The sequence below is a fragment of the Pan paniscus genome, chromosome 1 (assembly GCF_029289425.2).
Source record: "Pan paniscus chromosome 1, NHGRI_mPanPan1-v2.0_pri, whole genome shotgun sequence".
NCBI classification, from domain to species: Eukaryota; Metazoa; Chordata; class Mammalia; order Primates; family Hominidae; genus Pan; species Pan paniscus.
In genome coordinates, this window is record NC_073249.2 from 98,797,236 (window position 1) to 98,916,405 (window position 119,170).

At 47.4% G+C, this 119,170-nt stretch overlaps 5 protein-coding genes and 1 non-coding gene across 25 annotated transcripts; 3 read left to right on the forward strand and 3 right to left on the reverse strand.

The window, feature by feature from the left end:
* Nucleotides 1-397: 397 nt before the first annotated feature.
* On the reverse strand, nucleotides 398-27,853 carry PRUNE1 (prune exopolyphosphatase 1). Of its 4 annotated transcripts, XM_008970436.4 has the most exons (8): nucleotides 27,466-27,853; nucleotides 18,234-18,326; nucleotides 17,469-17,671; nucleotides 11,323-11,507; nucleotides 10,444-10,602; nucleotides 8,783-8,877; nucleotides 7,182-7,340; nucleotides 398-2,304 (listed from the first exon to the last, which is right to left on the reverse strand). In XM_008970436.4, the coding sequence occupies exons 1-8, from the start codon at nucleotides 27,502-27,504 to the stop codon at nucleotides 1,876-1,878; spliced, it is 1,362 nt and encodes a 453-aa protein (XP_008968684.1). In that variant the 5' UTR covers nucleotides 27,505-27,853; the 3' UTR covers nucleotides 398-1,875. The 4 variants fall into 4 exon arrangements, with proteins under 4 accessions (XP_008968684.1, XP_008968686.1, XP_054957548.1 ...); XM_008970438.3 differs by lacking the exon at nucleotides 7,182-7,340 and having other exon boundaries at nucleotides 27,466-27,599; XM_055101573.1 differs by lacking the exons at nucleotides 17,469-17,671; nucleotides 27,466-27,853 and having other exon boundaries at nucleotides 18,234-18,332.
* On the forward strand, nucleotides 13,269-13,375 carry LOC112438294 (U6 spliceosomal RNA). Its single transcript, XR_003026751.3, has one exon. It is a non-coding gene; the product is annotated as a U6 spliceosomal RNA (small nuclear RNA).
* Nucleotides 27,703-39,255, forward strand: MINDY1 (MINDY lysine 48 deubiquitinase 1). 7 transcript variants are annotated; one of them, XM_055101538.2, is made up of 10 exons: nucleotides 27,703-27,889; nucleotides 33,383-33,924; nucleotides 34,307-34,364; nucleotides 34,775-34,839; nucleotides 35,474-35,632; nucleotides 36,126-36,228; nucleotides 36,579-36,721; nucleotides 37,817-38,008; nucleotides 38,311-38,466; nucleotides 38,723-39,255. In XM_055101538.2, the coding sequence occupies exons 1-10, from the start codon at nucleotides 27,886-27,888 to the stop codon at nucleotides 38,801-38,803; spliced, it is 1,503 nt and encodes a 500-aa protein (XP_054957513.1). In that variant the 5' UTR covers nucleotides 27,703-27,885; the 3' UTR covers nucleotides 38,804-39,255. The 7 variants fall into 7 exon arrangements, with proteins under 7 accessions (XP_054957513.1, XP_054957517.1, XP_054957508.1 ...); XM_034935010.3 differs by lacking the exon at nucleotides 27,703-27,889 and adding an exon at nucleotides 28,437-29,820 and having other exon boundaries at nucleotides 33,121-33,924; XM_055101542.2 differs by lacking the exon at nucleotides 35,474-35,632 and having other exon boundaries at nucleotides 27,746-27,889.
* Nucleotides 39,256-40,775: 1,520 nt separating this feature from the next.
* ANXA9 (annexin A9) lies at nucleotides 40,776-60,952 on the reverse strand. Its single transcript, XM_003817279.5, has 16 exons — nucleotides 58,571-60,952; nucleotides 56,470-56,971; nucleotides 53,834-53,912; nucleotides 53,630-53,726; nucleotides 53,034-53,124; nucleotides 52,780-52,876; nucleotides 52,145-52,239; nucleotides 51,820-51,933; nucleotides 51,538-51,628; nucleotides 49,807-49,886; nucleotides 49,561-49,620; nucleotides 48,275-48,359; nucleotides 48,045-48,140; nucleotides 47,890-47,948; nucleotides 41,404-41,526; nucleotides 40,776-40,838 (listed from the first exon to the last, which is right to left on the reverse strand). Exons 5-16 carry the CDS (start codon nucleotides 53,106-53,108, stop codon nucleotides 40,776-40,778), a joined length of 1,038 nt encoding a protein of 345 aa, XP_003817327.4. The 5' UTR covers nucleotides 53,109-53,124; nucleotides 53,630-53,726; nucleotides 53,834-53,912; nucleotides 56,470-56,971; nucleotides 58,571-60,952.
* A 142-nt stretch (nucleotides 60,953-61,094) lies between these two features.
* On the forward strand, nucleotides 61,095-71,024 carry CERS2 (ceramide synthase 2). 6 transcript variants are annotated; one of them, XM_008970451.6, is made up of 11 exons: nucleotides 61,095-61,226; nucleotides 67,120-67,293; nucleotides 67,699-67,816; nucleotides 68,010-68,128; nucleotides 68,334-68,391; nucleotides 68,497-68,547; nucleotides 68,727-68,819; nucleotides 69,009-69,137; nucleotides 69,349-69,455; nucleotides 69,582-69,735; nucleotides 69,923-71,024. In XM_008970451.6, the coding sequence occupies exons 2-11, from the start codon at nucleotides 67,121-67,123 to the stop codon at nucleotides 70,061-70,063; spliced, it is 1,143 nt and encodes a 380-aa protein (XP_008968699.1). In that variant the 5' UTR covers nucleotides 61,095-61,226; nucleotide 67,120; the 3' UTR covers nucleotides 70,064-71,024. The 6 variants fall into 6 exon arrangements, with proteins under 6 accessions (XP_008968699.1, XP_034790883.1, XP_034790882.1 ...); XM_034934992.4 differs by lacking the exon at nucleotides 61,095-61,226 and adding an exon at nucleotides 61,312-61,601 and having other exon boundaries at nucleotides 67,080-67,293; XM_034934991.4 differs by lacking the exon at nucleotides 61,095-61,226 and adding an exon at nucleotides 61,317-61,601.
* Nucleotides 71,025-71,477: 453 nt separating this feature from the next.
* On the reverse strand, nucleotides 71,478-109,812 carry SETDB1 (SET domain bifurcated histone lysine methyltransferase 1). 6 transcript variants are annotated; one of them, XM_055101485.2, is made up of 22 exons: nucleotides 109,701-109,806; nucleotides 108,077-108,347; nucleotides 105,947-106,098; nucleotides 96,248-96,282; nucleotides 94,783-94,882; nucleotides 93,520-93,645; nucleotides 93,155-93,356; nucleotides 92,215-92,288; nucleotides 91,100-91,290; nucleotides 89,208-89,334; nucleotides 86,931-87,087; nucleotides 86,688-86,843; nucleotides 85,125-85,757; nucleotides 84,734-84,850; nucleotides 76,862-77,031; nucleotides 75,020-75,648; nucleotides 74,057-74,085; nucleotides 73,496-73,628; nucleotides 73,076-73,241; nucleotides 72,474-72,685; nucleotides 72,132-72,220; nucleotides 71,478-71,968 (listed from the first exon to the last, which is right to left on the reverse strand). In XM_055101485.2, the coding sequence occupies exons 2-22, from the start codon at nucleotides 108,334-108,336 to the stop codon at nucleotides 71,851-71,853; spliced, it is 3,876 nt and encodes a 1,291-aa protein (XP_054957460.1). In that variant the 5' UTR covers nucleotides 108,337-108,347; nucleotides 109,701-109,806; the 3' UTR covers nucleotides 71,478-71,850. The 6 variants fall into 6 exon arrangements, with proteins under 6 accessions (XP_054957460.1, XP_034790848.1, XP_008968703.1 ...); XM_034934957.3 differs by having other exon boundaries at nucleotides 86,688-86,846; XM_008970455.4 differs by lacking the exon at nucleotides 109,701-109,806 and adding an exon at nucleotides 109,241-109,398.
* Between the last annotated feature and the right edge of the window lie 9,358 nt (nucleotides 109,813-119,170).

Below are 119,170 nucleotides of genomic sequence, written 5' to 3' on the forward strand. Positions count from 1 at the left end.
TTGAACCTGGGAGGCAGAGGTTGCAGTGAGCTGACATTGTGCCATTGCACTCCAGCCAGGGCAAAAAGAGCAAAACTCCATCTCAAAAAAAGAAAAAGAAAAAGAAACCATTGTGTGTGTTTCTAGGACTGTTATCTTGGATCTACTTTTCAAGCATAAGGAAAACTGGCGAAACGGAAGTATGTTATAAGGAGGTTTCTGGGAGAATAAACAAGTTGAACGGGAGGCTGAGGATGAGGGGAGACAGAAGCCTGTTGCTCCTTATTCCCAAAAAGAGTCAACAGAAAGAAGACATTAAGTATAGTACGAAGAAGGGGGATGAATTTTGAGGAGACTGAAACAACTATCACAGAGAAAGGCCTGAATACACTTGTAAAAAAAGACAGTAAGACCCCCAAACAGGAAAAAATTATTTAATAGTATAACAAAATGCAAAATAAAGTACCCAAGTTACAAAACATAAATTCCTTTGGTTCATGATCACACCACTATTTTTACCTTCCACATAGCTACAGACATCACACCCTCAAAGTGAAGTCAAACTGTCCCCCTCATACTGAAGATGTCATGCCAAAACCATCACATACCCCACTGTTCAGTGAAACTGTTGGCAACTTACATGGAACAGAGCTGTGGGGTAGGAAAAAGGGGAAAGGGTTGCGTTAAAAAAAATGGGGAGACTCTACACATGCAGAACAAGTTAGTGGGAGGGAGCGCTCTGCTGGGTCAACACGCCATGAACCACACCGCTATTCGTGCTACATGAGGCTGAGTCCTTGCTACAACCACACAGAAATACAGACAATCAAGTGAACCTGAGCACCCCCAGGGATAACAGAAGAAAAATACAGAGAAGCAGAGGAGAGAAAGAATGGCAGCAAGAGGCAGATCACAGAATACCAGGGAACACCTACTCCAAATCCTGTTTTACAGATGGGGAAAGTGAGACCTGGAGTAGTGAAGTGTCTTGCCAAAATACATAGTTTATGGGAGCATTAGAACTCCATGCTTCCTTTTAATGTGAGCAAGGAAAAAAAGAGATTGACAAGAAATTGATAGGCCTGCTAAGGCAGGAGACAGACCCAGGCCTCTCATTCCAGTTCTGTTGTCTTTTTGGAAGAGTGCCTATGAGGTCATTAAGGCCTTTCTGGGTGTTTTCTTGATTCTCAAGAGTCAGGGTTCTGGGTGGCTCTGGGACAGAGGGATCCAAAGAAACAGCCAGGCCACCTGATCAGGACAGAAGACAATGGCCTCTAATCTGTTCCCAAACTAGATCTGAAACAGTCACAATAAGCTAAGAATAGAAATTCAGCCATCTCTGAATCAAACACCATCACCTAAATGGTGGCAGAAAGAAAAGTCACCGAGCTGATAATCTGCTGTAGGCTGAAAACTGGAATAAATTTCCAAAGCGCACTCTCTTTTCTCTCTAGCTTGAGGCAGGTATTCAATAAATACTTGAATGAACAAGTGAATAAATGAATACATGGAGACCATCGATGAATGTTCAGTTCCATGACAGATACTGGTTCTGTTCAAGATCCATGCCGAGGACACTTTTGGGGTCTAAATTCTTTTTGTCCCACTGTGCTGGGACTGCAGATATGTCACATCGTGCCCCTGGCAAATAAATAGAGAGAGGTGCAGATTTAAATAATAAAATGTGTCTGATTGGTAGAGATTAGGGGGAAAAGGTGGAAAATCATTCTTAAAGCAGCTGCTTTCTTTCACTTTTTTTCTCCTCTCAGTTTTATGAGAACAGTATACCAGATCCTGGAGCAATGAAGACAGAATTGCTGAATCTCCAAACATCTCAAAACATGCATTTGAAGTGAGTCAGGTAGCCTCACCCACTACCTCCTCGCCTCTCAACAGTCACTTCTTGGACAGGGAGGCTGTGGTAGACTGTGACAGTGAGATCTGACTGCACTTCTCGAAGACGGCCTCAGCAGAGAGTTTAGGCAGCCCCTGATCTAGAGGGCACTCATCCACCAAGCTGTTCATGGGCGTCGGGGGCAGCGGAGGGTCCTCCTCATCTTGACTCAGTCCAGAAATCAGGGAGTTACTTGCCCTGTCCAATTCCTTGTCCACTTGTTCCCTGGACACATCTGCTGTCTCAGGCTGTCCTGAAGGGATCTTCATGGAGTCAAAATATGCTGACAGGGCTTCCTGGAGCAGGGGCAGAAGTTTCTTTCGAGAGACCTGGGTGTTGCCTTGAAGATAGGCATGGAGGTTAGGGTGGGTACTTGACGCAGGGGTCAGCTTCAGGGGTGGAGAGTGGGAGCGTTCCAGGACTTCACAGATCTAAAGAGGAGACAATAACAGGGAAATGATACACAACTTGCCGTAGCAAAGTGCTGGGCTTCTAAGTGAGAGGCTTCCTCTATAGAAGAGGAAGCTTTTAAAAAGTAAGTCGGCCGGGCGGGGCGCGGTGGCTCACGCTTGCAATCCCAGCACTTTGGGAGGCCGAGGCGGGTGGATCATGAGGTCAGGAGATTGAGACCATCCTGGCTAACACAGTGAAACCCCGTCTCTACTAAAAATACAAAAAATTAGCCGGGCATGGTGGCGGGTGCCTGTAGTCCTAGCTACTTGGGAGGCTGAGGCAGGAGAATGGCGTGAACCCGGGAGGCGGAGCTTGCAGTGAGCGGAGATCGCGCCATTGCACTCCAGCCTGGGGGACAGAGCAAGACTGCATCTCAAAAAAAAAAAAAAAAAAAAGTAAGTCAGCCGGGCTCGGTGGCTCACGCCTGTAATCCCAGCACTTTGGGAGGCTGAAGCGGGCGGATCACCTGAGGTCGGGAGTTTGAGACCAGCCTGACCATCATGGAGAAACCCCATCTCTACTAAAAATACAAAATTAGCCAGGCATGATGGCGCATGCCTGTAATCCCAGCTACTTGGGAGGCTGAGGCAGGAGAATCACTTGAACCCAGGAGACAGAAGTTGCAGTGAGCCAAGATGGTGCCACTGCACTCCAGCCTGGGCAACAAGAGCGAAACTCCGTCTCAAAAAAAAAAAAAAAAGTAAGTTATCCTTGAGGCCGGGCACAGTGGCTCACGCCTGTAATCCCAGCACTTTGGGAGGCCAAGGTGGGCGGATCACCTGAGGTCAGGAATTCGAGAACAGCCTTGTCAACATGCTGAAACCCCATCTCTACGAAAAATACAAAAATTAGCCAGACATGGTGGTTCACACCTGTAATCCCAGCTACTTGGGAGGCTGAGATAGGAGAATCATTTGAACCCGGGAGGCGGAGGTTGCAGTGAGCCGAGATCTCACCATTGCACTCCAGCCTGGGCAATAAAGCAAGACAAGAAAAAAAGTAAGTTGTCCAGAGTTCGGTTTTATTGTTTGCAACAGAAGGAACACTAATATACACAGTATTTTTTTTTTTTTTTTTTTTGAGACAGAGTCTTGCTCTGTCGCCCAGGCTGGAGTGCAGTGGTGCAATCTCAGTTCAGTACAACCTCTGCCTCCCCGGTTCAAGTGAATCTCCTGCCTCAGCCTCCCATGTAGCTGGGACTACAGGCATGTGTCACCAGCCTGGCTAATGTTTGTATTTTTAGTGGAGACAGGGTTACACCATGTTAGCCAGGCTGGTCTTGAACTCCTGCCCTCAGGTCATCCGCTCTCGCCTCGGCCTCCCAAAGTGCTAGGATTACAGGTGTGAGCCACCAAGCCTGGCCCACAGTATTTTATTTTAGTATTTTGTATTTTTTATTTAATAGACTAGGGATGGGGTCTTGCTATGTTGCCCAGGCTGGTCTCCAAATCCTGGTCTCAAGCAATCCTCCTGCTTCAGCCTCCGAAAGTGCTGGGATTCATACACAGTGTTTTATTTATTTTATTTTACTTTATTTATTTTTTTTTGAAATGGATTCTTGCTCTGTTACCCAGGCTGGAGTACAGTGGCACGATCTTAGCTCACTGAAACCTTCGCCTCCCAGATTCAAGCAATTCTCTTGCTTCAGCCTCCTGAGTAGCTGGGATTACAGGCACCTGCCATCATGCCCAGCTAATTTTTGTATTTTTAGTAGAGACGGGGTTTCGCCATATTGGCCAGGCTGGTCTCAAACTCCTGAGCTCAGGTGATCTGCCCAGCTCAGCCTCCCAAAGTTCTGGGATTACAGGCATGAGCTACCATACCCAGCCATACACAGTATTTTAAAAACAGAGGAAACAGTTTAGATTGTATATTTCATTTTATTATTAAAGTAACTAAAGCTAAGTAAGATGGTTGTAAGTAAAATCATGCAGATGATGGCAGTTAAACCAGAACCGAGGAACCCCAGCTTCTAATCTAGTGTTGTTTCCAAGTGTATAAATGTGCTCAAGAACTTGAACTAGGATGGGACTAGAATTTATCTAGAGGCCAGAAGAGGGATGGAGGAAGAAAGAATGAATTGAACAAAATAAGACTGGTATCACTATTACCCTCACTTACATGCAGGGAAACTGAGGCTTCAATGATCAGGTAACTTGCCTAAGGTCATAATTTGCATGAAGCAAAACTGACACTGAGCCCAGAGCTGTCACCAAAGCCAGTGTTCTAAATCAATATATTATACTACCCCTAACATAGGAGAAAGAGAGGAGATGGTAGAGTAGACTGTAAGAAAAGGACTCCTGGCTGGGCATAGTGGCCCACACCTGCAATTCCAGAACTCTGGGAAGGTGAGGCTGGTGGATCACTTGAGTCCAGGAGTTCGAGACCAGCCTGGGCAACATAGCGAGATTCTGTCCCTACAAAAAATACAAAAAAAATTAGCTAGCCATGGTGGTGTGCCTATAGCCGCAGCTACTTGGGAGGCTGGGAGGATTGCTTGAACCCGGGAGGCAGAGGTTGCAGTGAGCTGAGATCGTGCCATTGTACCACTCCAGCCTGGGCAACAGAGTGAGACATCTCAAAAAAAAAAAAAAAAAAAAACACACACACACACAAAAAACAAAACAGAGAGAGAAGGACTCCTGTTTCCAAGCATAGGGGCAACCTAGACAATGGTAGAGTCATTAGAAATCCACACAGCTTTAAAAGAGCAGCACAGAGGGGAGAAGATTCAGGAACGTGGAAGAGGTACTTCTAATGGCCAAAGCACCCTTTTCTTAATGACAGGATTAGTAAGAGCCACTATTTACAAAGTGCTTACTCTGCTCCAGAAGTGTGCTTTACACATGATATTACGTTTAATGATCATAGCAGAATTAGCAGTAGGTACTATTATGCCATTTCCAGATGCAGAAGTCAACTGACTTGCCTTAGCTCAAAGAGTGAGTAAGAGGCAAACCTAGAACAGAAAAGCACATCCACCTGACTTTAAAAACTGCAGTTCTTGGCCAGGTGCAGTGGCTCAGGCTTGTAATTCCAGCACTTCGGAAGGCCAAGGCGGGTGGATCACTTGAGGTCAGGAGTTCGAGACCTGCCTGGCTAACATGGTGAAACCCCATCTCTACTAAAAATACAAAAATTAGTCAGGCATGTTGGCAGGCGCCTGTAGTCCCAGCTACAGGCTGAGGTGGGAGAATTGACTGAACCTGGGAGGTGGCGGTTGCAGTGAGCCAAGATCACACCACTGTACTAAAGCCTGGGCGACAGAGTGAGACTCCATCTTAAAAAACAAACAAACAGACAAAACTGCAGTTCTTTTCATAATGACGAACTACCTTACACTGAATGAAATCAGATTTGCTTCCTGGGGAGAAGGCAAAGGCAAAGGGGGGCGGGAAAGGACAGACATACCTTCTATGAGAGCAAAGGATTATCTGGCTGTATTCTGTCTTTAGCAGTCCTCACAGAGCCTAGGCAACCCTCAGAATCCCTGAACTGCCTTAAGCCCACCTTTTTTTTTTTTTTTTTGGAGACGGAGTCTTGCTCTGTTGGCAGGATGGAGTACAGTGGCGCAATCTCGGCTCACTGCAACCTCTGCTTCCCGAGGTTCAAGAGATTCTCCTGCCTCAGCCTCCTGAGTAGCTGGGACTATAGGCACGCACCACCACGCCCAGCTAATTTCTGTATTTTTAAAAGAGATGGGGTTTCACCATGTTGGCCAGGATGGTCTTGATCTCTTGCTCTCGTGATCTGCCCGCCTCAGCCTCCCAAAGTGCTGGGATTACAGGTGTGAGCCACCGCGCCCAGCCTTAAGCCCACTTTTAAATTCTTCCCTAGGCTAATCAGTAACCAGCAGAGGAACAGAAGGGGGAGGAAGTAGGAAAGATAGCCAAATCTGGATCTAGATCACTTCTTCACAGAGTTTGCACTATACAGAATAATTAATCCCTGCATAGTAAGTAGCAGAAAAGGTCTCTCGTATTTCTAATTTTCAAGGCAACAGCATAATTCCAGGGGTGAGGAATTAATGATTAAACCAAGAATAGAGTTTTTGTTTTTTTTTTCTCCCCAACAGAGATGAGGTCTTGCTATCTTTGCCCAGGCTGGACTCAAACTTTCCAGCTCGGCTGGGCGCGGTGGCTCACGTCTGTAATCCCAGCACTTTGGGAGGCCGAGGCGGGCGGATCACGAGGTCAGGAGATCGAGACTATCCTGGCTAACACGGTGAAACCCCATCTCTACTAAAAATACAAAAAATTAGCCGGGCGTGGTGACGGGCGCCTGTAGTCCCAGCTACTCGGGAGCCTGAGGCAGGACAATGGCGTTAACCCGGGAGGCAGAGCTTGCAGTGAGCCGAGATTGTGCCACTGCACCCCAGCCTGGGCAACAGCACAAGACTGTCTCAAAAAAAAAAAAAAAAAAAAAAAACTTTCCAGCTTAAGCAATCCTTCTGCATCAGCCTCCCGAGTTGCTGGGACTACAGGCACGTGCCACTGTCCCTAGCTCAAGAAGGGAATTTTAACTCCGGATTTATAACATTTCCTTCTAACTAGATTTCGTTCTTTCAAAGTAGGAATTGAATCTCTAGTTCTCTTTGGAATTCCCCCTTTCTCAACAATGCTATGATTAAGGATGTTCATTAAAAAAAAAAAAAAAAGGATATTCATATAGAGAGAGAATGGGAAAAAGCAGAAAGGGGAGGAAACAGGTCCAGAAACAGGTCAAGGGACCTCGTGTAAGTACATTAATATAAGAACCTAAGAGAGGTCCTTATAGGACAGCTGTAGAGCACAGAGGTACATACAGGCAGACTCTGTAAGGCTCTTAGGTTGGAGAAGGGACACAGACTCACCGTTGTTTGGAGTGCCACATGGGGACAGAAAATAGCCAACTGCCGCACTGGCTCATTGTGAGTGTTGAAAAAGATAGTCATGGCAACCAGGACATCATAGCTGTGAGCCTGGCAGAAAGCATGGAGATCTGCAAGGAGGTTAGACCTCTGCAGAAAGGCCTGAAAGGGAAGAAATGGAGAGGGATGAAGGACTTTCTCATCATCATCAATAAAACATCCTTGGGCCGGGCACGGTCGCTTACGCCTATAATCCTAGCACTTTGGGAGGCCGAGGCAGGTGATCACTTGAGGTCAGGAGTTCGAGACCAGCCTAGCCAACATGGTGAAACCCTGTCTCTGGTAAAAATACAAAAATTAGCCGGGCATGGGGGCATATGCCTGTAATCCCAGCTACTCAGGAGGCTGAGGCAGGAGAATCGCTTGAACCAGGGAGGCGGAAGTTGCAGTGAGCTGAGATTGCGCCATTGCACTCCAGCCTGGGGGACAAGAGCGAAACTCCGTCTCAAAAAACAAAAACAAAACAAAACAAAACAAAAAATTAGCTGGGCATGCCGGCACGCACCAGTAATCCCAGCTACTAGGGAGGCTGAGGCAGGAGAATTACTTGAACCCGGGAGGCAGAGGTTGCAGTGAGCTGAGATCATGCCATTCCACTCCATCCTGGGCAACAGAATAAGACTCAGGCTCAAAACAAACAAACAAACAAACATACATAACTGCTAGAGGTTTTTTGAGCATAGGAGATAGTACTTCAGCTAGGGTGGTCAGGAAAAACCTCCCAAAACAAGAGACATCTGAGCTGAGTACCTGAATGTTAAGAAGGAGCCAGCTTTACAAAGAAAAAAGCTCAGCTGGGAATGAGCTTAATGGTTCTGAGGAACAGAAAAGAAACCAGTGTGGCTGCAGTACTGTAGAACAGGAGTGGAGCTGGAATGAGATGAGGCCAGAGAAAAAGACAAGGGCCAGATCAAGCATGGCGCTGTAAACCACAGTAAGTCCTTTAGATTTTATTAAAAATACAATGAGGCCGGGCACAGTGGCTCACGCCTATAATCCCAGAACTTCGGAGGCCAAGAGGAGAACTGCTTGAGGCCAGGAGTTTGAGACCAGCCTGGGCAACATAGTGAGACCCCATCGACACATACATACACGCGTGTGCGCGTGCACACACACACACACACTAGTTAGGTGTGGTGGTGTGCACCTGTGGACCCAGCTACTCGAGAGGCTAAGGTGGGAGGATTGCTTGAGCCTGGAAGGTTGAGGCTGCAGTGAGCCATGATGGTACCACTGTACTCTAGCCTGGCAACAAAGCATGACTCCCTTAAAAAAAAAAAAAAAAAATTAAAAAAGACCACTCTGGCTGCTGCGGGGAGAATGGTTTGTAGGGCTGCAAAAGCAGAGGCAGGGACACCAGTACTGAGGCTAATACAGCGGTGCAGTGAGAGATGCTGGACTCTGGTGGTCACAGTGGAGGTAGAGACAAGGATAGACACAAGATACATTTTGGAGGTGAGCCAGGAATGAGGTGCAAGGCCACATGCATAACATGCATAGCTAAAGGCTTTCTCTCCCCACCCACAGCCACAACTTGCTCTTACCTCCAAATCCATATATATTGCACTAATGGCCACCTTGACGCCTTGTCTATAGATAGTCTTCTGGTCCTTTCTCAGCATCTGCTCAGTGGTCAGTCCTAGAAAGCAGATGAGAGACTAGGGGTCAAACAGGGTAGGCCAGGGTCCCAAGACCAAGAAGGCAAGGACAGCCAGATGGGTCAAGGAAGGAAAAACAGCCTCTCTTTGGGGCAATGAATGGGGGAGATAATTGAAAATGTAATCATAGCCGGGCGCGGTGACTCAGGCCTGTAATCCCAGCACTTTGGGAGGCTGAGGTGGGCGGATCACCTGAGGTCAGGAGTTTGGGACCAGCCTGGCCAACATGATGAAACTCCGTCTCTACTAAAAATACAAAGAATTAGCTGGGTGTGGTGGCGGGCACTTGTAATCCCAGCTACTCAGGAGGCTGAAGCAGGAGAATCACTTGAACCTGGACTCTGTCTCAAAAAAAAAAAAAAAAAAAAAAGAAAGAAAGAAAATGTAATCACATAATCAAAAGCCATCTTAAATAACTGGTGACAATAGGTACCTTTAGAGCAAGTAACTTTGGAGAGAAGGATGAAACCCAGAACAGAGGCTTTTACTTTTTATCTTTCCCTCTTCCTATACTGTTTACATGTGAGTTCTTTCTTTCTTTCTTCCTTTTTATGTCAACAGGTGGTAGCTGAGTACAAGAATACAGTTTTTTTTGGGTTCTCTTCATCTTTTGTATACTCACAAAATATTTCTTTTGCCTCCCTAACCAATTCTATAGATTTCACTCTGATAATTTAGTATACTCTCAGCATATTTTATATATATGTCCTGTATTCTCTGAATAGACTGGAACCTATGAGGCTCTTTTTGTTTTTTTTTGAGACGGAGTTTCGCTGTTGTTGCCCAAGCTGGAGTACAATGGCGCAATCTCGGCTCACTGCAACCTCTGCTTCCCGGGTTCAAGCGATTTTCCTGCCTCAGCCTCCTGAGTAGATGGGATTACAGGCACACACCACCACGCTCAGCTAATTTTTCGTATTTTTAGTAGAAACGGAGTTTCACCATGTTAGCCAGGCTGGTCTTGAACTCCTGACCTCAGGTGATCTGCCCGCCTCGGCCTCCCAAAGTGTTGGGTTAACAGGCATGAGCCACTGCGTCTGGCCCTTCTGAGGCTCTTAATACATTCCTCCTCATCCTAACCAAGAGCCAGGATAGAACAATCCAGTAAATGATTGATTATTTCATGCTTAGGCTAATATGGTACTTCATTTCTTTCTGGTAAAAAATTTAAATAATTGGCCAGGCGCGGTGGCTCATGCCTGTAATCCCAGCACTTTGGGAGGCCCAGGCGGGCAGATCACCTGAGCTTCAGAGTTCAAGACCAGCCTGGTCAACATGGTGAAACCCGATCTTTACTAAAAATACCAAAATTAGCTGGGCGTGGTGGTGGGTGCCTGTAATCCCAGCTACTCGGGAGGCTGAGGCAGGAGAATCGCTTGAACCCAGGAGGTTGAGGTTGCAGTGTGCCAAGATTGTGCCACTGCACTCTAGCCTGGGTGGCAGAGCAAGACTCTGTCTCAAAAAAAAAAAAATAATAATATAATGAACAAGGCTTGCCTTTCTGTTTTCTTATCTGGGAGGTAGAAAAGTCAGCTAACATTTCATACCTGATACATCAAACTTTGCCTTTTGTAGGGAACCAAATATATCATTTCTCTTGGGTAGGTCTGGGAAAAGGGCCTCTAGTTTCTCCACATATTTGCTGTCCTTTGGGGTTGCCTTTCCAATTTTAAGGTCCATGTTGACACAGTCCAGGATGATGGTTCCTGTGGAGAAGGGAGATGGTGGAACTTGAATCCTGTGACCCTTCACACACGACCACCAGAACATATATAACCTTCACACCAAATGGACACACACAAGGAGATTTGTATAGCAAAATCTCTGAAAGCAAAATGAGAAACTGGGATGGACTGTGTCCTCAGACCTCCCAAATCCAAACTAAAATGTAGGAAGGGAAATGGGGAAAAGGTAGAAAGAAAGCCTGAGCATCTCAAACCTTGGAGATTTTACAGCCTAGTCAGACAGAGATACACCTCTTCAGTAGGCCAAATCCCATCAAAGAATCTTCTAAGTTGGAAAAGACAGTCTAGTCCAACTCACTCTCTCTCTCTTTTTTTTTTACACGTGGAAAAATGAGAACAAGAAAGGTTAAGAGATTTGCTCAAGGTCACCTATTTCCTGGAGGAATTGGTATTGGAATCTGTTTCCTGCTTCTTTAGCTAATCCTCCTTCCATCATAAAATGATGCCAATAGGAAGCTTCTTGGTCTGTTGCCCTGCACTTCCTTTCTACTTTCTCCAACAAGTATCCCACAGGCCTTTAAACAGATGCTTAATTGTCCCCTGAAAGAATCCTATCTTTTGGTATGAGCTGAATGGCTCTGAGAGCATATGGTTAGGCTGGAAGCGTCTAGACTTTTCCACCCGCCCTTCTCAGGGACAGGAATAGAACTACTGAGGTCCCAATCCAAAAGCCACCCTTACCATGCAGAAGGGCTGCAGTTTGCCTGTCCAAGATCTCTGGTGCCCCCTGCAGGATTCTCTCGGTCACCAGGGTAGCACAGGACCCCACCAGCTCAACTGAAACATGGCAGGGAGGGCAGTGTTTCGGCTCGATGGGTCGATGGTCTAGCACCTCTGCTACTGCCTCCTCTAGGGCTGTGTCACTTCTGTGGAGGGGAGGGTATGGGAAAAGAGGAAGAAAGATAGGTACAGACACTCCAGCTGCTTCTAGCCAACCTCTACCCGACACATCAAGGAAAATGCAGATGTCTTTTTTTTTTGAGACGGAGTTTCACTCTTGTCACCCAGGCTAGAGTGCAATGGTGCGTTCTCGGCTCACTGCAACCTTTGCATCTCGGGTTCAAGCGATTCTCCTGCCTCAGCCTCCTGAGTAGCTGGGATTAAAGGCGCCTGCCAACATGCCCAGCTAATTTTTTTGTATTTTTAGTAGAGATGGGGTTTCGCCATGTTGGCCAGTCTGGTCTCGAACTCCTGACCTCAGGTGATCTGCCAGGCAAGCATTTAAAACTGACCTTTGGTTACTTTTACCTCTGCCTAACTCCTCTCAATTCTTTTTTTTTTTTTTTTTTTTGAGACGGAGTCTCACTCTGTTGCCCAGGTTGGAGTGCAATGGCACGATCTCGGCTCCTGCAACCTCCACCTCCCGGGTTCAAGTGATTCTCCTGCCTCAGCCTCCTGGGTAACCGGGATTACAAGGCACGTGCCACCAAACCCGGCTAATTTTTTTTTTTTTTGTATTTTTAGTAAAGATGGGGTTTCACCATGTTGGTCAGGCTGGTCTCGAACTCCTGACCTCGTGATCTGCCTGCCTTGGCCTCCCAAAGAGCTGGGATTACAGGCGTGAGCCACCGCGCCCAGCAATTCTTTTCTTTAATGTTATAATTGGAGTCATCTTTAAATAGTGTATAAGCAAATTCTGTGAAGCATCTGCTGCAAATATCTTACCCCCACATTTGCTGTCCTTTAGCGTTGCCTTTCCAACCCTATACCCTTGACACCCTTGATACCCAACATCTAAATTTCTCCTTTTTTTTTTTTTTCTAAGACGGAATCTCGCTGTGTCGCCCAGGCTGGAGTGCAGTGGTGCAATCTTGGCTCACTGCAACCTCCGCCTCCCAGGTTCAAGCAATTCTCCTGCCTCAGCCTCCCAAGTAGCTGGGAGTACAGGCGCCCACCACCAGGCCCAGCTAATTTTTGTATTTTTAGTAGAGACGGGGTTTCACCATATTGGCAAGGCTGGTCTCGAACTCCTGACCTCGTGATCCGCCCGCTTCGGCCTCCCAAAGTGCTGGGATTACAGGCATGAGCCACCGCGCCCGGCAAATCTCTCCTATTTTTATAACCCACTCAATACTTAGATTCCATGTGGGTCACCAGGTCCTGTGAATTCTATCTTAATTCCTATCCATGCCCTAGTTTCTAACTCTCTGTTACTGCCCCATTCTAGGCCCTCAATATCTCTCGTCTGGACTATTCCAGTAGTCTCTTAACCAATCACCTGCTTCCAACCAAGAGCCCTCCTGGGCTGTCCTTCACAAAGTGGCCTGAATGATCATTTGAAAAAAGAAAATCTGATTCTTTTAGGACCCAGAATATAATTTAAAATAGTTCCCCACTGCCTAAAATAAAATCCAATCGCCTTAGAAGGGCCTATGAGGCCTCCATAATCTGCCTCCTGCCTGCCCCCTCTGTCTCATCTTTTTCCATGTCCTACTTCTCCCTCAAATTTTATGCTCCAGCTGTGCAAAACAAATTCCATTTCCCCTAGCTCACCATGCTATTTCACGCCTGCCTGCATTTGATTCTATTAATTACTCCCTCTGCCTGGAATGCCTTTCCTAACCACCTTCCCTCCTCCCTCCCAATTCACCAAGCAAACACCTAGTCCTCTTTCAAGACGGAGATCAGTGCTCACTTCAGCAGCACATGCGCTAAAATTGGAATGACACAGAGAAGATTAGCATGGCCGCTGAGCAAGGATGACACGCACATTTGTGAATTGTTCCATAAAAAATATATATATATATTTAAAATAAAAAATAAAGGCTGGGCATGGTGGCTCACACCTGTAATCCCAGCACTTTGGGAGGCCAAGGCGGGCGGATCACGAGGTCAGATCGAGACCATCCTGGCTAACACGGTGAAACCCTGTCTCTACTAAAAATACAAAAATTAGCCAGGTGTGGTGGCGGGCACACCTGTAGTCCCAGCTACTCGGGAGGCTGAGGCAGGAGAATGGCGTGAACCCGGGAGGCGGAGCTTGCAGTGAGCCGAGATCGCGCCAGTGCACTCCAGCCTGGGCGACAGAGCGAGACTACGTCTCTTAAAAAAAAAAAAAAAAAATTAGCCAGGCCGGGCGTGGTGGCTCACGCCTGTAATCCCAGCACTTTGGGAGGCTGAGGCGGGCGGATCACTTGAGGCCAGGAGTTTGAGACCAGCCTTGCCAACATGGTGAAACCCCGTCTCTACTAAAAATACAAAAAATTAGCTGGGTGTGGTGGCGCATGCTTGTAATCCCAGCTACTTGGGAGGTTGAGGCAGGAGAATCACTTGAATCTGGGAGGCTCACTGCAGTGAGCCGAGATGGTGCCATTGCACTCCAGCCTGGGCAACAAGAACAAAACTCAGGTTCAAAAAAAAAAAAAAAAAAAAAATTAGCCAGGAATGATGCTTTTACACAGGAGGCTGAGGCGGGAGGATTCCTTGAACCCAGGAGCTCAAGGTTATGATGATGCTGCTGTACTCTAGCCTAGGAGACAGAGCGAGAGAGACACCATCTCTTAAAAAAAAAAAAAAGGTGGTGGCACGGTGGCTCATACCTGTAATCCCAGCACTTTGGGAGTCCGAGGTGGGCGGATCACCTGAGGTCAGGAGTTGAAGACCAGCCTGACCAACATGGTGAAGGCCCATCTCTACTAAAAACACACACACACACACACACAAAATTATCCCGGGAGGCGGAGGTTGCAGTGAGCCTAGATTGCGCTATTGCACTCCAACCTAGGCAACAAGAGAAAACTCTGTCTCAAAAAAAAAAAAGAAAAAAAAAGGAAAGTTTATTACTGAATGAATCCATAGATGGATAATGCTCTCTCAGGCTGCCTTCTGTCAGTATCCTGCTATAACCACAATGTGCTCAAGAAAAAAATATTAGCAGGAGCCAAACAGACTTAGGAAAGTCACATAATCGTGTTGCTTTTTTGGTAGTTTTTTCCAGTAGTAAATTAGGGATGGAATTATTATAAATGTGTACATTTGTTAAACAGACATTATTGAGATATTTATAGATTAAAAAAAATTTTTTTTTGAGACGGAGTTTCGCTCTTGTTGCACAGGCTGGAGTGCGATGGCATGATCTCGGCTCACCGCAACCTCTGGCTCCCATGTTCAAGCAATTCTCCTGCCTCAGCCTCCTGAGTAGCTGGGATTACAGGCATGTGCCACCACGCCTGGCTAATTTTGTATTTTTAGTAGAGATGGGGTTTCTCCATGTTGGTCAGGCTGGTCTCAAACTCCTGACCTCAGGTGATTCTGCCCGCCTCAGCCTCCCAAAGTGCTGGGATTACAGGCGTGAGCCACCACGCCTGGCCTGGCTAATTTTTTTTTTTTTTTTTTTTTGAGACAGAGCATCACTTTGTCGCTCAGACTGGAGTGCAGTGGCGCGATCTTGGCTCACTGCAACCTCCACCTCCTAGGTTCAAGCGATTCTCCTGCCTCAGCCTCCCGAGTAGCTGGGACTACAGGCGCGAGCCACCACGCCCAGCTATTTTTTTTTTTTTTTTAAGATGGAGTCTTGCTCTGTCGCCCAGGCTGGAGTGCAAGTGGCGTGATCTCAGCTCACTGAAAGCTCCGCCTCCCGGGTTCATGCCATTCTCCTACCTCAGACTCCCAAGTAGCTGGGACTATGGGCGTCCGCCACCATGCCCGGCTAATTTTTTGTATTTTTTAGTAGAGACGGGTTTTCACCATGTTAGCCAGGATGGTCTCCATCTCCTGACCTCATGATCCGCCCCCCTCAGCCTCCCAAAGTGCTGGGATTACAGGCGTGAGCCACCGCGCCTGGCCTGAGATATTTATATATTCTAACATAATACATTATTCTAAAATCATAAGAGTTTATGTAGAAAAACTTTTGCTAACTTTTTGTGTGCTTTTAAATTTTTTTGTAGAGATGGGATCTCACCATCTTGCCCAAGCTGGTCTTGAACTCCTGGGCTCAAGCAACCCTCCTGTTTCACCCTCCCAAAGTGCTGGGTTTACAGGTGTGAGCCACCACACCTGGCCCTTTTGATAACTTAAAAAAATTTTTTTGGAGACAAGTTCTCGCCCTGTCACTCAGGCTGGAGTACAGTGATGTGATCATGGCTTACTGAAGCCTTGATTCCTAGGCTCAAGTGATCCTACCACCTCAGCAGCCTCCTAAGTAGCTGGGACTACAGGCATGCACTACCACACCTGGCAAATTTTTTTATTTTTAGTAGAGACAAGGTCACACTATGTTTATAGATTTTTGTATTTATTATTTTTTTTTAGAGAACAGGGTCTCGCTATAGTGGTCAGACAGGTCTCCCTAAGTGCTGGGATTACAGGCGTGAGCCACCACACCAGGCCACTTTTTAAAAATTAAAAATAGGCCAGGTGTGGTGGCTCACGCCTGTAATCCCACCACTTTGGGAGGCCAAAGTGGGCGGATCATCTGAGGTCAGGAGTTCCAGGCCAGCCTGGCCAACAGCGCAAAACCCTGTCTCCAGTAAAAAATATAAAAATTAGCTGGGCATGGTGGCGCGCACCTGTAATCCCAGCTACTCAGGAGACTGAGGCAGGAGAATCGCTTGAACCCAGGAGGCAGAGGTTGTTGCAGTGAGCCGAGATCACACCACTGCACTGCAGCCTGGGTGACAGAGCAAGACTCCATCTCAAAAAAAAATAATTAATTAAAATTAAAATTAAAAATAGAGTTGCAGGCCAGGTGTGGTGGCTCACACCTATAAGCCAGCACTTAGGGAGGCAGAGGCAGGAAGATAGCATGAGCCTAGGAATTTGAGATCCGCCTGGGCAATATAGCAAGACCCTCTTCTCTAAAAAAAATTTAATAAGTAAGTACAAAAATAAATAATAAGTAAAAAAATAAAAAGAGAATTGCAAACATTTTTCAAAGGTTTCTATTACAATAAATCTGTCTCAGAATCTTTTTTTTTTTTTTTTTGGAGACAGGGTCTCCCTCTGTCTCCCAGGCTAGAGTGGAGTGGTGTGATCTTGGCTCACTGCAGATTCAACCTCCTGAGCTCAAGTGATCCTCCCACCTCAACCTCCCGAGTAGCTGGGACCATAGGCATGCACCACCATGCCTAATTTTTTAAAATTTTTTGTAAAGACATGGTTTTGCCATGTTGCTCAGGCGGGTCTTGAACTCCTGGAGCTTAATGGATCTGGCTGCCTTGGCCTCCCAAAGTGCTGAGATTACAGGCATGAGCCATCACACCCGGCACACAAAATCTTAAATAATGATACCAAAGGCAGATTTAAATGATTTTTGAGTTACCCTTTAGTTTGAACTCAACACGTTCTATTTCTTTTTATTATAGGGTATGTCTATATGCCACAGACATACATATAACTGCAGAACTGACAATATTTTGTGTTGTTTTTCTATATCTAATATGACCTATCAATTATGATTAGCCTATGAGATCCCTGAAAGCAAAAACTCTTTCTTTTTTGAGACGGAGTCTGGCTCTGTCGCTCAGGCTGGAGTGCGGTGGCATGATCTCGGCTCACTGCAACCACCACCTTCCAGGTTCAAGTGATTCTCCCGCCTCAGCCTCCCAAGTAGCTGGGATTACAGGCACTTGCCACCACGCCCAGCTAATTTTTATATTTTTAGTAGAGACGGGGTTTTGCCATGTTGGCCAGGCTGGTCTCAAAATCCTGATCTCAAAATCCTGATCTCAGGTGATCCGCCCGCCTCGGCCTCCCAATGTGCTGGGATTACAGGCATGAGCCACCATGCCCAGCCAGCAAAAACTCTTTCTTCCTCTCTTTATATCTCACTCATCAGAGCCCAGCATGGTACATGATAGGTAGCAATTTAATTTCCTTGTGCTTACTTGGATAAGATATGATGGTCGACAAGGATGAGGGTGAGTTGGCCAGCCTGGTATAATGCATGGAGGTCAATCTCATCCCGAAAAATCAAGATACTCTCTGGAATATGAACCTTCTGAAGAAAGAAGACAATGTCACCTCGCAGAGGTAGTTCAGAACGTTTTATATTTAAAACTGGCACAAAGACTTCCTCGGCCTCAGTTGTCTAGATAGGAAAGTGAAAAGAAGGTATCACAAGGTTTTATAATGACAGGAAAAAGTAACAAGACTACTGGGACCAAAGGAGACATACTTAGGTAAGTTACCACCTTTCTCAAAGCCACAAGTACCCAGTCTATAAAAATGAGAGGATGACTTTAGCCCTCCCTCCTTCTTAGTAATAACATGAAAGTCAACAAGGTAACTCATGGTAAATACCTATTTCTAGATGCAATGCTGCAGAGAAGGAATTTTTAGTCCTCAAGAACTAACCTGGGCAGAGGAATACACACTAGATCACTGATACCTATACGGAACTCAGTAATAAACTGTTTGAATATTGCTTTATGGTTTACATATCCCTCGAAATATATTTGCTCACTTTTTTCCTCACAGCAACACTGCAAAATATCATTTTAGTTTTTATAGATGGTGGCATGAGACTCAGCAAAGTTAAGGGATCTAATTTACCCAATGCTAAATGCTGGTAAGTGGTAGAGCTGGGTCTTGAATCCAGATCTTTTCGTTCTGAGGGACTCAGATCCTAGGTACTACCTTTTTTTACCCACCTTTGCTAGGTAAAAAGCCAGGGCAAGAGCAGACACCGTGGAGTCCAAATCACAGGCTTCATTTCCCAGCACAACATGTAGAGGTCGGGACTCCTGGAGAGAAAGGAAAATGGGAAACTAACAAAAGTATCTCTATTCATTTCCACTTATCTTTTTTTTTTTAAATAATATATATATTTTTGAGACAGGTCTCACTCTGTCGCCCAGGCTGGAATGCAGTAGCGTGATCACAACTCCCTGCAGCCTCAACCTCCTACTAGGTTCAGTCGATCCTCCTGAGTAGCTGGAACTACAGGAAAGCGCCACCATGCCCAGCTAATTTTTTGTATTTTTTTGTAGAGACGGGATTTTGCCATGTTGCACAGGCTGGTCTCAAACTCCTGGGCTCGAGATCCAAAGTGCTGGGATAACAGGTATGAGCCACTGTGCCTGGCCTCTCCATCTACCTTATACTCATGTAGGGCTTCACACACTTCCTGTCATTGATCTTCACAGAGGAGGTAGGTCAAATAATCTAATGGGTCCTCATTCCATAGATGGCATAAGTGTTTCAGCTAAGCTTATAGCATTCTACCTATATCCAGTTTGTAGAAAAGTGTTCTTTCCTCCTATCTCCTTGAATGTTAACTTACAGAGCAGTAAATAAACTTCTGATTTCTTATCTTCTTTGGGCACTCAAACAGTCAAAAAAGGGAATTTGGGGTAGCTGATACATTCAAGGCATGCTCTTGGGCATATCAACCCTGGTTGATTATTTTCTTCCCATTTTCATAATAGGTAAAAGAATGCTTATACTTCTTTTTTTTTTTTTTTGAGACGGAGTTTTGACCAGATTCTCATGCCTCAGCCTCACAAGTAGCTGGGATTACAGGAATGCGCCACCACACCTAGCTAATTTTGTATTTTTAGTAGAGACGGGGTTTCTCCATGTTGGTCAGGCTGGTCTCGAACTCCCGACCTCAGGTGATCCACCCGCCTTGGCCTCCCAAAGTGCTGGGATTACAGGCGTGAGCCACCGTGCCCGGCCGAATGCTTACACTTCTAAATCATGATTGCAGGTGAAGAGGCTTTGAGAATAAAGGTTAAAAGTAAGATCTAGTCCAGGGCTGGGCGTGGTGGCTGGCGCCTGTAATCCCAACACTTTGAGAGGCTGAGGCGGGCGGATCACCTAAGGTTAGGAGTTTGAGACCAGCCTAACCAATATGATGAAACCCCATCTCTACTAAAAATACAAAAATTAGCCAGGCATGGTGGTATGCGCCTGTAATCCCAGCTACTCAGGAGGCTGAGACAGGAGAATTGCTTCAACCTGGCAGACGGAGGTTGCAGTGAGCCGAGATTGCGCCTTTGCACTCCAGCCTGGGCAACAAGAGCGAAACTCCATCTCAAATAAATAAATAAAATAAAATATACTAAAACTAGAGTGCCCAAAATCGGGGTGACAGGGTCTTGGGTTTTGTTTTGTTTTTAAGCATTTATTGAATGTGCCAGGCATTATTCTCATATTTTTTCATGCATTAATCAATCATTTAATCTTTAACCCAATGAGGCAGGTACTTATATCATTTCATTCCAGGTATAAGCATTCTGCTGGGTGGAATGAGACCAGAAAGCCTATGGCCCAGCATATGGCACAATACTTCTGTCTTACCTGCTTACTTTTTTTTTTTGAGACAGGGTCTTACTTTGTTGCCCAGGCTGGAGTGCAGTGTCACTATCTTGGCTCATGGCAACCTCCACCTGCTGGGTTCAAGCGATTCTCCTGCACCATCCTCCTGAGTACCTGGGACTATAGGCATGTGCCATGATGCCCGGCTAATTTTTGTATTTTTGGTAGAGATGGGGTTTTGCCATGTTGGCCAGGCTGGTCTTGAACTCCTGACCTCGTGATCCGCCCACCTCAGCCTCCCAAAATGTTGGTGTGAGCCACCATGCCCAGCCCACCAGTTTACTTTTGAACTTCTATCTCAGCCTGGTTCTGAGAGAGGATGGGATGAGACAGACAAAATGAGACACACTAAATATAGCAGGGTTTCTCAATTTCAGCATGACTGGTATTTTGGACTAGATAATTCTTTTTCTTTTTTTAACTTTTACTTTTTGAGACAGGGTCTCACTCTGTAACCCAGGCTGGAGTGCATGGCGCAATCACGGCTCACTGCAGACTCCACCTCCCAGACTCAGGTGATCCTCCCATCTCAGCCTCCTGAGTAGCTGGGACTACAGGCACCCGCCACCATGCCCCACTAAATTTTTTTTTTTTTTTGAGATGGAGTCTCACTCTGTCGCCCAGGCTGTAGTGCAGTGGTGTGATCTCGGCTTACTGTAACCTCCACCTCCTGGGTTCAAGAGATTCTCTTGCCTCAGCCTCCTGAGTAGCTGGGATTACAGGCACATGCCACCATGCTCGGCTAATTTTTGTATTTTTAGTAGAGACGGGGTTTCACCATGTTGGTCAGGCTGGTCTTGAACTCCTGACCTCGTGATCCGCCCGCCTCAGACTCTCAAAGTGCTGGGATTACAGGCATGAGCCACCGTGCCCGGCCCTTGTTTTTTTTTTTTTCAGATGGAGTCTCACTCTGTCGCCCAGGCTGGAGTGCAGTGGTGCAATCTGGGCTCACTGCAACCTCTGCCTCCTGGGTTCAAGTGATTCTCCCCCTTCAGCCTCCCGAGTAGCTGTAGTAGACTACAGGCGTGCGCCACCACACCCAGCTAATTTTTGTATTTTTTAGTAGAGACAGGGTTTCACCATGTTGGCCAGGCTGGTCTTGAACTCCTGACCTCAGGTGATCCGCCCGCCTCAGCTTCCCCAAGTGTTGGGATTACAGGCGTGAGCCACCACACCCAGCCAAATTTTTGCATTTTTTGTAGAGATGGGGTTTTACCATGTTGCCCATGCTGATCTCGAACTCCTGGGCTCAAGTGATACAGCTGCCTCGGCCTCCCAAAATGCTTGGATTACAGGCATGAGCCACCATGCCCAGCCGGATAATTCTTTTTTTGTGGAGGCTGTCCTGTGCATTATAGGATATTTGGCAGGATCCCTAGCCTCTACCCACATGGATGCCAGTAGCACCCTAAGTCATGACAAACAAAAATGTCTCCAGACTTGCTGAATGTTCCCTGGGGGGCAAAACTGCCCCCAGTTGAGAACTACTGGGTTACAAGAAGGTGAAAATCCATATAGTCTGACTTCTTCAATCAGGGAAGATTTGCTAGACACAAGAGTTTAGCAAAGTGGGAAGGTTCAGAGGAGTAACACATAGCAAAGAATAGTTATCAACTAATGTAACTTTAAGAAAAAAAGGGAATCTAGGGAAACCTAGAATCATCTTCCCTATACAGGCTATCACTCTTCTCTTCCCCCACTGGAAAGCCCCAGCTCAAAAAGGGCAATTTTAGAAGACTTCTGGTGGTATCAATTGCCCCATCCAGTTACGAGATAGGTTTTTGTTTTTAAACCACCCTCTTTGCCATCTCCTACTCTCATCCCTGGAGAGAAATACAGAAGACAGAGGTTATCTGTCCGGGTTCTGCCCAAAGGGCCTCTAAAGAAGTTTGCCCTGAGGTCCTCCCCATGCCTATTTCTCTAAGTCTACTTCAAGAGTTTGGAAGCAGGCCAGGCACAGTGGCTCACGCCTGTAATCCCAGCACTTTGGGAGGCCGAGGCGGACAGATTACAAGGTCAGGAGATCGAGACTATCCTGGCTAACCTGGTGAAACCCCGTCTCTGCTAAAAATACAAAAAATTAGCCAGGCGTGGTGGCGGGTGCCTGTAGTCCCAGCTACTCGGGAGGCTGAGGCAGGAGAATCTTTTGCACCCAGGAGGCGGAGGTTGCAGTGAGCCAAGATCGTGCCACTGCACTCCAGCCTGGGTGACCGAGCGAGACTCTGTCTCAAAAAAAAAAAAAAAAGTGTGGAAGCAAAGGCCCATTCATACTGAACAGCACTGGGGTAGGGGGATTCTTTACTTTTTTCCAAAGCAGTAAGAATTCTACCCAATACCCCAGTCCTATAGTAACTCCTCTGACTTGTAATTCCTCCTCCTGATACCAGAGACCTCTGTTTCCTGGAGACCAAGAACTGCCCAAATGGCTGTGGACCAAAGTGACAGCAAAGCATTTGAGATAAGAGGCTGCAGAAATAACTTGCTCACTGAAGCAGTTAGGGGGAGCGAGTGTTCTCTAGAGAGGAAACTATATAAACATGAGGCATATGGCCCTGACTGGAGGAAAAACATAAGAGCAGTGGAGAAAAGGCAGAGCAAGCAGGAGAGACCTACTGCAGGGTCCAAAGAGATGCTGGAGAACCTTTCCACGCTCATTTACATCAGTGTTGCTTCACTGCAAGCAGCAGCTGAATCAGGTTCAGTTAGATCCTTACCATGAAGAGAATGCTAAGCAGAAAAGCACAAAGTAGGGACCAAATACAGTGGTATGGTTCTGAAGTCAGGAGAAACCATCTACAGAGGAAGGTGAACAATGAACCCCTTGCGCTCAGCCAAACCTAGACAGCAACCAAAAGGAATGAATACAAAAGGAATACTTTGGGACTTGTAGCAAATCTTGGAACTGGAGTGACCAAGGGAGGCGGCAGCATTCCTCTCCCCTGTCAACACCCACTGTCATCCCGGCCTGACTGGACTATTCACCACCCGCAAACCATGATGTGCACATTCCCAGCTCTGCCCTTTGCACTATTTGTTCTCTGTTTGAATGCAGAACTACTATTTGAAAAGATCACAGACTTTGGGGTTGAATTCCAGCTCTGCTTCTTACTTCTTGCAGGACTTTGGACCCTCTAAGCCTCATTTTCCTCATATAAAAATGAGAATAGGCCGAGCGCGGTGGCTCACACCTATAATCCCAGCACTTTGGGAGGCCAAGGTGGGCGAATCACCTCAGGTCAGGGGTTCGAGACCAGCCTGGCAAGCATGGTGAAACTAAAAAGCACAAAAATTAGCCGGGTGTGGTGGCAGGTGCCTGTAATCTCCGCTACTCCAGAGGCTGAGGCAGGGAGAATTGCTTGAACCTGGGAGGCGGAGGTTGCAGTGAGCCGAGATCCCACCATTGCACTCCAGCCTGGGTGACAGTGTGAGACTCCATCTCAAAAAAACAAACAAAAAAAATGAGAATAATATCGTAACCAATTTCATGATGTTGTTAGGAGGATTAAATGAGATAGTACCATAAGTGCCTACGCTGTAAATAGTAAAGATGTGATCTCCCATCTTCTTTCTTTACTTCTCCCCATTGTTCAAGTCTACCTAATGTCTTTCTCTGTGAAGCCTTCCTGAACACCCAGCCCAGAGAAATCCTCTTCCTCTAAACCTCCAGCTTCTAGCACTTGTGGCTCTGAGACAGACCTTAACTTCTATCTTAAGGAGCTCCCTGTCTTTTCATGGTCATGTATCCCTGATCCTTAACATGGCTTATGTGGTGGGTGACTATATATTTGATTGTTCAAACTGGGACGCTTATGAGAATGAAAAGGGGTGCTATTAATGATTACACAGGGGAAAACCAAGACTGCCCTGGGCAAACCATGTGTGGGGCTGCCCAACTTATAAGACATCATTCTCTTCTTTATTTAAGAAAAACATGTGTAACCCCTAATTCCAAGCCCATCCTCCATCAGCTGAAAGCACAAGCCAAACAGCCTCAGTTTTCTGACCATCAGAGAAAGAGTTCAGGGAAAATACAGCTATACTTAGCAGCATGAGGAAATCTAAGCTGCCAATGGAAAAAATACAATCTGAGGGCCACAAGTAAATAAATACAAACTTTTTTTCTTTTTTCTTTTTTTTAAAGACCCACTAGTTGGCCAGGCGCGGTGGCTCACGCCTGTGATCCCAGCACTTTGGGAGGCCAAGGTGGGCCGACCACGAGGTCAAGAAATTGAGACCATCCTGGCCAACATGGTGAAACCCAGTTTCTACTAAAAATACAAAAATTAGCTGGGCATGGTGGCACATGCCTGTAGTCCCCGCTACTCGGGAGGCTGAGGCAGGAAAATCACTTGAACCTGGGAGGCGGAGGTTGCAGTGAGCCGAGATCATGCAACTGTACTCCAGCCTGGTGACAGAGCGAGACTTCGTCTCAAAAAAAAAAAAAAAAAAAAATTAATTAATTAAAATAAATAAATGAATAAACACCCACTAGTTGAAATGACTCTCTTATCCTGATATGTTCTTTGTGGCCTCAAGAGGAGTGGGCAGGGAGGGGATTCTAGGCCTGGCAAAGTAAACCACTTCCCTTCTAAAGCTGAATATGGTATGATAACTACTCTTCAGAATAGTTAATTAGGGAGAAAAATAAACGAGACAGAAAGCCAGAGAGAGACAAACCCTCTCAGCAGAGAAAACAGGAACAATACTGATGCCAGGACTGCAAATTTCTAAGGAGAGCCAGCTCCTGATTCCTGCCTCATGCCTGAGAACTGCACACACTACATTATCCAAGGGGTCCTGGATGAACACCTAAACTGCAATGCAGCCCCACCCTGAAGCAAAGATTTCTCCCCTCAGAAGTGAAAGATGAGTCACCATAAATAGGACATTTGGTTAAATGATTTTTTTTTAATGGAACATCCTATTGTCTCTGTGGCAGAGGCTATAGAAAATTTCTGTGGTATCAAATACTAAAAATATGGTAGCAACGGGAGACTTGGCTGGATTACCAGCTGTCTTTATCCTGCGCAAAGAGAAGCATTCATGATTTTCTGAAAGTTATAATTAAACTGTAGTTTAACAGAAACATTCAAACTTAAGAGTGTATCTGTCTAAATCACCTCTCTCTCTTTACACAAGAAACTTAACGGTGTCCTCTGGAGAACTGGATGGAGAGGAGAAAAGAAAAATGATTTTTATCTTTTTCATTTCATATCCCTTTGGTATTTAAATTTGTTCATGAAATACACATTTACTACTTCTATAATTTAAAGCAATCTAGGCTGGGTGTGGTGGCTCATGCCTATAATCCCAGCACTTTGGGAGACCAAGGCAGGCATATCACTTGAGGTCAGGAGTTCAAGACCAGCCTGTCCAACAGGGTGACACCCTGTCTCTACTAAAAATACAAAACTTAGCCAGGCATAGTGGCGCACACTTGTAATCCCAGCTACTCAGGAGGCTGAGGCAGAAGAATCGCTTGAATTCGGGAAGTGGAGGTTGCAGTGAGCCTACTCCAGCCTGGGCGACAGAGTGAGTCCATCTCAAAAAAAAAAAAAAAAATTAAAGCAATTTAAATTGTTGGCATCTACCAGTATGTCTTGCCATCAGTTCCCCTGTTAACCTTCCTAGAGTCTAATTTTCTCATTTCTCCAGGCCCTGGAGAGGCTATGTGATGATGAAAGCTCTAAGACACAATCTCACCTTTCACAAGTTCACAAGTTTGAAAGGAAGATCTAGATCTTGCTCCTTGGGGGATGAATGCAGGGAGAGAAAGGTCGAGATGCCAGCAATATTGGAAAAATCAAGTATTTTTCCAGCTTCATATTGCTGTAGAGAATATACTATTCGGGCTGGGTACAGTGGCTAACACCTGTAATTCCAACACTTTGGGAAGCCAAGCCAGGGGGATTGTTTGAGTCCAGGAGTTTGAAACCAGATTGGGCAGCATGGCGAGACCCTGTCTCTATAAAAATACAAAAAATTAGCCCTGCATGGTGGCACTGCCTATAGTCGCAGCTTTTTCGGGAGGCTGAGGTGGGAGGATCACTTGAGCCGGGGAGGTGATCACACCATTGCACTCCAGCCAGGGCAACAGAGTGAGACCCTGGCTGAAAATAAATAAACAAATACAAAATAAAAATAGAGAATATACTACTAACCTGGGGGTGGGGGGAGGCTCTGGAGGATATATACTGGAGAGTAGATGCATGCAAAGAAATACTATTTGGTGAGGTTTCAGGTCCAAGGGCACTTTACCAAATGGTGGAAGAGACCAGTCATTTGGGTTACTGGGGGGCAAAATCCAACTGTTTAGCACTTAGAACGGTGCCCCAAAAACTCTACATTAGTCCTCCAATAAGCGCCCTGTGGTGGACTCAGAGGTAACAAAAAGGGATTGGTTCCAAATGGCCTTATGCATTGAAATAACTCCCCAAATTTGTTTTTCACAAGGAAAATGTCTATGTAATTGGTGTTAAAATGGACCTTCTCCCCAATTCAATATGAAGACAATTCATTTATTCCAGCAGCTGAGTCTGCAGCAGGAATTAAGTGACTTTCAGGATTTGTTAAAGACCAGAATCTGTCCCTCAGGGGAATTTGTAGAGTTTAAGATATCTAAAAAGGAAAGCTCAGCAAGCCATCTATCTAGGTTTCTTCAGGGCAGTATAACTCAAAGTAGAGGGGCCGGGTGACCTCCTGGAGCCTGTCTCTGGTTAGCTTTTTGCTGCTAACTGGGGATAACAGCCTAATGCCTCATGACGGCTCAGCATGGCTGGGTGAGTCCAGCTGAGTCAGAGAGCACCAAAAATAAGCCACAAAGCATTGAGTAGTCATATTTATGGTTTTGATTCCAAACACACTTTGTGCTTATCCCTTCCAAGTGGAGAATTTTTATGTCATTTGTGTGCGTTAAGGCCAAAGGAGAAACCTGGAGGCAAAGGAATGCTGGTTGTGGGTCAACAAATATACCTGATGGATTTTGTATGTTTGGCTTAAAAACACTGACTTAAAGTAAAATACTGTGACTACTTCTAACCTAGAAATGAGTTCAGCCCGCCAGACAGAAACTGCCATTCGGAGGAAATAAAGCCGTGAGCACCGGTTCCCTCCACACCCCCGAGGTTCACCTGGAGGCCAGTGGGCCAAGCAAAGCCTTGGGTGCGGAGAACTCAAAGAGGGGCGGGGAGAAAAGAATAAACACACCTCGCGGGGCTAGGCTGGCGGCGGCACAGTCCTGGTTCTTTTGACGGAACTGACCAAGATGACAGCAAGCAGAGGCTCAAATGCAGGATTCAGACCCAAGACTTCTCCCCGCTCTCAGGCGGACCCCAAAGGCGGGGAGCCAAAAACCGGGAGACTGAACAAGCACCATTCTCACGCTCCTAAACTGGCTTCTCGCTCCTCGCTCCTCATGCCCCAAAACTGATCAGGCCCCAACCCCCCTCCCCACAACTCAGTGTTCCCTCCACACGGACCGTCGAGGCTCCCCCAGATCCCACGTCTTCGTCCTTCCTGGACCCCGTGCTCCATTCCTTACAGTCACAGACAGGGATTCGTTACCTGCAGAGCAGCTCGACAACCCTGCAGGTAGTCCTCCATGATGAAGCCCAAAGTACGCCGTCGCCCCTGGTCGAGTAGAGGTGCCCCTGGTCGAGGAGAGGTTTCCCCGGCGAATGCAGCCCGCCCGGGACTCAGGGACTAGAGGCCAGAGTCAGGAGGCGGGACTCGAACCCGCCACACGGCGAATCGGCCTCCGACCCCGGGAGGAACTGCGTAAGCGGGCGCTCCGGAGTCCGGCGTCGCCCCGCCCCCAGCGGCGGAGGCGGGGCTCTACGCCCAGAGGCTCCTGGGACGTCTTTCCGGCGAGGCCAAGGGGGCGTGGCGTGGGGCGACGTGGGAAACGTAGTCCCTCAACTCCGCAATGACCCTAGCAACCGAGGGAAGGATCGTTTTCTGAGGGATCAGTCGTTTGGTAAACAAATGTGTATGTGTCACAGTAACCCATTATTGTGGCATCTGAACTTTCCCTCTCAGATCAGGCCAAGTATAACATCTTTACATATATCTCACCGAGCATCTGGTGACATTTTAAATGACACTTGGCAAAACAGATCATCTTCTTTCTAGAAATTCTGCCCTTTACCAAACTGACTCAATCGCCACCAATTTTGTGGTTGTTCATGTTAGGAGAACATTAGAATAATCTTTGACCCCTCTTGTTAACACCTACAGTCTCCTGCCAACTCCTGCTGCTTCTCCCTTTGCAACTCTGTAGCCTGTTTTTTTCTACAGCCTCGGCAAATATCTTCTTCCTTTCTTGGACGGTTGTAACCTTGGCTTTTTGCTCTCTGCCACCCTAATTGTTCCAATTGCTCTTTCAGCCTTTAGAGTTGCTTGAAATTTCATCCTGTGGCGGCCCTGTACATAGAGTTTAGGGAACCCTTCAGAATGTGGAGTTAGGTTCCAACCTCCCTTAACTGCCACTTTCCAGCCGCAGAGTAGTGCAGGTACTGCAAATAAATGGACACTCATCATCAAAAATTCCCTCATTTATTTATCTATCCCTTTATTTCCTACCGTCAGCCTCACACCAGCTTTTCCTGCTTCCCCAGCTGTAAATCGAGAGGAGGTGACTGATGAGAGGCCTGCAGTGGAACCAAGATCCAGAGCACAGGGGTGTTGGATCTCCTGCCTGCTCTGCCAGTTCTTTTCTTCTTCTTCTTTTTGAGACGGAGTCTTGCTCCGTCTTCAGGCTGGAGTGCAGTGGCAGGATCTTGGCTCACTGCAACCTCCACCTCCCGGGTTCAAGCGATTCTCCTGCCTCAGCCTCCCGAGTAGCTGGGACTACAGGCATGTGCCACCATGCCCTGCTAATTTTTGTATTTTTAGTAGAGATGGGGTTTCACTATGTTGGCCAGGTTGGTCTTGATCTCTTGACCTTGTGATCCGCCCGCCTTGGCTTCCCAAAGTGCTGGGATTACAGGCGTCAGCCATCGCGCCCAGAGCCTGGGGCTTCTACCACACCCTCTGCACTCTACCAGGTGCACAACCCAACCAGTTTCATTTCTAGACTTAAAATTATACAGCAAGGACTTGGAAAGGAGCTCTCTGGAGGGCTCCAGAGGGAAAAGAGCTGGGTTTGTTTGTTTGTTTTTAACATTAATTGAGTAATACATGCAAATATCGTGCTCTTTGGTCCTGCTTCTGTGGATCCAGAGCAAAGGACTGCCATACCCAGAGAGAGAGCCCAGATCCAACAAGCTGCTTCTGTCCAGCCCTGCTCCTCCCTACTTAGCAAGGGCACTTGCTCTTCCCTATTCTCACCAGAGAGGCACAAGCGCTCCGTCCCTTCTAGAGGCAGGCAGAGGGAAGAGAAAGGGTCTGTTGTTTTTCTCTCCTGTTTCTCGCTCCCTCTCTGCTGATCACAAAGCTGCTGACCGGGTCAGAAAGTCCTGATAGAAATCCACCAGCGCTGGGCAGGCCCCTCCTCCTCCAGGGAGCTTGTCCTTGCCTAATTTTTCTTCGTCCTGATGAGAACAAAAAAGAGAGAGAGAAGAAAAGAAAAACCACAAACTTCCTTTGAAAACCAGCTTGTAGTCAGGGCCCGGAGCGCATGCCATAGACTCGGCGACTCAGGAATCCTGAAGACTCTCTGAGCGACCTGGAGCACCTTGGCTCGTCCCTGCCTGCCTTCACCCTCCTCCAGTGCCCCCAGTACTGGGCGTGAGTCCGGAAGTGGCCACAACCCAGCCTGGACCGTCGCTTATAAAGCTGTGTAAACCTGTATAAGCTCAGGCGTTGACAGCTGGAAGGCAGCTGGCACTGGCAGCCCCCTTCATTGCACCTATCTCCCCCATCTCATTGCCACGGCTGAACCCTCCTTCTCAATCTTGGAACAGCACCCACTTCTTTAAGGTAAAAACTTTATTTTAATCATCTTCTTCACCTCTTCTCCCACCCTTCTCTATTTCCTCTCCAGCTTTGGGGAGCTGACACCTGCTGTCCTTCCACCTTTGGTCTGCAAGTCTGGATTGCTTAGAGGAGCTAAGTCAGGAGAGACATGTAAAGGGGATGCTGCTTGGTCCTCCTCCTTTTAATGAAAGCACGAAACCTTCCCCCTCTCCTTGTGAGCAAGTAGACAGGGCACTGTGGCCATGGTTGACATATTCTGAGATGAAAATCTAAACTATTGATTGCACAAAGACATAGGTCAGACTAAGAAGGAGATTGGTGTGAGACAGTAAGGGAACTGTTTCTACAGAGGAGGAGTGTCTTCTTGAAGCTACATACCTGTTTTACGTGCTTCTTCCAACTTTCGGCTCTCTACTGCCATTGATTAGGGAGGAGCCAGGGTTATTTTAACTCCCTCACTCACCACCATAATTCCAGCTGGAGAGAAAGTGTAGGATTTGACGAGCTAAGAAAGAGGAGGAAAAGAATGAAACTTTGATTTATCTGACTATCCTCTCCCTCATTCTTTCCTACTCTGAAATACTCCATGCCCTCCCCAGCAGGATTGGACGTTGTAGAGTAGAAAGCCTCCATTACATTTCCTGCCCCTGCCTCTTAAGACTTAGCCCATTTAGCTCTGCCCAGTTCCTCTGAGACCCCACTCCCTCAGGTGTCCACTCCTGGGTTCCTTTGGCTCACCTCTCCAGCCAGCTAGCTGCCCAACCCCCACTTCATCATTGATCATTTCTGGCACTGGAGAGAAAATATAAAAAATGAGGCCTGCTTTTCTTTTTTTTTTTTTTTTTTGGAGGCAAGAGTCTCACTCTTCTCACCCAGGCTGGAGTGCAGAGGCACAATCTTGGCTTACTGCAACCTCCACCTCCGGGGTTCAAGCAATTCTCCTGCCTCAGCCTCCTGAGTAGCTGGGATTACAGGTGCCCGCCACCGTGCCCGGCTAATTTTTGTATTTTTAGTAGAGATGGGGTTTCGCCATGTTAGCCAGGCTGATCTTGAGCTCCTGACCTCAGGTGATCCGCCTGCCTCGGCCTCTCAAAGTGCTGGGATACAGGTGTGAGCCACTGTGCCCGGCCAAGGCCTGCTTTTCTTCAAGCTTTTTCACTTTTCCAGGCTCTGGTATCTGCTTTGAGGTTCACCCTAAGTGTCATTTAAGGGGAGAAGGAAAGGAGAGAGAGAAAGAGAGAGAAAAAAAAGTGTAAGGCCTGCAGGCAATTTTTGCTACTCTGATTCTAAATTAACAACACGTAAATGATATGCAGCTAGCATAAACATATGTGAATCAAGAGGATAATCAATTTGAGTGACTAGGCTTATTTTGTTTCAGTAACTTAAATGTTCCTCAACCTCATCTCCCAGGCCTTCCCCTAGCCCCAAATTCCTGTAGGTTTACAAGAAGGAAGCAGTCTCAGGCTGGGAGGAGGGTGGAGAAAAGACAAGATTTCTAACTAGTTTAATTTATTTTATTTTATTTTGTTTTGTTTTATTTTTGAGATGGAGTTTCGCTCTGTCACCCAGGCTGTAGTGCAGTGTCACCATCTCAGCTCACTGCAATCCCTGCCTCCCAGGTTCAAGCAATTCTCCCACCTCAGCCTCCCGAGCAGCTGTGACTACAGGCACGTGCCAACACACCTGGCTAATTTTTGTACTTTCAATACAGACAGGGTTTTGCCATGTTAGCCAGGATGGTCTCGATCTCCTGACCTCAAGTAATCTGCCCGCCTCAGCCTCTCAAAGTGCTGGGATTACAGGCGTGAGCCACCGCGCCTGGCCCCTAACTAGTTTAATTTCTCCCTGTTTCTCTCCCTGATAAAGAGTGGGAGGGGAGCAAGGAGATTGAAGGGAAATGTTTTCCAAAGGGCAGGATTTGTGGTTTTTTATTATTTATACCCACAGTATTAGTTAAATGTCTATCTGTGCTTGCCTCAATGTGCCTCCAGTGCTGATAGAGAACAGGTTAAACAGGTCCGCTGTTCACATCTAAAATGACCTGGAGAGGACTGGGCACGGTGGCTCATGCCTGTAATCCCAGCACTTTGGGAGGCCAAGGTGGGAGGATCACCTGAGGTCGGAAGTTCAAGACCAGCCTGACCAACATGGAGAAACTCCATCTCTACTAAAAAATACAAAATTAGCTGGGCATGGTGTTGCATGCCTGTAATCCCAGCTACTCGGGAGGCTGAGGCAGGAGAATCACTTGAACCCAGCAGGCAGAGGTTGCAGTGAGCCGAGGTCGCACCATTGCACTCCAACCTAGGCAACAAGAGCAAAACTCCGTCTCAAAAAAATAAAAATAAATAAAACCACTTGGATGGGAATAGACATAAAACTTTAGGTAGGTGAATGTACAGGAAGTATTGTTATGTAAATTAATAATCAGCATTTTCATATTTCATAGAAATAGCAGGCAAGAGAGTACCTCTGGGTTTAGGTAGTTTCTGGGGAAAAAAAATGAACTGAGGAAAAGTTGCTGTCTCAACTCTAGCTGTCAAGAGATGCTTACTGGGTCCAGGCACCGTGGCTCATGCCTGTAATCCCAGTCCTTTGGCAGGCTGAGGAGGGCGGATTGCTTGGGCCCCCAGGAGTTGAGACCAGCCTAGGCAACAAAGCAAGACCCTGTCTCAATTTAATTAAAAGAAATTTGATATCTTTATTAATTTTTTTTTAAAGAGAAGCTTACTGGAAGAACTTGTGGGGAGTGCTTTTTGTGCCCCTAATCTGAAGTTATTTATCAAAACCAGTCTCTGATTCCAGCCCCCACCACCTACATTTCCCCTCCCAGCTTACAGGAAACCCCTCCCAAGGCCTTTATACTGTGGTTTGGGATTGTGTAAGGTTCAGTAGAGCCCTTTGAGGTGGAAGACTTCCCCTTCCTCACCAGCATTTCACCTTTAGGGGCATGAAACTGACTCTCTGTGCCTCCTCCATTCTTCACCCCAAGTACTATGTGACTTAATCTTTTTATCCTTGGGTGAGGCAGAGAGAAGGTATCCCTAAACATACAAGCACTGTGTATTCTTAGTATGTTGTGTGAAGGGGCAGGGTGTGGGGTAGGGCAGAGGAATTATCTCTGTCATGGCTATGAGGGGGTTACTGATGTGATGCCTATTAGAGTAAGCTAAAGATCATCATATTAATAACCATTAGCGTAGATTTAACATTTCTTTCTCCACCTCTTATCCTTCTTTCTCCTTTGCGCTCTCCCTTTCTCTCTGTCTTTTCTCCCTTCCCTGTCATGATCTGTTTCAGGGAAGCTGACTCCACCCATGTGTTCAATCCCACCAGTCTTCCCTCCCAAGTCTGGAAGCCCCACGACCTCTTGGTCTCATCTGGTCACAGCAAGTTAGAGGTGGAAAGAGCTCAGCACGGTGCCCTTCTGTTTACACATATACTGCCCATAGCCAGGAGTTACTGCACAAACACTAGCCAGCCTTCTACACTACATTCCTTTTCCAAGACTTTTCTGGGTTAGTTTGCTTTCCAGCCCACTGATTTCCTTCTTATTGGACAGGTCACTCTTTTGCATCCCAAGCCTGGCTTAGGCAAGTCCCTGAGGTTAGTAAACACCTTCAGTGCCCCTCAGCCGAGTCCCTTTTGACCATGGAATACCATCAGCCTGAGGATCCAGCCCCTGGTAAGGCCGGGACTGCAGAAGCAGTCATCCCTGAAAACCATGAGGTTCTGGCAGGCCCAGATGAGCACCCTCAGGACACAGATGCAAGAGATGCTGATGGGGAGGCTGGAGAACGGGAGCCAGCAGACCAAGCTTTGCTGCCTAGCCAGTGTGGGGACAACCTTGAGTCCCCTCTGCCTGAAGCTAGCTCAGCTCCACCGGGGCCAACCCTTGGGACACTGCCTGAAGTAGAGACAATAAGGGCATGCTCCACGCCCCAGGAGCTTCCTCAGTCCCCCAGGACCCGACAGCCTGAGCCAGATTTCTACTGTGTCAAGTGGATCCCTTGGAAAGGAGAACGGACACCCATCATCACCCAGAGCACTAACGGCCCTTGCCCTCTCCTTGCCATCATGAACATCCTCTTTCTTCAGTGGAAGGTAAGAGAACATGCAGTTAGGGGTGCAAAAAATATCAGGAAGTACTCTTCCCTGACTTACTTCCTTGATCATCCTGATGTCCTCAAACTAGTCAAAACTTTTCAGATTATTCTCCCTATTTCTCCAGCTTGAGCAAATGAGATAAGATGTTCCTAAAAACAAAGAAAAAAAAAAAAGAGGAAGATCTGTCCTACCCCTGTATCTCCTACTCCCTAGCAAATGCACATGCCTTGCAAGATTTCACATTCATTCCCTTGTGCCAGTTGCAAGCCTTTTTTCCTACCCCACCCTACTACTGGAGCTCCCCCTTGCCTTTCCATGGGTTCTTCCTTCAGTGCTCTTTGGAGGAAAGCACACACGTGATCACCCCTTCTGCCTCCAGGTGAAGCTCCCCCCGCAGAAGGAAGTGATCACATCGGATGAGCTCATGGCCCATCTTGGTGAGTGACTGGGCGTTGAAGAGGAATTACCCAAGGGGTTCCAGAGCTATCCACTCAGCCAGAAATCCAGACTATTCAGGGATCTCCATTTGGGGGTTCTGATACGGCAGGGAGGGTAAGGGTCTATGGGGCTTCTCTGCAAGGCTGGAGAATGAAAAGCAAAGGTGTCGGGAGTCCTGGGTTGTAACACCAATTCTGCCCTTAGCTTTTGTATCTGACCCTGGGTGGGCCCTTCACCTTTATGAGGCTGTCGCCTCCTCTGAGAAATGAAGAGTCTGGATTAGACTCTAAGTATTTTCCAGCTCTGAAAATCTGTGTTCTGTGACATTACCCGCATTCTCCAGGAGAAGAGGAAACTTAGCTTTTGGGATGATTGGTGGGGTAAGCTGATAAGGGGCCCTCTCTTGTAGGAAACTGCCTCCTGTCCATCAAGCCCCAGGAGAAGTCAGAGGGACTTCAGCTTAATTTTCAGCAGGTGAGGCAAAAGGTCTGCAGGCATAGGGGTTTGCAGGTTTGTAAGGGGACATCTTGTAATACTAAGATAAGCTTTTGTTGCTTCTTCAGAGGTTTCCTTGAACCATGATTTCATTCTGCAGGAGTCAGAGGAGAGTTTATCTTTGTCCTAGAAAATATGTTCATTGGCCGGGTGCTCACACCTGTAATCCCAGCACTTTGAGATGCCAAAGCGGGAGGATCACTTGAGGCCAGGAGTTCGAGGCCAGCCTGGGCGACATAATAATACCCCTGTCTCTAAAAAAAACCATTTTTTTTTTTCAAGAATTAGCCAGGTATGGCGGTGCATGCCTGTAGTCCCAGCTACTCAGGAGGCTGAGGTGGGAGGGTCACTTGAAACCAAGAGTTTGAGGCTGCAGTGAGCTAGGATCACACCACTGCACTCCAGCCTGGATGAAAGAATTAGACTTAGACTCTCAAAGAAAAACAATGTTCATTTATATAAGATAGAGAAGGGTTGAGGCAAGGGAGAAATGGAGTGGCTTGTAAGAGAATCAGGGAAGAAGAGCAGCAAGGTTAATTTTTAATTTCTGCAGGTGGGAGTGGAGTGGTGGGAGAGAAGGCTAGAATCTCCATCATTTTTTTTCTACCCCCAGAATGTGGATGATGCAATGACAGTGCTGCCTAAACTGGCCACAGGTCTGGATGTCAATGTGCGATTCACAGGCGTCTCTGATTTTGAGTATACACCCGAGTGCAGTGTCTTTGACCTGCTAGGCATACCTCTGTACCATGGCTGGCTTGTTGATCCACAGGTGAGGGTGGGAGGGCCCACTGGGACCTTATCCAGCTCAAGCTGACATGAGAGAGGCAAATTTTTGTGGGGTAGAGGTTAAAGAGTTAGGGGTTAGATTGGCTTGGGAGGGAAATAGTGTTTAGAGACTGGACCCAGTACAGAATTCCTTGAATTTTAATCTATTTTGGGGGTAACATGCAAATACAAGCAAACTACATGCAAATAGGTCAGTTCTTTAGACATCAAAAATTCAGGAAGCAGATGGGTTTGGTGGCACATGCCTGTATTCCCAGCTACTTGGGAGGAGTTCGAGGCCAGTCTGGGCAACATAGCAACCCTATGATGAATGGTTCCTGAAATTTTTTTCTTTTTTGAGAGACCAAAAAAAAAAAGTGTTTAGGAACCATTCATCATAGGGTTGTAGTCCTTGTGAGCTTTGTTCATTTCCTTCCTTAAAAAAGAAAAAAAAAATCCCAATTTTTTTGGTATCCCACATCCCACTACCCAAGCAGAGTCCTGAGGCTGTGCGTGCAGTTGGGAAACTGAGTTACAACCAGCTGGTGGAGAGGATCATCACCTGCAAACACTCCAGTGACACCAACCTCGTGACAGAAGGTGACATTCCTCCCCTTCTCATGGATAGTATGTGGAGGGAATGACAGCTACTTAGGCTTATTTTTTATTGGGTGTCATCTCTTACCACATCCCACTAGATATAAGCTTCACAAGAAGGAGCTTGGGGAATTTCTGTTTAGTTCACTGAGGTATCCCCAGTGCCTGGCACAAGGTAGCTGCTCTATTATAAGTATTTGTTAAGTGAATGAATACAGCCAGGTTTCAAGAAAGGGACGTCAGAAGGTGGGACTGACCCCCCGGGGCTTTTGACAGGGGCTCTCTGGATGGTCCTTCCTGTTGTGGACCTTGAATTTAAGCCAAGTTTCCCCCGACTCGTCCCTTTCTGGCAGGCCTGATTGCAGAGCAGTTCCTGGAGACCACCGCCGCCCAGCTGACCTACCACGGACTGTGTGAGCTGACAGCAGCTGCTAAGGAGGGTGAACTTAGCGTCTTTTTCCGAAACAACCACTTTAGCACCATGACTAAGCATAAGGTAATGCGGGTTTGGGGGTGGCGTGCTGCGGTGCTGTCATTTCCTGGTGCCTTTTTCTCGTGGGTCCAGCTGGGATCAGCTAGATTAAGCCGTGGTAGCAAGTGACCCCTCAAATCCCTGTGGTTTACCACAACAAAGGTTCATTTCCCGCTCCTGGTGTGTGTCCACTGTGGACTGGCTACGGTTCTGTCCCACACCGTCTTCACTCTGGGACCCAGCTGACAAAAGATCCTTTATCTGGAATATATGTGGGAACAGAGAGAGAGAGGGGCACTGTGCACTCATGCTTAGAGCTGCTGTTTGGAAATGACACATGTCATTTCTGCTCACATCTTCTGGCCAGAGCAAGCCATAAGGGATAAGCCTGTCGTTGATGGGACAGGAAAGTATGATCCTCCCCTAGCAGGGGGCAGTGGAATTTTTAAACAATGCTGGTCTTCAAAAGTTAGAAACTGCCAAAGCTCTCTAGGATTTGAGCAGCAGAGGGAGGAGTCTCTGGTTCTCAAAGGATTTATCCTAAGAGCCATCAGGCAAGCCCAGAGAACAATGGGAAATGGGGGGAGCAGGGTCTTATGTGGCATCTCAGCCCCAATGACTCCATGCCACGCTTAGCCAGAATGACCACCGTGCTCACACCCAACTGGACATACACTTAGACATCCCTTTCTTCCCCCCAAGGCCACACATATTTGTAAAAGGTCCGCATGCTCAGGGTCTGGGTGCGGTGGCTCACGCCTGTAATCCCAGCACTTTGGGAGGCCGAGGCGGGCAGATCATGAGGTCAGGAGATCGAGGCCATCCTGGCTAACACGGTGAAACCCCGTCTCTACTAAAAAAATACCAAACATTAGCCAGGCATGGTGGCGGGTGCCTGTAGTCCCAGCTACTTGGGAGGCTGAGGCAGGAGAATGGTGTGAACCTGGGAGGCAGAGCTTGCGGTGAGCAGAGATTGCGCCACTGCACTCCAGCCTGGATGACACAGCGAGACTCCATCTCCAAGAAAAAAAAAGTCCACATGCTCATACCGAGATTTCTGGCAGTGAACTGCCTCCGTATCAACTGTCCCCCCAATGAGCTCTGTTCTTTTCTTTGTAGAGTCACTTATACCTACTGGTCACTGACCAGGGCTTTCTACAGGAGGAGCAAGTCGTATGGGAGAGCCTGCACAATGTGGATGGAGACAGCTGCTTTTGTGACTCTGACTTTCACCTGAGTCATTCCCTGGGCAAGGGGCCTGGAGCAGAAGGTGGGAGTGGCTCCCCAGAAAAGCAGCTGCAGGTAGACCAGGTGTGTAGGGCACTTAGGAAAAGTGCAGAGAGCACATGTGCCTCAGAGAGCTTTTTACTGCATACATTTTAACTGCTAGAGGCCATGTGAACCCATGCCTCTCTCTCTGGGTTACCTCAGACCATCTCCTCACTTGGTGTGTATTCTCTGGCACCACAGATAATGCATTTGGCTGTGTGTGCTGCTCTGTGGGGAGAAAGAGCTAGAGAATTTGAGGGATGTGGGAAAACTGATTTGGAAACCTTGCCTGAATAGCCACGGCTCTGGGCCTCAGCCCACTGTACAACTCTTGTTCTCCCCAGGACTACCTGATTGCTCTGTCCCTGCAGCAGCAGCAGCCACGAGGCCCGCTGGGGCTTACCGACTTGGAGCTGGCCCAGCAGCTTCAGCAAGAGGAGTATCAACAGCAGCAGGCAGCACAGCCAGTGCGGATGCGGACGCGGGTCCTGTCACCGCAGGTGGGCTGCTGCCTGGGCGCCCACACTCCCGGTTTCCACCTCATGCTTTGCCGGGTCCAGAACACCTGTTATTCCTGCACTGGTCTCTTCAAGGTTTCTTCTCTCAGGGTCCTTCCCCTGCCTGTCCCTCTCCCCTGGAGCCCCTTCCTGTCTTCCTCTCCCTACTCCCTGTCCCAATCCTGACACCCCTTCTTCTAGAATCTCTTCTTGTGCTCTTCCAAGGAAGTTCAGTGACCAATTGTTAAATCCGATACAGGGGAGAGGAGCCACATCTGGACGCCCAGCCGGGGAGCGTCGGCAGAGGCCGAAGCACGAGTCAGACTGCATTCTGCTGTAGCTCTGCCCCAGTGCCAGGCTGGCCTGCCCCTTCTTCCAGAGGCTATGGCTAGTTGGCTTGCTCCCCCGCCTCCACCCCTGAGGTGTGCTGGATAACTTATTTATGGACTGTTGGGGATGAGAGCAGGCAACAAATGCCAAGGTCAGACTTGGTAATGTCCTTGAGCTCACGTGCTGCTGCCTTCTCTGCTTCCCACCCAGGGCAACACTAGGATTGGTGGGTTTCTGGTTCTCAACTCCCGGTCCCTGAATAGTCACATGTATGTACAGACTGAGGCTCTGGGGTGAGGTCCCTATCCAGAATGCATCTCTTCTGCTTCCCATCCCTGCTGCCTGGATGCTCCTGATCACCTAGGCAGGCCTGTCTCCAGTTGTTTCAGAGCTTAATTTGGGTTTCTATCTCTTATTTGTAATGCCTTCCTGGGGTTTGGAAATAAAACTTCTGGCCGGGCACGGTGGCTCACGCCTGTAATCTCAACAATTTGAGAGGCCAAGGTGGGCGGATCACCTGAGGTTAGGAGTTTGAGACCAGCCTGCCCAAAAAGGTGAAACCCCGTCTCTACTAAAAATACAAGAAATTAGCTGGGTGTCATGGTGGGCGCCTGTAATCCCAGCTACTCGGGAGGCTGAGGCAGGAGAATCACTTGAACCTGGGAGGTGAAAGTTGCAGTGAGCCGAGATCGCACCATTGCACTCCAGCCTGGGCGACAAAAGCAAAACTGTCTTAAAAAAAAAAACAAAAACCTTCTTTCCTGAGATCTGTTGTTTGCCTTACCCTGAAGCAATAGAGTTAAGTATCTGACCCAATTGAAGAATGCAAAAAGCGGGAGGTGGGTCAGAGGCAGGAAGGTGGTTACCTGTCATTTCTTTCTTTTCTTTTTTTTTTTTTTTTTTTGAGATGGAGCCTCGCTGTGTTGCCCAGGCTGGAGTGCAGTGGTGCAATCTGAGCTCACTGCAACCTCCGCCTCCCGGATTCAAGCGATTCTCCTACCTCGGCCTCCTGAGTAGCTGGGACTACAGGCATGCGCCACTGCGCCCGGCTAATTTTTGTATTTTTAGTAGAGACGGTTTCGCCACTTTGGTCAGGCTAGTCTTGAATTCCTGACCTCAAGTAATCCGCCTGCCTTGGCCTCCCGAAGTGCTGGAATTACAGGCGTGAGCCACTGCGCCCAGCTACCTGTCATTTCTAATATAGCCTGCAGGGGGAACCAAAGCCTGACTTTTTGTTTTTGTTTCTGTTTTTGTTTTTGTTTTCTATGGGAAATAGTGCTCTTCTGGGAGGTGGGTTTCCAAATCTCTGCTTGGACACATGAATTTGAGGGTTGTGCTCTCCACTAACCCAAGAATTCCCATGCTGGGGAGGGTAGCTTGGCCCTCCGCTTGCTTCCCAGTTCATACAGATGGTCCTTTGCTCCCTCTATTTCTCACCTTGTTCTAATGCCTGTTTCTCAATTATTTTGCCTGAAGTTTCCTGGAGAATGAGGGTGAGGGGAGACCTGGAGTGGGAGACCTGGGTGTGGATTACTGTAGCACTAAGGCAAAACAGGATTCCTGCGGAATAGCCAAGTGCACATCAAAGGCACCTCCAACTCCAGTGCCTCTTCCCGGTCCATGTCCTGCTCCACCCAACCTTCAATCAGGGAACACAAACAACAGCGAAGTTTGCCAAAAGAATTCGAGTATCAGTGAGATGTTCTGGCCAGGGTACAGGAGGGATGAGTGAGGCAGAAACTATCAAAGAAAACTCATTTCCCCACACCCAAGAAGGAGCTGGATGACCCAGGTACAGATATAATTTTGAGATGGGAAAATTAAGGGATTTTAAAGAAACAGTTCCAGCCTCAACAAGAAGCTAGAGAATGTGGTGCTCAGTGAGGGATTATCCTACTTGGAGGCCCAGCTGGTCTCCCAGGTTCAGCCAAACACGGAAATCTCAGATCCTCGGATGTCATGTGGGGTGGGGCAGGGAAGTCTCACATGTCTTCAGCCCTGCACAAGGCCAGGAGGGCTGACTGGCAATCCCCTTTCACTGCATCCTGCAGACAAGGGAATTCAGTGTTAGAAAGATCCACCACCACTATGGCCCAAGTGCTCTCTCCCCTCCTTTGGGCTGGTCCATCACAGCTCATCTGGGAGGGAAGGGTCCTCCCGGGAGCTCAGAGTCCTGCACTACATTAACCAAAGACTCCTGGGTTTTCTTTTTTTTTTTAAGATGGAGTCTTGCCCTGTCGCCCAGGTGGGAATGCAGTGGCACGATGTTGGCTCACTGCAACCTCTGCCTTCTGGGTTCAAGCGACTCTCCTGCCTCAGCCTCCTGAGTAGCTGGGATTACAGGTGCACGCCACCATGCCTGGCTAATTTTTGTATTTTTAGTAGAGACGGGGTTTCACCATGTTGGTCAGGCTGGTCTTGAACTCCTGACCTCGTGATCCGCCCACCTCAGCCTCCCAAAGTGCTGGGATTACAGGCGTGAGCCACTGTGCCTGGCTAACTACTGGGTTTTCTATGGGGCAAGAATATGCTCAGCTGTGTGCAGGGAGTGAGGGTGGAGGTGAGGAGTGAAGGCCTGAGGCTCCAGGCTAAGAAGTAGCCAAGTTTCACCTGGAGAGAAGAGTAGAGGGACTTCCCAAATTTCTTCTTGAACTCAGCTCTGATACTCAGAAGGTCAGTCTCACATCGAGAGATAAGGATGCGAATCAGGACTTGGTAATTGGGCTCAGTTTCCTAGTAGGGGAAGAAAGAGATGGGGGGTAGTTAGTGAGAGTCTTACTGAGAGTAGGGGTTGAATGGCTTGGAGGGTTATTGTAGGAAGGGGAGGAAAGGTGGGAGTCAAGGGATAAGAGTGTACATTATACATTATCTCGGGACAAAAGTTATGTTTGTCCGTCCTCATGGAAGATGACACAGCAGGAAAGATCAGTCTCTGTGGGGGCAGCTTGAGTATTTGTTTCTTTCCACATGTCTTTCCTGCCCCTACCATTAGCTTAGAGCTGTGTACCTCCAGAATTTGGTGGTGAGCAGCTCCAAAGATAGGTACACCAGGAAGGCTAGAAAAGATTTGGTGCATATAAAGACTGCCAGCATGAAAACCAGGAAAACTGCTTTTAACTTTCAAGTTTGTGAATATCCAAGGAGGATATACCTGCCCTATCCCTAAACTGAGCTGATGAGGCTCTGATAGGGTTCAAGGTTGTGTGACTTCTAGTTCTGATTCCAACCCAATAGGGCCATCTCACAGCCCCATCTCTGCCTATTAGTTTCTCCGGTTGGACCCTTAGGCTGAAACATTGCTATCTTCCTCCTGTACATGCAGCAGGCCTGTTTTTTGGCTAAAGAAAGTAATGAAAGGTTCAGTTTAGAAATAACAAGCCAGGCACAGTGGCTCATGCCTGTAATCCCAGCACTTTGGGAGGACAAGGCGCGTGGATCATCTGAGGTCAGGAGTTCGAGACCAGCCTGACCAAAATGGTGAAACCCTGTCTCTACTAAAAATACAAAAATAAGCCGGGCATGGTGGTGGGTGCCTGCAATCCCAGCTACTTGGGAGGCTGAGGCAGGAGAATTGCTTGAACCCAGGAGGCGGAGGTTGCAGTGAGCCGAGATCGCGCCACTGCACTCCAGCCTGGGCAAGAAGAGCAAAACTCCGTCTCAAAAAAAAAAAAAAAAAAAAGAAAGAAAGAAAAAAAAAAAGAAATAACAGGCCAGGTGTGGTGGCTCATGCCTGTAATCCCAGAATTTTGGGAGGCCAAGGCAAGCAGATCATTTATGGTCAGGAGTTCGAGACCAGCCTGGCCAACATGGTGAAACCCCGTCTCTATTAAAACTACAAAAATTAGCCAGGTGTGGTGGTGGGTGCCTATAATCCCAGCTACTGAGGAGGGTGAGGTAGGAGAATTGCTTGAACCTGGGAGGCGGACGTTGCAGTAAGCTGAGATCACACCACTGCACTCCAGCCTGGGACAGAGCAAGACTCCGTCTCAAAAAAAAAAAAAAAAGAAAAGAAAAGAAATAACACAGGTACAAGTCATCAAAATCCTGAATTATAATTGATTATACTAAGTAATGTGTTGTTATGAGAGATTTTTAAATAAAAACTTTTAATTGTAAAATTCCTGTTTTTTTTTTTCTGTGCACCAGTGTTGTCATCAATTCCTAATATCCTCATTTTCAGAGTTTCCTGAGTCACTTTACTCACAAGACTCTTCCCAGAACTGCCTACAACACATACTTAGGGCATCCCAATAGATCATAAACTCCTTTGACAAAACAAAAGAAAATGAAGTAAAACAGGATGCTCCAATTCATTTAGACTCATTACCTAATTGTCAGTGGACCTAATGTCTACTTCATTTTAACTTTTATGCATCATTAGTTTTGTATTGTCATAAAGATTGCCAATTGCTCCCCAGTATCCATTCTTCTCTTCTTCCAACGCTTGTTACTCTAAAGTTACAGAATTGGGCAAGAGTCACTCATTAACTGAATACTCTCATTGTTGTACAAGTATTCTTTTTTCTTGCTCTGTCGCCCACAGTGGAATGCAGTGGCGTCAATTCAGCTCACTGCAACCTCCCCCTCCCAGGTTCAAGCAAGTCTCCTGCCTCAGCCTCCCAAGCAGCTGGGACTATAGCATGTGCCAAACGCCCAGCTAATTTTTTTATTTTTAGTACAGGTGGGGTTTTACCATGTTGGCCAGGCTGGTCTCAAACTCCTGACCTCAAGTGATCTGCTCGCTTCAGCCTCCGAAAGTGCTGGGATTACAGGTGTAAGCCACCGCACCTAGCCTTAAATATATCTATATCTATATCTATGTATCTATCTATCTATCTATCTATCTATCTATCTATCTATCTATATATATATGGTTGGTTTGTTTGTTTAGATGGAGTCTCACTCTGTTACCCAGGCTGGGGTGCAGTGGTGCGATCTCAGGTCACTGTAACCTCTGCCTCCCAGGTTCAAGCAATTCTCCTATCTCAGCCTCCCAAGTAGCTGGAAATACAGGTGCACACCACCACACCTAGCTAATTTTGTATATTTAGTAGAGACGGGGTTTCACCATGTTGGTCAGGCTGGTCTCGAACTCCTGACCTCGGGTGATTCACCTGCCTTGGCCTCCCAAAGTGCTGGGATTACAGGCATGAGCCACCATGCCTGGCCTAATTATAATACTTAATCGTATACCTGGTATTGCATATGGCCCTAGGATCTTCACCAGGAACATTAATTTTTACTACAGATTGGTGGAAATTTGTCCTGAATCAGCCATTGCTGATTTTCTGAAGGTTGTTTTTCTGAATAAATATTCTTCACAATTTATGTTTTCATATATCTACATATCTCTCATAAAATAATAATACAGGCTGGACATGGTGGCTCACGCCTGTAATCCCAGCACTTTGGAAGACTGAGGCTGGTGGATCACCTGAGGCCAGGAGTTTGAGACCAGCCTGGTCAACATGGTGAAACCCTGTCTCTACTAAAAATACAAAAATTAGCCGGGCGTGGTGGCGGGCGCCTGTAATCTCAGCTACTCGGGAGGCTGAGGCAGGAGAATTGCTGGAACCCAGGAGGCAGAGGTTGCAGTGAGCCAAGATCGCGCCATTGCACTCCAGCCTGGGTGACAGAGCAAGCCTCCATCTTAAAAAAGAAAAAAAAAAAAGTTTGCCACCAGCGTGGCCAACATGGTGAAACCCTGTTTCTACTAAAAACAAAAAAATTAGCCGGATGTGGTGGTGGGCAACTATAGTTCCAGCTACTTGGGAGGGTGAGGCAGGAGAATTGCTTGAACCCAGGAGGTGGAGGTTGCAGTGAGCCAAGATCGTGCCACTGCACTCCAGCCTAGCGACAGAGTGAGACTCCATCTCAAAGGAAAAAAAAAAAGAAGAAGAAGGCCGGGCGCCTTGGCTCAGGCCTGTAATCCCAGCACTTTGGGAGGCTGAGGCGTGTGGATCACGAGATCAGGAGTTAAGGACCAGCCTGACCAACATGCTGAAACTCCGTCTCTACTAAAAACACAAAAATTAGCCAGGCATGGTGGTGAGCACCTGTAATCCCAGCTACTCGGGAGGCTGAGGCAGAAGAATCGCTTGAACTCGGGAGGCGGAGGTTGCAATGAGCCGAGATCGCGCCACTGCACTCCAGCCTGGTCGACAGAGTGAGACTCGATCTAAAAAAATAAAAATAAAAATAAATAAAAAGAATAATACAGATGTATCATGATTTTTTCCTTATTTATTTATTTTATATTTGTTTGTTTATTTATTATTATTATGTTTTTTTTTAGAGATGGAGCATCACTCTGTTGCCCAGGCTGGAGGGCAGTGGCGCGATCTCGGCTCATTGCAAGCTCCGCCTCCTGGGTTCAAGCCATTCTCCTGCCTTAGCCTCCAGAGTAGCTGGGACTACAGGCGCCCGCCACCACGCCTGGCTAATTTCTGTATTTTCAGTAGAGACAGGGTTTTACCTTGTTAGCCAGGATGGTCTCGATCTCCTGACCTCGTGATCCGCCCGCCTCGGCCTCCCAAAGTGCTGAGATTACAGGCATGAGCCACCATGCCTGGCCTGTTTATTTATTTTTTTTGAGGCAGGTCTCACTTTGTCACCCAGACTGGAGCGCAGTGGCGTCACCTCGGCTGACCGCAACCTCTGCTTCCCAGGCTCGAGATTCTCCTGCTTCAGCCTCCCAAGTAGCTGAGATTACAGGCGCTCACCACTACCCCCTGGCTAATTTTTGTATTTTTAGTAGAGATGGGGTTTCACCATGTTGGCCAGGCTGGTCTTGAACTCCTGGCCTCAAATAATCCACCCGCCTCAGCCTACCAAAGTCCTGGGATTACAGGCATGCGCCACAGCGCCCAGCCCGAGTTTTTCCTTTTTAGCAACAATTCAGAATTAGCCAGATATGGTGGCCTACGCCTGTAATCCCAGCTACTTAAGACACAGAGGCCAGAGAATCACTTGAACCCAGAAGGTGAAGGTTGCAGTGAGCTGAGATCACGCCACTGCACTCCAGCCTAGGCAACAAAGCCAGACTCTATCTCAAAAAAAAAAATTTTTTTTTCAGAAAAATGGGCCTATGTTATTTTCTGACTACCACTTCTTTTTTTCTTTTTTTGAGACAGGGTCTTGCTCTGTTACCCAGGCTGAAGTGCAGTGGAGTAATCACAGCTCACTGTAACTTCTAATTCATGGGCTCAAGCAATCCTCCCACCACATCCTCCTGAGTAGTTGGGACTAGAGGCAGGTGCCACCATGCCTGGCAAATTTTCTTCTTATTTTTGTAGAGACGAGTTCTTGCTATGTCGCCTAAGTTGGTCTTGAACTCCTGACCTCAAGCGCTCCTCCCACCTTAGCTTCCCAAAGTGCTAGGATTACAGGTGTGATCCACCATGCTTGGCCCCTGACTACTACTTCTAAGATAAATCTTTTATCTACACTCAAGAGTGTGGGTCTTGTAATCCAAATACACTACAAAATCATCTACTGCTGGGATAGTTTGTATTTATGACAGGAATTTGGACAGATAAGTACAACTCTTCAAATGAATCTTAGTGTTGACTCATTATAATAATACAGGCTTTATTGGGCAAGTATAATAATCTACTGTCAAGATAGAAATCTCTAGATGACAGAACAATTGCTTATATTTACTAACTTTTGGGCAATCATCAACATGGCATGATGGCTTCTCAACCAGTCTACAGAAAGCTATTCCATCTGCCAAAATGATAACTACTTTTTTAGTCTGACTGTGTCACCCAGGCTGGAGTGCAGTGGCATGATCTCGGTTCACTACAACCTCCGCCTCCCAGGTTCAAGCAATTCTCCTGCCTCAGACTCCCAAGTAGCTGGAATTACAGGTGCCTGCCACCATGCCTGGCTAATTTTTGTATTTTTAGTAAAGACAGGGTTTCACCACGTTGGCCAGGCTGGTCTCGAACTCCTGACCTCAAGTGATCCATCCACCTTGGCCTCCCAAAGTGCTGGGATTATAGGCGTGAGCCACTGCGCCCTTCCTGAACTTTTTATTTATAGATTTTGGGGGACAGTTCTACTAATAGGAGACCTAATTCAATCAACAGAATAACTGGATTCTATTGGTGGAAGCACTCAAGCCACAGTCAGCAGTTTAAGTACGGATAATATGGGCTGGGCGCAGTGGCTCACGCCTGTAATCCTAGCACTTCGGGAGGCCGAGACAGGTTGATGACCTGAGGTCAGGAGTTTGAGACCAGCCTGACCAACATGGTGAAACCGCATCTGCTAAAAATACAAAAAATTAGGATAATGTGGTGGCAGGCGCCTGTAATCCCAGCTATTTGGGAGGCTGAGGCAGGAAAATCGCTTAAATCCAGGAGGCGGAGGTTGCCATGAGCCGAGATTGTGCCACTGCACTCCAGCCTCCAGCCTGGGCAACAAGAGTGAAACTCCATCTCAAAAAAAAAAAAAAAAAGTATGGATAATGTGGAACAAAATCTGACCAGCGTGGAGAAAGGGGGCCTTGGGTGCTAAGAGCACTTATCGTATAGCTGACAAGGATGGTCAATATCTTACATCGTGAAGTGTTGTGTAGGGAGACTGTATAACTTACTAGCTACGTGACCTCAAGCAAGGTACTTAACTTCTCTGGGCTTCAGTTTTTTCATCTATAAGATACGGATGGATATGGTTGTGAGGATTAATTGAAATATGTGTGCCCTGCTCAGGATAGGCTGTGGCACACAATCAGCACCTGCAAAATGCCAGCCCTTGTCATTATTCTTGCTAGTGTTATCACCATCACTCTGGCAACAACTAAGCCTGCACAAGGCACTGTCTTACAGAGCAGATTCATATCTCTATTTGGCCACCTAGACATTAACAAGGCCAAAATGTTAGTTTCAGGGCCCCTGGGAGCCAACTAAGTTAGTTCTCACCACAGCTCATTCCTCCACCCCTGTGTAAGCCCTGGTGTGTAAGCCCTGGGAAGGAGAGCGGCTTGAGGTTTAGATGGTGTATATAGGATGGTTACATAAGCAGCAAGCTGAGACTTCCTCTCTCCTCCCCAGTTTCTGTTCTGGGGAGGGAAAGGAGTGCCCCTCTCACCTGGAGGGCTTGATGAAGTTTGTCAGCAAAGTACAGCGGTGTGTTCTTGATCACCGAAGCTGGAAACAAAGATGGAAGGATGGAGGTTCACAACTAGGACCACAATCTCCCATCCCAAGAGAGACTTACTTCACAAATCCTGAGTAGGCCCCTACCTAGGCCGAGCAGAGCCACCTGAGCATCTCCATGGAAACGGTTCTGGACAGCCTCCTCCAGCTCTTGCCCAGTGCTCTGCTGGTACTGATCAAACACTTGTGTGTGTAGGAGGCAGTTAGAAAGATGGATGGGGGATTAATTATCTCTGTAAAGGATGGGCCCTCCCCACCTTCCTCAGCCCAAACTGATCATTAGAGCAAGCTAGGGGGACAAGAAGGCTTGTGTGTACCTCGGATGAGGTGTTCAGGATTTCGCTGGGTGAAGACTGGGACCCATGTTTCCTCTCTGCTAGGTCCTTCTGCCCGCTGCAGTGCCTAGGAGGGAGGAATGAATCAGGGAGGAGTCAATCAGGATCATTGGTTGGGGCCTAGGGAGCCATGGGTATGACGTTCCAGAATCTATCATCATCATGATGGAAATGGGATTGAGGGTGGAAAAGGAATTTTTTTTTTTTTTTTTTTGAGAAGGACTCTCATTCTGTCACCCAGGCTGGAGTGCAATGGTGTGATCCCAGCTCACCACAACCTCTGCCTCCCAGGTTCAAGTGATTCTCCAGGCTCAGCCTCCTGAGTAGCTGGGATTACAGGCACTCACCATCATGCCTGGCTAATTTTTGTATTTTTAGTAGAGACGGGATTTCACCATGTTGGCTAGGCTGGTTTCGAACTCCTGACCTCAAGTGATCCACCTGTCTCGGCCTCCCAAATTGTTGGGATTATAGGTGTGAGCCACCACAACCAGCCAGAAAGTTTATTTTAACCCGTAAACTAGGTTTGTGTGTGTGCGTGTGTGTGTGTGTGTGAGAGAGAGAGAGAGAGAGCGAGAGAGATGGGGTCTCTGTCACCCAGGCTGGAGTGCAGTGGCATGACCAGGGCTTACCTCAGCCTCAACTTCCCAGGCTCAAGCGATCCTCCCACCTCAGCCTCCTAGCTAGCTGGAACTACAGGTGCAGCTAATTTTTAAAAATATTTTGTGGAGATAGAGTCTCACTATGTTGCCTAGGCTGGTCTTGGACTCCTGGGCTCAAGTGATCCTCTTGTTTCAGCCTCCCAAAGTGCTGGGATTACAGGTATAAGCCACCATGCCTGGCCTACTAGTTGTTTTTATTTATGTTTTTTTATCTTATGTTTTTTATTTTTTAAGAAAGAAATAGGGCTAAGAGAGGGCTCTGCTCTTACAGCCTCACAGCTCTATTCACTGATTTGGAAAAATCCTGGTACCCGAGGATTAAATAATCCCCAAAAGGTCTGAGGCGGCTTTCTGCCCCCAAACGCTCATGAGAGGAGAATATGTCAGTTGATGGGCTCAGGAGTCAGAGGCTAGATGAGTGAAAAGGCTTCAGCTATGATGCTACCTGACACCTCCTGCCCCTACCACATAACTGAGAACTCCCTCTCCAAGGCAGGGATGGGTTTGTGGGAAAAATGGGCACGTAGGTCACCGGCTCTAAGATATGGTGGAGGAAGGCATCTTATGTGCATGGCGGCTGTGCACACTCCTAAACCCCCTGCTCACCTGGACATCTTGTTCTGCCAGATTATAGTCAATGATTCCACAGTAGCTGTCACGGCCCCCCTAGGAGGAGAAACTGTTCTTAGAGGGCTCTTTGAAGGGCACCTTTTTATCTTCAGACCAACAAGCGAAGGCTGGTCTCCCCTAAAGCCCTCTCTTGTCCATTACAGGACAGCAATTCTCCCTGCTCCAGCGTGTCTCCTTGCCTGGTGAACGTGACTCCCTTCCTTGCAGGTCAGTCCTCCTCACCTTGGCCAGGGCCAAGAGCAGTTCCTGCAAGATGCCACTGGTCTCAGATGTGATGTCATCCACAGCCTCCACCTGGAAATCTGGGGTGGGGTGAGGAGCTCTCTGAATCCTCCTGAGTTTTCCTAGTGTAGATATCCCCAGGACCTGCCAAATGCCTGACCCGCTATACCCTGCCAGCCCTGCTAGCCCCTGCTTGGAGTAGCTTGATGGCTGCTAATTCCCAGGATGTAAGGCACAAGTACCATCACGGCCACTCTAAAAACATCTCTAAGTTGTGAGGTGTGCAGTGGCTTCATCACCAAGCACCAACCTGCTGGGCAGGAGGCAACCATTATTAGAGTTGGGGCCAGGCAGTGAAGAAGAGCTAGGGAAACCTGTATTATAACACAAGATGGTTAGGACCTGGCACCCTCATTGGAGGTAAGGAAAAATGATATGAGAGGTGGGATATGAGGAAGGAAAAGAGCAGGAAAGGGAGAAAAGGAAAGAGAAAAGGGAAACAGATGCAAGAAGGAAGGAAGGTAGGAGAGGGATTAAGAACATAGGCCACGGCCAGGGCGGTGGCTCATGCCTGTAATCCCAGCACTTTCAGAGGCTGAGGCAGGAGATGGCTTGAGCCCAGAAGTTCGAGACCAGCCTGGACAACACAGCGAAACCCCATCTCTACAAAAAATACAAAATTTAGCTGGGCATGGTGGTGGCACACCTGTAGTCCCAGCTACTTAGGAGGCTGAGGTGGGAGGATTGATTGAGCCCAGGAGGGTCAAGGCTGCAGTGAGCCATGATGACATCACTGCACAGCCTAGGCTACAGGGCAAGACCTTGTCTCAAAAGAAGAACATAGGCCAAGATTAGACATCAAAGGAAAATTGGGGAAAGCAAGAAAAAGAGGTAGGGGTGGGGGGAAGGGGTGGTAAGATGAGGATGGGAAAAAGCCACAAATTAGTGGGTGAGACACTTGTAGCCAAGCAAGGCCAGCCATCAGGGACATGAAAAGTGACACCCATGACTCAGAGGGCAGATTCCCACCTTTCCCTCAGGCTGCAGCATGGCTGGGTTCAGCTTGGAATGTGGTGTGATGGCAGGGATGGCAAGGGGCTGGGAAGGTGACATGAGTACCTTTGGGACTGTCACTTTGGAATCTGCCTTGGAGCTCCAGATTAAGATGGTTAATCATTGCTTCTCTCTCTTTATTTGTGTGTGTGTGTGTGTGTGTGTGTGTAAGAGAGAGAGAGAGAGACATGCTCTCACTCCTGTCACCCAGGCTGGTGTGCAGTGGCAGTGGCACGATCTCAGCTCACTGCAGCCTCAACTTCCCAAGCTGGGGTGATCCTCCCACCTCAAACTCCTGAGTAGCTGGGACCACAGGCGCACACCACCATGACCAGCTGGTTTTTTTGAATTTTTAGCACAGATGGGGTTTTCCTTTGTTGCCTGTGACTGGTCTTGAACTCCTGGGCTCAAGTGACCTGCCCACCTCAGCCTCCCAAAGTGTTGGGGTGACAGGCATGAGTCACTGTGCCTGGCCTGCTTCTCTTTTTTTAATGATCACATCTGGGTCTCTCCCCTGAGAGACTGAGGCACTGGTGGGGGCAAGAGGAAAGACCCCAAGGGAATAGAACTTAGGCAGCCAGGTTGCCAGATAGCTCACCTATGGGGAGTACAGGAGAGGAGCGGCCTGTCCTATAGCCCCTTCTCCAGCATCTGGGACCCCTCCCTCTATATTCTTACTGTGTTTGTAGACTGCCAGGCACTCCTGCAGCTGGGGTGGGGTTCGAGTGGCAAGAATTTCAATGGCCACGTCCACAGCAGAATCTGAGGCCTACAAGAAATTGGGAGTCTACTCTCAGACTGGCCGTGTCATTAGGATGGCAGACAGAGGGGCAGACGCTGGCTGCTTCTCCTTCTAAGGAACAATATGGGACGACGAGAGGGGGACTCTCGTCTTGCAAAAGCAAGGCTGACAGCCTTCTCCCTTCCCCAGACACCCCAGCAAGTCTCCCCTCCTGCTACCTTCAGAGCTGTCCTCAATTCCTGGGCGTCAAACTGGGCTGTGGGCTGCAGCAGAGCCATCACAATCCTCTCCAGGTTGCCGGAAAGTGCTGCCTGTAGAGACTTCATCAGGTCCTACAATAAATGGTCCTCACAGCAGAGGGACGGGGGTGAGGGGAAGGGCCCCAGAAGTGTGGGGAGGTTTGGGAAGATTTGGCTGGTTTTCATCTCAGGCCCTGTTTAGCCAGGAAGCAGGGGCTGGCCTCAGCGGCTGTTGCTGTCTCTCGAGTCCTCCAGGGGGTTTCTCACCCCAGTCCACTGCTGTGGGAGGTCAGCATGGCCTCACCTGTTGGGTGCGCTCCTGGAAGTTTCGTGAGATGAGCTGCCTTTGCTCTCTGCTCCGGTTGGTCAGCACGTCCACAATGGCACTGCGGTCCACGCCTGAACCGAGATGAGGGCTGTGCTGTGAGCAGGGTCTTTACATAGTGGGATGTTCCTACTCCTTGGAGGAGGGAAGGCGCTCCAGGAGAGGGCTGGGAAGGAAAGGAGCAGGGGCTATATCACCCCCACTTCCATTTTATCTCAAAAGAAGTTGCAAATAAAATGTCAAAACAGCATGCAAATCTGACCCAGACCAAGGCAAAGGTGGCCTGGTGTGGTGGTTAAAAAAAAATATGACTTGGGGGGATCGGCTGACCTAGATGAGAATACTACCTCCGTCATGAGCTGAGTGACCTTGGGCAAGCCTCTTAATCTCCCTGAGCCCCAGTTTCCTCATCTGGAAAATGGAAATAATAAGCCTTGCCTCACAGGGGTGTTGTGAGAATGGGTTTGACACACCTACTGTGGCGCCTGACATACAAGAATGAAGGCGTTCCACAAACATTTCTCCAACATCACTAGTTCCTCCTTCCTGGCTCCTCCTTGGTCTACAGATTGGCTCTAAAAGGCAGTCTCAAGTGCCGGGGGAAAGGGGCTCACCTTGGCCAGTAATGGCCCTCAGTAGCCTCTGCGCATCCTTGTCCACGCTGAAGTTCAAGAAGGTCCTGAGGGTGCCCAGGGTCCCCCACGCTGCAGTCTGCGGGAGCACAGGGTAGTCGGCAAGGGCCAGGGCCAGGCTGCCTACCCCTCCTCAGCATAACCTCAGGGCCTGTCCTCCACTTTCCTGCCTCCCGTCCTCTCACAGCCCAAGCTGAGATACTAAAAGTGATCTCTAAAATCCCAACAGCCCCTACCTTGCTGGCCAGGCCCAGGTGGCTGAGGATCTCCTGGGTGAGGGACGGTGCCATCTTCCCGCCAGTCACGGACATGGTGCTACTGGTTGCCCTGGGGAAGGAAACAGGAGCCCACAGAGCTGAATTTCCTGGCCCTTCAGGGACTCCTTATGACCCCCCCGAGACCCTGGACCCTGGGTTCCAGTCACCTGTTCCTTTCCTTGCTGCAGAAAAAAAGATCAACCTGCTTAGGCTTGGAGCCAGAAATGGAGCTGAAATGGTGAGGTAAGAGGGGAGCTCCCACCTTCCCCACCTCTCCCCGCTCCTTTAGGAAGTGGGGATTGATGCGGGATGCTCCTGGACCAGGCGCCAACCCTCCCTGATGCCAGGGTCAGCACCAAAGCTCCTCAGGCCTTGGTCCGCGGTAGATGCCTCCCTTCTGAGGTCTATGGCCCTCCTTCCTGGGCCTGGCTGGGGTCTCCTGGGCAGTGCAGGGGAGCTGAGGTGAGGTGGCAGGATAACCACGCAGAGTGGGAGACAACTCGAAATAGCATCTTCCCCCACCTGCAGCCCCAGCTGACAAGCAACCCTCAATTCCTGCCTGTACAGCTGCCTACCTGCTCAGCAGCACAGGAGCACAGGCCGGAATCTCTAGGTCAGCAGGTGCAATCTCTTAGCTGATGTGAGCAAGAGTTCTTGCAAGTACGTGGATGCCTGGACAGAAAGGAGGCACTCTCATGTTGGAAAAGGAAAACTCATTTTTCCCTCCCCCAAGCAATCAACAAGCCCTCCTGGCATGGGGCCGTGGGCCCAGTACTTACTCAGAGGTGCCAGAGGTGAGGTGGGTGTCGTTGTTGTGGCCTGGTAGCTTGCCTGTGTGAGCACTGCCTCCAGTGTGGCCTGGTAGAGGAAAGTGGGGGCGTGTGCAGCCTAGGCTGAACAGCCAGTCAGATGACCTCTCTTAGGGACGAACCCAGCAGTTGTCTGACTCTGGCCCCTCCCAGACGTGGGAGAGGACCGGGCTGTACAGAGTCCCACATACAGACACCTTCCTGCCCAGCATCTCTTCTCCCAGGAACTGGGCCTCAATCCATGTGAGTGAACTCCACTCAGCCTCTCAGCGGCTCAGCCTCAAACACAGGAGGCTTTTATGCACTGCCTTCCCTGTGGGTCCAGGTGGGACCACAGAGACCTAGTCTCAAAGTCCAGCTTCTGACCTGGCTCTGCCCCAGCTTCTGACCTGGCTCTGCCTCTGGCTCCAGCTCCCTGGGGGGCAGGTCAGACAGGCTGCAGGCTGATTTCAAGGCTGATAGGGAAAAACCTGTTGGGGCACATACCAGCAGGGCACCCCAGCCTGCACCCCAGAGGGGGTCCCAGCCCAGAAACTCCCTTGACTGCTGCCTTACTAGAGCCAGCTGACCTAGGTGGAGAGTGCCCAGGGATTGTGTATATCTGTGGAGAAGGAAGGGCACAAGTATTTGGGAGTGGAAGTTGATGAACAGAGTCAAGAGAGAAAAATGCAAAGGGTGTTACCTTCAGAGGGAAGCTCTACGCTCCCAAAAGGCAACAGGGAGATGGGGGAGGCTCCCTTGCCTGGTTTCTTAGATTGCTTCTGTTGCCTTTTGGCAGCCTGGGCCCTGTGGCTGTTTTAGCTGCAGGTGATGCAACCCCAGCAGCTGGATTGAGGCTGTCTCTGCACAGAGCAGCAGGTGAACAGCCCTGCGGAGCCCCCGCCCCGCCATGCAGCAACTGCTCCAGCCTCACAGCTGGCTCCCTCAGGTCTAAACACAGCCTCTTTCCTGCCTCCCTGGAGAGCCTGGGTAGGGGCGGGGCACAGAAGCTACAGCCCTGCCTCCACTCACTCCTCTGCCTCTCTCCCAACTCAGGAAGGCCTTCACTGGCATTCCTATATCCCTGGAGGAGGGACCTGCAGTGGCTCCACCACACTGAGTAGACCATGCCGGAGGACACGCCATGAAAGGATATTTCTATGGCGGTAATCACTGCTCCTCACTTTTCTCTCCTGTTAAAAGGAAAACATGCACCTGTGTCAGAACTGGAGAATGAGGGTTCAATATCCAGCTCTGCCACCTATGTTCTGTAAGCTTCGCTAGTCCTTTCAGCTCTCTAAATGGGAGGATTGAGAGAGACGGAGGCTGTGGGACATGCTGGGGCCTCCGAGGACAGGTTTCCTGGGATGATTAAATGAAGTAATGTGTCCACTAAAGAACTTATCCATGTAACCAAACACCACCTTGTCCCCAAAAACTATTGAACTCATAAAAATAAATAAATAAATAAATAAATAAACAAACAAGGTAATGTGGCCAGGCACGGTGGCTCATGCCTGTAATCCCAGCACTTTGTGAGGCCGAGGCGGGTGGATCATGAGGCAGGAGATCGAGACCAGCCTTGGCTTACACAGTGAAACCCCGTCTCTACTGAAAATACAAAAAATTAGCCAGGCATGGCGGCGCATGCCTGTAATCCCAGCTACTCGGGAGGCTGAGGCAGGAGAATCACTTGAACCTGGGAGGCAGAGGTTGCAGTGAGCTGAGATGGCGCCACTGCACTCCAGCCTGGGCGACAGAGTGAGACTCCGTCTCAAAAAAAAAAAAAAAAAAAGTAATCTGTGTAATTGCACGTGGCAGAGAAAAGTGCCCTGTAAAGTAGGGGTATTAGATTAAATAAATAAATATATATACAGGACATGCAACTTAATCAGAATTTCACGTAAATGAGGAATCATTTGTTGCTACAAGTATGACCCAAATATTTCATTAAATATACTAACTTTTTTTTTTTGAGGCGGAGTCTCTCTCTGTTGCCCAGGCTGGAGTGCAGTGACATTATATTGGCTCACTGCAAGCTCCGCCTCCCGGGTTCAAGCGATTCTCCTGCCTCTGCCTCCCGAGTAGCTGGGATTATAGGCACCTGCCATCATGCCTGGCTAATTTTTTGTATTTTTAGTAGAGATAGGGTTTCACCATGTTGGCCAGGCTGGTCTCGAACTCCTGACCTCAAGTGATCCACCTGCCTTGGACTCCCAAAGTGCTGGGATTACAGGCGTGAGCCACTGCCTGTAATTATTATTTTTTGTTTATCTGAAATTATAGTTTAACAGTGTGTCCTGTATTTCACCTGACAACCCCAAAATGGAACTCAGTCTCAGCGTGGTGGCTAAAAGCAAAGCTTCTGGAGCCAGACTTCTCAGAGTCGGGATTCTGGTCTTCTGTGTGACCTTGGGCAACTATTCTGTGCTCAGTTTCCTCATCATCAACAGACAAGTAATAGTGTTTATGTTATAGGTTGTTGTGAGAATTAAATAACTACAGTGCATATAAAGCACTTAGAAGAGTTCTGGGCACAGCGCCGTTAAGTAGAAATGTCACAATGTTATCAAATATATAACGATAAGTATTGTTATATGGTAACTGTTACTGTTGTTATTACTTACCTCCTTAAGAATTCCGATCTTGGCTCGCTTCTGAAACTTTTCTTGCCAATCCCCAAAATGGCCACAAGAGGGCGCCAGCAGCCACTGAGAGTCTCGAGCCCCCTAGCGGCCCCTTGAGGTCTCTGGCTCCAGCCCCACATATTACGGGGCTGTCTCAGCCCACTTGGGAAGTGCAGCCTCCTGAGGACGCCAGGTTCCTGGGTGGAATTGGTATGCAGGTAGCATCAGGGGAAGAGCCTCAGGTAGATACCTACTCAGGGGAGCCCCCGAGGCTGACCTCAGACACATGCAGGAGACTGGGTGACCGCAGTTAGGCTGGGTAAACACGGTACTGCAGCTCCGCAGCCGGGGTCCCCCCGGCCCTCGGCTTTCTGTACCCTTCAGAGTTTCTTCTGGCTACCTGCCCAGCAGATTTAGGGAGAACTGAAGGAAGCATGAGGCCTCCTGTTTCCTCACGCCGAATCTCTCCAAGGGGCTCCTGGCCGGCCTGCCAGGCTGAACTCTGAATTTGGAGAAGACCAACAGAGTCTCAGTCACATGGCAGAAGCGAAGTCCTTGCCTGTGAGGAGTGTGTGTGTGATGCGTTCACAATCGCTGCATTGAAACCTGCTACAAACTCATTCCTCTCTCTAGGTTTTGTTTTGTTCAACTTCAGGGCCGGATTGCAGTTGTTTACAGATGTACTGATCACCTTCCTTCCCCATGTTGTACATTTTAGAATTGCAGAGTTGGAGGAAATCTTAGAGAGGATCTAATCTACCACCTTTTCTTTTCTTTTTTTTGAGACAGAGTCTCACTCTGTTGCCCAGGTTAGAGTGCAATGGCACGATCTCGGCTCATTGCAACCTCTGACTCCCTGGTTCAAGCAATTCTCCTGCTTGAACCTCCTGAGTAGCTGGGATTACAGGCATGCACCACCATGCCCAGCTAATTTTTGTATTTTTAGTAGAGACAGTGTTTCACCATGTTGGCCAGGCTGGTCTTGAACTCCTGACCTTGTGATCCGCCCGCCTCGGCCTCCCAAAGTGTTGGGATTACAGGCATGAGCCACTGCGCCCAGCCTCTAATCTACTACCTTTTCATTACTGACTCAAGGAGTCCGAGTGACTTCCCGAGGTCATGGAGTTGGAACTAGCATCCATGTTTCTCAGCTGCCTCTCAGTGTTTTCTTCATCCCTCAATGCAGGCAAGGCAGATTTGGGCTCCCTCTCAGTGGAATACAGGGGAAAGGCAGCCACATACACCGCCTCCACTGTTCATGCATGTCCACCTCTTCAGCCTCCAAGTCCCACATTGCTTTTATTTATTTATTTATTGAGACCGAGTCTTACTCTGACACCCAGGCTGGAGTGCAGTGGTGTGATCTCAGCTCACTGTAACCTCCGCCTCCCAGGTTCAAGTGATTCTCCTTCCTCAGCCTCCCGAGTAGCTGGGATTACAGGGCCCACCACCACACCCAGCTAATTTTTGTATTTTTAGTAGAGACGGGGTTTCACCATGTTGGCCAGGCTGGTCCCAAACTCTTGACCTCAGGTTATCCGCCCACCTCAGCCTCCCAAAGTGCTGGAATTATAGGCATGAATCACTGCACCCAGCCTTTTATTTATTTATTTTTGAGACGGAGTCTCACTCTGTTGCCAGGCTGGAGGGCAGTGGCATGATCTCGGCTCACTGCAACCTCACCCTCCTAGGTTCAAGCAATTCTCCTGCCTCAGCCTCCAAAGTAGCTGGAACTACAGGCATGTGCCACCATGCCTAGCTAACTTTTGTATTTTTAGTAGAGATGAGGTTTCACCATGTTGGGCAGGCTGGTCTTGAACTCCTGACCGCAGGTGATCCACCCACCTCGGCCTCCCAAAGTGTTGGGATTACAGGCATAAGCCACCACGCCTGGTCCCTACATTGCTTTTCTGCAAATACTTTCCATTGCCTGATTTCAGAATACATAGAAACTCCTCTTGGCTATTTTACCTCTCTGTTAGGAAATGTTTCCTCCCCGAAACTCCTGGCCCCTGAATCTCTATTAGGTACTAGCTAGGCTCTGCTTCTTACCCAAATAGGCTTCAGTGTTAACAGTTTCACCTGACCTGAAAAAACCTACCTTCCACATTTGGGCTCCCTGTATGCTTGCCCATCCACAAAGCCTGCCCAGATAGCTAAACTCGGGGCTGAAGGCCTGGAGATGGCCTGTCCTCTCCTTGGGACAGTTCAGCAGCCCATACAGAGGAAGTGAGTCACTGCAAGGCAGGCAGCACTTGGGGCACTGTGGGCGTGGCCATGCCAGCCTACGTGTTGGGGGATGGGTTGGAAGGGTGGTGATCACAGTCTCCGGTCCAGCCAAGGCAAGCGGTGTGTGTGCTCCCCAAGCGTGCTGACAAAGCTGGTCGCATCATCCCGGTGCTGGCTGAGGCCCAGTTTCCCCTTCTCCATCCACCTCCTCTTTTGTCTCCTGGGGGAGGAATATACCCTCTTATCTTTATTTCTCAGGCCCTGGTTATCCAACTTCTGCCCCAGAACTTCCCCTCCCCACTGCTATCTTAAAAAAAAGAAAAAAAAGTTAACCAGTCTTCAGTTCTCCTGAGGAAGCATTTGAAAAGTCTGGTAGGGACTACAGGAAAGCCTGGCACTTAGGAAAACCACAAGAAAGGGATTCAGAACTAAAAGAAGGAAGATGAATAGGACGGAGGTGTGGAGAGTGTTAGAGACCTGAAGGTGAGCTGCGGCCCAAAGAGCCCTGGAACTATGCTGGAAAAAAGGTGTGTAGGTGTGTAGCAGATAAGGACTCTGGGGAGAGCACTGAAGAAAGGAAGAGGGAACTTTGGAATTAGAAGGCTGAAGGAGGAGAGTTCCAAGCGGGTAGAAAGAGACAATTGGGATGCAAGGTGGCTCACGCTTGTAATCCCAGCACTTTGAAAGGCCAAGGCGGGTGGATGGTTTGAGCTCAGGAGTTCACGACCAGCGTGAGCGACATGGTGAAATCTCAAAAATACAAAAATTAGCCGGGCGTGGTGGCATCGCCTGTGGTCCCTGCTACTTGGGAGGCTGAGGTGGAGGATAGCTTGAGCCTGGAAGGTCGAGGCTGCAGTGACAGAGTGAGACCTCCTCTCCAAAGGGGGGAAAAAAAAAAGAAAGGAAAGAAAGATACAATGGAAGATATGCTAATAAGGGAGGGAGGAGAAAAACACAGCTGGAGGGGTTGCTGGAAACTGGGAGATCAGGCAGGCCTGGGGCTTAGAAAAGCCTAGAGAAACCCTGGGAGCTGGTTAGGGGCCACCACTCTCATCTTTCCCATGGTGTGTCAGGGCTGCGGGTCCCCCTGAAAAGAGAGGCAGAACAAACAGTTGGGTCGGACAGCCTCTACCTCCTTACCCTCCAGAAAGGGCCTGAGATGAGGGATGGGCCCTCCAACTGGATTAGTGGGGGTTGCACTCCTTCCTACGAGGACTTGACCAGATAAACGGGGAAACAAGCTACTGTCAGAGGCTCTGATTGCAACAGCATAAAAAAGGCAATACTTCATCTAGGTGAGAAATTTGACAAAAGTACCTCTCCATGGAGTAAGCTGCAGCTCTCCCTGTATAGGAGCCCTCAAATACATCTTAGTCACCACTCGTTCACGTTAGGAGTTAAGACCAGCTTTCTAGGAAAACCATGTTGCATCTTCCAACAGTAATTACTTCTGAAACAGTAATTTTACCACACGACTCAAGGGGAAAACTTTTTTTTTTTTTAATTTATAAAGGAGTTGGGGGTCTCGCTATGTTGACCAGGCTGGTCTTGAACTCTGACCTCAAGTGATCTGCCCACCTCGGCCTCCCAAAGTGCTGAGATTACAGGCATAAGCCACCGCGCCAGGCAAAGGGGAGAACACTTTTTTTTTTTTTTTTTCCTGAGACGGAGTCTCACTCTGTCGCCCAGGCTGGAGTGCAGTGGCGAGATCTCGGCTCACTGCAAACTCCACCTCCAGGGTTCAAGCGATTCTCGTGGCTCAGCCTCCCGAGTAGCTGGGATTACAAGCGCGAGCCACCGTGCCCGGCTAATTTTTGTATTTTTAGTAGAGACAGGGTTTAACCATGTTGGCCAGGGTGGTCTCGAACGCCTGACCTCAGGTGATCTGCCCGCCTCGGCCTCCCAAAGTGCTGGGATTACAGGCGTGAGCCACCGCGCCCGGCCGGAAAACACTTTTTAACACGAAATCGAATACGGATAAACGTGGTGTCATTTGAAAACTCATACATTTTACAAAACAAAAGTTGGGGTGGCTCTTTCAGACAGGGCCGCCGGGTGTGCGCAAGTTCGGGTTTGCTCTTCCTTGCCACGGGGGTAGGTCCCGTAGCACCTAGGTGGAAAGGCCGCGGCTTTTACGGCGGGGTAGGCGAGGGTCGCCCGAGTGATCGCAGGCTCCGACTGGGTCTCGAGGGTCGGCTGCTTCGGTCTGCCCTGGAGAGGTTTTCAGCTTCGGCGCGAGGCACTTGGGCAGGATCCCCGGGCTGCACCCTCCTCCGCCCGCGCCCCGTGGGGCTGGAAGTGGGAATGTGCCCACCCTGGCGGGCACCGGGGGCCGCACAGCAGTTGGGGGTGGGTGGGGGTGGGCAGGAGTAAGGGGGCAGGGACACCGCCACTCGGAGCCCGGGACCCCGCGGCATCCAGTGCGTCTGTGTCGGTCCCAGTGGGAGACCTCCCACCCCGAAAAGAGACCGAAGTGGCGGAAGGAGCCCGCACCCGCCTCCCCACGTCGGCGGCTTCTCTAGCGCAAGGTGACGGGCGTGGACGCGGCTGTGGGGCCGGGAGCGGAGGGCTGGGGTCTGGGCTCCCGCGCCGGGGCGAAGGGGCAGCCGCAGCGCAGAGGCCCGCCCCGCCCTCCCCTCCCGTCCACGCCCAGCCTCCCGGCCCTTGGGCTGCTCGCGGCCTTTTCCCGGCTGGGCTCGGACTCAGCTCGACTGGGCTCGGCGGGCGGCGGCGGCGGCGCCGGCGGCTGGCGGAGGAGGGAGGGCGAGGGCGGGCGCGGGCCGGCGGGCGGGCGGAAGAGGGAGGAGAGGCGCGGGGAGCCAGGCCTCGGGGCCTCGGAGCAGCCACCCGAGCAGACGGAGTACACGGAGCAGCGGCCCCGGCCCCGCCAGCGCTGCCGCCGGGTGAGTCGGGGCCCCCGCCCGGCGCCCGAGCCCCGCGCGGGGGTGGGAAGGGGCTGCGGAAAAGTTGGGAGCCCCGGGTGCCGCTTTGTCGCGGGGCCACGGAGGGGTCGGGCTGGGAAGGCCGCGGGGCCGGGGCGAGGAGGGAGGCGGCGCTGGCGGGGGGCGCTGCGGGCGCTCATGGCGGCGGCCGCCGGGTAAGGCGGGCGCAGCGCCTCAAGGGAGCGGCCGGGGCCGGCGGGCCTGGCGCCGCGGTGTCCGCGGCAGCGCCGCCCTGAGCCGGAGAAGCTCTCCCGGGCAACAGGTAGGGCGGAAGGTGGGGACGCGGGGGCTGCGGGCGACGGGGCCGAGCCGCGGGCTTCCCTTTGTTGGGGAGTGGAGGAGCTTGGTGACCATTGGCGCGAGAGCCTCCACCCTGGCAGCGGCCCGCGGGGTTGCCCTGGCCTGGACGCGTCCTGTGGCTTGGGTGGGAGGAGAGGGGAGGGCCCTGCCCCGTTTTCTTCCTACCGGCCCACCGTGCCCACCTCGCAGGCGAGGTCAGAGCTTCCATGTGCTTAACGGGAAACAGGAAGGAGCGGCCCAGAGCGCCTGCCCCGGCCCGGTAGGGCTAAGGCATACCGTTATGAGGTGTGGGTGGCTGGCAAGGGAGCTCCTGGTGGAACTGGCTTTCTGGGCCGTAGCTTGTTAATCACTAGAGGCCCGTGGCAAGTGGGTTGACTGCAGGTGTAGAGCACTCATCTTTAGCCTGCAGTTGGAGTCTCTCCCTCCCTAAGCCTAGCTCCTGGCATCAAAACCTGGTTTCAGTCACCTGAGTTGCCAGGCCCAGGTTCAGGGGGTTCTGAGGATCGTGGCGAATGCAGTGAGCCCCTGTTCCTGGAGAAGTGAGTCCGAGCAGGCCTCCAGCAGGCAGTCACCCCCATATCTGTGCTGGGGCAGGGGTGGGTGGCGGTTGCTGCCGCATACCGGAGTCGGGATGACCGCACCGGGGTGTGAGTGGCTGCACATGTAAAGGGGCTCCTAAGGGTAAGGACTTGCCTGCAGTCCTGTCCCTGAGGACCTGGCGCTGACCATACCGTGATCTGCACAGTCTGTTCCAGAGAGGGATCCTTTTCTCCCCTGGTCCCCCACTCCCCTCACTGGGGCCTCTGGCCAGATTTTCCCCTGGGAGGAAGGGCCTCCTTTTTCCCCTGTCACTGGCCACAGGCTGGCTGATCCCTCACTGTGTCCTTCAACACCGCCCCAGCTGTCTCTCAAACCCACCGGCGTCTCCCTGCCCCTGGGGCCATAGTCTCATGCAGTGTTTGGGTCCGTGGAGGCCTTTGGTGGGACTTTGCAGACAAGCTGTAGGCCAGATGAGGCTGAGGACTACTGTTCTGACTGCCTCTCACCCACCTCTTTTTTACAATCTGGCTTATTTTGAGGCCCATCCTGCAGCCTGGAGGGATAACACACCTCTCATTGGCTCCATCCATGGCTTGTAGACTTCTAGTTCATGACCTGCTTCTGTTGCCTGAAAGTTTTCAACAAGGAAGACTATTCAGGACTTCTTCAGTGGAAGCAGGGAGCCGGTGGGACCTTTGTCACTCCTCCCTTGTCAACAACTCCTTTCTATTTTCCTCAGTTATTCTTCCAAACTATGAGAGCCAGTCAGACTGACCACCTGGAGTCTGAGAGAATTCCTTCCTCTCAGGCCGAAACTTCTGCCTTCTCAGCCGTTTGGATCTACAAACTCCCATGGGGATCCTCTGCTCCTTTCATCCACCTAGAGGGGTCTTGTGGGGGTGTCAGTCAGAGTTGGGGCAAAGGTTGGGGCTGGACAGAGTCCTGCTCAAGTTCCTGCTAATCCAATGCCAGTTAAATCCCTGCTCTTCTGGCCCCTCTCCAGCCTGTGCCTCAGAAAGTGGCATCTGTGCCTCCAAGGCAGGTGCGTGTGAGAGAGAGCGTAGACAGATACCATGTCTCTTCATGTGTATGGGGGAGTGAAGTCTGGGTGGAAAAGTGTTTCTAGATGTGATTTTCTCCATAAGAAGTCAAGTAACTGCCCTGAAGGCCCAGGGGGCCTGGAAAAACAGGGTTGTCTCCTTACCGTGTGTACACTTCAGCTTTTCTTGCCCCAGCCTCTTGTTTATGGGGTCTTGCTTGGATCTGTGTGCTGGTGCTAAGAGGCCTCCCCAGTACTGCCACAGGGACCCAACTCTTTGGTTCTGTGGGGATGTGTAAGTGAGGCCGGCCAGGCCCCAGCTGTCCTCCCCTCTCTTCATGTTGAGTCAGAGGTCCTGACCCTGCTGAATCTGGGGCCTCCCTGCTGGGGAGATGGGGGTAGTGCCTCTCTGCTAATGGAGGTGCAGGACCACCAGGGAGGGCTGTGGTCATGGGAAGCCTGCAACCTCGGTGTAAAAGCCCCCATTAATCTGCATTTCCCAAGTCTTCCACTCTCCCTGCTTGGAGTGGAAGAGGACAGGCGCTATCTCATCTTGGGGATGAGGAAGTTGCACTGCCCAGGTGTCTGTCCTTGACCATGCTCTAGTGCCTACTTTGCCTGCCCCCCACCCCCTGCTTTGCAGGCATGAGACATTCCTGGGCCCCAGGAGTCCAGCAGGGGCTCCACCCTCCCTCTGCGACTCCAGCCTGCTGCCTGACTAGAGAAACATCCCTGCCAGTTTTCACAGACCTGGTTGGGGATGGGATCTGAAGTCTAGGACTGCCAGGGCAACATGGTACCTTTGGCTTTACATTTCCCTGGAGAAGTTGGGCTCCAAGAGATAGCAGTCAGGTGACTGGGTCAGGCTGATCTCGCTTCCAATCAGGCTGAGCAAAAAAGTGGGAAGAGGGGGCCATGTGCACACATCAAAGTGTTCCGCATTGTCCCTTCTCTGTGCATTTTCTACCCTTGTCCCTTCTTTATTCAATTTTCTACAACTTTTCTCTAGGAAAAAAGTGTGTGTTTGTGTGGGGAAAGTTCCACTGTGGATAATTACATTTAATTTTGTTCAGTTCAGAAGGCTTCCGTCTGTTTAATTAAATATTTATTCTGGCTGAGGTGGAAGGGGCAGGGGCAGTGTCTGGAATGTGTGTGTGTGATTTGGGGGAGGAGGAGGGGAGAAGGTGGAGCTGAAGCTCCTTTGCTGGCAGTGCTGACCTCTGATTTCATCCGAGAGAGCAGTGACCAGGAGTGGGGACAAGGGGGTAAAGTCCTTGAGCTGGAATACTGACCCGTGACAGGCTGAGGGATTTCGCAAGGGCTACAGTGGTGGGTGGGGGTGGAGCGGGAGCTGTCAGAGCAGCAGCAGGACCAGCCCAGCCCAGCTGTGGTCTCAGGCTCTGTCTTCAGTCAGTGGCACCAACTAGTCTCCAGGTCACTGTGGATAACAATTTCACCACTCTCTTTTCTTCCTGTCTCTGCTTTCACTTTCTGGGCCAGCCTAAATCCCACTGCCTCATCTCCTTCCCAGGAGAACAAGGGGTGGGGAGCCTGGAAAAGACTGTCATGGTCATCCTGCTGCGGCTTCTTGCTGAGTCCTAGGATTGCCAGGTGTTGTGCTGGACCCAGCATCCCTGGCTCTCCTGGACCATCTTGCCATTCCTCTCAGCTCCAAGCAGCTGCTCTTCCCTCATGAGCCACACACAGACCATTCCCTCCCTCCTCTGGGTATCCAAGTGGTCACTCCCACCATGTTGTTGTCTTTCAGTTGGGGGAGGAGGTTTACATAGTGGCTCTTTCCTAGACTGAGAGGGTATGGGTGTTCCCCTGCAGACTAGGATTCTGTTTTCTGGATGAGCATTTATACGAAATAGCTCTGACCAGGCATGGTGGCTCATGCCTGTAATCCCAGCACTTTGGGAGGCCAAGGCTGGCAGGTTGCTTGAGCCCAGGAGTTCAAGACCAGTCTGGGCAACATGGCAAAACCCTGTTTCTACCAAAAAAAAAAAATTCAAAAATTAGCCAGATGTGGTGTGTGCTACTTGGTAGTGCATGCTACTCATAGCCCCAGGCACTCGGGAGGCTGAGGCAGGAGGGGAGGATGGCTTGAACCTGGGAAGTGGAGGTTGCAGTGAGCTGTGATTGTACCACTGCACTCCAGCTTGGGTGACAGAGGAAGACCCTGTCTCAAAAGAAAATAAAAGAATAGCTCTTAATTCCATCAGATGTATTGGTCCGCTCTCTTGGTTCCCTGCCCCACAATCCCTGACTCTTTGCAGCCCTACCTTCACTTTTCTTTCTGAAGAGTTATACATAGGGTCCTTCTGCCTTGTGTGTAGGGACTAGATGGCTTGGCATGGAGTGTCAACCTTGTGTGCAGTAGTTCGATGTCCAGTGATTGTGGAGCTCAGTGTCATTTGGGGACATAATTTTGCTTTACCTTGGCTTTTTTTTTTTTTTTTTTTGAGACGGAGTCTCACTCTGTTACCCAGGCTGGAGTGCAGTGGCAAGAGCATGGCTCACTGCAACCTTCACCTCCCAGGCTCAAGTGATCCTCCCACCTCAGCCTCCTGAGTAGCTGGGATTGCAGGCATGTGCCACCACACCCAGCTAATTTTTGTATTTTTTGTAGAGATGGGGTTTCACCGTGTTGCCCAGGCTGGTCTCAAATTCCTGAGCTCAAGTGATCAGCCTGCCTTGGTCTCCCAAAGTGCTGGGATTACAGGCGTGAGCCACTGCCCAGCCTACCCTGTCTCTTAATTTTTCTTTAGGGACTTGCTACTCAGATGGGTTGTAGGTTGTAGGGAAGGGGAAGAAGGGTTTGCCTCAGCCCTGCAATGTTTTGGGGCACCCCCTGGAAGCATTCAGCTGAGTTGGCTTGGAGGCTCGAGGAAGTGGCCAGAGTGTAGGGGGATAAGGGAGGGACTTTACTCAGATTGTTGGCTACAGCTTCTAGGGCCAGGTCCTGCCTGTCTTGCAGGTTAAGATAGCAAAATGACAAGACCCCCAAGGTTCTTCCCCCACCCCCCGAAATCAGAGGTTGTAAGGACCCCAAGTTTCTTAATTCCAGGGAATCACGTCTGCAGGTTGCTGTAGACAGTAAATGCTTTTTTTTTTTTTTGAGACAGTCTCGCTGTCACCTAGGCTAGAGTGCAATGGCGTGATTCCGGCTCACTGCAACCTCTGCCTCCTGGGTTCAAGCGATTCTCCTGCCTCAGCCTCCCGAGTAGCTGGGACTATAGGCGCCCGCCACCACACCCAGCTAGTTTTTTGTATTTTTAGTAGAGATGAGGTTTCGCCGTGTTGGCCAGGCTGGTCTCGAACTCCTGACCTCGTGATCTGCCAGCCTCGGCCTCCCAAAGTGCTGGGACCACAGGCATGAGCCATCACGGCCGGCCTAACAGTAAATGTTAAAACTGGAAAGCCACCGTATTACAGATGAGGAAACTGATTTGCCCAAGGTTACATAGCCAGGATAGGGATCTAGAGTTCGACTCTCTGCCCCCTTCTCCTTTTGATACATCCTGAAAACTTTTATTCATCTATCTCTTCCTCCATAGCTACTCCCTCTTGATGCCCTCCCCTTTGCCCCTCACTCAGGATGCTCCAGACCTTGTATGATTACTTCTGGTGGGAACGTCTGTGGCTGCCTGTGAACTTGACCTGGGCCGATCTAGAAGACCGAGATGGACGTGTCTACGCCAAAGCCTCAGATCTCTATATCACGCTGCCCCTGGCCTTGCTCTTCCTCATCGTTCGATACTTCTTTGAGCTGTAAGCATGCCAACCTACCCTCATGCCTTCCCCTGTTGCCAGTTGCAGTTTCTTGGACTTCAAGTTTGTTCCTTGCTGTTTAATTAGCCCTTGACCCTGATGTTGTGGCTACTCAGGTTCCTGCCCACTGTGCACCCCCTCCCCTGAAGGCACCATTGTCTTCCTGAAGGCTCAGCACCCCCAGGCCCTTTCCATCAATGGTTATTTGTTCTCACCCTCTACCCGCTGCCCGCCTGGCCACTAGTGAACACACAGGCAGCTTTGTCAGCTGTGGGCAGCCGTGGAGGCTAGAGAAAAGGGGGTTGCCAGGAAGCTGGGGAAACTGAGGCCAGGGTAAAGTTGCCTTAGCTTGCAGCCCTTTCCCTTCCCAGCAAGCTAGATACCTTACTCATATCCCTTCCCCAGGTACGTGGCTACACCACTGGCTGCCCTCTTGAACATAAAGGAGAAAACTCGGCTGCGGGCACCTCCCAACGCCACCTTGGAACATTTCTACCTGACCAGTGGCAAGCAGCCCAAGCAGGTATGAGCCGCATGCTGCTCTGGCTCTGGGAATCACTGAGTTTGGTGGTGGGGGGACAGGGTTTGAATGTTAGCTCTGGCAGGTGAAGAGATGGGGAAGCAGTGGTGCTGACTGAGGTTGTTACTGGGAGAGGCTGGGGATGCTGCTGAGTTCCGAAGGTAAACATAACAATGGGCTTCTTCACTGTGCCCAGGTGGAAGTAGAGCTTTTGTCCCGGCAGAGCGGGCTCTCTGGCCGCCAGGTAGAGCGTTGGTTCCGTCGCCGCCGCAACCAGGACCGGCCCAGTCTCCTCAAGAAGTTCCGAGAAGCCAGGTGGGGGAGGCTGGGGCAGAAGCTGGGTGACATGGAATATCCTGATGTGTCTTGCTGGGAGGGATAGGCGGTGGCTATACGCAGGGAGATGTGAGGAGGTGAATTCAGTTATTAATGGTATCTTGTGAGGGTATCTGCAGGTATTTGGGGGCTGCTGGGGGACTGTGCTATCCTCTGACCTAGCCATTTCTGCTTCCTCTGCCAGCTGGAGATTCACATTTTACCTGATTGCCTTCATTGCCGGCATGGCCGTCATTGTGGATGTGAGTGGGGATTACTGGGAGGTGGGAGTAGGTTCTCTGGCAAGGTCAGGTGAGGCCATGGAATTTGGGTTCCTCCTCTTTTAACTTCTCACCATCTCTCTGCAGAAACCCTGGTTCTATGACATGAAGAAAGTTTGGGAGGGATATCCCATACAGGTATGAGTTCTGCTTCCTCATGTGGGGGTGGACTAAGACACACCCTAGTGAAGAGATGGTTTGTGGAATCCATGGCAGAGGGATTAGAGTGATGGAATGAAGAACCTCAGGGGCTAGGGGGTTTGTGGAGTGGGGACACCCTTGGGGCTGGTTGCTCTTACCTCTCTCTCCTCTCCCAGAGCACTATCCCTTCCCAGTATTGGTACTACATGATTGAACTTTCCTTCTACTGGTCCCTGCTCTTCAGCATTGCCTCTGATGTCAAGCGAAAGGTGGGTGAAGGGGTTGTGCAATTAAGCCTCAGAGCCAAAATGAGGCCTTGGGATGAACACCCTCTCCTTTGACTTCTGGGTACTCTGAATGGAGCTGTTGGTATATGGGGAACCAAAGGCAAGGGGTAAGAAGGCATAGTGAGAGCTGGGGAATAAAAAAAGGCCCTGGGGCCTGCATCATCTCTGCAGGATTTCAAGGAACAGATCATCCACCATGTGGCCACCATCATTCTCATCAGCTTTTCCTGGTTTGCCAATTACATCCGAGCTGGGACTCTAATCATGGCTCTGCATGACTCTTCCGATTACCTGCTGGAGGTCAGGCTTCCTCAAATCTAGAGACCCTGGTGCAGGTTCTTCTGTCCCTTTGGTTTTCTTTGGGAGGGAGGTGTGGGGTGGGAATTTGGAGGATGACATTCCTGGGACCAAGGAGGAGGGCACAGAGTCAGTGCTCCTAACTGGAGTGTACATATGAATGTACTCGAGGGAGTCAGGAGCCCATGATGATGGATGGGGGCTCTCTATGCAGTCAGCCAAGATGTTTAACTACGCGGGATGGAAGAACACCTGCAACAACATCTTCATCGTCTTCGCCATTGTTTTCATCATCACCCGACTGGTCATCCTGCCCTTCTGGTGAGTAGGCAGCTAGGCTACACTCCTGTTCTGAAGAAATCAGGAGCCTTGCCTTTCTTCCCCTCCTGTATCTCCCCGGTGTCTGACCTGCTCTTGTCCACGTTCTCTCTCTCCTTGAATCCTCAGGATCCTGCATTGCACCCTGGTGTACCCACTGGAGCTCTATCCTGCCTTCTTTGGCTATTACTTCTTCAATTCCATGATGGGAGTTCTACAGCTGCTGCATATCTTCTGGGCCTACCTCATTTTGCGCATGGCCCACAAGTTCATAACTGGAAAGGTGAAGCCCTGTTCCCATTGTGTAGGCCTTACTACTCTCTACAACTTCCTGAACTCCCATCTTGCCAGTAACTCTCTAAAAAACTAGTGTGGAGCCCTGGGTATAACAGGAACAAGCCCTCAGAGAGAAGCAGTACTTAGGGGTTTGAGGATCTCATGTAATAACCCTTCTTGTCCCTTTTCCACAGCTGGTAGAAGATGAACGCAGTGACCGGGAAGAAACAGAGAGCTCAGAGGGGGAGGAGGCTGCAGCTGGGGGAGGAGCAAAGAGCCGGCCCCTAGCCAATGGCCACCCCATCCTCAATAACAACCATCGTAAGAATGACTGAACCATTATTCCAGCTGCCTCCCAGATTAATGCATAAAGCCAAGGAACTACCCCGCTCCCCGCGCTATAGGGTCACTTTAAGCTCTGGGGAAAAAGGAGAAAGTGAGAGGAGAGTTCTCTGCATCCTCCCTCCTTGCTTGTCACCCAGTTGCCTTTAAACCAAATTCTAACCAGCCTATCCCCAGGTAGGGGGACGTTGGTTATATTCTGTTAGAGGGGGATGGTCGTATTTTCCTCCCTATCCGCCAAGTCATCCTTTCTACTGCTTTTGAGGCCCTCCCTCAGCTCTCTGTGGGTAGGGGTTACAATTCACATTCCTTATTCTGAGAATTTGGCCCCAGCTGTTTGCCTTTGACTCCCTGACCTCCAGAGCCAGGGTTGTGCCTTATTGTCCCATCTGTGGGCCTCATTCTGCCAAAGCTGGACCAAGGCTAACCTTTCTAAGCTCCCTAACTTGGGCCAGAAACCAAAGCTGAGCTTTTAACTTTCTCCCTCTATGACACAAATGAATTGAGGGTAGGAGGAGGGTGCACATAACCCTTACCCTACCTCTGCCAAAAAGTGGGGGCTGTACTGGGGACTGCTCGGATGATCTTTCTTAGTGCTACTTCTTTCAGCTGTCCCTGTAGCGACAGGTCTAAGATCTGACTGCCTCCTCCTTTCTCTGGCCTCTTCCCTTTCCCTCTTCTCTTCAGCTAGGCTAGCTGGTTTGGAGTAGAATGGCAACTAATTCTAATTTTTATTTATTAAATATTTGGGGTTTTGGTTTTAAAGCCAGAATTACGGCTAGCACCTAGCATTTCAGCAGAGGGACCATTTTAGACCAAAATGTACTGTTAATGGGTTTCTTTTTTAAATTAAAAGATTAAATAAAAAATATTAAATAAAACATGGCAATAAGTGTCAGACTATTAGGAATTGAGAAGGGGGATCAACTAAATAAACGAAGAGAGTCTTTCTTATGCCTTCCTTGCAGTTATGTAATATTTTCTTTTTTAAATTTCACATGCATGTAATTTGAGCACTTTGGGGGGCCAAGGAGGGTGGATCACTAGAGGTCAGGAGTTTGAGACCAGCCTGGCCAACATGGCGAAACCCCATCTCTACTAAAAATACATCTAGCTGGGTGTGGTGGCGGGCGACTGTAATCTCAGCTACTTAGGAGGCTGAGGCAGGAGAATCACCTGAACCCGGGAGGCGGAGGCTGCAGTGAGTCGAGATTGCGCCATTGCACTCCAGCCTGGGTGACAGAGCGAGAACTCCATCATCTAAAAAAATTCACATGCAAGAAGCAAAGGTAGACAAGGTGTAGAAGATGAATGACAGCAGCCCACAGGGGAGGATGGGGATAATACCTCACTGAAAGATCCAGAATTGGGAGTATCGGGCTGAGAGAGAGAAACAAAACCACAATCTTAGTTTTATCATATTGTTAAAAGACTTTCAAGAAATAATACAAACTGGAGATAGTAGATACACAGGCTCCATTCTAAGAACAAAGTCTGTTAGAAGCAGGAACACTTGGACAAATATGGGATGGGAGGGATGTCAGGCCTAGGTTAGAGTGGTGATCTCTCCCCACCCTTTAGGGCCTTTGGAGGTGGAGAAGGGATCCGGCCTGCTAGCACCACATTGGAAGGGATCATCTGGTCCAGAACCCCCATTTCTATCTACTAGGAGCTGGGGGGAGTAGCTAGCCCAGAGACTTCGGGTCAGGGTTCAACAATCAGGAAGACCCAGTTCCTGAGGAAACGACAGTTCAAGAAGGGTTGGGAAGAAGGCTGTCCTCTAAAGAAGACGTCCTCTGCATTCAATGGCCCCACAGCAACAGAGTAGCTCCTTGCCTTCCACACTGCCCACCTCGTAGTTGTAGTCCCAAGTAAGTTCTGTCCCAGCCCGGATTCTTCTGAAGAGGAAGAAAAGGATGGTGTGTGGCAAAGACAGCAGATAACCCAGGCACTTGGGGTTACTGAATATGTAGGTGGAGTTGGATCATGAATGGAGGAGGGGCCCTTAGAACTTCAGTGGTCCTTGCCCCTCCCCAGTCATCCCCTTTCCTGACTCCTTACTTGCTGGCAAAGAAGGCCACCCAGGGGAAGCGAAGATCATGGGTATCCACGAAGACATTCTGGACAAACAGGTTGGGGCTGCAACTGTGCTGTAGGTTTAAGGACAGGATCAAATAAGAACCAGGGAAACTGAACCTGGCTTTGCAGGGAGAGTGAGAGTTGGAAGAAAAATGATGCCATCTGACCCTCCCCATTATAATAGATGCTTTGAAAGAAAGCTACCTCTTTAAGATCCTTTGAGATCAAGAGTTTATAACAAGAAAAGGGCTTATAGAGTATGTTAAAAGAAATCTGAGGACCATGGGATAATCCAGCATCTAGAGGTGGGGAGAGGGGTCTCACGTTGAGGTAGCGGCCCAGGTTGCCTTCAAGCTTGGCATCAATGATGTAGCAAGACTCCTCGCCATCATAGAATTGGCGTGTGTTCTTACGAACAGGTGCGCTCTCCCCCTTGTCCACAGAGGCCATGTTGGTTGATTTAATTGCAATCCCATGGGTTGATTTAAGAGCAAAGCCTCGGGTTGATTTTACTGCCACTTGACGCTTCATTGGACCTGGACAGGAGGGAGAATGGGGTCAGGACCCATCCCAACTCATGAACGGACATTCTATCATGAATGGACATTCTACCCCTATTTCTCTCCCAACATTGCAGCTGAGAAACACCAATAAGCTGGAACTCAAAGATCCTAAGTAGCGGGTTTTTTTTTCAAGCATAATTAGATCTGCTAGACAAAGGAGCTGAGGGGAAAGAGTAAAAAAATGGAAATGAGAGAGGATGTGTCAAACAATAGTTTAGCTCGGAGTCAGAAAGCCCTCCCAGAGATGCTCCAATTCTTAGGATCTGAATTTTTACCCGCTACTTCTTTAGCTTCCTTAAAAAATGCTCTATCCCAAGTTTCTTACTATTTCTTCCCACCATTCCCAAAATTTTTCCAGGCTACCAGTCATGTTCTTCTTGTCCTCAAAGTCATCCCCTTCAGAGCCAGAGGATATGGTCTGGATATCATCACTGTCAACCGCTGTAGCCGAAGTCTGACCAGCAGTGGGCTTTCGGCTGGTCCCACTTTCCCCCTCACTTTCTGTGCTGCTGGACAGTGTCAGGACATCCTGGGGAAGCAGGAGGGTAAGAAGTAAGAGAAGTAAATGGGAAGGGCTCCTTTAAGTCCTTGCTGTTACCCACGGTTTGGCAGGAAAGGGCGGTGGCAAGAGGAAGATTAGATGCTGGATGAAAGAAAATAAGGCAGGAAGTCAAGGCTAAAGAAGTAGGAGAAGACCTAACAGTAATTATAGTGAAGGACTTGATGAGGTGACAATGGCCCATTTTCCTTTATTAGACTCTGAATAAGCTTGAGGTGACTTACATCAGGGTTGGACTGAGCAGAAGCCATGAGTCTTCGGCTTTGATGCATACTAGTCTTACTAGGTGGGCGGCGAAGTCCTTCAGGCTTCACAGGAGAAGGATTGTAACCGTAATTTCGAGAGCTTTCAGTAACTCTAATGGGAGGGGAAGGAATGAAGCCAACAGGTTACTGGCTGTTTCTTAGGCTTCTAGCCTAGGTTTGAGAGAAGGCAGATTTGGAGACAGGTCAAAAAGACAGGCACTGGGCTGGACACGGTAGCTCATGGCTGTAATCCCAGCACTTTGGGAGGCTGAGGATCCCCTTTGGGAGCATCGCTTGAGCCCAGGAGTTCAAGACCAGTCTGGGAAACATGGTGAAACCCCGTGTCTACAAAAAATACAAAAACTAGCCAGGCATGGTCGTGCACACCCGTAGTCCCAGCTACTAGGGAGGCTGAGGTGGGAGAATCTCTTGAGCCTGGGAGGGGGAGGTTGCAATGAGCTGAGATTACGCCACTGCACTCCAGCCTGGGTGACAAAGCAAGACTCTGTCTCAAAACAAAACAAAACAAAAGGCACTTACACTGACATCTTGTTTCGGTCGTCAGTGTCCTGGAAAAGAACAAGTGAAGGGTTAAATGCTTTCACAGCCTAGGGTAACAAGTCCAATAATCAGACTTCAAATGACCTCCACAGATAACATCAGCCAGTGACAGGTACACATTCTAAAGTGGGGTGGGTAAACCACTCTGCAACTTGACAGAAATCCTCACTACACTCCCTGGCTGGAGCCTTTAAGCCTTCTCAGTGATGGGGCTTAATGCTCATGGAAAACACCACGAGCAGGATTACATCAACCAGGGACAGTTTCACCATCTGTAATGTGGAAAGCATCATCATCATCAAAGAGATACTTAAAATCAATTCTTGTTTCTCTACTTTAGTAGAAGGAAACGATGTGAATAATTTGAAACAGCATTTAACATTAAAAAATCACTTATAAATCTTTCATTTTGTAATTAATCAGATACTTGTCCACCCTCTACCACCAGGCAAGTGGATTTTAAAATATTTTTTTTTTTTTGAGACAGAGTCTCGTTCTGTCACCCAGGCTGGAGTGCAGTGGTGCGATCTCGGCTCACTGCACCTCCACCCTCCAGGTTCAAGCGATTCTCCTGCCTCAGCCTCCCAAGTAGCTGGAAATACAGGCATGCACCACCACACCCGGCTAATTTTTGTATTTTTTAGTAGAGACGGGGTTTCACCATGTTGGCCAGGATGGTCTCCAACTCCTGAACTTCAAGTTATCCACCTGCCTCGGCCTCCCAAAGTGTTGGGATTACAGGCGTGAGCCACTGTGCCCGGTCAATAATTTGGTTCTTTAAACAAACACTAGGAGTGTGCTAGTTAGGGGGAGAGATAACGAGGTGGCCACAGAAATATCCATCAAGTAGAATAATCTACATGCAAAGACTCATGGTGAGACTGCATTGTTACTGCACCAAAGTTAAAGCCATAGCTCTCAGAGTGTTCTGCCACTGCTTACCTCTTTCTTGGCCTGTTTGATGTCTCCCTCATCCTTGATGCCTAGTCCTGAGGTGGAGGCCTTCTCAGCCTCCATTCGGCTTCCCCCAGCCCGGCCCTCCCCACCTTCATTAGTCTTGAAGGATGAATGGCTATCAGAGTCAGCAAAACCACCTTCACTGACACTATTGCAGCTCAACCATGAGGCCACCTTGTTCTTGGGTGTCTCTTCGGAGGAAGGTGGATTGCAGCCACCTACAGGGATTGAGGGAGGAACAGGAATATGTGGGGGTCCAAGATCTGGGGGGTGGGAGTCCTTGGAAGTTGTCTCAGAGAGTCCGTTCTCTTTCTGGCCCCGGGTCTGCCTCCGGGTAGCATAGCTCCGCCACACTGAACTGGTGCTGAAGTCCTCATCCTTACAGAAGTTATCATCTGAGCTATCATCGTTGGACTCTTCAGGGTCCTCTGTACCGCTGTTGCCATCTTCCTGGTCCTTCAAGTCTACACCACTGCTGTCAGAGGAACAGGGGGCATCACTCTCATATCCTTCTTTGAAGTTCTCCACGCTCTCGATATGGTCCAGATTTGCAAAGTACTCATCACCCATTTCCAGACCCTCCTTGTCTGCAAAGTCATCTGTCAGGATTTTGCCTGAGAATGAAGAGAATTAAAGGCCTTCTAGGGTTATGGGGACCTATTAGTTTTTTTTTGTTTGCTTTTTTTTTTTTTTTTTTTTTCAGATGGAGTCTTGCTCTGTCACCCAGGCTGGAGTGCAGTGGTGCGATCTCGGCTCACTGCAACCTCTGCCTCCCGGGTTCAAGTGATTCTCCTGCCTTAGCCTCCTGAGTAGATAGGACTACAGGTGCACGCCACCATGCCTGGCTAATTTTTTTTGTATTTTTGGTAGAGACGGCGTTTCACCATGTTGGCCAGGTTGGTCTCGAACTCCTGACCTCAGGTGATCTGCCCGCCTCAGCCTCCCACAGTGTTGGGATTACAGGTGTTAGCCACCGCACCCGGCCACGGGGACCTATTAGAAAGAATAAGGGTTATTCCATCAATACCCGCTCTACCAGCATATAGAGTCAAAAAGCCTCCATTCTGGTCTCTCATTTCTGTTTTTTTTTGTTTTGTTTTTGAGACAGAGTTTCGCTTTTGTCACCCAGGCTGGAGTGCAGTGGCATGATCTCGGCTCACTGCAATCTCTGCCTCAAGGGTTCAAGTGATTCTCCTGCCTCAGCCTCCCAAGTAGCTGGGATTACAGGCATCCACCACCACACCTGGCTAATTTTTGTATTTTTAGTAGAGATGGGGTTTCAACTATGTTGGCCAGGCTGGTCTCCAACTCCTGACCTCAGGTGATCCACCCACTTCGGCCTCCCAAAGTTTTGGGATTACAGGCATGAGCCACCACGCCGGCCCAGTGTTTCTCTTTGATAATACCTCCCTTTGTATCTTAACTATGAAAGTATGGAGAACTGACTGTCATTTTAAATCTTGCCCTTTCTGTCTTTCCATTTCTTCTACTTTATTGAAACAGAGTACTGGGCTATGCTAAAAGATCTCTGAGTGGAGTGACGTGGGAGAAAATGATACACTGGACTCTATAATCATGTCTGTTCTCTGAAATATCACCATGTCCAAAATTTCATCCCTTTTCATTCTCTTATTTGTGAAACACTTGTGTCCCTCTCTGGTCTAGCTAGACAGGTACATCACTCATCACGTTCTTTGTAGAAGTCCCTGGCCTCCTCTTACTCCAGTTCACATGTCAAGCACTTTCTTCTTATGTTCAATTTGTCTCTGGTTCAATTCCCTACCATGTCCCAGTCTCAGAAAACAACCCTTATATTTTATCACCAACCTGCATAAATACAAACAAAAGAGCCTTTGGCAATGTCATCCAAGCAGCGGATACCCCAGCCCTTGTTCTGTGTCTTGAATAGCTGTAGCCGAACTTGTAGTCCATGTTGCACCAACCGGTTTGTGCACATGTTTGGGTCACATTTGCAGCGTTTGTTACACTCATATACCCTGGGAGGAGGTTAGAATAAAATCAATCACGGTATGATCACTAGAGCACAAAAAAATCCATAAAACTATTATAATTCTTAAGCTATCATCATTTATAATGTGTTGTGGATAAAGATTAAAAATTAGGTAATGATCTAAGTGAGTGGATCTATTGAACCATCTATGCTCTTTGATTCATTTGGAAATGTAGCCCAAGGAAAAAATTTAGAGGGTGGAGAAAGATTTATAAAGATGTCTATAGCAAGACAGCTCATAAAAGTGAATGCTAGAGTGCCTAACACCTGGAGAAAAGCTAAGTAAACTATAATGGGAATACAGATTACAGAGCCATTAAAATAAGCACTATATGGACGGTCAATTTGTAGAAATAGATGCACAAAATAAAGACATGTGAGAAATTCCTGGTGAGGTTTCTTACTAACAACAGCAAAAATAATAATAATAATAAAAATAAATAAATGTGAGAAAAACAGAGGCCAACATAACAGATACGAAAGGGAATAAAGAGATAGGAGGAACTGTGACTAATGTTCATGGTAAAGTTGATTTTCATTCTTTCATTCAGTAAACAATTATTAAACACCAAGAGCTCTACTAAACACTGGAAACATAACAATGAAAAAGATCGTGCTGGGCGTGGTGGCTCATCCCTGTAATCCCAGCACTTTGGGAGGCCAAGGTGGGTAGATCACGAGGTCAGGAGAGTGAGACCATCCTGGCTAACACAGTAAAACCCCGTCTCTAATAAAAATTAAAAAATTAGCCGGGTGTGGTGGCATGCATCTGTAGTCCCAGCTACTTGGGAGGCTGAGGTAGGAGAATTCCTTGAACCCAGGAGGCGGAGGTTGCAGTGAGCCAAAATCAAGCCACTGCACTCCAATCTGGGCGACAGGGTGAGACTCTGTCTCAAAAAAAAAAAAAAAGAAAAAAGAAAAAAAAAAAGGTCATAATTTCTACCCTCAGGGAGCTCTTTTTTTTTTTTTTGGAGACAGAGTTTTGCTCTCATTGCCCAGGCTGGAGTGCAATGGCGCAATCTCAGCTCACAACCTCCACCTCCCGTGTTCAAGTGATTCTCCTGCCTCAGCCTCCCAAGTAGCTGAGATTACAGGCACGCGCCACCATGCCTTGCTAATTTTGTATTTTTAGTAGAGATGGAGTTTATCCATGTTGATCAGGCTGGTCTCGAATTCCCGACCTCATGTGATCCGCCTGCCTTAGCGAACCAAAGTGCTGGGAGTACAGGTGTGAGCCACCGTGCCCAGCCCAGGGGAGCTCATATTCTATCTAATTTAAGAATTTGGGCCAGGCGCAGTGGCTCATGCCTGTAATCCCAGCTACTGAGGATGCTGAGGTGAGAAGATCACTTGAGCTCAGGAGTTCGAGGTTTCAGTGAGCTATGATCATACCACTGCGCTCCAGCCTGAATGACAAAGCAAGTCCACCCCATCTCTGAAAAAGAAAAAAATTTTAATTATTTTTAAACAACCATTAAAGGTAATCAGAGGGATCTAGCACATACCAACATTAAAGGAAGATAACACAGTTATACTAAGAAAGCTAATTGTTTCAGGTAACAATGTTTTTGCTCTATTTGCCCAGTGTTAGAATTTTACTTATTTTCTTGGTATGTAAAATCAATGGAAGAAATTTACTTTGGAAATGTATCAACAGCTCAGTTAGTTAGTTCATGATTTTAGTCATATCCTCTCTCCAGATAAAGATGGTAAGAGCAGCTTCTAGTTACTAAGCATATACTTTTGTGTTTGGCATTGTGTGAATGCCTTATATATACATATTCTATCCTTAAAGCTGCCCTAATACAGGTGATGTTTTTTCTTTTTGAGACACAGTCTCGCTTTGTCGCCCAACCTCCGCTTCCTGGGTTCAAGCGATTCTCCTGCCTCAGCCTCCCGAGTAGCTGGGATTATAGGTGCATGCCATCATACCCAGCTAATTTTTGTATTGGAGACAGGGTTTTACCATGTTGGCCAGGCTGGTCTTGAACTCCTGACCTCAGGTGATCCACCTGCTTCGATCTCCCATTTTTTTTTTTTTTTGAGTCATGGTCTTGCTCTGTCACCCAGACTATAGTGCAGCGGCACAAACACAGCTCACTGCAGCCTTGACCTCCTGGGCTCAAGTGATCCTCCTGCCTCAGTCTCCTAAGTAGCTGGGACCACAGCTGCATGCCACCATGCCCAGCTAATTTTTAAAACTTTTTTTGTAGAGACAAGGTCTCATCACATTGCCCAGGCAAGTCTGGAACTACTGAACTCAAGCCATCCCCCCACCAAGGCCTCCCAAAGTGCTGGGATTACAGGTGTGAGCCATCATGTCTAGCTTTTTTTTCTAACTTTAAAAAAGATTATTTCCCATGTCGGTAATCCCAGCACTTTGGGAGCAAGACTCCATAGCAAAAAAAAAAAGAGATTATTTCCCTGGTGGTCTAGTGGGTAGGGGGAAATAAAAGATTATTGAAATGTAATATACGCAGAGGAAAGTACACATAAGTCTATACAGATCAATGAATTTTACAAACTCAGCATACCATGTAACCTGCACCAGATCAAGAAACAACTTTGTTAGGTCCCTTAAAACCCCACTGGGGACATGGGGGTGTTTATGTTAATATCCTCTGTTTACAGCTGATCAAAAAAGATCAGCTCAGTAGGGGCAGGGCTGGAATTTGAACTCAGGTGTCATTATTACCACATGAAACCTTTACAGTAGCTATACTATCATTCATTCATTCCACAAAATTTAAGTGGTTACTTTTTTTTTTTTTTTTTTTTTGAGGTGGAGTCTCACTATCGCCTAGGCCGGAGTGCAGTGGTGGGATCTTGGCTCACTGCAACCTCCACCTCGCGGGTTCAAGTGATTCTCCTGCCTCAGCCTCTGGAGTAGCTGGGATTACAGGCGCCTGCCACCGCACATGGCTAATTTTTGTATTTTTAGTAGAGACGGGGTTTCAACATCTTGGCCAGGCTGATCTTGAATTCCTGACCTCGTAATCCACCTGCCTCGGCCTCCCAAAGTGCTGGGATTACAGGCGTGAGCCACTGCGCTTGGCTTTTTTTTTTTTTTTGAGACGAAGTCTCCTTCTGTCGCCCAGGCTGGAGTGCAATGGTGCAATCTCGGCTCACTGCAACCTCTGCCTCCTGGGTTCAACCAATTCCCCCATCTCAGCCTCCTGAGTAGCTAGCACTACAGGCATGCGCCACCACGCCTGGCTAATTTTTTATACTTTATTAGTAGAGACAGGGTTTCACCATGTTGGCTAGGCTGGTCTCGAACTCCTGACCTCAAGTGATCTGCCCGCCTTGGCCTCCCAAAGTGCTGGGATTACAGGCATCAGCCACTGCACCTGGCCTAAGTGATTACTATGTGCCAGGCATTGGGTAAACTGGTGATACAATGGTTAGCAAGACAAAGAGACAGATAAGATCCTTGCCTTCATGAAGGAGCTTATATAATAGAAAAAAAAACAAGTCAACAAAAGTTGTCATAAATGCTATAAAGAACACAAACATGGTGCTCAATGAGAGAATTATGGGAGTAAAATGACCTAGTTTTAAAGTGGTCAGGGAAGGTCTCTCTGAGGAGGTGACTTTACAGCTGAAAGCTCAAGGTTAAAGAAGATAGCCACACAAAGAAAAGTGGAAGGATGCCAAGAAGAAGGCACAGCATGTGCAAGTCTCCAGAGGCAGGCTGGAAAACACTGGTTGAACTGGATCCAGGAACTGAAAAATATCAGTGTGGTTGGAATGACTTTGGAGGGAGACAGGAAAGGGCCAGATATATAACCTAAGGTTAAGAGTCAGAATAAAATCCAAACAGCAGAGGGACTATATTATAGAGTTAAGCAGGGGAGTGATATATTATTTGTGATTATTTGAAAATATTTTTATGAAACATTTCAAACGTGTAAAAAAGATATCATGAACACTCATGTACCACCCAGCATTATCAAATCTAAACACTATTGTTAGATTCAAAATTTTGTTAATAATTAAAACATACATGATACAGCAATGCAACTAAACAACTGTCTATTCCTTTGTTTAGTTTTTCAATGTTATCAGTACAAATTCATCCTATGATCTCCCCAGTAGTCTCAATCTCCTCTGAATGTATTCAGGCACCTCAGGTTTTCTGTTAAACCAATTTTCCTGAAGAAGTCGCTCCTACAGCATCTGACCTGCTCCTGCAGTGGCTCTTCCCTATGCCTAGTACACAGCTGTCAGCCTGGAAGCCTCTTTCACTGCACTGTCACCTGTCTTCCACTTTCCTGCCTTTCCCTCTCATTTTTGCAAATATTTCCAGAAACTTTCTGAGAAGGGGAATGATGAAAAACTCTGAGGTACTGCATGTCTAAAAAAATGTATTTAGCCTACCGTAACACCAAATTGATAGTTTGCCCAAGTTTAAAATTCCAGGTTGGAAATAATTTTCCCTTAGAATTCTGAACAGATTCTTCAATTGCTATCTAGCTTCTAGTGTTACTTTCAGGGAAGGCTGAAGTCATTTCAAGTCTATTTTTTAACGTGTTCTATTTCTCTTCTCTAGAAGCTTTTAGGATTTTTTTTTTCCCTCAGTGTTCTGACATTTTATGATAATGTCTCTTAATGGGAACCTACCTTTATCCTTCATTATGTTGGGACCTAACTGGCCCTTTCAATTCAGAAACAAAGATCCTTCAATTATGGGACACTTTCTGAATTATTTCACTGATGCTTTTCTCCTCCGTTCTGTTAATTATGTATTTTGATCACTAGGTTTATTAGTTCACGTGTTTATATATACCAGTTTACCATGCTATATCCCACTCTTTTGTTGTCCTCCTCTTGTTTTAGAGATAAGAGTCATGCTCTGTCACCCCAGGCTAGAGTGTAGTGGTGTGATCATAGCTCACTGCAGCCTTGAACTACTGGGCTCAAGTGATCTTTCTGCCTCTGCCTCTCAAGTAGCTGGGACTACAGGCATGCATCTACCATGCCCGGCTAATTTTTTAAAAAATAATTTAGGCTGGGTGCGGTGGCTCACGCCTGTAATCCCAGCACTTTGGGAGGCTGAGGCAGACGGATCATGAGGTCAGGAGACCATCCTGGCTAACATGGTGAAACCCTGTCTCTACTAAAAATACAAAAAAGTAGTCAGGCGTGGTGGTGGGCGACTGTAGTCCCAGCTTCTCGGGAGGCTGAGGCAGGAGAATGGCGTGAACCTGGAAGGCGGAGCTTGCAGTGAGCTGAGATCACGCCACTGCACTCCAGCCTGGGCGACAGAGCAAGACTCCATCTAAAAAAAAAAAAAATTTTTTTTTAATTTTTAAATCATTTTTTTTGAGACGGAGTCTTGTTGTGTTGTCCAGGCTGGAGTGCAGTGGTGCAATCTCAGCTTACTGTAATCTCTGCCTCCCAGCTTCAAGCGATTCTCTTGCCTCAGCCTCCCAAATAGCTGAGATTACAGGCGTGCACAATCACGCCTGGCTAATTTTTGTATTTTTATTACAGATGGGGTTTCACCATGTTGGCCAGGCTGTTCTTGAACTCCTGACCTCAGGTGATCCACCCACCTTGGCCTCCCAAAGTGTTGGGATTACAGGCATGAGCCACCGCGCCAGGCCAACAATTTTTTTTTTTTTTTTGAGATAGAATTTTGCTTTTCTTGCCCAGGCTGGAGTGCAATGGTGCGGTCTTGGCTCACTGCAACCTCCACCTCCTGGGTCCAAGTGATTCTCCTATCTCAGCCTCCCAAGTAGCTGGGATTACAGGTGCTCGCCACCATCCCTGGCTAGTTTTTTGTATTTTCAGTAGAGATGGGGTTTCACCATATTGGCCAGGCTGGTCTTGAACTCCTGACCTCAAGTGATCTGCCTGCCTCGGCCTCGCAAAGTGCTGGGATTACAGGCGTGAGCCACCATGCCCAGCCCCAACAATTTTTTTTTAGACACAGGGTCTTACTATGTTGCCCAGTCTGGTCTCAAACTCCAGGCCTCAAGTAATCTTTCGGCCTCACCCTCCTCAGTAGCTGTCCTCAACCTCATGCTGGTTCCACCTCCTCTGCTCAACCTTTAAATGTTGGGGCACCCAGGGCTTACTCCTGAGCCGCCTTCTCTATTATCAACATTGTCTCTAGGTGAACTCATTCAGGCTTTAAATACTCCTGTGCTGATGATTCCTAAATTTTTATATCCCACTCTCTCCAGAAATCCCAGTGTCTTCTTGACATTTCTACTTGGATTGCCTGACAGGCATTTCAAACTTTTTGTTTTGTTTTGTTTTGTTTTGTTTTCTGAGACTGAGTTTCACTCTTGTTGCCCAGGCTGGAGTGCAATGGTGCGATCTTAGCTCACCACAACCTCCGCCTCCCAGATTCAAGCAATTCTCCTGCCTCAGCCTCCCGAGTAGCTGAGATTACAGGCATGCGCCACCATGCCCGGCTAATTTTTTTTTTTGTATTTTTAGTAGAGACGGGGTTTCTCCATGTTGGTCAAGGCTGGTCTCGAACTCCCGACCTCAGGTGATCCGTCCGCCTCAGCCTCCCAAAGTGCTGGGATTACAGGCGTGAGCCACTGCGCCTGGCGGCATTTCAAACTTAACATGGCCAAAACAAAAACTGAATTTCACTCAAACCTACTACTCCTTCGGTCTTCCATCTCAGTAAAAAGCACCAACAACCACTAAGATGCTCAAGCCAAAAATTTAGGAATTGTCCTTGATTCTACTCTTTCCCCCCACTCCATAATCTATCCAATTCTGTAGCTCTACCTATTAATACAGCCCAAATCTATCCTTCTTACCTCTACTATCACCTCCATTCTATTGCAAATCATAGCTGCAATGATGTCTCTCTCTGCTGTACTCCTATAACGATCTCCTAATTGGTCTTCCAAAATCTACTTTTGCCATCCTAAGACCTATGATCTACAAAGAAGCCAGAGTAATCTGAAAAAGGCAGGTCACATCACTTGGCAGCTTAAAATCCTGTAAGAGCACCATGAATTTGATTCTAACTTTTCTTTTTTTTTTTTTTTTAAGGCAGAGTCTCGCTCTTGTCACCCAGGCTGAAGTGCAGTGGCATGATCTTGGCTCACTGCAACCTCTGCCTCCTGGATTCAAGCGATTCTCCTGCCTCAGCCTCCCAAGTAGTTGGAACTGCAGGCACCCGCCACCACCCCCGGCTAATTTTTGTATTTTTAGTAGAGACAGGGTTTCACCACGTTGGCCAGGCTGGTCTCAAACTCCTGACCTCAGGTGATCCACCCACCTCGGCCTCCGAAAGTGCTGGGATTACAGGTGTGAGCCACTGTGCCAGCCTGATTCTAACTTTTTTCATTCTGATTTACAAAGCCCTATGTAATCAGGTCCCTGCCTACTTCTCCTCTCTGAACACATTTCACTTACAAGTGTAAATCACAATCTGTTAAGACATTCATTTAGCTATGAAATTAAGATAATCTTTTTTTGCAACAGAAAATTGCTAGATACTATTCAATCATTCTATGTCTTCATTTCAAGGAAAGTCCAAAAAAAAAAAATGTGTTTTGGAAGTCATGAAATAAGATCTAATTAATAAAATGCCTCATCTGGTATTCTATTTTTGGTTCCAATTTTTAGATTTCTGATGATTTCTATAAACACAGAAAAACAAGAACATGCTCCTCAGTCTCTCTGAGGTACTGTGCCATTCCTTGACCACTTACCCTGTGGGTAGACACTCTTCTAGTCTCTTGTACTGGTAGCCAGAGTTAGGGTTGATTTGGCCTCCTGGGGTACAGGCTGTAGCCTGGATAGTTAGTTGATGGCAGGCACACTTGGACCTATATGACAGAGGGAAATAAAGGAAAGGAGCGGGGGGATCAGAGAACAAAAATAACACAATACACATGTACCCAAGGTTGCTCAGTGTGGCCATGTCAGACTCCAGCCTCCCTACCTCATAGCTTTCATGGAGGCCTTATAGCAGGAGTTCCAGGTGAGGGAGGAGGTAAAGGAAGATGGGGAAAGCAGTACAGATACAAGGCAAAGGAAGAGGTGAAACAGACACCATAACAAAGTTGGAAGCAGGGGCAGCAATTCCCCCCACCAACTCACTTGTCCCGACACCCATCCTTGCAGTCACAGCCAACCAGAAATTCAGGGCCTGTGTTAATGAAAACACCCTTGCCCGGGATACGTTCCTTGCTGTAGGCCACCTGGGGTGGAGGGGTTGTGTCAATCTCATTGACACAGGATAGGGGAACATCTTCCTTCCCATAAGTGATGTCCAAAATATAGTAAAAAGGCTTATAGGGCTGAAACTTTCGGTCCACAAGAACATATGGATCCAAACAGAACATCTCCAGGAAGAGGAAGTCACAGCCAGTCTCGAAAAGGTAGCGTTCTATCTCCTGCATTGTCCGAAGGCAGAGACCACAAGGTGTCTTATAGATAACATGAAAGCCCATCTTGCGGTTAACTCGACGCCGGGCTGTCATCCGCCGGAAGTCATACAGTAATGGGACCAGCAGAGGGTTCTTGCCCCGGTACTGCTCATTCCTCATAGGTCTGACTCGAGACAGACAGGTATAGCTGCAGACATGAGGTAAGTAGAAAAGCTTCTCCATGGGAGCACGGTAGGAGGGCTCTGCTGGGGCCCGCTCCAGCATGCCATGGAAGACTGGGGGTGCTGGAGGGGCTGGGAGTGCTGAGGGTGCCGGGGCAGAGGCTGTGGAGCCTAAAGGTGATCTGCAAATGAGATGCAAGTGATCAGATCAGAAGGCAACAGGACCTCTGTTTTATAATTAACCCTCCAGGTAGTTAAGCCATTTCTCTCATCTTTCAAACAGCTGTGCTCCTGAAGCTAAAGATGATTCAAGAAAGATCTTCCCTTGCCCTACCAAACCTGGACAATGAAACTCCCTGATTACTCTTCGCTGACTGATAACATCTCTATTTCTCTTTTTTTTTTGAGACAGTTTCGCTCTTTTTGCCCAGGCTGGAGTACAATGGCACGATCTTGGCTCACCACAACCTCTGCCTCCTGGGTTCAAGCGATTCTCCTGCCTCAGCGTCCTGAGTAGCTGGGATTACAGGCATGCGCCACCACGCCTGGCTAATTTTGTATTTTTTAGTAGAGACAGGGTTTCTCCATGTTGGCCAGGCTGGTCTCGAACTCCCGACCTCAGGTGATCCGCCCGCCTCGGCCTCCCAAAGTGCTGGGATTACAGGCGTGAGCCACCGCGCCCGGCCTAACATCTCTATTTCAACAGTATACCTTTTCCTAAAATGTATTTGCCTGTGAATTATGGAAGTAGAATCCAGTCTTCTACCAATGTTTTTTTGGTCTGCTGCGTGTTCTAAAAATGTCCTAACTAACTCCAAGGAAAGAGGCTGTGGTGTTTCCTTTCTATTTTAGCAATGATGGCACCATGTTCAACAAGAAGTTTTAACAAATGGCTTTCAGATGATACCATATTTCCAAGCACCCAGCTTCCAATTCAATTATTCTTACTTTCTATTTCTTAGAAACTTCTATGGGTAAAGCTTCCTTTTCAAGTCCAAACTCCTCACCATCATAAGCTTAAACTAAGCCCTTCGCTTACAGCCAAGGAACCTTCCCCTACACAGTGACCACTCATTGCTATCCTGCCTACAGAGAGCCTCAGATTTTCTCACCTATATGTCTGGTTGATCCCAGGTTTCCCACCAGAGACATTTTCACTGAGTGCAGGAGATGTAGGGGAGGAATGACCAGAGCCCACAGATCCTGGTCGAAAGGACGTGCTCTTTTTGGCTACCTGCTTCCGTGACTGGGCAAGCTGGCTTTCCAAGCTTCTAGGAGATTAGAGAAGAGGGCATATAGTAAGGGATGTGGAAAATATAATATGAAAGAAACTGAAGAAAAAGAATAACACTCACTCACTGTCACCTGCTTGGGGGGATACAGGTGGAGCAGGTGGGAATGGTGGGGCAGGTGGAGCTGTAGGCTGTGGGGGTTCCACTGGCTTGAACTGGGTTCCAGTACCAGTCAGATCCTGTGTGTACTGGACAACAGGGCCTTTGCTCCTCACAGCACCTATAGGAAAAAGGAAATTGAGCACTGAGAAGATGATAGCTATGATGCTTGTATTCAGTCACACATCTGATCCTTAACTTATACAATATAAAAAGGCAGCAATGGCTGGGCGCAGTGGCTCTTGCCTGTAATCCCAGCAGTTTGGGAGGCCGAAGTGGGCAGGTTGCTTGAGGTCATGAGTTTGAGACCAGCCTGGCCAACATGGTGAAACCCCGTCTCTACTAAAAATACAAAAATTAGATGGGCGTGGTGGTGCACATCTGTAATTCCAGCTGCTCGGAAGGCGCAGGACAATCACTTGAAACCAGGAGGTGGAGGATGCAGTGAGCTGAGATCACATCACTGTACTCCAGCCTGGGCAACAGAACAAGACTTCGTCTCAAAAAAAAAAAAAAAAAAAAGCAGCAATGGACACATCTTGAGTAAGTGCTTAGACTCTCAGTTCCCATTATTGACTGGCATGGACGCTGGCATACATTGTTTTTTGACTTAGATAATACTTTTTCTTCTATTAAAGTGAAAGCAAGTTTATTCACAAAGTAAAGGAATAAAAGAATAACGGCCAGGCACGGTGGCTCATGCCTTTAATCCCAGCACTTTGGGAGGCTGAGGCGGGCAGATCACCTGAGGTCAGGAGTTCAAGACCAGCCTGGCCAACATGGAGAAATCCCGTCTCTACTAACAATACAAAAATTAGCCTGGCATGGCAGCAGTCGCCTGTAACCCCAGTTACTCGGAAGGCTGAGGCAGGAGAACTGCTGGAACCCGGGAGGCGGAGGTTGCAGTGAGCTGAGATGGTGCCACTGCACTCCAGCCTGGGCAAAAGAACCAGACTCCATCTCAAAGAAAAAAAAAAAAAAATTGCTACTCTGTCAGCAGAGTAGCCTCTTTTTTTTCTTTTTATAGACAGTGTTCCACTTTGTTACTCAGGCTCAAGTGCAGCGGTGTGACCTTAGCTCATTGTAACCTTGAAATCCTGGGCTTCAAGCAATCCTCCTGCCTCAGCCTCCAGAGTAGCTAAGGCTACAGGTGCACACCACCACACTCAGCATTTTTTTTTTTTTAAGAGATAAGAGTCTTTCTATGTTGCCCAGACTGATCTCCAACTCCTGGCCTCAAGTGATACTCCCACCTCGGCCTCCCAAAGTGCTGAGACTACAGACACGAGCCACCATGCTGGGCCTTAGATAAGACTTTATATCTTCCTATCTCAGATGATTTACCTAATTATGTTATACTTTGGGGAAATATTTTCAGAAATATATTCTTTAACCAACTAATTTTGGCAGGAAAAATCAACCAGAAAGTATAACAGTAATATTAAAAAAGAAAACCAAATCTGTTTTTTGTTTGTTTCTGAGACAGGGTCTCGTTCTGTTACTCAGGCTGGAGTGCAGTGGCACGATCTAGCTCACTGCAACCTCGACCTCCTGGCTTCAATTGATCCTCCCACCTCAACTTCTTGAGTAGCTTGGACTACAGCTTAATGCCACTGTACCCAGCTAATTTTTGTGTTTTTTTGTAGAAACAGGGTTTCACCATGTTGCCCAGGCTGGTCTTGAATTCCTCAGCTCAAGCAAACCACCTACCTGTCTCAGCTTCCTAAAGTGTTGGGATTATAGATGTCAGCCACTGTGCCTGGCCAGGTCTGGGTTTTCAAGAAAACTGACTATACGCTGGATGTGGTAGCTCATACTTGTAATCCTAGCACTTTGGGCAGCCGAGGCAGGTAGACAGCTTGAGCCCAGGAGTTCAAGACCAGCCTGGGTAACATATCAAGCCCCGGGTCTATTTAAAAAAAAAAGAAAAAGAAAAAACTAACCATAGATAACACACAAAACTGACAATTCTCATGTGGATAACAGAGGGTAACTACTATCACCCTAACCTAAAGCCAACTGTTTCAGATTTTTATGTGGTTGTTTAGAACAAATTAGAGCCACAGCATGTGGAAGCAGCAGCACAAATTGATCACCGTGATTGGAAACAACTCAGGGCATATATCCTGTTTCCAATGAGTATACAGTGTAACCATGCTAATCAAAGGATAGCCATTGTATATAATCTCCTCTGCTGGTTGGCCTGTTTCTTCCTTCCTCCAGGAATCTTTCAGGACATACCCATATTTGGACGTGTCCTGAGCTGTCCTTGCTTCTTCTCCAGTGCAGAGGCTGAGGATGTTTTCATGCTGAACATGGGCTCCAGCCGTGTAGAGCCTCGATAGATCCACTCACATCTTTTGTCATCCTGGGGAATTGAGAGAAAAGAATGAAGGGAAATAGCTTAAAGGCTAGAATCTATCCTGTCCTGTGTAGAGGATATATACCATGTGTCACCTCTGGGAATCCTCCCTGATGAGCCTTAAATTCCTTATCTAAGCTAAGCACAGTGGCTCACGCCTATAGCTTGTAATCCCAGCACTTTGGGAGGCTGAGGCAGGTGGATCACCCGAGGTTGGGAGTTCAAGACCAGCCTGACCAACATGGAGAAACCCCGTCTCTACTAAAAATACAAAATTAGCCGGGTGTGGTGGCGCATGCCTGTAATCCCAGTTACTCGGGAGGCTGAGGCAGGAGAATTGCTTGAACCAGGGAGGCGGAGGTTGTGGTGAGCCGAGACTGCACCATCGTACTCCAGCCTGGGCAACAGGAGCGAAACTCCATCCCCCCCCTCCCCAAAAAAATTCCTTATCTACTTAATAAAGTATGTGCCAGGATCCATGATGGGTATCAGGAACACAACAATGAAAAATATATACTCCTTGTTTAAGGAATTACAGGAGCAACAGATATCTATACTGAGTATAAGAGGTATGACAGCTGGGCACAATAGCTCACACCTATAATCCTGGTATGTCGAAAGGATGAGGCAGACAGACTGCTTGAGCTCAGGAGTTCGAGACCAGCCTGGGCAACATGGCGAAACCCGTCTCTACTAAAAATACAAAAATCAGCCAGGTGTGGTGGCATGCACTTGTAGTCACAGCTACTTGGGAGGCTGATGTGGGAGGACCACTTGAACCCTGGAGGTTGAGGCTGCAGTGAGCTGTGATTGCACCACTGCACTCCAGCCTGGGTGGCAGAGTGAGACTGTCTCAAAAAACAAAACAAAACAAAACAGGCCAGGCGTGGTGGCTCACGCCTGTAATCCCAGCACTTTGGGAGGACAAGGCAGGTGGATCACTTGAGGTCAGGAGTTCGGGACCAGCCTGCCAACATGGTGAAACCCCGTCTCTACTAAAAATACAAAAAATTAGCCAATCCCAGCTACCCGAGAGGCTGAGGCAGGAGAATCACTTGAACCCAGGAGGCGGAAGATGCAGTGAGCCAAGATCATGCCATTGCACTCTAGCCTGGGCAACAAGAGTGAAACACCGTCTGAAAACAAAACAAAACACCAAACAAAAAGCATGATAAGGATCATAAGGCCTTAGAAGTAACGGGCTGAGGTAACACCAAGAAGAAATATAACTTCTAATTTCTTCTGGCTACTCTGGGCACACTGCCTATCAGGTAGCCTTGTTCTGCAAGCAGCAGTATTAAAAAATGTTTTTAAAACTTTTAAAAATAAGAAATATGATTCTAAGAAGGGAGAGAGAAGGGAGAAAAGGATGAGTACAAAATACCTAAGAGTTAAACTGAGCCTTGAAAGATAATCAGGACTCCTTGATCCCTCTTCTTCGTCCCACTATCCTACTAAAACCTTAACCCTGGAAAAATGGAATTGGCTGCCCTTTCTGTACCTACACACAATGTGAATACTCCTAAAGAAAAAAAAATAAATAAATCAAAACCATGCAGATTCGTATCATAATTCAGATAATTTATTTTCAACAATGACCTGCAGAGGAACAACAAAAAGGGCAAAGTAAAATTTGACCAAAAACAGTGAGAACACATACGAGGATAAGAAAGAGGAAGGCTATGGAATAGCTATAAAACCATCCTCATTACTGCTTCTTAAGTTCCCCCCCACCAACCTCTGCCTCCAAAATTGTAGAGAAGAACAGTACCAGGAAGAGGATCCTGACTAGGCTGCCATCCACCTCCTCAACTCGGGACTTCCACCACGTGCCTTCCCACTCAGTCTTGATAAGCTGGCCACTCTTGAGCAGTACCATGGGGCGGTTGGGGTAGGCAGTGACATACTCCTCTATGAAGTCACGGCAGGAGATGTCTTCTATGTCCTCCCAAGTCTTTGTCACTGTTTCAAGGAAGAAGTAGAACTGAGAGGGCAAGTGGGGCATGTCTTGATAGGGAAAAGGCTTGGCCAGGAGACATTTGATACTTTTTAAGTTGAAAAGGAGAGAAAAAGTAAAATCAGAACCTCAAGGGAAGCAAAGCCAAGACCACCTAAGTAATAAACCTAATGTACAAACTGTACATACTTACAAATCAAGTAAATACTAAATAAGAAATGTACAATATAGGTGATTCACTTATTTTACACAAATGGATGTTTCTCCTCTGGAAAATTCAAGTGGAAATTCTTGCTCACTTGTTGATCAGTCTAGTGGTAAATTTAAAAAGATCAGGTGGCATCATGAAATGAAAAAAATTAGTCCTTCCTTCTCATTCTCTATCAGGTTTTTAAGAGGCTCAGAATGTGTTTACTGTCATGTTATGTGTAAACAAAAGTGTTAGTTGATTCTTCTGCAGTTAAAAATGATTGTTTCCATAGGAGTCTGCTCCCAAGCCAGGGTAACAAATATAGTGGACACTATGAGGTTCCATCTAACACAGCTTCTGTGGAAAGCATTATGCAGACTACACATTTATACAAATGTTAGGTGCAGTATGACACTAGGAAAGAAGTAACACCTTTTCCAACCTAACTCACTTAGAAATGAAATTGAAGCACATCTATAACGTGAGCAGTCTACTCAAGGCCATTCATGATCTTCTAGTGTCTCACTCTTTGTCTACAAAGACCCAGTCCTAGAGATGAACAATAAAACTGTATCTCTTTTGGGAGCAAACTGACCTTTGGGAGCAAAAGACATCAACCAAACTTATGCTCTTTGAGACTGAAATACCAAAAACACTAGGGCTTTTCAACTGGATGTCCTAAGAAGAAATACAAGGTAAAGGAGAAAACTGAGCTAAGGAATAAGGGAGAAACACTCACGTGGCCGGCAAATGGGATACAGTTCCGACTGTGTGACATAGGAAGCATAGCCATCATCAAAGAAAATGAGAAACCTATAAAAGAAGAGTGACAGCAGAAAGATCTGGGGGTTATGATATTTAACATGATCCACAGAAATTATTTTATCATAGCTTCTACTTCTCTGGATCACAACACGATGCACTCCAGGGAAGACAATCCAGTCCACTACTTTCTTCCTGTTTTTCTTTCTTCTCAACTTGAGAGTTAGGAGTTCTCCCTTAATTTAACCAATACCTCCCTACTTTTAAAAAAACACATATACATATAAATATTTTTGAGACGGAGTCTCCTTCTGTCGCCCAGGCTGGGGTGCAGTGGTGCAATCTCGGCTCATGGCAACCACTGCCTCCCAGGTTCAAGAATTCTCCTGCCTCAGCCTCCCAAGTAGCTGGGATTACAGGCATGCGCCACCACACCCAGCTAATTTTTGTATTTTTAGTAGAGACAGGGTTTCACCAGTTGGCCAAGCTGGTCTCGAACTCCTGACCTCAGGTGATTCACTTGCCTTGGCCTCCCAAAGTGCTAAGATTACAGGCATGAGACACTGGGCCCGGCCAAAAAACATATATTCTTTTTCCTCTATCAGATTCCTATGCTGCCAATAACCATTTAATCTCCATTTCTTTCTTCTGTGTGAATTGTATTCCCCTGACCATTAATCAATCCTCATTATTCTCTTCCTAGTTTTCTCTTTGAGGAAAGAAAAGGAAAAAAAAACAGGAGGAGAAAGAGGAAGAAAGAATTACTCACATGACTCCTGTGGTAAAGAAAGAGTAAGGGTTTCAGTCCACTGGGGACTAAGAAGACAAAAGCTAATTGTGGTATCTGGTCTATGGCACGAACAGGGCAGGTGCTGTGCTCCCAGCCTCTACCCCTTTACAGTCCTCTGTCCAGGTACCTGAGCTTGTTTTTGACGTTTGGTGTCTCAGCTACAATGCCAGCATAGAGCCAGACCTGATTCCCATCTTTGTATTTGGCGACCACCCGACTGCCCACATACAGCTTGTCAGCAGGAGGGTGGTAATCATAGGCAATATGGTTCCCCGACAGTAGACTCTTTCCTTTGTTGTCAAATTTCACCTTGTATTTCTTCCCTGGCCCTGAGTAAAAGGGAAAGATAAATCTTTTTAAAAACTGCCAGTTTCTGTATAAATCCAGGCTGCTATGTGAGAGACAAATGGGAAGGTTATGGGGAAAAGAAACAATCAGCAGTGGAGGGTGCAGGTTGCCTTTCAGGAGTGGTTCCTCCAAGTTTGCACATACCAACTGTCTGGATGGCAATAAGGGTGCCTTTGTGCCAAGTCTTAGTTCTCTTCTTGCCCAGAATTCGCATGCTGACTATCAGGTCACCATCTTTGCTTAGTTCTCCAGACATCTGACTCAAGGTTCCTATAGAAGAAGCAAAGTTATTCTCAAGAGTTATGACATAGATTCGGTAGAGAACGGGAAGGTAAAGAGGGTACTATGGTAATTAGGGAAAGTGGGGTAATTTTTTTTTTTTTTTTTTTGAGATGAAGTCTCACTCTGTCACCAGGCTGGAGTGCAGTGGTGCGATCTTGGCTCACTGGAACCTCCACCTCCCTGGGTTCCAGCGATTCTCCTGCCTCAGCCTCCCGAGTAGCTGAGACTACAGGCGCGCAAGGTGGCACCACTACACCCAGCTAATTTTTATATTTTTAGTAGAGACGGGGTTTCACCATGTTAGCCAGGATGGTCTCTATCTTTTGACCTCATGATCCGCCTGCCTCGGTCTCCCAAAGTGCTGGGATTATAGGCATGAGCCACTGTGCCCGGCCAATTTTTTTTTTTTTTTTGAGATGGAGTCTCGTTCTGTTGCCCAGGCTGGAGTGCAGTGGCATGATCTCGGCTCACTGCAACCTTCACCTTCCGGGTTCAAGCGATTCTCCTGCCTTGGGCTCCTGAGTAGCTGAGATTACAGGCGTGCGCCACCACGCCTGGCTAATTTTTGTATTTTTAATAGAGACAGAGTTTCACCATGTTGGTCAGGCTGGTGTCGAACTCCTGACCTTGTGATCCACCCACCTCGGCCTCCCGAAGTGCTGGGATTACAGGTGTGAGCCACCGTGCCTGGCCCATCTGGAGAATTTTTAAACATTTTTTTTTTGTAGAGATGGGGTTTCACTATGTTGCCGAGGCTGGTCTTTAATGCTGGGCCTAAAGTGATCCTCCTGCCTCAGCCTCCCAAAGCTGCTAGAATTACAGATATGAGCCACCACACCTGGCCTCAAACCTTTTCGTAACAAGAGTCTGAGTGATTCTCTTCTCCCTAATCTCCACCTGGAAGCAGTCATGAGGATGGAAACAGCCTAAATGTAGGACACTAAAGAGGTATTGAGATAAAACCATCACAGACTGGAAAAATCACCATCAATGTAACTGGGATTTCATAACTACTAAGGATACTGAGTCTGGCATGTCACAAACAATTAGCAGACATAAGACTTAAGACAAAATCTCTGTAAGAATTCACCTCCCATCTGTACCCAGGTATTTCTTGACCCTAACCTTTATGCAGATCCTGGGAACTGCTCTTCTTGTTGACAGCATCCATGAACTTCTGAACATCTTGAGCTGACTTTCTTAAGGCAGCCATAGCTTCACGGAGCTGTAGAAAAGGGGATGAGGAAAACAAGTTTTGAAACAGTAGCATGGGTTACAAATAACTTCAGAATAAGAAACAACTTGTATTTCACAAAACAAAATGGAGTGAGTTATGTTTGGAAGCTTATGGTTACTTTATCTGGCAAAGCTGCCCTTACTCTTTTTTTTTTTTTTTTTTGATATGGAGTTTAGCTATTGTTGCCCAGGCTGGAGTGCAATGGCACAATCTCGGCTCACCATAACCTCCACTTCCTGGGTTCAAGCGATTCTCCTGCCTCAGCCTCCGGAGTAGCTGGAATTACAAGCATGCGCCACCATGCCCGGCTAATTTTTTTTTTTTTTTGAGATGGAGTCTGGCTCTGTTGCCCAGCCTGGAGCGCAATGGCATGATTTAGGTTCACCGCAACCTCTGCCTCTTGGGTTCAAGTGATTCACCTGTCTCAACCTCCAAAGCAGCTGGGACTACAGGCACATGCCACCATGCCCAGCTAATTTTTGTATTTTTAGTAGAGACAGGGTTTCGCTATGTTGGCCAGGCTGGTCTCAAACTCCTGACCTCGTGTTCCACCCGCCTCAGCCTCCCAAAGTCCTGGGATTACAGGCGTGAGCCACCGTGCCCAGCCTAATTTTGTGTTTTTAGTAGAGATGGGGTTTCTCCATGGTTAGGCTGCTCTCGAACTGCCGACCTAAGGTGATCCACCTGCCTCAGCCTCCCAAAGTGCTGGGATTACAGGCGTAAGCCACCACGCCTAGCCTCTTTCTTTTTTTTTTTTTCTGAGACAGAGTCTTGCTCTGTCCCCCAGGCTAGAGTGCGGTGGTGCGATCTCAGCTCATTGCAACCTCTGCCTCCTGGGTTCCACTGATTCTCCTGTCTCAGCCTCCCAAGCAGCTGGGATTACAGGCATGCACCACCATGCCCAGCTAATTTTTGTATTTTTTTAGTAGAGATGGGGTTTCGCCATTTTGGCCAGGCTGGTCTTGAACTCCTGACCTCAGGTGATCCACCCACCTGAAACTCCCAAAGTGCTGGGATTACAGTCGTGAGCCAATGTGCCCAGCCCAAAGCTGCCCTTGCTTAGAAACCTAGTTCAAAAATCAAAGTTTCAACGTTAGGAAGCTTTTCTTGATTAATTTACCTAGCAAACACTGCTAAATTCCACTTTCATACAACACTCCTTTCTAGTGAAAGCATTTTTTGCTAACCTCTTTTTGAATTCTTACAGCATCAATCAGAGGACTGCAACGCAAAGGGCTGATCACAGGGTGAATGATTAGATACTGAAAGCTAAACTGATTAAATGGTTAGGCCAAAAAATTCTCCTATTTTCATATTCTTATCTCTCACCCTTCCCTTACCATCCTAACTTACCTTCTGGTCTTTTGGAGTTCTGCTCCCAGCATCACCTATGGACGAGAAGAACTCTAATGAGTGTCAGAGACTTACACAGAGGAACTTCTGGGAAATTAAGAACTAACTTACTCAAAAGCATTATTATGGGAGCATTATCAACAATAACTGAAAATAATCTTGATATAGGTATACACACAAATATAAAGTACTCAAAAGGGTCTGGAAAGACACAAAGTAAATAGCCAGGTGTGGTGGCTCACACCTGTAATCCCTGCTACTTGGAAGGCTTAGGTGGGAGGACCGACTGAGGCCAGTTCAAGACTAGCCTGGGCAACATAACAAGAGCCTGTCTCTTAAAAAAAAAAATTAGGCCAGGCGCAGTGGCTCATGCCTGTAATCCCAGCACTTTGGAAGGCCAAGGTGGGTGGATCACCTGAGGTCAGGAGTTTGAGATCAGCCTGGTCAACATGGTGAAACCCCGTTTCTACTAAAAATACAAAAATTAGATGGGCATGGTGGCACATGCCTGTAATCCCAGCTACTTGGGCAGCTGAGGCAGAAGTGCTGGAATCCGGGAGGCAGAGGCTGCAATGAGCTGAGACTGCACCACTGCACTCCAGCCTGGTTGACAGAACGAGACTCTGGCTCAAAAAACAATAATAATAAAAAATAAAAATGTATAGTTCAAGGCTGAACAACACAGCAAAACCCTGTCTTTACCAAAAAAAAAAAAAAAAAAAAAAAAATGCTGGGTGCAGTGGCTCACACCTGTACCCCTAGCACTTTGGGAGGCTGAGGTGGGTGGATCACCTAATGTCAGGAGTTCCAGACCAGCCTGGGCAACATGGTGAAACCAAACCCCTTCTCTATTAAAAACACAAAAATTAGCCAAGCGTGGTAGCAGGCACCTGTAATCCCAGCTACATGGCTTCACGAGAAGCTGAGGCAAGAAAATTGCTTGAACCAAGGAGGCGGAGGTTGCAGTGAGCCAAGACTGCACCATTGCACTCCAGCTTGGTGCAGTGTAAGACCAGTGGAGTGCAGTGGCGTGATCTAGGCTCACCGCAACCTCTGCCTCTCGGGTTCAAGCGATTCACCTGCCTCAACCTCCAAAGCAGCTGGGACTACAGGTGACAGAGTAAGACCCCGTCTCAAAAAAAAAAAAAAAAAAAAAAAAAGTAGGATAAAAATAAAACGTGTAGGCCGATGGTGGTGGCTCAAGCCTATAATCCCAGCACTTTGGGAGGCCAAGGTGGGCAGATCACCTGAGGTCAGGAATTCCAGACCAGCCTGGCCAACATGGTGAAACCCCATCTCTACTAAAAATACAAAAATTAGCTGGGCATGGTGGCACGTGCCTGTTATCCCAGCTACTCGGGAGGCTGAGGCAGGAGAATTACTTGAACCGGGACCTGGGAGGCGGAGGTTGCAGTGAGCTGAGATCGTGCCACTGCACTCCAGCCTGGGCTACAGAGCGAGACTCTGTCTCAAAAAAACAAGAAAAAATAAGTGTAATTCAGTGGTTTTTGGTAATTAAACTAACATCACTATCAAATTCTGGAGTGATGAAAAATTTCATCACTCCAAAAATTTCCTCATACCTATAGCAGTCATTTCTCATTCCTCCCTCCCCCAAACTCTGGCAATCACAAATTTACTTTCTGTCTCTATGGATTTGCCTATTCTGAACATCTCATATAAAGAGAATCATGTAATATGCGGTTCCTCAAACAAGGTTCATCTATGTTGTACCATGTATCAGTACTTCATTCCTTTTTTTTTTTTTTTTTGAGATGGAATCTTGCTCTGTCGCCAGACTGGAGTGCAGTAGTGTGATCTCAACTCACTGCAACCTCCACCTCCTGGGTTCAAGTGATTCTTCTGGCTCAGTCTCAACAGTAGCTGGGATTACAGGCGCACGCCACCACACCCAGCTAAATTTTGTATTTTTAGTAGAGACAGCCATATTGGCCAGGCTGGTCTCCAACTCCTGACTTCGTGATCCACCCACCTCAGCCTCCCAAAGTGCTAGGATTACAGGCATGAGCCACCGTGACTGGCCCCTTCATTCCTTTTTATGGCTGAATAATATTTTATAGCAGTCAATACATGGGTGTATGTGTATACCACATTTGGTTTATCCATTCATCAGTTGATAAACATTTGGGCTGTTTCTACTTTTGACTATTATGAATAATGCTGATATGAACATTCATTTATCAGTTTTTACATCAACAAATGTTCTCATTTCTCTTGGGTATATGGCCAGCAGTGGGTGGGTTATGGTAATTCTATGTTTAACCTTTTGAGGAACCAAAAGACTATTTTCCAAAGTGGCTATAGCATTTTATATTTCCATAAGCAATTTATGAGGTTTTCAATTCCTCCATATCCTTGTCAACATTTGTTATTGTCTTTTTAAAGAGACAGGTTCTCGTTATGTTGCCCAGGCTGGCCTTGAACTCCTGGGTTTAAATGATCCACCTGCCTCAACCTCCTGAGTAGCCAGGACCATAAGCAAAACCCAACACCTGACTCTAATCATTTTTAAGTGTACAATTCAGTGGTATTAAGTATATTTATATTGTTGTGCAACCATAACCACCATCCATTTCCAGAACTCTCTTCATCTTGCAAAACTGAAACTCTGTACCTATTAAACACTCCCCATTTTCCCCTACCTCCAGCCCCTGGCAGCCACCACTGAATGCTAGATATCTCATCTAAGTGAAATCATTTGTCTTTTTGTGACTGGCTTATTTCACTTAGCATAATGTCCTCAACGTTCACCTATGTTTGTCTTTTTTTTTTTAGTGGCTGTGTAATAATCCCTTGGGTGGTAATACTATATATATATATACATATATTTTTTCTTTGAGACAGATTCTTACTCTGTCATCCAGGCTGGAGTGCGGTGGCCCAATCTTGGCTCACAGCAACCTCCGCCTCCCGGGTTCAAGCAATTCTTGTGCCGCTGCCTCCCCAGTAGCTGGGATTACAGGCACCCACCACCATACCCAGCTAATTTTTGTATTTTTAGTAGAGATGGGATTTCGCCATACTGGCCAGGCTGGTCTCGAACTCCTGACCTCAGGCGATCCACCCGCCTCGGCCTCCCAAAGTGCTGAGATTACAGGTGTGAGCCACTGTGAGCAACCTACAAATTTTTTTTTTTTTTAAATCAGGCAGGCGTGGTGGCACGTGCCTGTAGTCTCAGCTACTTGGGAGGCTGAAGTCGAAGTGAGCTATGATAGCACTACTGTGCTCCAGCCTGGGTTACAGAGTGAGATACTGTCTAAAAAAAAATATATCAAATAAAGTTGAGGTTTCTATATCCTAAGAACTAGTGACTCTCTTACAGTATATACACTAAAAAGACTCCTGCACATGTGCATCAGGAGACATGTACAAGAATATTTGCAGTAGTGTTATCTGTAATCTCAAAAAATGTAAATCAATGTCCACAATCAGGAAAACTGATAAACTGTGGCATATTCATACAATGGAATACCATGCTGCAAAAAGCAAATAAGCTAATCATCATGCATCAACACAGTGTTGAAGAAGTCAAAGCCAAGGGAGACGTCAGAACTAAATGTAACTCTGAATGCATTCGCCTCACTAGCTAAACTATTCCAAAAAATAGAAATAAAAAAGTCAATACTTGGAAGCCAAGCTAAAAAATTAAAAGTTAAAATAAAAAAACTGAACAGAGGCCTACAGGGTGGCTCACGCCTGTAATCCCAGCACTTTGGGAGGCCGAGACGGGCAGATTACGAGGTCAGGAGATCGAGACCATCCTGGCTAACATGGTGAAACCCTGTCTCTACTAAAAAAATAGAAAAAAATTAGCCGGGCATGGTGGCGGGCACCTGTAGTCCCAGCTACTCGGGAGGCTGAGGCAGGAGAATGGTGTGAACCCGGGAAGTGGAGCTTGCAGTGAGCCGAGATCGCGCCATTGCACTCCAGCCTGGGCGACAGAGCAAGACTCTGTCTCAAAAAAAGGAAAAGAATAACTAGGATATGGAACTCTCAGGAAAATAAATTAAAACTCAGAGTTGCTAGATTATCTAAAAGTCAATATTCAACAAAAAGATAAGAGACATGCAAAGAAACATGAAAGTGTGACCTACACTCAAGACAAAAAACCCTGTCAATAAAACTGACTCTGAGTGATCCCAGATACTGGATTTATAAATATGCTCAAAGAACGATAGGAAATTAAGTTAAAAGGTTAAATGAAAATATACTAATACTTAATCAACAAGAGAATCTCAAGAGAAACTGAAACTATGAAATAAGGAACCAAATAGAAATTCCAGAGTTGAAAATGCAAAAACTGAAATGAAATACATATTAGAGGGGCTAAGTGGCAGAGTCACAACAGGAGTCAATGAACTAGAATATATAGATACCCATATAGAGAAATTATCCAATCCAAAGCACAGAGAGAAAATTGAAGAAAAATGAACAAAGCTTCAGAGACTTGTGAAAAGATGAATGTCAAGCATTCCACCATATATGTGGAAAGCAGGGAGAGACAAAAGGGAACAGAAAAAAAAACATGAAGAAATAACAGATGAAATACTTCCAAATTTGGTGAAAAACTTGAATCTACATACCCAAGAAGTTAAATGGACCTCAAGTAGGATTAAGAAAGAACTTGGATACATCCCAGTCAAACTAACACCAGAAGACAAAAAGAAAACCTTAAAACCAGCAAGACAAAACTGACTCATATACATGATACAAAAATAATTTCATCTGACTTTCCATCAAAAATAATAGAGGCCAGAGGGCACAGGGATGGCGTATTTGAAGTACTGAAAGAAAACTCTGTCAATCAAGAATTCTATATCCCAGGTGGGGCCGGGCACAGTGGCTCACGCCTGTAATCCCAGTACTTTGGGAGGCCAAGGCGTGTGGATCACCTGAGGCCAGGAGTTTGAGACCAGCCTGAACTACATGATAAAACCCTGTCTCTACTAAAAAGACAAAATTAGCCGGGCGTGGTGGTGCACGCCTGTAGTCCCAACTACTTGGGAGGCTGAGGCAGGAGAACTGCTTGAACCTGGAAGGTGGAGGATGCAGTGAGCTGAGATCTCACCACTGCACTCCAGCCTGGGCAACAAGAGTAAAGCTCTGTCACAAAAAAAAAAAAAAAAAAAATTCTATATCCTGGGTAAACGAAGATTGAGGGAATCCACTGTCAGCAGAACTGTACTGCAAGAAATATTAAAGGAAACCGTCTGGCTGGAAAAACATGACACTGGATGATAACTCAGATCCACAGGAAGGAATGAAGAGCAACAGAAGTGATAAACATCTGGGTAAATACATATTTTTCTTTTCTTCCCTTACCTTCTTTAAACATGAGACTGCTTAAAGCAGTAATTATAACACTAGATTATTGGCTTTAAACGTGTAGCTATAATATATTTGACAATAGTATCACACAGGAAGAGAGTGAAAGTAGAAGTATGCTGGTGCAAAGTGGCTATGTATATATATATATTTTTTGAGATGGAGTCTCGCTCTGTCCCCCAGGCTGGAGTGCAGCGGTGCGATCTTGACTCACTGCAAGCTCCGCCTCCCAGGTTCACGCCATTCTCCTGCCTCAGCCTCCCAAGTAGCTGGGACTACAGGTGCCCGCCACTACGCCCAGCTAATTTTTTTGTATTTTTAGTAGAGACGGGGTTTCACCGTGTTAGCCGGGATGGTTTCGATCTCCTGACCTCGTGATCTGCCCGTCTCAGCCTCCCAAAGTGCTGGGATTACAGGCGTCAGCCACCGCGCCCGGCCAAAATGGCTGTATTTTTACCAGAATTAAGTCAGTATTAATTTGTAATAGATTATGATTAGGTACAGATGCAACCCCTTTTATGAAAGCTAAAAAAAAGAAAAATCAGGAGCCGGGTGTGGTGGCTCACTCCTGTAATCCTAGCACTTTGGGAAGCCGAAGCAGGTGGATCACCTGAGGTTGGGAGCTTGAGATCAATCTGACCAACATGGAGAAACCCTGTCTCTACTGAAAATACAAAATTAGCCAGGCATGGTGGTGCATGCCTGTAATCCCAGCTACTTAGGAGGCTGAGGCAGGAGAATCGCTTGAACCCGGGAGGCAGAGGTTGCAGTGAGCAGAGATCCTGCCATTGCACTCCAGCCTAGACAACAAGAGCGAAAACTCCATCTCAAAAAAAAAAAAAAAAAAAAAAACAGAAAAAGAAAAATCAGAAGAATGACAGTGGTTTTCTGAAATGTTTGTTTGACTTTAAGAAGGCAACAAAGAAGAAACAGGGCTAGGCACAGTGGCTCACGCCTGTAATTCTAGCACTTTGAGAGGCTTAGGTGGACAGATCACCTAAGGTCAGAAGTTTAAGACAAGACTGGCCAACACAGAGAAATCCTGTCTCTACTAAAAGTACAAAAATTAGCTGGGTGTGATGGCGCGTGCCTGTGGTCCCAGCTACTCAGGAAGCTGAGACAGGAGAATTGCTTGAACCCAGGAGGCAAAGGTTGCAGTGAGCAGAAGTTGCAGTGAGATCATGCCACTGCACTTCAGCCAGGGCAATGGAGCAAGACTGTCTCAAAAAAAAAAAAAAAAAAAAGACAAAATAGGCCAGGCATGGTAGCTAAGGCCTATAATCCCAGCACCTTGGGAGGCCAAGGCAGGAGGATTGCCTGAGCTCAGGAGTTCGAGACCAGCCTGGGCAACATAGTGAGACTTTATCTCTACTACAAAAAAAAAAGTTAGCTGGGCGTGGCGGCATGCACTTTTAGTTCCAGCTACTCAGGAGGCTGACGTGGGAGGATCACTTGAGCCCAGGAGGTTGAGGCTGCAGTGAACTATGATCATGCTATCACACTCCAGCCTGGGGAACAGAGTGAGACCTTGTCAATCAATCAATTCATTCATTCATTCATTCATTCATTCAACAAGACTAAAATTATACAAAGTATATTCTCTGAACACAATAAAATTACTTAAAAATTAACAACAGAAAGATATCAAAAAAACCCCAAATATTTAGAAATCAAACAACCACAAGGAAAATTAAAAATGATGCCAAGTTTAATGAAGCTGAAAACACAACATAAAAAAAGTATGATATCCTGAGAGTGACATTGTATGGAAAAAAATTTATGAGATGCAGCAAAGCAATGCTTACGGGGAAATAAATAGCTTTAGAGCTTATATTAGAAAGGAAGAAAGGTCTAAAATCAATCCTGTAAGCTTCCACTTTGAGAGGCTAGAAAAAGAAGAACAAATCAAACCCAGTAAGTAAAAGGAAGAAAATAAACATCACACTGGAAATATATTTAATGTGATATCCTGGATTAGATCATGGAACAGAAAAAGTCCAGAAGCTGAATAAAGCCTGAAGTTTATATAAAAGTAATATACCAATGTTTGCTTCTTAGTTTTGACATATGTACTAGATGAGGGATATATAGGAACTCTATTACTTTTTCAATTTTTCTATAAATCTAAAATTATTCCAAAATAAAAGATTTTAAAAATCCACAAAGAAAAGTCCAAGCCTAAATGGCCTCAGCACTGAATTTATCAAACTTTTTAGGAAGAAATATCATTCCATACAAACTCAGAGGAGGGAACACTTCTCAACTCATTTACAAGGCCTATATTACCCTGCTACCAAAGCCAAACAAGGACACCACAACAGAACTATAAACCAATAGCCCTCATGAAACAGATGTAAAAATTTTTTTCTTTCTTTTTTTTTTTCAAAAAAAAAAATTAGAGAAGGGGTTTCACCATGTTGCCCAGGCTAGTCTTGAACTCCTGGGCTCAAGCAATCTGCCCAACTCGGCCTCCCAAGGTGCTGGGATTTCAGGCATGAGTCACAGCATCCAGCCAAGATCTTTTTTTTTTTAAATCAGCAAATCCAATCCAGCAACATATAAAAAGAATTATACATCAAGACCAAGGCTGGTTTACTCCAGGAATGCAAGGTTGGTTTAACATCTAAAAAAACAACTACTGTAATACATTCTTAATATGATAAAAGACAAAAGGAACATAGGAGAATGATACAGAAAAAGCTGACAAAATCCAAAATCCAATTAGGCTATGATAAAATCTCTCAAACTAGGATTAGAAGGGGATTCCTTTAATTTAATAAATGACATCTATAGGAAACCTACTGCTAACATAATTAATGGTTAAATACCAAATGCTTTCATATCAACATCAGGAAGAAGAAAAGGATGTCTGTTTTTTTTTTTTTTTTTTTTTTGGTGAGATGGAGTCTCACTCTGTCGCCCAGGCTGGAGTGCAGTAGTGTGGTTTCTGTTCACTGCAAGCTCCACCTCCTGGGTTCACGCCATTCTCCTGCCTCAGCCTCCCAAGTAGCTGGGACTACATGCGCCCGCCGCCACGCCCAGCTAATTTTTTGTATTTTTAGTAGAGATGGGGTTTCACCGTGTTAGCCAGGATGGTCTGGATCTCCTGACCTCATGATCCGCCCTCCTCAGCCTCCCAAAGTGCTGGGATTACAGGCGTGAGCCACCACGCCTGGCCAGGATATCCTGTTCTTGAAACCTTTTTTTTTTTTTTTGAAGACAAGAGTCTTGCTTTGTCACCCAGGCTGGAGTGCAGTGGCACAATCACAGCTCACTGCAGCCTCAACTTCCTATGCTTAAGAGATCCTTCCACCTCAGCCTCCCAAGTAGCTGGGATTACTGGGGTGCACCACCATGCCTGGCTAATTTTTTTATTTTTAGTAGAGATGAGGTCTTGCTATGTTGGCCAGGCTGGTCTCAAATTCCTGGGATCAGGGGATCCTCCCACCTCAACCTCCCAAAGTGCTGGGATTACAGGTATGAGCCACTGTACCTGGCCTGCTCTTAAAACTTATTCAACACTGTACTGAAGGTTTTAGTGAGTACAATAAGAAAAGAAAAAGAAAAGATATCCAGGGTAGAAAAGAAGAACTAAAACAGACTTTACTTGCATAAATTAGTTTTAGAAAAACCTAAGGAATTGGCTGGGTGCAGCGGCTCATGCCTGTAATCCCAGCACTTTGGGAGGCCAAGGCAGGTGGATCACAAGGTCAGGAGTTCAAGACCAGCCTGGCCAAGATGATGAAACCCTGTCTCTACTAAAAATACAAAAAATAGCTGGGTGTGGTGGTGGGGCAGGGGGTTTGCCTGTAATCCCAGCTAGTTGGGAGGTCGAAGCAGAGAATTGCTTGAACCCAGGAGGCGGAGGTTGCAGTGAGCTGAGATTGTGCCACTGCACTCCAGCCTGGGCAACAGAGCGAGACTCCATCTCAAAAAAAAAAAAAAAAAAAAAGAATATCCTAAGGAATCAACAAAAAGCTTCTAGAACTATGTGAGTTTAATGAGGTTGCGGGCTACAAGATCAATACACAAAAACCAACTGTATTTTTTATATTCTAATAACAGAACATACACTTACTATAAGTCCTGGCAATTCCACTATTTGATGGAATACCCCAAAATAGGGGTTACACAGAATGAGGAAAGCAAAGTAATACAATCAGGGTGTAGCACATAGGGAACATCTATGATACTAACAATGTTGCATTTTTTTCTTTAATAGCCAACTCAGGCAGTTTGAAATATGGAGTTAGTGACAATGGTTTCTCCTCTCTTCTATTATCTTCTATTTGCTCATCTTCCAGTGTTTCAACTTCAGTCCTGAGACTCTCCTATCCAAAGCTCATCCCTTACCTGAATCAATACTGAGGACATCATCATCTTCATCAGGAATCTCAATTATTTCTGTAGGCCGGGAAGATTCGTCCTCAGAGCTACTGTCCCGGTATTGTAGTCCCAGCTTGGAGTAGAAGTCCTTCACCAAAGACTCACAATTAGTCACTGCCCTAATATTGGAACACATGCAGAAAAGGTCAAAGCCAGTAGAGGAATTAAGAGATATAGAATCCATTACGATGTATATATATTTAAGGATAGACAGTCTTCAATTTAAATGGGCCACATTCCAAAGTGTCTCTGTTTAGAATTTAGAATGCTTTTTCTATAGAAAAATGTTTTAAATAGTGGTTTAGTTTCCAGACTAGTTCCTCAAAAATCCAAAGTAAGCCCAAAGTACAGTACTTTCACCCTTACCTCATTATTTACCTTGCTGTTATCTGAAAATGTATCCTGGCTGGCAGTGGTGGCTCACACCTGCAATCCCAGCAATTTGGGAGGCTGAGGCAGGTAGATCACTTGAGGTCAGGAATTTGACCTCCCCAGCCTGGCCGACATGGTAAAACCCCATCTCTACTAAAAATACAAAAATTAGCCGGGTGTGGTGGCACACGCAGCTACTCCGGAGGCTGAGACAGGAGAGCTGCTTGAACTCAGGAGGCGGAGGCTGCGGTGAGCCGAGATCACGTCACTGTACTCCAGCCTGGGTGAGACAGAGCAAGTCTCTGTCTTAAAAAAAAAAAAAAAAAACATGAAAAAATGCTCATTATCAGTGGCCATCAGAGAAATGCAAATCAAAACCACAATGAGATACCATCTCACACCAGTTAGAATGGCGATCATTAAAAAGTCAGGAAACAACAGGTGCTGGAGAGGATGTAGAGAAATAGGAACACTTTTACACTGTTGGTGGGACTGTAAACTTGTTCAACCATTGTGGAAGACAGTGTGGCGATTCCTCAAGGATCTAGAACTAGAAATACCATTTCACCCAGCAATCCCATTACTGGGTATATACCCAAAGGATTATAAATCATGCTGCTATAAAGACACATGCACACGTATGTTTATTGCGGCACTATCCACAATAGCAAAGACTTGGAACCAACCCAAATGTCCATCAATGATAGACTGGATTAAGAAAATGTGGCACATATACACCATGGAATACTATGCAGCCATAAAAAAGGATGAGTTCATGTCCTCTGTAGGGACATGGATGAAGCTGGAAACCATCATTCTGAGCAAACTATCGCAAGGACAGAAAACCAAACACCGCATGTTCTCATTCATAGGTGGGAATTGAACAATGAGAACACCTGGACACAGGATGGGGAACGTCACATACTGGGGCCTGTCGTGGGGTGGGGGGAAGGGGGAGGGATAGTATTAGGAGATATACCTAATGTAAGTGACACCAACATGGCACATGTATACATATGTAATAAACCTGCATGTTGTGCACATATACCCTAGAACTTAAAAGTATAATAAATTTAAAAACAATGTATTCTAAGTGACAACTAGAGCACCAGAAACAAATCTTTTGGGGGTATGGGAACTTACTAATGCTTCAGAGTTACGTAAGACAGAAATTCTTTACAATCCTCACTCCCTGGATGATCTTACTAGGGAAATGAAGCAATTGTTCTAAGATAGAGCACAGGAGGAAGAAGGGGAAAGGACTTAAGACTTGGACTCCCTTACTGCTGATCATGTATTAGCTGCTGACAGATGAAAATTATATTTACGGCTGATTGTAAGGTCAGATTTTTGACCATAAACTTTGAGGAAGAGTAAGGTTCTAAACATCTGTACTTCATAAAGTATAAAATTCTTGGTACACAGCCTGGCCAACATGGTGAAACCCTGTCTCTACTAAAAATATAAAAAATTAGCTGGGTGTGGTGGCGGATGCCTATAATCCCAGCTACTCGGGAGGCGGAGGTGGGAGAATCACTTGAACCCGAGAGGTGGAGGTTGCAGTGAGCCAGGATCACTCCACTGCACTCTATCTAGCTTGGGTGACAGAGCGAGACTCCGTCTCAAAACATAAAATAAAATGCTTGGTTCAATGTCATGAACAATTATTCTCTAAAAACATCTCCCAATGGAGAGATTTCCTTCTATTTTCCATGGAGTTCTCACCTGGATGCATCATCAAAGAGTTGGTCAACGTGAGCCACCTCATATTCTTTCTGTATTACCCACGTCTCTAACTCTGCTAGCTGCTTCTTGCGTTGCTGTACACAATCCATCTTCTCCAGTTCCTCATCGATGAAATGCCGAAGTTCCTCCATAGAGATACCCAGTTCCTCAACCACTGCCTGTTGCAGCTCTGCAATCTCTTCAGACTCCACTGTAGCTGTTGCTGCATCCAAACCAATGCACCCAGGAAGGGAAGACATGCTTTTGTCCTCTGCATGGAACAGAAAACAAATTAAATTGGAGTCCTTATAACTACAATCAATCAATAGAGAATTTCAGTTCCCTAATAAAACTAATCCTACTCTGCTGCCTGTTATTCTATTCAAATATTCCATGTTCTCCCTCCCTATTCTCCAGAATCTGATGCTGAGATTTTTAAGAGTTCTTATCTTCTGCTGTACGCTAACACTCCTGAAAAAGATTTAAAAGTTTGAGACGGCATGGAGAACATTCATTAAGCAGTAGAGAGCTACTGAAAATAATGTTTTGGGCTGGCACAGTGGCTTACACCTGTAATCTCAGCACTTTCAGAGGCCGAGGCAGGAGGGTCGCTTGAGGGCAGGAGTTCAAGACCAGCCTGGGCAACATGGCAAGACTCGTCTTTACAAAAAAATACAAAAATTAGCCAGGTGTGGTGGTGCATGCCTTTAGTTCCAGCTACTCAGGAGGCTGCAGTGGGAGGATCGCTTGAGCCCAGGAGTAGCTGCTGTAGTGAGCTATGTTCGCGCCATGCATTCCAGCTTGGGTGACAAAGTGAGACCCTGTCTCAAAACAAATCAAACTTTAAAAATAATCTTTTGGGATACTGAAGAGAACCAATCTAGAAGATATTTTTGTGGTCTATATGTGTTCCTTAACAATGTGATAACTCTTTGTATGCTATGCCTAATTTAAACAAAACCCCACCTGGGGATGGAGTTGATTTGTAACTCACTAACTCAGTGTTTTCTCTTTCATTACTTGTTCCCCTTATATTACTTTGCTTCCATGTGGAATTTTAGTTTTTAAAAAGTCTATGGTATTCAAACACACGAAAGCTTGCAGCAAAAAGGTTTCCCCCAAAGTACAGAGAAGTAAAGCAACCTGGGAATAAAACGTGGGTACCTAATATCCACAATCCAAATACTTCACACATTCGTGTGAACTGCTTTTTTAGTCAAACGGTTAAAGAAAATCTGATTTTCAGCGCCTCCATTTTCCTTTGCCCACACACCAGCCCACCCCCGTGCTACCCATTCTAGGGGTGCGTCCTACCCATTCGCAAACCCAGTTCAGCCCCGCCCCCGTTCGCCTCTGGGGAAGACTTCCTTCCCACCCTCGCCCGACCCCCTCCCACAAACAAAACGTCCCAGATAAGCCTTTGGTCACCAAATAACTCAACAGTATTCCCCGCACCTCCCGTCTTCCAGCTTCAAGGGCTCTTTTTCACCAACCAGACCCCAGACTCACAACTCTGGGGTCGGCCTCGACGGAAAAGAGCGAAAGCGAAGGGATAAGGGAGGAGGGGGAGGGGAGGAAGCGTGAAAGAGGGAAGGGGAAGCAAAAGAAACGCCCGGAAGCAAACCTTTAGTGCCGTTCCGGTCACCGCGACGGTAGCCTGACGGGGTCAAATCCAAAGCCGCGGGGCGCCCCTCAGAGGCGACGAAAACTAAGGGAACTACGCATGCGTTAAGGCAGAGCCTTCCAGGGGCACACGTGAGAAGAGACTGGCAGGGCAGAGTAGGCGTGGCCAGTATATTACCGAGTCTCCGCCGCTCCTACCACCCTCGACTAGTGGCGCCATTACTATATTCATTGTGTAAAGACTTAGGGAAACACTCATAGGTTCAGAGCTTTATTCTCCCAGTTTTACTTGAGTTTGTTTTGTTACATAAGTGATACAAATTGTAAAGGCTATCAAGATGTAATAAGAAAAACGTGATAATATTCTCTCTTGCCCCATCACCACTCCGCTCCTTTCAGGTAATACAGCTTCATTTTCCAGTCTTGTATGTACGAGTTTCTGTATTTGGATTTTTGTTGTTTTCATTTAACATATGGACATTACCTGAAGCCAATAAAAAAGGTAAAACTTGTATTTTTGGCCGGGCGCGGTAGCTCACGCCTGTAATCCCAGCACTTTGGGAGTCAGAGGCGGGCGGATCACGAGGTCAGGAGATGGAGATCATCCTGGCTAACACGGTGAAACCCCGTCTGTACTAAAAATGTTAGCCGGGCGTGGTGGCGGGCGCCTGTAGTCCCAGCTACTCGGGAGGCTGAGGCAGGAGAATGGCGTGAACCCGGGAGGCGGTGCTTGCGGTGAGCGGAGATCGCGCCACTGCACTCCAGCCTGGGCGACAGAGCGAGACTCCGTCTCAAAAAAAACAAAAAAAAACCCCAAAAAACCAATAACTTGTATTTTTGACACCTCAATAGTTTAGATTGTTTAGATTGTTTTCCGTTCTCAGCCCCGACAAATAGCGCAACAATAAAAATAAACATCCTTTTGAAGTAGTACTTTTATTTCTGTAGAAAAGATTCCCCAGGCCGGGCGCTTTGTGTCCGAGGCTGGAGGATTGCTAGAGCCCAGGAGTTCCAGACCAGCCTGGGCAACACGGCGAAACGCCATCTCGACTAAAAATACAAGATAAAAAAAAAAAAAGCCAGGCGTGGTAGTTCGCGTCTGTGGTCCCAGCAACTCCGCAGCTGAGGCGGGGGGAGGATCGCTTGAGCCCCGGTGGCAGAGGCTTCAGTGAGAGGAGATCGCGCCACTGCACTCCAGCCTAAGTGACCGAGCGAGACTCCGTCTCAAAAACAAAACAAAACAAAAAACAAAAAGAAAAGATTTCCCAAAATGGAATTTGAGTAAAATAATATGTGCTTTTTTCCTTTTTTTTTTTTTTTTTTTTTTTGAGAAGGCGTTTCATTCTATCGCCCAGTCTGGAGTGCAATGGCACGATCTTGGCTCACTGCAACCTCCACCTCCCGGGTTCAAGCGATTCTCCTGGCTCGGCCTTCCGAGTAGCTGGGACTACAGGCGCGTGCCACCACGCCCGCCTAATTTTTTGTATTTTTAGTAGAGACGGGGTTTCACCGTGTTAGCCAGGCTGGCCTCGTCACACCTCGGCCTCCCAAAGTGCTGGGATTACATACAGGTGTGAGCCACTGCGCCGAGCCTTCCTTTTTTTGTTTGTTTGTTTTTGAGACTGAGTTTCGCTCTTGTCACCCAAGCTGGAGTGCAATGGTGCGATCTCAGCTCACTGCAACCTCCACCTCCCGGGTTCAAGCAGTTATCCTGCCTCAGCCTCCCGAGTAGCTGGGATTACAAGCCCCTGCCACCACACCCGGCTAGTTTTTGTATTTTTAATAGAGACGGGGTTTCGCCATGTTGGCCAGGCTGGTCTCAAACTCCTGACCTCAAGTGATCCACCCGCCTCGCCTCCCAAAGCGCTAGGATTACTTACAGGCGTGAGCCACTGCTCCCGGCCCTTTCTTTCTTTTTCTTTCTTTCTTTTTTTTTTTTCTGAGACAGAGTCTCGTTCTGTCGCCCAGGCTGGACTGCAGTGGCACGATTTCGGCTCACTGCAACCTCCACCTCCTGGGTTCAAGCGATTCTCCTGCCTCAGCCTCCTGAGTAGTTGGGACTACAGGTGCGTGCCACCACGCCTGGCTAATTTTTTGTATTTTTAGTAGAGACGGGGTTTCACTGTGTTAGCCAGGATGGTCTCAATTTCCTGACCTTGTGATCTGCTCACCTTGGCCTCCCAAAGTGTTGGGATTGCAGGCATGAGCCACCTCGCCAGGCCTTTTTTTTTCTTTTTTTTTTTTTTGAGACGGAGTCTCGCTCTGTCGCGCAGGCTGGACTGCAGTGGCGCGATCTCGGCTCACGCAAGCTCCGCCTCCCGGGTTCCGCCTCCTCGGCCTCCCAAAGTGCTGGGATTGGGATTACAGGCGTGAGCCACCGCAACCGGCCTTTTTTTTTTTTTTTTTTTGAGACGGAGTTTCATTCTCGTTGCCCAGGCTGGAGTGCAATGGCTGGATCTCGGCTCACCACAACCTACCTACGCCTCTGGGTTCTCCTGCAACAGCCTCCCGTGTAGCTGGGACTGTAGGTGCCCACCACCACGCCCAGCTAATTTTTATATTTTTAGTAGAGACGGGGTTTCATCATGTTAGCGAGGCTGGTCTCGAACTCCTGACCTCAGGTGATCCACCCACCACCTCAGGTGATCAACCTGCCCTGGACTCCCAAAGTGCTGGTTTTATAGCGGTGAGCCACTGCACCCGGCCATTCTCCTGCCTCAGCCTCCCGAGTAGCTGGGACTACAGGCGCCCGCCACCACGCCCGGCTAATTTTTTGTATTTTTAGTAGAGATGGGGTTTCACCGTGTTAGCCAAGATGGTCTCGATCTCCTGACCTCATGATCTGCCCGCCTCGGCCTCCCAAAGTGCTGGGATTACAGGCGTGAGCCACCGCGCCTGGCCTTTTTTTTTTTTTTTTTTTGAGACGGAGTTTTATTCTTGTTGCCCAAGCTGGAGTGCAATGGCAGGATCTCGGCTCACCACAACCTACGCCTCTGGGGTTCAAGCGATTCTCCTGCCTCAGCCTCCCCAGAGGCTGGGATTACAGGCATGCACCACCACGCCTGGCTAATTTTGTATTTTTAGTAGAGATGGGGTTTCTCCATGTTGGACAGGCTGGTCTCAAACACTCGACCTCAGGTGATCCGCCCGCTTCGGCCTCCCAAAGTGCTGGGATTATAGGTGTGAGCCACTGCACCTGGCCCCTTTTTTTCCATTTTAATAGAATCTGCGGTCAAATTACCTTTCTAAAAGGTTGTAACAATTATTACTCTCACTAGCAAATCTGAAAGTGTTTCCCCACACCCCTATTAGTACTGGGTGTTAACTACTTAATTTTTAAGAACTTGATATGTATTAAAATAGTATCGGTATCAGGATAGACTAGGTTATGTTGTGGAAACAACTCCAAAATCTGAGTAGCTTAAAAGAAAAAAAAAAGGCGTATTTCTTGCTCACACTACATAATCATCTCTGGAAGGTATGGTGGGGCTCTGCTAATGATAGCTACTGGGGAAACCCACACTGATGAGTAGTAATACCAGAGGGAAAGAATGCTAGAGGGACTCACATTAACAAAATGACTCAAGACACTGATTTTTACAACTCATTGACCTGAATGAATCACAAAGTCCTACACAACCACCAGGGGGCCAGGAAGAGCAGTTATCTTACCTCTGGGAGGAGGGAGAACCTGGTGTGTCTGATGAACCAGCTTTATTGACTACCACAGCGTCTTATCATTGCTTTAATTTGTTCATGTGTCTTTACACTAACTGTACTAGTTATTGAATCTACATTTCATTTAAAAACTACAAACCAGAACCTTGTGTGTGAGGCTGGAAACACAGCCCAAGCGCCAGAACTGCCAAGTCCTTGAAATTCTCTCTTGTTGACCACATTTTCACCTGTGCTCATTTCACCTGCTCAACAGTTTCCTGGGACCACCCTAAGTGCCTATTTTCAATTAAGACAGCAGAAATTGAGGTGTGGAGAAGTGAAGGGTTCCTCCAGATAATTGAAATTCATCATGTTCTAAACTCATTTCATTATGGTATCACCTAACCTGAGCTAAAAATTTTAGACATACTACTCCCTAAACACACACACACACAATATTTGTTGAATACTTGCTACGTACCAGGAACTGTTCTAAGCACTTGCCAGTTATTAATTCATTTAAACTTCACAATTATCCTATGGGGTAAGAACTAATATTATTGTCCCTTTTTTATAGATGAGAAAACAGAGGCACAGAAATAAATTTCCCAAAGCCACACAGCTAAAAAGTGACAGACCCAGGCAGTTTGGCCATACACTTGGTGGTCTTGAACCATTATTCAGTGTAGCTTGTTTCCTCTTCTTTCTTTTCCTATTCCTATTCTTTTTTTTTTTTTTTTTTTTTTGAGATGAAGTCTCACTTTGTCATCCCAGACTGGAGTGCTGGAGTGCAGTGGTGCCATCTCGGCTCCTCAGCCTCCCAGGTTCAAGTGATTCTCCTGCAACAGCCTCCCGAGTAGCTGGGACTATAGATGTCCACCACCACGCCCAGCTAATTTTTATATTTTTAGTAGAGACGGGGTTTCATCATGTTGGACAGGCTGGTCTCGAACTCCTGACCTCAGGTGATCCACCCACCACCTCAGGTGATCAAACTGCCCTGGACTCCCAAAGTGCTGGTTTTATAGCGGTGAGCCACTGCACCCGGCCTCTTTTCCTATTTTATTGGCTTTGTTTAGCTCTTATTTCTTTTCTTTTTCTTTCTTTTCTTTTTTTTTTTTTTTTTGTGAGATGGAGGCTCGCTCTGTCGCCCAGGCTGGAGTGCAGTGGTGTGATCTCGGCTCACTGCAAGCTCTGCCTCCCGGGTTCACTCCACTCTCCTACCTCAGCCTACAGGCGCCGACCACCACGCCCGGGTAATTTTTTTGTATTTTTAGTAGAGACGGGGTTTCACCGTGTTAGCCAGGATGGTCTCAATCTCCTGACCTCGTGATCCGCCTGCCTTGGCCTCCCAAAGTGCTGGGATTACAGGCGTAAAACACCGCACCTGGCCCTTTCTCTTTCTTTCTTCCTTCCTTTCTTTCTTTTTTTTTTGAGACGGAGTTTTTGTGTTCTTGTTGCCCAGGCTGGAAGTGCAATGGCGCAATCTCGGCTCACCGCAACCTCCGCCTCCTGGGTTCAAGCAATTCTGCCTCAGCCTCCGGAGTAGCTAGGATTACAGGCATGCGCCACCACGCCTGGCTAATTTTGTATTTTTAGTAGAGACGGGGTTTCTCCAGGTTAGTCAGGCTGGTCTCGAACTCCTGACCTCGGGTGATCCGCCCACCTCAGCCGCCCAAAGTGCTGGGATTACAGGTGTGAGCCATGGCGCCCGGCCTTAGCTCTTGCTTCTTGCCAGGATAAAGTAACCTCCTGATTGGTAGGCCTTATTGTAGATTCTTCCTATATGTAGCTCTAAAATATAGTTCTGATCATGTCATATACCCTGCTTTAAAACTTTTTTCTTTATGTCTACAAAATAAAGTTTATCTCCACAGTATAAAATTTGAGGCTCTTCATAATTTGGCCCCAATTTACCTCTTTGGCCATATTTCCCACCCCTCTCTTCACACTTCTGATTATGTGCTGTTTCCCTAACAAATTTATATATTTCACTTTTGTATCTCCACATCTTTATTTATCATGGTCCACCTCCTATAATTTCCCCTCCCTTTTTCTGTCTAGTAAAATATTAATTGTCTAAAGTTTAAATAATGTCTTCTCTGAGTAGTTTTCTTAGACTGGGAGTTGAAAAGCATTAGCATGTATCAGAATCACCTGGAGGACTGGTTTTTTTGTTTTGTTTTGTTTTTGTTTCCTTTCTTTTTTGTTTTTTGAGTGGAGTCTTGCTCTGTCATCCAGGCTGGAGTGCAGTGGCACCATCTCGGCTCACTGTAACCTCCGCCTCCCAGGTTCAAGTGGTTCTTCTGCCTCAGCCTCCTGAAAGCTGGGACTACAGGCACGCACCACCACACCCGGCTACTTTTTGTATTTTTAGTGGAGACGGAGTTTCACCATATTGGCCAGGCTGGTCTCAAACTCCTGACCTCATGATCCACCTGACTCGGCCTCCCAAAGTGCTGGGATTATAGGCGTGAGCCACAGTGCCCGGCCAAGGAGGGCTTGTTAAACCATATTGCTGCCCCACACCCAATGCTGGAGCGGGTCTGGATGCAGTCTGAGAATCTGCATGTCTAACATTTTCCCAGGTGATTGATGCCCATGCTACTGATCCTGAGACCAGAATTTAAGAATCAGTGTCCTAGACCGTCACTCATCCTCTAAAGAATTAATTTCTACCTCTGTACTTCCATTATTGTAGTTCATGCCACTTGTGAGTTATCACTGTATGCCTGTCTCCTCTACTAGTTTGTGAACAGCTCAAGGCTAAGATCCTGTCTTAATCATTTTTGTTTTTCCTAGCGCCTGATATATTGCCCCTGCACATCTGGTGGTCCTTGATATAGAATGAATAAAAAAATTCCCTTTATCTTTGCTCTGATTGAATTATATTTCTACTAGTTACATTCTTTCAACTTTCCATTATTAGGAGCAGGTGGGGTGGGGAATGAGGAATGGGGAATGTTGATGAGAAATAATGCTATTTTGGCTCGTCATATTCTAGTCTGATTTCTTCATTGCCCTGAGAAGGCTGAAGTGGTCAGTCCTGTAGATATCAGCAGAGGGAACTCAGGAGGTGTCTTCTAAGGTCTTGCTACTCAGTGTGCAATCAGGGAGCTTGTTAGAAATTTTAAATTTCTGGTCCCACTCAAGATACACTGAATCAGAATTTTTTTTTTTTTTTTGAGACGAGGTCTGGCTGTGTTGCCCAGGCTGGTCTCAAACTCCTGGGCTCAAGAGATCCTCCTGCCTCAGCCTCCCAAGTAGCTAGGACTATAGGTGCATTCCACCACACTCAGCTCTGAAGACTAACTCTAGTCAGAAGTGATTAGACCCTGCATAAGTGACTTACATTATTGAAATTTACAAATTATTGTAATACACGATTTGTTGCCATTATTACTATAAAATAATAAACTTGCTCTGTTACCCAGGCTGGTGTGCAGTGGCATGATCTTAGCTCACTGTAACCTCTGCCTCCTGGGTTCCAGCGATTCTCCTGCTCCTGTGTCAGCCTTCCTAGTAGCTGGGATTACAGGCGTGCACCACCACACCTGGCTAATTTTTTTATATTTTTAGAAGAGACGGGGTGTCACCATGTTGGCCAGGCTGGTCTTGAACTCCTGACCTCAAGTGATCCGCCTGCCTCAGCCTCCGAAAGTGCTGGGATTACGCTCACAACCACATAGTTCTTAATACTTGACTGAGAAATCAGCATAGGGGTCAATACCTTGGAATGCCAAATGATCCTTTCTTTTTTTTTTTTTCGAGACGGAGTCTTGCTCTGTCGCCCAGGCTGGAGTGCAGTGGCGCTATCTTGGCTCACTGCAAGCTCCGCCTCCCAGGTTCACGCCATTCTCCTGCCTCAGCCTCCCGAGTAGCTGGGACGACAGGCGCCTGCCACCATGCCTGGCTAATTTTTTGTATTTTTAGTAGAGACGGGGTTTCATCGTGTTAGCCAGGATGGTCTCGATCTCCTGACCTCGTGATCCACCCGCCTCGGCCTCCCAAAGTGCTGGGATTACAGGCATGAGCCACCGCACCCGGCCGATCCTTTCTTTGACTCAAAGGAAATTAGATTATAATCTGAAGGTTGTTGAGTGATCTCAGAATCAAAACTAAATAACTTTTCAGGGATTAAAAGCTCAAAGGTTGCAGACACGAGGAAAGTAATGTAAAGGAGCTAAGTGGGGCAGGTGAGGACCGTGGCCACTTGGGTAGTCCATATCTCACCTACAGGGAGCAGTTGCTACTTAGTTTCAGCTAATTTTTGTTGTGTGGGATACAGTATTATTAGATATTCCCATTTTTCAAGTGAATTTAAACATCTATATTTTGTATGAAAGTGTGTTTTAAATGTTGGCAACTCATTCAAAAATTCTGTAAATTCAGCAATACTCTTTCTGTTTTTTTAGAGACAGCGTCTTGCTCTGTCACCCAGGCTCCCAGGCTACAGTGTAGTGGCCTAATCCTAGCTCATTATAACCTTGAATTCCTGGGCTCAAGGGATCCTCCTGCCTAAGCCTCCTGAAAGGCACATGCCACTAGAGATGGGGTCTTAGGGTCTTGCTATATTGCCCAGACTGGTCTCAAACTCTTAGCCTCAAGCGATTCTCCCTCCTCAGCCTCATAAAGTGCTGGGATTACAGCCGTGAGCCACCATGCCAAGCCTGCAATATTATTATTATTATTATTATTTGAGATGGAGTCTTGCTCTGTCGCAGTGGCACGATCTTGGCTCACTGCAAACTCCACCTCCCAGGTTCAAGTGATTCTCCTGCCTCAGACTCCCGAGTAGCTGGGATTACAGGTGCCTGCCACCATGCCTGGCTAATTTTTGTATTTTTAGTAGAGATGGGGTTTCACCATGTTGGCCAGGCTGGTCTCAAACTCCTAACTTCAGGGATCCGCCCACCTTGGCTTCCCAAAGTGCTGGGATTACAGGTGTGAGCCACTGCTGCCCAGCCCTGCAATATATATATATTACAGGTGTGAGCCACGGCACCCGGCCAGCCCTGCGATATTCTTTAAATCAACAATTCAACTTCTAGGACTTTAAGTGACATACTTTGTTTGTTTGTTTTGAGACGGAGTCTCACTCTCTTGCCTAGGCTGGAGTGCAGTGGTGCAAGTGGAGTGCAGTGGAGCCACTGTGCCTGGCTTTTACATACTTTTGAATTTGCATACTTTTGAAATGATTTAAGTGCTAAATTATTTTCTTCAGCATAATTATTTGAAATAGCAGAAGATTTGAAAATAATGTAAATTTCTATTGGCAGGCATTGGTTAAATTATGGCACACTCAAACAATAGAATACTCTTTAACCGTGTTTAAAAAAAAAAAGCTAGGCCGGGCTCACGCCTGTAATCCCAGCACTTCAGGAGGCCGAAGCGGGTGGATCACAAGGTCAGGAGATCGAGACCATCCTGGCTAACACGGTGAAACTCTGTCTCTACTAAAAATACAAAAAAATTAGCTGGGTGTGGTGGTGGGCGTCTATAGTACCAGCTACTCAGGAGGCTGAGGCAGGAGAATGGCGTGAACCCGAGAGGCAGAGCTTGCAGTGAGCCGAGATCGTGCCACTGCACTCCAGCCTGGGCGACAGAGCGAGACTCCGTCTCAAAAAAAAAAAGAAGCTAAGGAGGCTGTGTGTGTATTGATGTGGAATGATCTTCAAGATACAATATTAAATAAAAATTGGTGCAGAACATGGTATATAGTGCAGCATCATTTGTGTAACTAATGGTAATAATACATATTTTTTTCTCACATATACATAAAATATCCCTGGAAGGATACACAAGAAATTTTTA

Bases quoted from the DNA above. Each gene is read 5' to 3' on its own strand.
- PRUNE1 (XM_008970436.4), bottom strand. From the start codon at position 27,504: ATGGAGGACTACCTGCAGGGTTGTCGAGCTGCTCTGCAG. The intron at 17,672-18,233 runs GTGGGTAAAAAA...TTTCCTATCTAG, and splicing joins TGGCTTTTTACCTAGCAAAG to ACAACTGAGGCCGAGGAAGT. The intron at 8,878-10,443 runs GTATGAAATGTT...TCTGCTTTCTAG, and splicing joins GGCAAAGTTTGATGTATCAG to GACTGACCACTGAGCAGATG.
- MINDY1 (XM_055101533.2), top strand. The intron at 36,229-36,578 runs GTGACATTCCTC...CCTTTCTGGCAG, and splicing joins CACCAACCTCGTGACAGAAG to GCCTGATTGCAGAGCAGTTC. The intron at 38,009-38,310 runs GTGTGTAGGGCA...TGTTCTCCCCAG, and splicing joins AGCAGCTGCAGGTAGACCAG to GACTACCTGATTGCTCTGTC.
- ANXA9 (XM_003817279.5), bottom strand. From the start codon at position 53,108: ATGTCCGTGACTGGCGGGAAGATGGCACCGTCCCTCACCCAGGAGATC. The intron at 47,949-48,044 runs GTAGGGGCCTAC...CTTTGTTTCCAG, and splicing joins GGTGGCTCTGCTCGGCCTAG to CTTCGGTGATCAAGAACACA. The intron at 40,839-41,403 runs GTGAAACTTGGC...CCTTGTCTGCAG, and splicing joins CCCTCTACTCTTCTCTCCAG to GATGCAGTGAAAGGGGATTG.
- CERS2 (XM_008970450.6), top strand. From the start codon at position 63,446: ATGCCAGTTAAATCCCTGCTCTTCTGGCCCCTCTCCAGCCTGTGCCTC. The intron at 68,129-68,333 runs GTGGGGGAGGCT...TTCCTCTGCCAG, and splicing joins AAGAAGTTCCGAGAAGCCAG to CTGGAGATTCACATTTTACC. The intron at 69,736-69,922 runs GTGAAGCCCTGT...CCTTTTCCACAG, and splicing joins ACAAGTTCATAACTGGAAAG to CTGGTAGAAGATGAACGCAG.
- SETDB1 (XM_008970454.4), bottom strand. From the start codon at position 109,271: ATGTGTGAAGTATTTGGATTGTGGATATTAG. The intron at 92,289-93,154 runs GTACCTGGACAG...CTTCTTTTATAG, and splicing joins AACGTCAAAAACAAGCTCAG to GTTTCTCATTTTCTTTGATG. The intron at 87,088-89,207 runs GTATGTCCTGAA...TTTTTCCTATAG, and splicing joins CAGGACACGTCCAAATATGG to GTGCTGTGAGGAGCAAAGGC.